This window comes from Calidris pugnax, unplaced genomic scaffold (assembly GCF_001431845.1).
Source record: "Calidris pugnax isolate Ruff unplaced genomic scaffold, ASM143184v1 scaffold262, whole genome shotgun sequence".
NCBI classification, from domain to species: domain Eukaryota; kingdom Metazoa; phylum Chordata; class Aves; order Charadriiformes; family Scolopacidae; genus Calidris; species Calidris pugnax.
In genome coordinates, this window is record NW_015091043.1 from 916,265 (window position 1) to 1,039,089 (window position 122,825).

General features: G+C 40.6%; 2 protein-coding genes across 3 annotated transcripts; one reads left to right on the top strand and one right to left on the bottom strand.

The window, feature by feature from the left end:
• Positions 1-51,203: 51,203 nt before the first annotated feature.
• LOC106896437 (chromosome unknown open reading frame, human C9orf84) lies at positions 51,204-112,154 on the top strand. 2 transcript variants are annotated; one of them, XM_014956446.1, is made up of 36 exons: positions 51,204-55,994; positions 56,136-56,473; positions 57,294-57,424; positions 57,868-58,046; positions 58,891-59,644; positions 59,941-60,063; positions 60,648-60,822; positions 61,505-61,658; positions 63,942-64,019; positions 68,436-68,565; positions 69,148-69,229; positions 71,143-71,333; positions 74,201-74,363; positions 75,714-75,816; positions 76,302-76,458; positions 77,776-77,883; positions 81,686-81,833; positions 82,685-82,779; positions 83,789-84,031; positions 85,195-85,647; positions 87,904-88,029; positions 91,982-92,158; positions 94,723-94,830; positions 95,598-95,785; positions 99,431-99,503; positions 100,953-101,022; positions 101,632-101,816; positions 102,342-102,447; positions 103,783-103,894; positions 104,885-105,006; positions 105,942-106,035; positions 107,037-107,168; positions 107,868-108,017; positions 108,603-108,762; positions 108,997-109,545; positions 111,775-112,154. In XM_014956446.1, exons 8-36 carry the CDS (start codon positions 61,539-61,541, stop codon positions 111,873-111,875), a joined length of 4,524 nt encoding a protein of 1,507 aa, XP_014811932.1. In that variant the 5' UTR covers positions 51,204-55,994; positions 56,136-56,473; positions 57,294-57,424; positions 57,868-58,046; positions 58,891-59,644; positions 59,941-60,063; positions 60,648-60,822; positions 61,505-61,538; the 3' UTR covers positions 111,876-112,154. The 2 variants fall into 2 exon arrangements, with proteins under 2 accessions (XP_014811932.1, XP_014811933.1); XM_014956447.1 differs by lacking the exons at positions 51,204-55,994; positions 56,136-56,473; positions 57,294-57,424; ... (3 more) ...; positions 60,648-60,822; positions 61,505-61,658 and adding an exon at positions 62,252-62,334.
• A 7,462-nt stretch (positions 112,155-119,616) lies between these two features.
• Positions 119,617-121,514, bottom strand: GNG10 (guanine nucleotide binding protein (G protein), gamma 10). Its single transcript, XM_014956392.1, has 2 exons — positions 121,463-121,514; positions 119,617-119,789 (listed from the first exon to the last, which is right to left on the bottom strand). The coding sequence occupies exons 1-2, from the start codon at positions 121,512-121,514 to the stop codon at positions 119,617-119,619; spliced, it is 225 nt and encodes a 74-aa protein (XP_014811878.1).
• Between the last annotated feature and the right edge of the window lie 1,311 nt (positions 121,515-122,825).

The following is a 122,825-nucleotide window of genomic DNA, read 5'->3' on the forward strand; positions in this document are numbered from 1 at the left end:
GTGATTCTGTGATTCTGTGACTTCTTTTATTCGGGAGTGTTTCTCCCAGTTCAGATCTGAATTTGATTTGGTGCGGATGAAAGGCAGAATGGTGTCCAGAATTATGTCCCTGAAATGGAATAGATGCTCACCTGCTTCTGGAATCAACTGCCCATCAATGTCGGTCATCAGGCATGCTGACGTGTAAGAACAGAGTCTTGCCAGGAGCAGAAGTAAAAGCAGCTGGTTGATGTTGTGTCAACTTTGGTGATATCAACCTGGACACCAAGGAAGAAACAGTGGGAACAGCTGCAGGATCCACCAAAATTTTGCCTTGTTCAGGAGCATGGTCTGTTTGATACATTTAAAAAGTGAACAAACAGTTCACTCTTTAGTTCTGAGCAATTTCTCCCGCTTTTAGTTTGAGACCTCAACCCAGAGTGTGAAAGCGAAAGCCACAGGGTGAGCACTTGAGTTTGTCCTTCTGCTTGTCTGTCTGTGCCAAAAAGCTCTGTGGTAAACAAAACTGCTCTTGAATGGGCCTTCCCTTGAGTGAGCTTGGAGACGTCGTGGAAGTGTTGGCACCAAGTCTGGAAGACACAGCTGCTGTGCCCTTTGCCTAAGGACAAGAAGTTCAGTCCTTCCCCAGTAGATCATAACTGGGTGGATTACCTGAAATCCAGGGGACAGCTTCATTCCACTTACTCATCATCTTGAGTCATTGTTGCATTGCATCATGTATTCCAGCCCCGTGGTGTCAGTGGAAGGTGTGACAATTAATTTTGACAAGTAGGAAGCAAGTGTCTACAAATTACTGCATCCTCCGAAAGGGGCTATTACAAGATTGTATCTTCTCATCTATTCCTTAGTGACTTGCTCTGGTTTTATTACAATTAAAGGTTCTTTTCAGGCATGTAATTGTGGTAAGTTTGGATATGGAAATACTATATTCTGTTTCTGTTTATCATATCCTTAAGGACCTGGGCATCTGTAGAAACCAGGAGGCACATTGTCTTCAGCTGACTCCATCACAGTTGAATCAAAAATATTTTACATACCCCATCCTAAAACCTAGCCTTTGCCCTTTCTTTTTACCTCTCAAGCAAAAAGAAGTATTACTCAGGCAACAAATATTTCGTGTGTGCACGAGTGCAAACATTAGATATGGCTAAATGGACAGTGTTGCTTGGCAGTCTAAAGATACGAGTTTTCTTGCACATATGTTTGTGTGCTTAGTACAGCCTTATCCTTCCTTTTCATTGGGGTGTGACAGACTCTGTTTCTCAATGCCATGAGAGAGCAGGAGGCTCACCCAAGAGGCTTATATCATATGAACAGGTGTGGCTTCAAAAGAAACTCCAGACTACTTCCAACAGGAACTTACTCGCCACTGAGTCCTTTCACAGTTACCTTCTCATGAGATTGGAGCTGGTAAACAAACTCTCATTGGGCAATAAAGCTATGCATGGAATGAAGTAACCAGTTGAAAAAAACAGACTCCTCTGGCTGGTTCAGACATTCATACGGCAACTTACTCTTTGGTTGGAGGGCTGTGTGGCCAGAGAAGTCGGGATGGATTGACCTCAGTGCTTCTCTCCATCCCTGGGGAATAGGGAGTGGTTGCCAGACCCTTCATGGGGAGCAGACACATTGCACAGGGTCTGAATGCAACTTCCATGACCATCTTTAGGGAAACCTCTTAGTAAGGGCTAAGAGCACAGGCCACTGGTGTCCTACAGGCAGGGTTTGGCACCGTGGTACAAGTCTACCCTCTGGGACACTGGCAGGTGGTATCTGTGTGAGCATCAAGGCTCCGGCAAAAGAACTCACAGCTATTCTGGATCTTCTGCCTACAGGTATTCTACCTGGCATGGAGACAGTTAAATATCCAGGCAGTGTGGGAAAGGTGTGACGATCAAATTCAATTGGTTAAGGAATGTTAAATTATGGTTGTGAATACTTTCACGGCATTTACCTAATTCTGGGGAAAGCAAAATAAATGACTGCTATGTTTCACCATATCTGTTATTATCCTCTGACTTAAAGCACAGTTAACTAAGTCCTGGGTCCAGGGTTTGATAGGATGCTACCATATGTTTGTATGTGCTATTATGCATTAAAACACATGTTTAAGCACACTAGCCGAATCAGTTTTGTTATAATTCTGGAGTAAGCCAAATGAGAATGCAAGTAATAACAGTGTACTCAGAAATGGAAGCCATACAAAACAATAAAGGCATTTTTATATTGGGGTACAAAATCACTTTCTAACACTCTATTAAATTACAGCTTGTTTTAAAATCATGCCCTTCTTAAGAAACCAACTGTTTGCACTGGGCACATCACTGGGTTCTTCTGTTTGTTCCCAGCTGAAAAGCAAATGCAGTTTCAGTGAATGCATCAGTTGACCAGTGAAATTCACCAGAAGTGCATTCTCAGCTTCACAGAACTTTATAAACAGCAAAGCAACTGTTTCAGGACATAGGGAATACTAAATATTTGTTACAACAGACTTAAGTTACCTACTGACGCTGAAGGTTATTGAAGTGTTTTGCTAAATGTTTTCATTAAAAAAGAATATCTTCATTATACCTCCCAAGAAAGCTGCTAACATTGTGTGGTTACTGCTTCGAGCTCCAAAGAACTGAGCCTTGGTTTTAAGAGATAAACATGAAGGATAACTTTCTTCTCTTATGCTGATGTCTGCTCCTTAGTTTAGTATCTAAATATTTCAGCTATTTTCAAATATACATAAGAGATCTCAAGCACTTTCCCCCTTAGTCCCAAAGCTTGCTGCATTTCTCTTACCTTTCTAATTCACCCATTTTACTGGATGGGAGTCTGTCTAACAACCAGCTTTCCCATTCTCATGAAGCACCTGATCTAGCTAATGTACAGAGATTCAGAGGCACTGTAGAACAACAAAGGAAGCAACGTTTAAAAAGCCCCTTCCACCCAAGAACTGTGCTCATATTCAGTGCCAACAGGGCACCAGGAGAGCATCTCCAAAGTAGACAGGTAATATGAGAGGTAATACTGGTGTCACAAATGCCACACATCTTTTTCTGTGCCATACACAGATTACTGTCTATGGATTCAGCTTCTGGTTTACCTGCCCTTAGTATCTGGGATGTCCCTGAGTGAAGTAAGTGCTCCCCAAATTCTTTGCTCTTTTTTGTGTGCTGTACTATCTGTGCTCTCCTCCTCATTCTCTTTTTCATGAACCTCAATCCTTTCACACGTGGATATCAGAGGACAGTGCCCAACTGTATTGGAAGGAACTGTATTGCTACTCCCTGCCCCCCGGCTGTGCTGCCCCACATCTGCCCGGTGGTGGACACCATGCTCTGAATCTGCTCCTCTCTCTCTCCACTCAGAAGATCACTCCCATCTCACAGCTGAAGGAGATCTGTTCCTGGGAAATTGGGCAGAAGTGACCTTGGAATAAAAGGGTATGCCTGCTTTAAAACATGAGATTGAATGCTCCAAAGGTCAGCGAGAGAGACTTGGCGAGTTTGATGTAGATGCCTTGAGCAGTGAGACCAGAATGAGCAGCAAAGTTTTCAAAGAGCTATCTTGATCTTCAGAGCCTAGAGGACTGCACTTCTCCTCAGTGACCCTACTGTCAAAACACCTCTCTTGTTGCCAACGCTCCCTTGTAGGACCTTACATGTGCACTTACCAACATAGCACATAGACTCTTGTGCTCTTGTTATTCACTCTAGCTTGATGCTGAAATTTCCAGCAGTCCAGCTGCTTTGTGCCACGTTCCTGTTCAGTGGCCAAGAGCATGCACTGGCTAAACTTTGTTATATGACCCAGTAATTTTTCCGTTTCAGTCCAACTTAATCTCTCTCACTTCCCATTTGAGATCCCTTTGCGGGCCCTTGATTTTTAAAGAGAGCTAGCTGAGGTGCTCCAGCCTTAGTGATGCAAATTACACTAAAATGAAGTGCATTGTGCCATAGTTAAAATACAGGGTATGAGATTGTCTGCCGTAGGTGTGAGCAAAAAGAAAATCATGGTAGCTGTAAACTCTCCAAGTACTTAGCCCTGGAGGAACAGCTGAAGTCCAAAAAGCCTCCTGGCATATTCCTACATGCTGCAGGTCTGCTTAGACCCTCCCCAGCACATGCAGCTTTCCCAGGTTCCTCACCATCCCCAGACTCTGTCTGCTGCAGAGCAGGGTTTTTGAGGAGGTCAGTGGCTCAGAGGTCTGTGTTCTGAAGTGCCTGCATGGATCCTCTCCTGGCTAGAGACAGGAGTATTTCAAGCCCTTTTGTATCACTTTTGCCTTAGATCTGCTCTAAAGGAGCAAAGACTTCACCCCATCCCACATAGCTGAGAGCAGAAGAGGGATCCCGTACCAAAAGAAGAGGATGGAATGAAAGAGTGGTGAAGTGTGAAAACAAAAACAGACGTTATGATTTTAAAACAAAAATAAAACAAACAAACAAACAGAAACAAAACCAAAGATGTTTGTTGTTCCAGAAGCAGCTTTGGTAGGCAACAGGAAAAGTGGATCAAGCCATCGTAAACTTTGACAGCCACCAGAGTATATTGTAAGAGTCTTGTTCAGAAAAAAATGTGGCAAGATTGTTTGGCAATACAGCCCTTTGCTGTATGGGCTTGGGGCACGTTGTCACTTTTGTAAAGCCCATGTGTGTGTGTGGCTTGCAATAAGCACTGTGTGTGCAGCTCTCACCAAACAGAGAACTGATCACTGCTCTGCAAGCTGGATTTCTCACCGAAATGAATGTGGCCTGCTGGCACAGCAGTGTGCAGGAATGTTTGGCCCACAGAATTACATATTTCTGCTGATATGTAATGAAGTGCAGCACTAGGAGTCATTTACTGGCTAAGAGCTTTACTGAGAATATCTGCAACATACACTTGCGTATCTCTAATGGCTGTGATTATGATTCACGTAGTGCCAGCCGTGCCATCAGCAATACACAGGGCAGAAAACAAACCTCTCCCTCCTTCCCCAAGGCTCTACATGGTTTTCTTACTTTTTTCTTCCAACTTATATCCATTTGTGGTTGTTTTTTTTAGTTTTCATTCTGTCTTTTTTTTTCAGTGTACCACATCTAGAAAAACCTCATTTTGCATGACGGACGGGGCTGAAATGCTTTACTGATTTGCAGCCCATTTGTAATGGACCAGGGTTTTGTTTCAAATCCTCCTTGTCAGGGCAGAACTTTGGTTTTCTGTCACCAAGACCATAGGTGCTATCACCCCACACAAGGTTTTACCCTTTACGAATGTTAACCCGAGTCCTAGAATTATGTGGTCTGTGTGTCTTTAGAGCCATGCCTCTAAGCATCTTTAAGAACACTTTCCAAGTTTGTGCCCAGAGCTTGCTTTTTCACTGCATTCTAAGCCCTGTCCCAGATGGGAGGTGGTATTTTAGTGCCAACATTCCATTGCCTTCCTCTTCTATATACATAGTCAATTTCTGACAAACCCTTTTAAAGGTAAGATGGTTGTATTTGTGCAACATATTTCACAATCTTAGTTCTTAGATAAAAGCTAGTTTGCATCACTGTCAGAGAACATGAATTCAAATGGTGTGAAATTTGGTAGTGCTTAAGCAAAATCTGACTGCATCAGTCTGAAGTTTGTGGCCAGTGAGGTCACGAATTTAGATTTCAAGCAGAAATCTTTGGCTCTAGCGGAGGGGAGAAGGAGAAGTGTTATTCACAAGCAGTTTAACTCAGTGCCTGGGAAAAATGAAATGACAACTGTTTGGCTGATGAACGTGAGCAAAACGTTGACACAAGATGCCCTTACCAAGATTCTAACTTCTCTCTGCTATTCTACATCAATTTGGCATGACTTGATTCTGATTGTGGGCAGAAGCCTGCCATTCCCAGGGCTTCTCGGCTTGATGAACAGACATACATTTTAGAAAGTGAAAAAAAGCTTTCTGTATGGATGCAAAAAGCAATCTCAATTTGAGAATACTACAGGTTCCCAGAGAGATAGAAGTGTCTTAAACTGATGCCATATCAACAGCCAAGCGTTGTCAGTGTAATTATTTACAAGGCAGTACAGGTATTGGAGAACTTGGCTGTAAGAAGGTAGGGCATTTTATGCTCTTTTATCTTGCCCACTGCCTTGTGATGCTTTGCTGTCTCTATGCCATTTCGATGAGTCCAGGGGACAACAAGATCTTTCCATCCGTTTCTTGCTTGTGTAAAGGTGTGTGGACATGCAGAGGCTTGCTTCACTAATGGCACAGGTGGAGCAACCGCCTCCCGTTTCCTGTTACCAAGTGCATTGCTATCCCTGGAGCTCTGCAGCTCCTGGATATTGCTACAGCACCTGAGCAGAGCCTCGCCGAGCGCGGTATCTCAGAAAGTGTTCCCAGGTGCCAGGGTGTGTTTGAGAAGGCCTGGGAAGAACACTGCCCAAGCCCACAGCCGTTAAGCAACAGCAAACAAGGCGAGCTGCCTTCTCTCCCTTCACTTGTGTAACAAGCCCCGTTCCTGTGTGCATTTCCCCTGGCGGTCCCGACAAGCCACCAGCAGAAACCACTGCCGTGCTGGCCAGCACTGGAAATCCTGCCAACAGTGTCCTAGCATTGTTTGCATCTGCACGGCTTATTCTGTCCTCACGTCGTTACTGCATGGAGTGAGGAGACAGTAGAAAGAGACTGGAGATTAGGAGAGGGTTCTTTACTGTGAGGGTGGTGGAGCACTGGAACAGGTTGCCCAGGGAGGTGGTTGAGGCCCCATCCCTGGAGATATTCAAGGAGAGGCTCGACGAGGCCCTGGGCAACCTGGTCTAGTTGGGGGTGTCCCTGCTGACTGCGGGGAGGTCGGTCTAGATGACCTTTGGAGGTCCCTTCTGGCCTGGGCAATTCTATGATTCTATGATTCTATGAAAGTGTGCTTGGGGAAGCAAGTCCTAACCGTGATCTCTCCCTCCCTCTGCTCCTTTTCTGTGTGAATGTTGACATTAACTGGTTCCATTCCCTTTTTGAGTGTTTACAAGGCATGCTTTTTCAGCCTGCAAGCTGATTATGAACAATAACTTGTTCTCACAACCCTTCAGTGAGGTAAGTAGGTACAATTATCACCATTTTAGTGAAATGATAATTGAGAAACAAGGTTTAATGGACTGCTTAAGGCTGTATGACAATTGAGGTCTCTTTTTTTTTATTTACAGTTTTTCGAACAATTTGAAAGTTTCAATCAGAGAAGGGAATCTCAAAAGCATTAATCTGCTTTATAAAGCTGTAAATGAGATCATTGACCCCAGTCTAAACTACTTTTTTTCATGTTAACCAGTGAGATCAGCGCTTGGTTAAATTTCACTTAGGCATCCAGATGTCTCCCTCCAGAACCAATACCATCATCTCTGTTTGCTCATGGTATCAGTGCAAAATCTTCCATCAGTAATCTTCAGTCAGTGTAAACCTGTCTTCTATCATTCAATTTACTTTGGTGATAGATTTCTTAAAGCCATCTGACACTTACTGAAAGGTAGGGGCATCTGCACAGTGAATCAGATTGGAGAAACGACAGTATTTTCGCTCTTCTCACAGGTGTTTTACTCTCCTGTATCTACAGGACCCAACCATCCTGTGCAGAAAGAAATCCCAGAAGCCGTGAGCTTCTGCACTCCTATTTTCATCATTGCACCTTAGCAGCAAGAGAGCAGGTAGAACAGCAACATCTTGACTTAAAGTGTGTTTCGTGGCAAAACAAAGCCAACGTGCCAAGCTTTGCCCAATGAAGACCGACATGCAATGGTCACTGCACGCACTAGCAAAAGTACCAAACTACATTTGCCAAATATATTCCTGTCTGAAGCTCTTTGAGGTGCTGCTATATAAAGAGACACTAGACAGAATATTTTTTAAGTCTGCCAAAGTTGAGACCTTACAGGAAGGCAAAAATCAAATCATTCCCCAAAACATAGCAACTAGTTTCTGCTAGAAAACTAGTACCTCGGATACCCGTTTAGCGTGATTTCATTTAATCCTGGTAGGATTTATCCAGGAATACTACAAGAACAGACTCACCAGTAAGAACAGTGGTTTCCAATATTCATATTACAATTAATGCTTCATAAAATTCCAGGATACAACTCTGTGGTGTTAACATACTGTACAAAAGCGGCAAATTATCTTTGAGAACAAGAATTTTTTATTTTTTTATTTAAATGGAAAGATTCAGTCCAGGGAGATGTTTGTTCATTTAGATATGTATTTTCATTAATGGAATCAATTTCAAGTTGCGTTTGTCCTTGTCTGTTGTCAAGTCATGGTATGTTGTTTTCTGTACTTCAGAGGGGACATTTCCTCATTGGATAACAATCTTAGTAGGACTGAAAGCCCTGCCAGCAAACAGAGCTTCAGGAAGCCCTGCCCCAGCTTGTATTTCTTTGGGGCAAAAATGTACTCCTGGTGTGGGAGCCCAACATTAGCATTGGTAACAAAGGAGCAGTGCCTAGCGCAATAATATACATGGGTGTCATCCCCAGCACTCTAAAGACCAAGAAATACCATATATTGCAAGGGAAAACCTGGGCCGTAGCCATGCACATGCTCTGGCCAAAGCCAAGGATGCATTGCTGCTTCTCTGTTTCACATGCAGTGTCTGTATTGCTTGCACTTTACCCAATAAAGTAAATTTTGCCCTAAAAATGGCAGTTTCAATAATGCATGGATGCATTATTGAAGTGTGCTGTGTCCTTTCAGCTGAATTTTGCCCTATATGGACTGGTAGGACCAATATGCTAAAAATACGTAACTTATTTCTTGGGGTATACAGATTTCATTTTAAAAGATTACAGTTTCTTCCATCCTGTCTCCTACTAAAGCTTCCTTTGTTCTGTCCCCTCCAGGCTACACGAGCAGCTTGCAGCTGCTCTTTTAAACTGGCTTAGCTGAACTTTCTGAATCTCTCCTTTCTCGGTTCCCAGCAGCAGAGTCAGAGGTTCCCTTGGAAACACGGGGGCAAACAATGCAGAGCTTATAGGAAGAGCTGCCTGAGCCCCAGCTTTAAGTGGAGCTTCACGGATGTATCGTAATTGTGCAAGGGCTGATGCTTGAAGTGCCCGCGCTACACTGGTAGAGAACGAGCAAAGACCAGCAGACTGACTTTTGGGATGAGAATGATACACAGACCTACACATTTTTGTCCAGTATCATGGAAGCACTTAAGGAAGGTTGCTATGATGTATGTTTTTTCACCATTATCCTGTGTGTCCTTGTAATTCTAAGAACAAGCATATTTTCCTCATTTCCATAGCAACACCCATTAGCGAGATGGAGCTGTTCAGCTCATTCTTTATTGCTGCTGATTCTACTCAAAAAAACCTGCTTTTGAAACTAACAGTTAAGAAGTAGTATCCAGTCTGCAGTCCTTATTTCTGTGCTCCTCATGTGATAAGTACTGTGGAGAGCGGGCAACGTGACCTCTTCCTTCCAGCCATTACATTACTCTGTCAGAGAAATTTATCTAATTATGGTTTTCAGTATAAATGATATGGCAATGGTAACTTCTGAGGGTGGTGAGACACTGGAACAGGTTGCCCAGAGAAGCTGTGGATGCCCCATCCCTGAAGGTGTTCAAGGCCAGGCTGGATGGGGCTTTGAGCAACTGCTCCAGTGGGAAGTGTCCCTGCCCTGGGCAGGGGGGTTGGAACTCCATGATCTTGAAGGTCCCTTCCAACCCAAACCATTCTATGATTCTATGAACTTCATTTCTTGCTGTTACAAGGTCTTGGCCAGGACCCATGTCAGCTCTAAGTCTTGAGGTTGCAAGCATGTCTATGAATAAATTTAAGCTAGAATCATTCAGTTCTGTCTCCTTCCCTGAATAACAGTTGACCTGTCTTCCTGTCCTGCACCAGAGCTGGCTCCTAGCCTGATGGGGGCTGGCTCAATGCCTATCTGGTTGATGTGAGTTCATGGATGCTAGGTGTTCCATTTCATGCACACAGGATTCATGGTACCTTGGTCATCCATGGCTTATGCCAGGTTTATGTCATGGACTGCTTCAGGGTTTGAGTGTCATCGCTCTCACAGTGGCATCAGATGACCATGCAGCACAAGGTGCCCTTAGTCCTTTCCCCTTGAGTTCCTAGTATTCAGGGTTTTATCTACACATTAAGCCAGGACAAGAATGGTTGCCATTGTTCGTTAAAAAGTGGGAAAAATTCTGAAAAGTGTATGACTTGGGATTTGTAGAGTGCTATCTAAGAAGGGAGCATTCCACAGTTCTGTATGAACTACAGACATAAACACCCCAAAAATCTCTGCTGCTGGCACAGGGGAGGAAAGCAGTCAGACAGCACTTACTGTTCTCCTTAGATACTATTTACATTGTGGGTAATGCATAGAAGCTCCAGGCGTGGATGGGGATGCCACAATGACTGATGTTGCACTGACAAAGGATGGAAAGACAGCCCTTGCTCCCAAGGGCTTAATGTTTGCAGTGCCATACTCCACACAGCAAAAAGCAACAAAGAACAATAAATCAACCTTGTGAGGCAGCTCTGTGCCGCCTGGGCAGCTGGGCACTGCTGGTGCTGGAGGCATCTATCTGCTGCTGGTGGGCACAGAGGAATGTCCCCCACTGCAAAAAGCAGGTGTAAACATCTGTGGGGGTGTTCTTCAGGCAATAAACTGGGCATGCAAGTGCTAAAGGAAGTAGGCTTGGGGTAAAATATTGATTTCATTCATTCATTCATTCATTCATTCATTCACTTCCATGGAGTATTTCTTTTCCCCAAGGGAGCTCCACCAGCGCAGATGCCTGGAAATAATGCCCTGGATTTGTGCATCCTGCCACAGTGCCGACAGCATGGCTCTGCCAGCTGCAGACCAGAGGTGAGGTTGCAAGCTGGTGGGACTCCTGCCGCTGCTCTGCAGGCAGATGTATTCCCACAAGGTGTCCCGTGTTTGTGCCAGAGCACATGCCATGGTCTCTCCTCACAGCTATTGTGACACCAAGGCCCCGCTGGGCCATCTGGCTGGTGGCAGGCAGAGCAGAAGACAAGCTGAAAAGAGGAGTAACTGTATTTTAACCACACAGTTTTATAGATAATCAACTTAAACTTACTTTAAAACTTCTACATAATACATTACACTAAGACCTAGATTCATATTAGCTACATCTGATCACACGTATGCTAAATATCTGTTCTAAATGAGCCAGCAGATTTCTCCTATGGTAAATGGAGAGAGAGAGGGGTACATGTCTGCAGAAAGGCATACAACCCAACTTAAATACACTCAAATAACCCCTCTCTTCAGGAGTAATTTACACACGTAGTTTGAATGAGACATTACTTAAGCGGTAGCTGGGTGGGATGAATCACTCTGTGTGACTTGCCCAAGGTCACATGGGAGGTTAACTCTGGAGTGTGACCCAGAGTCTCAGCCCCATGCCTCAGCCCTAAAAGCATTTGTCTTCTTTCATGTCTCAGTTTTAACTTAATGTGCTGTGTTTTACCTCCCTTCTGATCCAGCAGAAAGTTCAAGTTGTTGATATGACCTAAGAAGTAAATGGGAATGAATACAAAATGTTAGTAACATTGGGTCATTTCTGTTTCTAACTGCTGTGGCAAAAGGTAGTTCTTTACACACTAATTTACTCTGGGAAAATTCCATGGGGTTTCCTTTTCATCTGAACCATAGTAGGTTTTGTTAAAACTCTATGTGCTGTGAAATAGAGTTTAAAAAAATATTTTAAAAAATTGATATTCAAGCAGGAGACCAAAGCTGCACTTAGGAGCAGAGAACATATTTTATAATATAGAGATCAAGAGAAGTTATCTTTCCCCTTTACTGCTTTCATCACTTGTGCTTGCAAAAATGCCCTGTCTAATATTTCTGGGGTGATCCCTCTCCATCCTCCGCCAGTAAGCGATCATCTGCGGCTGCTGGAGATAGGCTGGGTCATTGTCACTCTGGCATTTGATTTAGCAGATAGCCAGCATTATGTCATTCCTGTCCTATTCTAAGGAATGCGGTTGTCGTGGGTGTCAGGGGCTCAGGGAATGATACTCTGGTCACCCATGTTAACCTCTGGTAATGATCCGAAAGTGCAAACAGAAAAGATAAGGGCTTGTTGTTCACTGACTGAGGTCCTCTGCCCCTGCATTACACAGAGATTGGTAATGAGGTGGCCTTAATGTCCTCGCTGGCCTTCAAATCTTTCAGCATCAGCAGTCTGTCACAATCCTGTATTTCCTGGGCTGTAAGCAGAGCATGGAGAGCTTCCCAGTCCTCTCACATGGGGTAAACTAATGGATTCTGATCCAGATTGACGTTTTCCACTTTAAATCATAGAATCATAGAATAGAATCATTCAGGTTGGAAGAGACCCTTGGGATCATCGAGTCCAAGCATCTACCCTACTCTGCAAAGTCCTCCTGAACACCATATCCCTCAGTACCCCATCTAAACGTCCCTTAAACACATTCAGGGATGGTGACTCAACCACCTCCCTGGGAAGCCTATTCCAATGCCCGACCACTCTTTCTGTGAAAAATTCCTTCGTAATGTTCAGTCTAAACCTGCCCTGTCGGAGCTTGAAGCCATTCCCTCTTGTTCTGTTGTTAATTACCTGTGAGAAGACACCAGCACCAACCTCTCTACGGTGTCCTTTAGAGACTCCAAAAGCTGTTGGTGAGAAATGTGCAAGTATTGTGACCAAATCAATATCATTGGAGAAGACAAGGCTCTGGGGAGACCTTGTAGCAGCCTACCCACATCTGAAGGGAGCCTACAGGAGAGCTGGAGAGGGAGTCTTTCTCAGGAAGTGTAGTGGCAGGACAAGGGGTAACGGTTCTAAATTGGAAAAGGGGAGATTTAGATTAGATACCAGAAAGAAATTATTTACTGTGAGGGTGGTGAGACACTGGAACAGGTTGCCCAGAGAAGCTGTGAATGCCCCATCCCTGGAGGGGTTCAAGGCCAGGCTGGATGGGGCTTTGAGCAACCTGGTCCAGTGGGAGGTGTCCCTGCCCATGGCAGGGGGGTTGGAAATTTATGATCTTGAAGGTCCCTTACAACTCTAACCATTCTATGATTCTACGATTCATTTCCTAATACTGGGCATGCAGGTCCACTGGACAGAGGCCTCTGGTTCTGCAGACATGGCTACATAAAACATCTCCAATACTGACAGCAGACCATCCAGATTGCCCAAATTCCAGAAGTGGTCACAGGGTTTCCCATGGAGTTTCCCATGTCAAGACATGTTGCTATAAATTCTTCATGCAGAGAAACTGTAGAAGTTGCATGGGCAGTGACAACATTTCAAACAGTTTTGTCACACAACCTATCCCCTGCCCCCAACATGGGAAAGAATATGGGAGAAAAATATGGTGGAGAAATGCCAAGTGCACTGCTCTACTGGAGCAGTTTTCTGCACAGTGCAGAATCAGAAAGGGGTACTCTCACTGGATGGAAACGTTAAGTTTTTCCAGCATGCCTCGGGAGAGGAGTCAATCACTGTGCTGTTCTGTGGTGCTTTCAGTAAATCCTGGATGGGTGCTCTGAGAATAGTTGGGGGAGGTTGACCTTCGTCTGGGCTCTTTCTTACCCGGAAAACAGCATGCTGTGATGAATCTTACAGAATTATTCTGCAAGTAATAAAGAGCAGCTATGATCATAGGCTGAGGATCAGTGATGGGATGCCTTGAATTTTTCCTTGTTCATTAATTCCCACCCTTTTTTTCCCTCCTAATTGTATGCAGGTTTTATGTCATAAGTGCCTGGGCTACAAGACTGTCTGTAGATAGCTTCATTTCTTTGTTTTCAGTAAATGCTCTTATTGCAGCAACTATTTTACACTTACAATCGCATATTTGCTGTTTTCCTTGGAGGTTTCTGTCTCATGAAAGGCCTAAGAAATCCTGCAACTTCCTGCAGAGTTTGCTGGGATGTCCAGATCCCAGGCACACACTTGTGCAGGATTTGTCATCCCTTCGCACCTCACCTTCCGCAGTTACAACACTCCCATAATTATGGCTTAAAGAGAGAGCACGTACACGTTGTTTAAATGTTGCCCTCCTTTTTCATTTGGGTGTTGCTAATTCCTGACCAACCTCTCCTGATCAGACTCACAGCTGTTTTCCAAAAGGAGCATTTCTCCAGATAGATACACACATCTACGTTGGTGAACTGAGCAGACATAAAACCATCTGCACAAGCCATATGGCATAGTCTGGGTAAACAGTATGAAAGGCTCAGTTAGATGAAGAGCATCCTTGGGCATTATTTGCTTTTCTCTTAGCAACAGTTATACAGTTCAACACCATGAAGATCTTTGTGCTGCCAGGTCACCTTCGTATTGGAAATGAGAGAAGAATGTGCAAAATTAACTTCAATGCAGGACCATGCCAAGAAGAAAAATTTCTTCCTTCTTGGCTTAACTCCATGGACAAATATGACTTAATGCCTCTCTGATCCTGCTTACACCAGAATTTATATTTATGAGAAATAACCCTCCAGATCACTTTCCTCCCAGTACAAGCTTTCCATGTTCTCCTGGCATATGAAGGTCCAATATTTTATTAATGAGATTCCTTGTCATAAGGAATTGGGCATATTTATAAGAGAATAAAAAAGTGCATGTCTCCCACCTGTTCTCCTGTATTAATTCTGTTCAGATGAAGCACACTACTTTGAAAATTGTATGAATGCTGTGCTTCTGATAGACCCCATCGTGAAAAACCAGGAAATCTCTCCGCTGTCCTGCGGGCTTTATGGTCTCCCCAGTGAGATCTATATATTTAAAGACTGACAGATTATCTTAAGTTGCAGTAGTTTTCTTGTATCATTTTTACCCTCCCTGGCAATATAAAGGGAGTGAATAACAGTGCTTTGAGCAGGGGACACATCACCCAGGGAATACTCAATTGTAAGGAGCATTCTTATATGTAATTGAAAGAAGCATGGCAAAAATTATTCTGGATTGCAATTGTAGCCTCCTAGGGGAACAAACGAATAGAAGATTTTGACCAGCAAGTTGCTAGTTCTGAAAAAAAAGTGCCAAGAGCAGACGAAAACAGATCAGAAAAATAAGAGGAATTTGGATCCTGTATGCTTGTTATGGGCTCAAGGCATGTGGTGACAATCATCCCTTCTCTACCTAGAAATCCACGCTGCATCTATGTGACAGGACTGTGAACCTATTGTGCTTGTCAGTATAACACTGCCTTCACCTAGGATATTATATAAATAATAATAACTGCCATGTCAATAGATTCGACATTTCTTGTTTCTCACCTGTCTTCTTTGGAAATGACCTTGAATAAGAGATTTTCAGTTTGAACAGACCTGTCTCCTTTCAGACACCAGTCTACCTTTACAATTATATGAGCTGTGCTGCTATTAAAACCAATCATGTGACAGCACAAAACTCAGAATGCAGAAAGCCCATACTTAGGGCAATTTCCAAGCTGGAATTTTCTCAAATGCACTATGCTGCAGATAATCTATATTTTGTTTTTAAAAGATGAAGACATGCAGTTAAATACATCTCTATATACATTACCCCTTTTTACCAATAAAGTCATGAGCCAGGACACCAAAATGATGATCTGGCTTAAAATGTTGAAGTTTGCTTTTTTCTTAGTAAAACAAATGGGTATGTAGTTACATTTGGAGCTTTTAACCTCCTCAGTTTGATTTGACCATACATCAATGCAGCTCACAAGTTCCAGCTTCTCTTTATTTTGTAAAATATCGTATTTGTGGAAAAATCTCTGAAAGAACAGGAAAAAGCATTATGCTAAGGGCAAGGATGTTGCATTAAAGCAGTGTAAAATGTGGGAAGAAATCACAGTTCACTCTTATCATTGGTAATTATTGTTCATTGCAATGTGTTTGCTACAGCAAATCAGCTTGTTGATCTTACAGTTAGGATCCAGTTAGGATCTTCTGTGTCATTTGCATGATAATGTTACAAGCCAGTTGCACCACAGAGTGATTTTGCTGATGAAATCTAATTATACAGGCATCAGTTCAAAGAAGCCCTTTAGTGTACAGCCAGTTCTGTGGACAACAGTGAAATTGCCTTTATGCTTAGAGCTACCTATTTATCTAAATGAAATCAGTGCCTTTCCCGCTCTTCTCCTTTTCACAAGAAAATAGTCAATTCAGGTAAGAGAAGTGCACAAAACCTTCTTATTCCCATTTTTCTAGAGGTTGTGCTTATTTATGGCACATCTTCTCAATCATTATGTGCAAAGTAAAAGACCAGAACCATCTTCTCAATCATGATGGGCAAAGTAAAGGACCAAAAGCATCTCAGCTGACATATAGAGCAAAGATCGACAGGCAGAGCTTGGTAGTCTTAGAAGGGAATTCTCTAAAATATCTCACTAGATCAAATTACTATCTTATATTGAAATCAAGGAAAGTTTGACAATTGTGCATGTGAGTATCTTTACATCTTATTATCCACATTCTTTTAGAAATCCAATCTGCACATGAAGCATAGAATCATAGAATCATTCAGGTTGGAAAAGACCCTCGGGATCACTGAGTCCAACCATCAACCCTACTCTACAAAGTTCTCCCCTACACCATATCCCCCAACACCACATCTAAATGACTCTTAAGCACATCCAGGGATGGTGACTCAACCACCTCCCCGGGCAGCCTATTCCACTGTCTGACCACTCTTTCTGTGAAGAATTGTTTCCTAACGTCAGTCTAAACCTACCCTGTTGCAGGTTGAAGCCATAGCCTAGAGCTTGAGCCTAGCTGTTCCTTGTTCTTGCCTATCTGTACAGTCTGAGTTGTAACAGCTAATCCAAAGCTTGAAGGAGCAGAAAACTTCCTTCCCAAAGGTGCTATAAACTCACCACTTGAAAGAAACAGGATAAGTAAGTACAACTGTACCAGCTGAGTAGAAGGAACTGTGCCCTCTGTTTCTCACATGGGCTGAAGGGAAAGGGCATCAACAAAGAAGCAGTAGTAGCAGAGTATTTGAGATTAAATATTTGTTAAATAAAAAAATACCAGGCCATTTCATTCCATTCATCTCTGTTAAGTGTTGGTGTTGTGTGGTACTAGCTGGGAATGCTCTTCGGCAGGCTCTTTTAAGCAGGGAGTGAGTTAGTTCATTGAGTTAGCCCTTGGTTGGAGCAATGACAACTTCAAATCCTAAGTATTTATTTTGTGTTATCCTATGAAAAGTAGTCTTCTGCTCAATGCAAATTTACCATTCTAAAATGAGGAGGCAAATCTGGTACACAAAGGGGTGCAGAAAATCCATTTGCAGCAACTTTTACTCAACTCAAGCCTGAGTGGCAAAGCTTGAACTGGAGATCTCCTGGTTTGTGTTCAGAGCCGACTTTAAGGGAAGTCACTCTGTAAATAGCAGGAAATTACAAGTAAAAACAATTTGCCTAACACAACTGGATCTGAATCTTTTATCTGAATATCAGGCTTACTTCAAGAGTTGTGACAGTTATGATTTTTTTGTTACCCAATAATTTACATGGCAGCAACTGACAGGAGCCCAGAGCAAATTATTTTCATATCTATTCCTTTTTCACTCATCTCTTTCCCAGTTGCCAAGATTCACTGGAGGCTGAAACCAAAGTGCTTGGAGAAAAAGGTACATGCCACAGTACATTGATCAGAACAGAACCCATAAAAACTATGTCACAGAACCAGATGAATTTTTCCATTTCATTTTAAGACCAGTCAGATAATTTTCTGGAGGCAATTTCATCTTTTAAACTATCCATATGTGTTTCTCCCATATTAATTTCAAGTGCTTACTGTATAGAAAAAGGATACAGGAGTTGCTGTTCTGAGTGCTGCAGAGCATTCTGAAGGTTGGAGGCCCTTGCAACAAAATTAGGGTCAAAATTCCACATTTCTAATGGATCTTGGAAATGAAGGGAAAAAACCAAAACAAACCTGTTGTAGTGTCTTCCTTACCAGTACATATTTGCCACAGGCAGCAAGGAGAAGTCTCTTCTGAGAGAGTTTTTCTAAGAATTTAATATTATGATCTTATATAATTACTGTGAGGACCCGCACCTAACTACTAAATAACAAGTTCTTACTCATTCCTCCATGAAGGTTGTGGTGCTGGGCATTTTGAAAAACACGGCCCTGGTCATCACAACTTCTATATAAAACTAGTGCTTCTCCAAACCTTTTAGGACGTTCCTTTGGTGTCTTCTGTTTTGGGGTAGGAAAAAAAAAAAGAGGTATTTACTTCCTACAAGACAAGGAGACAAAGCAGAGAGAAAGAACTTGGCTAACATATGTAGAAATCCAGACATCTGGAGTTCTCAGCTGCCCAACACTCTGCGCTTTCGTGTTGTCATGTACTCTGTTACAATGGGAGACAAAATACTATTTTTTCTGCTGAGGCCAGTTTACTAATTGCTTTTATTGACTTCATTGAACACTAAATGTAAAAAGCAGCGGGAAATTGTGCCCAATATATTATATTGGACACAGGGCTGCCTAACACACCCACTGAAGCAGAAGACTGCAGGTAGAGGTGGAGTTTTACAAACTGGGTTCATCTGTCAGCTCTGTCATTGAGTTCAAAAGACAAATTCCATTACCTGGTCTGCTTGAATTTGTCCACAATGACACGTATACTCCAGGGATACCAACACTAGCTAACTGTGAGGGTTGTAATGAAAAATTGGTCCTTTCCTAAAGATCTACAGAGGAAAAAGGCTATGGAAACAGAAAATAAATGCATGTATTTTGTGTGGGCAGGGTGGTTACAAACCTTTTGGTTGAGAAGGCTCTGATGGAGCATGTGAGATTATGAGAGAAGGAGATTAATAGGGCTTTTGCCTCTCTGCTTTAATTAATTTGGTTTCTGCTTTTGGACTGTGGTGTGTTTTAACAAATTTCGTATGTTTACCAAGAACTTTTCCATGTGGAGAATAAGTGATTCCTGAAGCACCAGAAATTATCAGTCATAAGCATGACCACATCCAGAAGAGGCTTTTAAAAACATCTGAGCATTTTAATTATCCCTCTTTTCCTGAGCTTTGTCAAGGTTAAACATGAATACGGAAAGTTATTTTTGAGAAAGAAGGACAGAAACTGAGCCCTTGGGTTGGAGATACACCATGATCCTTTGCGCTGCATTCGTAGCGTGGAGATGTTTGGAGCTGAAGGTAGATATTGCCCCGACCCAGAGTCAGCCCCGTGACTGCAGGCAGGGTTGCATTCTGACCTGTTCGTGCTCCTCAGTGGTCGGGGTGTCCCACGCTGCTGCTCAGTGTCACCAACAGCAAGCCTTGAAGCATCAGCAGAGAGATTTGCTTTAAAACCACGAGGTGGGCTTAAAAGTCACACAGTGTAAAAATGCTCTGGTTTCTTTCTCTGGTTTTGGTTCCAAAGCCCAGGCTGCACTGAGGACGCTTCTAAGCCTGCCATCTTGAGAGATAGGAATGTCTAAATAGAAATGGCTATTCTTCCTGAAGCACGTGAGATTAGAATCAGAGGCTACAGGGAGGAAGAGCAACTTCCCTCAGAATCGTGACATCTAAAACTCTACTTGCAGCTGTGCTCCCCTTCCTGTAGACACAGGCCACCTGAGTATGCAACTTCAAAGGTCTTTTTCTTGGCAGAAAAGCTGTCTTCAAGGGTTCCCCAATTCTGTCGTTCCTCAAACCCTCACTGCAGTTCACTGTTCCTGCTTTTGCACTGGTAGCTCAGCAGTTCTGAGGCCAAGCTATAAGTTAGTGCACTGAAATAGTAAGTGTTAAAAATAAGATTGTTTTCTTTATAACGTTATTTTTTCACTCAGGTATTTCTAGTGAGGGTTTACAAATAGAGGGTGATGAGGCAGTTTCTGCATTTTTCAGAAGCTGCTTTGAGGTGGATCACCTCATCCCTGGCTTTTTTTGTGCTAGGATAATAAGATGAAGATTTTCTCTTCTAATGCAGAAGAGAGAAACACTGGGAGGAAGCACAGCTAGAGAAAACATATCACATTGACTTAAAAATTTTAATTATCTCAGACAAAGCATTGCACAAAATAATGCCTCGCTATTTAACTTCTCCCAATAATAAAATTAAAGGGAATAAGCAGACAGTGATCAAGATAAGGTCTCACATTTACAGTGTACAAGCATCCCATTGCACTGTCTTAAAGCAAAAAAAAATCTCCAGATTTGTAGGACAAACGAATCTGTATCCAAGTTGCTAAAAACTTGGAAACTGCTTGCTTTTCCTCATGATAGCAGTGCAAATGTAATTGGTTGGGTGCATATTAATTAACCTGGAATTAGCTACTAATGAATAAGCTAAATGAAAAGCTTATGTGTTCCTTTTCTAAACCATCTACCAAGACCTCAGTCTGGACTTTTCTCACAAGCTTTGACCATACTCATAATCAGAAGTGGTACGGCTTTCCAGACTAGATGCAGGCTAACTTACGTGGCAAAAGCAATCGTATCTTGTAAGTGATCCAGAGTCCAAATCTAACCTACTTTCTTATACACAAAACTGGAATAGTCAAATTTCCATCTTGTGGGAAGTACTGAGCTAAAAGTTATAACCTCTGAATTATTTTTTTTCTCTCTTTTTATATAGAAAAAACAACTCAGGTCTGAATGTACCTTAGCCTTGAGAGCATGGACCACAAAAGGAAATAGTGCCCATTTTAAAACAAGGAGGCCAGAGGAGAAATTATAGATGAGCCACAGTAAAATTATAATTTCTCAGTGCTTATAGTTTGCCTGCAGAACATTGAGGAAAAAGACAGTTCTGTGATTCAGATCCAAAATCAGAGACAGATACGAGTATTTTTTCTTAATTTCCCAAATTACATTTCCTGTAGGTCTTCAAGCAAATCTCTTACAATAGTGTCTCTGTAGTGGTTCTTTTCCTTTTCTCTAATACAGAAAAATGACAACTTCTTCTCCTCACAAGGTTACTTCAAGGTTAAATTAATTAATTTTGCTAAAGTAATTTGAGAGTAGCTGCTTAAATTGTCATTTAAAATTCATTAAGAGCAGCTAGTTTTCAAAGAGGCTTTAAGCTTGACCTCTAATGATACCACTGTATCAGAGTGGCAACAATGACTGTTCATCATCAAGTTCCAACCCCCCTGCCATGGGCAGGGACACTTCCTACTAGACCAGGTTGCTCAAAGCCCCATCCAACCTGGCCTTGAACATCTCTGGGGATGGAGCACCCACAGCTTTTCTGGGCAACCTGATCCAGTGTCTCACCACCTTCACAGTGAAGAATTTCTTCCTAATATCTAATATAAATCTACCCTCTTTCTGTTAAAACCATTATCCCTTGTCCTATTGCTCCACTCACTGATAATGTCATCTCTCCTGTAGGCCACCTTTAAGTACTGGAGAGGTCTGTAAAGTCTCCTCAGATTCTTCTCTTCTCCAGGTTGAACAACCCCAACTCTCTCAGCCTGTCTTCATAGGAGAAGTGCTCCTTCCCTCTGATGATCTTTGTGGCACTCCTCTGGACCTATTCCAACAGGTCCGTGTCCTCCCTGTGCTGAAGGCCCAGAGCTGGATGCAGTACTCCAGGTGGGGTCCCACCAGAGCAGAATATAGGGGCAGAATCACCTCCCTGGACCTGCTGGCCATGCTGCTTTTGATGCACCCAGGATACAGTTGGCTTTCTGGGCAGCAAGCGCACATTGCCAGTTCATGTCCAACTTTTCATCCACCAGTGCCCCTTAGTCCTTCTCCTCAAGGCCACTCTCCATGCCTTCATCCCCAAGCCCGTACTGATGCCAGGGCTTGCCCCAGCCCAGGTGCAGGACCCTGTATTTGGCCTTATTGAACCTCATGAGGTTAGCACAGGCCCACCTCTCAAGCCTGCCAAGGTTCCTCTGGATGGCACTCCTTCCCACTACAGTATCAACAAAGAAATATTCCTCTGTAAAAGACTCTGCTCAGTATTAATCAGTACTGTTGCAAATTACTTTAATTTTCCATATATAACACTCAGCAGATGTCCAGGGGGGTTTACTGTCATTTGCTTCAACTGGGAAAATGCTTGTATATATTGCACTTTCAAACTATGTGCGGTGTTACCTGATACAGGTGTTTGATCACCTGCAGCAAATTTTCCTTTCACTTAGGTACAACCTAAACTAGGAAACAAGTGAGAATATGCTAGCTACCAGTTGCCTGCACTGGGCTCTTTTATTTCCGTAGTGTGATCCGATCTCTTTTCAAGCTGCTTAACCACACAATCTCACGGAGGCACGTGTGGGGAAGGAGCAAAAGAAGGACATTTCCTGTTTTTTTCTAGCAAAACTCCCTTTCTGTTTCCAGGAAAGCTGGCTCACATTTGTGCAGTGCTGTCCTCTGACAGTTTCCTACATAAAAAGTTTCCAAGAGCTTTTCACAGCTTGCAATTCCTCAAATAAAAGGATTTCCAACTCTTCCTCTGAGCGATCACCCCCCAGCTGAAAGACGTCATTTTGAAGAAATGTGTTTCCTGACGATCCACCTAACATATTCTTTGACTCAGTTTATCTCATTACACTTTATTGTACTATGGAAATAAAGTGTTTCCTGGTCTTAGGGCTGTAGGTAAAAGGTCTGATGGGGCCTGTTAATATCTAAGAATATTGTTAGAACTACAGGACTGGACTTGAATGGACTTGAATGGACAGGAATGGACTTCAATAAAGCTGTGAAAATTAATTTTTCACAGTGTGAAATCAAACCTCATATGTAACATCTAATTAAGGAATTGGGAATTGTTTTTTTTACTTCTTGTGTTTACAGGTTTACATATTTTTAGTTGATTAAGAAGTCTTTTTCTCACCCTCTATTGAGAAAATGGTTTTGAGCTTAATCTTTGCCATTTCTTTGAATCTCATTACTTGTTTGCTTGAATCTTATTTCTGCTCAGAAGTGGATTTTTTAAATTGTTTTCTTTTTTAAAATTTGGGGTAAAAGGAAGACAATGAGTAATAAATATTGGCTTACAGAAAAAATTACTAACAAAATAGCCTTTTTGGAAAAAAAATCAATCTTTTTAGTCCTATATCCTTTAGCTTCCAATATTTGGCCGGGGGGGGTGGGGTGGGGTGTTATGTGAGTCATGATGTACAATTAAAAATGGGTCTCTAATGACATATAGCATCAGCTAAAGTGGTATGTAGACTGATAACAATGGAGCACACCTCAACGCAGCATTTATCTTTTGCAAACATACTCTTCATTAGGCAAGACATTATTTTTTAACAGGAACTACTGTATTCGGTTCAACACTTTAAAGATGGCTGAAAGGCATAAGTTCAGAAAAAAAATCAATTTCAAGCTAGTTTAAACAATATGACAATATCTTTTATTACTTGCTTGTACTGAGGATCTAGTCTCCACCACAGCCATTCAGGTGACCTTTAATGCAAAAGGTAGAAATAAAAAGACATACTTGCAATTGATTTAGGCTAAGAAAGCAGCTTTCCCGCAGACTGAAATTATATTACTTGACTTAACGCAGTCTATACCTGCTGTCATATAGAACAATGACAAACTACCTAAGAAAGAGAATATGAAAAAAAAAATCACATAGGGAAATCAAAGATAGTCGCTTAACAGTACTTATCTTTATTTCTTTCTTCATCCATGGTGAAAGGTGCTTATGGATATATTACTGCCTCCCTAACTTACCTGAGTCATCATTTGACCAATATAGTAGACATTCAGGCTTTCAATTATTGACCCTAATTATACAAAAAATTGTCTGTCCACTAGAGATCAAACACAACCTATGGATAGTATAGGTGCCCAGGGACTTTTTAGTAAGCAATTGCAGTCATGCTCTCTCTCCAAACCACCTTACCACTCTACATAGTGCTCAGCTCATGTGCTTTAAAATTAGGTCATAGAATATTTTAGATGGCAAATTACCCATATCAATCTTTGGTCCAATCCCTTCTCAAAGCAGACACAACTAGACCGAATTGCTTGCAGCCTTGCTGAGTTTTGAGTTTCTCCAAGAATGGAGAATCCATAGCCTCGCTGGGCACCTGGGCCAGTGTTGGATCACACTCATAGTGAAAAATTTTTCTTCTTATATTCAGCTGAAATTTCCCTTGCTTTAACTAGTGAATAATGTCCATCTCTTGTCTTTCTACTGTGCACCTCTGGCTCTGTCTTCTCTGCGGCCCCTCTTTGGGCCACCAAATTTGAAGTCAATTAGATCCCTGCTTAGCTTTCTACTCTGCAGGCTAAGTGTCCCAGTTTGAAGTAAAACAGAACCAACTTTCTGTTCAGTAATTTTACGTTTTAGCTAGGTCTCTTCTAACTCTCTGACATTAACGGCGTATTGTGGAGAAAACTGCTCATTCTCAGAGTGATCAGACCAATGTTTGTGCTTCATGCCAAGGAATGGTGTGCAGAGAGGCCCTTGCTTATACTTATTGCTCTAACAATCAAGGTCAGCCAATTTTGTTATTTACCCCATTGGAGGGTCGGAAATGGAAAAAGCATAGAGGGGTGACACCTGTGGGGAGGAGCAGACAGGACAGGTGACCCAAACCTGACCAACGGGTACATCCCATCTGCCCCATGCTCAGTATAAAAGCTGAGGGATCAAAGGGTCAGCTCTCTTTCTTCCGTGGCAGACATCCGAAGAGGACTCTGTCTGTTCATCTGCCGTTCAGCCCGATCCATGTGTTCCTGACTCCAGAGCTGGAACCAAGTCCCCATACGTTGCTCAGTCCAGTCTGGGACTCCCCCAGTGCCTGCCGGTGACATCATTCTGGGAGCTTGATACAGTTTTGTATATATTGTGTCTATTTCATTATTTTCTTCTTTTTGATTTTAATACTAATGCTTCATTAAAGTAGTTTAGTTCATTCTAAGCTCGTACATCTCCTTATCTCTTCCTCTTCTCTCTTTTGGAGGGGGGTGAAGGGCCATCTGTCATTTTGGGTTTTGGTTAATTCAGCCAAAACCGCGACACTGAACAAACCTGCCTTTCATACCCTTTCCATGCACGTCATGTGCTCCAGCCCCTTCAATCATCTCAGTAGGCCTCCTCCACTCCAATTTGTCGGTATCTCTGTTGTTCTGCCCAAAATTGGACACCAGTATCCCAGCTACAGCCTCACAAGTATGTTTTCAAGTGATTAAGAGGAACTAATCCCGTCCCTTAACATGGGATCACAATCCTGATAGGTGAGTTCTGTATGGCAAAGACAAATACAGCCTGAATTTACCAGTCCCCACTGGCACACTGATTAGAATCCTGCAAGAAGTTTCTGCCATGGAACTGGCTGGATTGTTCCTGGAGAAGCTCATCCTGGCAAAACAGCATATTAACTGGGATGCAAGAATGATGTGTTTTTACAGTCCAGGAAATGGGCAATATGGGCCATCTTGGCTGTAGGAGACACATTATGGAGCATTTGCAGAGGACTGAGAGTGCAGAGCACTGCTCCTTAGCAGGAACAGCCTATCTATAAATAGCTCTGAAGCTCAGCTTCCACCCACCACCTTGAAAAACTACTGTGTGTATATTATATCTTCATCACAGCAAGACAAGAATTTAGCGGGATATGACAGCTTCCTTTGGCCTTTATTAGTGAACAAAAAAAGGGTTTTGTTTCTTTTTGATTGAAGGCACTAGTGTTTTCCAAGGTGCATCCTAACTCAGTCTGTCCCTGATTTTAGGTAAAAAAGCAAATACCAAGGATGCAGCATAAGAATGGGAAAGGTCACAATCTTTTTAGAAGACTGGAACTGCATCTAAAATATCTCAGCTAGCCACCCTGAAAAGTAAAGGCCTCTGACAACCAAGTAGGGACCTCATGAGACAGCTCCATGGCAGGGCAGAGTAGATGAGAGTAGATGGGGAGGATGACCTCCCTTGACCTGCTGGCCACAATCTTTCTAATGCACGCTAGTAGACTATTGACCTCTTGGCCTCAAGGGCACTTTGCTGCCTCATGGTCAATGTGTTATCCACCAGGACACCCACATCATTCTCTGCAGAGCTGCTTTGCAATAGGTAAACCCCCAACCTGCACTGGTGCATGGGGTTATTCCTCCTCAGGTGCAGGCCCCTACACTTGTCCTTGATGACCTTTATTAAGTTCCTCTCCGCCCAACTCTCTAGCCTGTCCAGGTCTGAAAGGCAGCACAGCTGTTCCTCCCAGTTTTGTGTCATCAGCAAACTTGCTGAGGGTATGCTCTGTTGCTTCATCCAGGTTGTTGATGAATACATTGAACAAGACTGGACCCAGTACTGACCCCTGGAGAACACCTCTAGTTACTGGCCTCCAACTGGGCTCTACACCACTGATCACAACCCTCTGAGCTCTGCCGTTCAGCCAGTTCTCAATGCACCTCATGTCCACTCATCTAATCCACAATTCCTAAGCTTACCCATGAGGATGTTATGGGAGACAGTGTCAAAAGTCTTGCTAAAGGCAGACAACATCTACTGCTCTCTCCTCATCTACCCAGCAAGTAATGCCATCATAGCAGACTATCAGATTGGCCAAATATGATTTCCCCTTGGTGTATCCATGTTGACCACTCCCGATAACCTTCTTTGCCTCCACTTGCTTAGAGATGACATCCAGAAAGACCTGTTCTATCACTTTTCCAGGATGGAGGTGAGGTTGACTGGCCTACAGTTTCCTGCGTCCTCTTGTCCGTTTTGAAGAACATTTGTGTAGAAACTGCCAAGCTACTGAGCAAAACATTGGCTGGGATCTAATCTTAACACTAGCCATAATAACAGATCCTGGCAAAGGATAAGCAAGTGAAAAAGACTGTACAGAATTTCAAATACCAATGTCTCTTTGCCCTTAACCTTCCTCATGTGGGTTGTTTTCATCATATACATGTCACCATTTTTCTGTCAGCACCCCACCTCCAAGCCTCCCCAGTGAATACATGTTAATTCTATGCTTCCCCCAGGATGTCTGAGAAAGCCTTCATTTGTTAAACTATTTTCAGGAACACTAGGTACACTTGCATTATTTATAGCATATCTGAAGCTGTTTCCTAAATTGTGGCTGTTCTGTAATAATTTTACTTCTCCTTTTATTCAAGGTACATGGCAATTACTTTAACATTGCTCTTGGAAAATGTGCCAGAAACTCTCATCTCATCTAAGCCCAGGATGTATTTATTTATTTTTAGTTTTTGCTTACTGAAATACTTCAAGTATAGTATAGCGATATTATAAGCATATGCCATCATACATATTACATGGAAACAATTAGTAGAGATCCTTTCAGAATCTTCATTCCTCCATTCCTTCATACATTCACATTCATTGAACCTTGCTGATCCGATGTTTCTTTTACTAAAACGGGTAGAAACACTTATTTCCCTGATAAAAGTTGCTAATACTGTCCTGTAATATGATGTAACCAATCTTGATAACCAAAAATAAGAGCATAATTGGGCACAGGCATCACCAAACAGCAAAAAAAACAAGCTGAGATTCTTGGCTCGTTTGCAAATTCTTCATATAAACAGGAATGCTCTCCTGCAAAGCAGAAGGAAGATTCTTTGGTAGTGGCTATGTAAAATAGCACTGAAGTTCCTCTAACCTCTCATGCAAACGCACACTTCATCCACCAAGAGCTCTGGATGCAGCAGTGGCTTAAACTCTCTTCAAGAAAGCAGGCACACGCACACACAGAGATACTCACATTCCTCTCTCTTTGCATTGGCAGTGCTTCTTTAACCACCCGCTGCTGAGCTGGGAAACCATTCTCAGGTTTGTTTATGCTTTTTGGTTACCTGACAACTAGCCTAAGGAACCCAGATTAAGAGGAAGAAGGAGATAAAGACTTCCCCTTTTTGGTGGGAGCTCGGGCCAAAACCAGAAACTGCATCAGTAAGGTAGAGTGTCGTGGTGGTGCGAGGAGAACCAGCTGCTGGCTGTCCTTTTGGGGGCTGTGAGTTTCCTCCCTCAGCAAAGGGCCCAACAGATGCTGGAGCTGGTACAAGGCAAGGGCTTGGATGTTCCCTTAGGGTGCAGGTCCAACCAGGACTGGGGCAACCATGCCATGCACAGGTCTGGAGGCTTTAATAGCATATCTACTGAGGTAGTAAACCACATATAACATCAAAAAAAAAAAAAAAATCTAAGGTACTGTCTTAGGATGATGCTGTGCCACAGTGTTCACCAGGATTAGCACCTAACAGACTAACATCATAGCTTCACAGGGAGGAACTTATCAGAACTGAGGTGTACATTAGCTGATGTTGTTACCAAAGTCAGTGTATTCTACAGCCACCTCTCAAATCCCTTCCCAACCAGAAAAAAAAAAATCAGCCTATATAAATGTGAAATAACCCTACAGACCTCTGCAATGTATAGCCCTATATGCTGATCAAAAATGTCCTGACTTGAAGATTCATTTCTTCGGTAGGTATGAAGAAAATAGATGTAGATGTTTAGCAGTTTACCCCACAGACTTTCAGACATTTGCAGCCATATCTAAGAACAAACATTTTATTCAAATAGAGAAGTGGTTCCAACAGAGAAAGATTAGAGCTGATATATACTGAAAGCAGACACACTTCAAAACTGAGAGATACTAAAAGGGAAGAGACAGTCCCGTACTCCGAATCAGGAAATAAAATAGCTGAGATTTGCACTTTCCTAAATATTCAGGGGGTGACATTTTTCTGTAAGAAAATGAGACAGTAAAGCTGGTAGGATAATGGAAAGTCAGGAAAACTAGATGACATAACAACTTTTAGTACTGCACACCGGGAAAACACACAGCCATCAAGCCTATCTTTGTGTAGCTGCAGTATTTGAAGCATTGTATTCAGTTGTGATGCATTATTATAATTATAGTCATTTAAACAGTGGTAATACTCGGATAGCATGTCCTACAATTAAGTATCTTCTGGTATTTTCTCATCACAAAAAAAGGGGGATGACTCAGTGACACATTTACTCGGGTGATGAAGCTCGCCTGGGAGCTCCCCGTTCCTCCTGCCCTGCTGCTTGTCACTCATGGCCCTCCCACACCCATCAGCTCTGACGTGCAGCTGTCTGGGGGCTTACGAAATTATCTGGGCTAAGGATCAACCATTTTTTTCCCTACCTGAGACAGCTTATTTGAGACTCAGATAATTTCGGAAGCAAAGCTGATCTCCCTATCTGTCTACGTGTTTACACTTTGCCCCGTCATTGCAGTGCCTGAACGCCAGGTCATTTGGCAAGCCTTGCCCGTGTTCCACCTCGCCAGCCTGAAGTGGTGGGACTCACCAGCCATTATATGTATTATAAGCAACTCCCACAATGCGTGTGGGACAATCCCCAGGTTGGGTGCGGCCACCCACACAGGATGGCCCACGAAGCACCTAGACAACACAAACAATAAATACTAACAAAAGTAACGTCAGCTCTTGCTCATCTTTGCTGCAAGAAAAGAGGAAGTGCATTCACATGGCCACCTTGTCAGCTTAAGGAAAGACAGGTTTCAGCGTTAGGGTACGGTACAGCTGAATTACTCTAATTTTGGGCTGCTGCTGAAGACAGTGGTTAAATTATCCAGCTGCCTTGCTTCTCTTTCACCGCTATTGGTGCTTGTTTGACCAGCCTGATCAAAGAGCTGGCATAAAACCAGCCCTACCAAATAAATAAGTGAATAGTTTTGTCCTTGTTTGGCTTCCTAAACTGACTCACCTCACCCACTGAACTCCTGCGGTGGATCCCAGTCACTGTGCAGTGTTTACTCCCCACAATCATGACAGCAGTGCCCTATCTGAGATATTGGAAAGTATCACCATTAGCTTAGATGTGTGTAAACCAGCAAGTATTGTTTTAATTAGTCTGGGTTTGCTAGGATTTGGTCTGAGGGTAATATCTTTAAAAGCAGCCATGTAATACTGAGGAAGTGTTTTGCTGAATGACTTGGCACAGAGCTTCTGAGGACAGACAGGACAGAAACTGAATTCCTGAAACTTACTCAGCAATTTCTGCATCCAGCCTGTACCTTCTGCCTGAACATTTCCACACTTCTTTTCAGCAGATTTCCAGTCCTGGAGGAGATGAAGAATTTCTGGATAAGTACAATTTCAAGTGATTAATTTGCTTTATTGTTAAAAATTCATGCCTTACTTCCAGCCTGAATTTGATTAGTTTTGACTTACAGCAAGTGGATCTTCTTGTCCTGTTGGTCCCTTGGCACTGGTGTTTGTTCTATGTAACTATGGAAGCAGAGCACTATAAAAAGCAGTTTTATAAAACTGTTATTTCACTCTCAGTCTCAAATATCGCTGATAAGATATACGTTCCTGTGAATCTTCATATTGTCTCCTCCACCTCTTTCCTCAAGGTTCTAGGGAGAGCTGTCAAGGGACAACATAGCATTTGTTGCTTTGCAAAGTTCATGCAGTCACTCTGCCAAAAACCTGGAATGATTTTATTTTGCTGGGAACAGTACATTCAGCTGCATGCATTATGGATTTTTCTTTTTAGCCATTATCTGATGTGCTAGACAACAGCCACAGCTGGAGAAGAGACATCAGATGGTTGAGACCACTGGGCAAGGTGTCTATTCTTGGATGCTCAAATGACCTGTCAATCTCAGTAGCAGACTTACAATCTGGGGTGATTTTTCTGAAGTTTGACGGGAAGGACCAGCTGGTTTTATCCTTCTTTTGCAGCTGGAAGATAAATAATCTGTTGTATCATCTGCGCATATGTCATCTAAGCAATTCCCTTACAAGGTAAGTGTGGCTTCACTGCATGGTGAGAACAGAGGAAGAAAGGAGTCCAGGCTTGCATTTGTCACCATGCAAACCACTCTTGTTGATGGCAGTGGCTTCTCCATTAGAATCTCATGTATTGTGAGGGCAACATGGCATACCTATGGTGGCCTCCAACCCTGTGGGAGAAGCTTTTTTCTCGTGGCATTAAACTTAAATGCACAAAGCCCACCTTCTCATCCTTAGAGCTGCAAAACACATTCATGACATTCGGTAAGAGAATCCCATGGGAAAACCAGAAAGAAATCCAGTACAGCATGACTTTTTCATGTTTAGGTATCAATGAGACTTTGCAAATTATTTTGCCTTTAATATAAAGTATATAAAAAACCGGACACAGATTCCTATGATATCTAATAATATATCTAATAAATTATATAGTATATAATAACAAAGAACTAATACAATGTGTCTGAAATGGCCTAGGAAGGAAAATCCCAGAGTAGCTAACAAGCTTTCAATGTTTGCTATGAATTAGTTATGAATTAATCTTCCCCGTCTTCAAATAGAGTTGTGTGCTACAAGGCTTGGTAAGGGTTGCCACGGTTCCCAGGATTCAGTAACACGTAGAAAACAGCTGCCCCGTGCAGCTGTGTCTCTGTGTGTTCTCCCAGCCAGCCAGGCTGAGCCTCCTTTTGTGTGCTGCTCACCAGGGCAGCAGCAGCTGGGAGCAGAGTCCTTGCAGGTGCTAAGACAGTGAGCCAGATTCACCCTCTGACTTTTCCGGGCCATTAAGCCTCCAGCTGTCTTGTCTCAGGGGGACCATTCTACCAACCCAGAACCACACCACAGGACAAGCCCTCCTTAGACCCAGAGGTCTAAGGCTGCACAGTGCGTGGGCTGCAGCAGCAAGACAAATGCCCTTTGCAGCCCAGTCTCAGCAGGAAAGCTCAGTTACAGAATCACAGAATCACATATGGTTGGAAGAGACCTCTGGAGATCATCTGGTCCAACACCCCTGCCAAAGCAGGTCCACCCAGAGCAGAAACTTGTCCAGTCAGGTTTTCAATGTCTCCAGAGAATGAGACTCCTCCACCTCTCTGGGCAGCCTCTTCCAGGGCTCTGCCACCCTCAAAGTAAAGAAGTTCCTCCTCATGTTTAGGTGGAACTTCTTATATTCAAGTTTGTGCGCATTTCCTCTTGTCCTGTCCCTGGGCACCACTGAAAAAAGACTGTCCCCATCTTCTTGACACCCTCCCTTTAAGTATTTATAAGTATTGATCAGATCTCCCCTCAGCCTTCTCTTCTCTAGACCAAAAAGACCCAAAACCCCAGTCCTGCCCTCTTCCCTTCCATCTGTGCTCTACTACATCAGTGGAGGAAATGATTCAATGAAGAAAGAGCTGAGACCAAACCCAGTCATCCGTTTTACATGGTGACTTCTGAATTCCTTCACCTTTATAGGCACTGCTTGTAGCCCTTTGAGAGCAAGGACCTGGGGAAGTGCTCTGCACAGCCATAGTCATGGTATGTATGTACCATCCGTGACAGAACTTAACTGACTGCTTTAGGTATGCTGACAGCACACACACACCACACAGCTGCTGACTTCCTCTCACAGGTGAAACATACTGTGTCAACATGCTCTGTAAACCGCTCTTTGGACTCCTCTTCTTAGACACTGTTCTGAAAAGTCATGCTGTCAACACACGATGGACCATTTTTGAGAGAGGGGTAGTGACCGTCACTTCTGTGTGAAAGAGACCTGGGGCAAAATAAGATCATACTGCTACACTGTTCAACCAAGGAAGATATGCCACCTTGGATACAGGACAATTTGCTTGACAGTCATATTAACGTCTGCCTGAAATCCCAGCATGAGATTGTAAATACTCAGCATGTAGGACCCCACGGGCTGCACTGAAGAGTGTCCTCGCAAGGTGCTTAGATGTTTGAAAGGTCCCCAACAACTGAAGGAAAGGAAACCTATCTTCACCTCTCTTTAAGAAAGATTGAGAAGAACAGACAGGGGAATCACAGGGCAGTCAACCTCACTGAGGCTTGAGAAAGTCCTCCTGAAGCACTTTTCTGGGCACATGAAGGAGAAGGAGTGACAGTGGACAGGCAGCATGGACTTTTTAGGCACCAGGTGGGTGTCTTCCGTGATAAAATGACTGGAACTGCAGATGAGGGGAGAATAGTAGATGTCATTTACCTCAACTTTAACAATGCTTACAACACTGTTTCCACAATATCCAAGTCGGGATATTACAGCCTGGATGGGTAGACAACCAGATGGGTAGATACCTGGTTGTATGATAGGCCTCGGTGGCTGGTGTATAATGAGTCATGTCATGCTCTGCCTTGAGGCTAGTAACAAGGAGGGTCCACATTGGCCAGTACTGGGACCTGTTCTATTTAAGACCTGTATCAGTGACGAGGTGGACAAGGTGACAGGGTGCAGTTTCATCAAGTTAGCAGATAACACCAACTTGCATAGACCAGTTTTATGTTGAACAGTCTAAAACCTCTGTGTGAAAAAAAAAAAATCCTTGAGCCCAAAAATTCCTATAAGACTTTTCATCCACTGTGATTGCATTTGCTGATGTACTGAGAGTGGATTCACAACTAGAATTATTCCTATGGATTAATAGTGACAGAATTGTCTTCGGCAAGCCTTTGGCTGTATTTCTTCCTTGTTATTGATTGCTAGATATTTAACCTTCTGCAATGTCAGAAAAAGGCCCCTCAGCCCCAGAGTCCTTGATACCAATTTCTGTGGTGTTTGTTAGCAGTCTGACTGTTATGGTCATTTCTTTTGCTGACTGTTCTTTCAAAGATGCAGTTTCCTAAGCTGCTTGTAAGGCTGAACAAAGATGTTCCCATGCCATCCACTACTAGATGCTCATAAACCACAATGGAATGAAAGCCAGTGTACCTTAAATTATAGTCACGCCTCAGAATTTGGTTAGTCTTAAAATAACGGGACAGGTATTTGATTCATAGATTAAAATAACTTGATTTACTATGTAGAACTTGACTTACTATGTAGCTAAGTAGCTTCCACAAGTATGTTTCATGTGTAGCTTCCATAACATGTTCTAATGATTGCCTAATGGACAAAATAGGATTAAGACAATAAAAAGCAATCTACAGCTTTTCTAAATAATTATGGTACATCTGTAATTATAATTACAGTATATAAGCCTTATGAGGAGAGGCTGAGGGAGCTGGGGTTGTTCAGCCTAGAGAAAAGAAAACTGAGGGGAGACCCTCTCTCTCTCTCTACAACTACCTGAAAGGAGGCTGTAGAGAGGAACAGGTCGATCTCTTCTCCCAAGTCACAGGCGACAGGACAAGAGGAAGTGGCCTCAAATTGTGCCAGGGGAGGTTCAGATTGGATATTAGGAAAAATTTTTACACTGAAAGGGTTATTAAGCATTGGAATGGGCTGCCCAGGGAAGCAGTTGAGGCACCATCCCTGGAGGTATTTAAAAGACAGGTTGACATGGTGCTTAGTGACATGGTTTAGTGATGGTGTTTCATCAGTTAGGTTGATGGTTGGACTAGATGATCTTAAAGGTCCCTTCCAACCTAGACAATTCTATGATTCTATGCATGCTTTAATATCACAGATGGGGATTTCATAGATGGGGATTTCAGATTCACAGATTACTTTTGTTTCTCTGTTTTGTCTGTCACACTGTCTGAAACCAACCTCTTCCTGGTTGAGACGATGACTCTTCAATATCAAAACAGTTCCCTGCTGGGCATATTCCCAAGACTAGCCCAAGCCCTGCTAACTCCTGATCGAAGGTTTTCAGTGGGACTGCTCATGGGTTGCAGTGCCATTGAGCATGAACTAGAGAAACACAATCTGCACCCACACAAGCAGTACTATATTAAAAATACCAATAGGCTTAATATATGCATACTGGTAAGCAAGAAGCCTATCACCTTTCACTAATAGTCCTCCTTCCTATTTCCACTGCCTTGTATAGTGGCACCTTTTAAGAACACATCCGACCTAAACTGCAGGCTTTTCTGGATGGGTTCTCTCCTTTACCTGCTCATATAAGTGACAATAATAAAATAATGCAGAACTAGTCACAAAAACAGAGTGGGGCTTCTTATCACCGTTTCACATAGTTAAGCACTGAGTGGGAGTAGATTTTGGTAGGCCAAGGCAAAAAACAAGTTGGCTTGTCTTTATCCTGTATTGTGATAAATCTTCCAGCCATGTAAAAGTGCCATCTCAAGGCACAGGACCTCAAGAGAGCTCTGCGGATGTGAAAATTAGGTGAAAGGTGAGTCTATAGCATAAATCACTGGGAGCTGAGTCAGCAACACAAAGAGTTTTGTTACAAGAAAAATGTTTCACTCTTCCAAACAGATCCTACTGTGTAAATACTTCAGTATGTAATACTGGGTCTGACTAAGAAAAACCTGATTTGCTTATAAGCACATGTGAAGCTTACTCTCTTATTAAGTTTATGTGCCCAGTGCAGCATAGTGGGGCCCTGGTTTACGCTGGTATCTCCTAACGACCATAGCAAGTATCAGTCACAGCGAGGATGTTCATCTTAGGGAAAAAAAAGACAAATTGCTTGATTAGTGTAAGACTGGACAAAACCCAATGAAATATCACACCAAGATCAGGGAATGGGGTAGCTGCCTTATTTTTAAGAGAGATTCTTATCCTTGCCTTCTGTGATTTTAGTCTCTCTAACACCAGCTGCAGCCAAGGACATAACTACCCACAGAAAATGACTGTCAGACTGAAGAAAGTCTTTGCTCATTTGGTTTTACCCAGCAGAAACAAAGTGAAACAAACACAGAATTCTGTGTTCCCTGGCCAAAATTAATATTGTTTTGCCTGTAAACAAATTTTATTTAAGAATTATTTAAAAAAAAAAAAATACAGGAGGGCATGTAATTATATACTAAGTCAGTATATAAAGCATACTTAAATAACATATGCAAGCCAATATAAAGGGGAGAGTGAAACTGTGTCGGAGGGTGTTTAAATCTCAGGGACAGCACAGCAGCCACAAATTTCAAGTAATCTTAGAGCTGTGAGCTGCTCCTTTGTTTCTGGCTGCTCGCCAAAAAAGTTTCTAAAGGGGATTACTTTGTTGCCTTAACCTTGCCCTTATAGCTTTTAGGAAAGTGTTGAACACCCCAAAAGGGATTTTGCATGATACATATTTCAAGGGTGTACCAATCCACACTAAGAGAACAGAGAGAGCCTGTCTGCTCACTTTAATACCTGCCTCCTTGCAGGAGAAGCTTGAAGAAAAAGAAAGTTATCAAGACCTTTTTGCTGCAAGTAAAAGTTAAGTAGTTGATCATTATAGTGCAAATGAAGTTAAACCAAATGAAAAAATGAACAAAATACTTTTTTAAACTCTGTTTGAAACTATGGAATTGCCCATCAATTTCAGTTCATGGCACATACTAATAAGGAAATTTCCTCAGCTGAGTCTGGTGTTTATCAATAACCAAGGGACGCTTCCCAGCTTTCACAACCGAGGGTCTCATTCCTAAAAAGAACACCACAGCCTCCAAATACTGCATTACAAAACAAGACGCAGGCATGGGATCCAGCTGACACAGCCTGAAAATTCTTCATTTTCCTTTCAATCAAAGTATGTTTCAATCAAAGTTATGTCTTCTTTAATTCACATTAGATAAATTCACAAGGCATGTAAACGTATCAGAAAGATCTCTACATGGTGCTTTACCTTGCTTCTTTCTGCTTAATTTATGAAAATACAAATTAAGCACTGTTAGGTTTGCTCCTCTGTATAGACATTTGATTTTTACACTTTTGCTATTCAAGAGTTCTCTCCAATAGTAATTCTCTGTTCTCATCACCCTGATCAGCAGATGGCAGGGAGAGCTGACCGGACTGAAACTTCAGCCGGACACAACACACACCATGAAAACCTGCCCTTAATTTTCTGAAGTCATACAAAAGCTATAACCGATGTCATATTGGATCCATGGGAATTCTCACAGTGTCGAAACTTCTGAGAGATGCTGCGAGTGAGGCACCGAGAGCATGACATGACATATCAACGTTGCAGAAGACAAACGTGGCAAAGAGTCTTGTAACTCCTGGCAGTACTGACGGAACACGAAATTACGCTCTGGAGGTATAACGTAACCTGTGTTATGCAAAGCTCTTCTGGCATGACTGTATCATTCTTATGCCTGTACATAATAAATCATGCACTGTAAGAAGCCCTCTCATTCAAATAACTTACTAATTTTATAATTTACCATTGCTGCGTGGCATTGCAGGGAAACTAAACACAACACATGATAATGGATGGATTCCAGGAAATGGATGTCAGAATGGGATTATTTGGCATGCTGGGAGGGTCCAACCTTGGTAGCTTTCTGATCTTGAGGCTAGGGAAAGCATGTTTGATTTTTAAACTTACTCCTTTGTGGGCTTGGCTTCTTGGCCTTGTTGGGGAAAAAAAAAAAAAGGTGGCACCTGACAAAACACACATTTTCCTCTTTGTAGTGCAACAGGAATATTGTGATTTCACTACAGAAGAATATCCTGGAGATCCTCAAACTTGTCCACCTCAGAATTTCCACTCTGTCTTAGTCCACTCTTTTCCACTTCACACAACTGGTGTCACATGAACTTTTTGCTACTGCTGTAGCTTTCAAAGCTGTGTTTCTTCCACTTTTTCCATGAGTTACATAGAGTACAGGGTGATTACAGCCTATTGGTACGGATTCTGTGTTTGAACTGTTCCAACTACATTGATAATGCTATGAATTTGCATCAGCTGTCATTTTCCTCTTTTCCATGTCTTCAGTAGTTAATATTAAGTGTAATATTTCAGCAGGAAAACAGGCAACATCACTTACATTAATTTATGCAGAATAAAAAAATCTACTCTTATGTACTGCAGCCAAGATAGGAAGGGAAAGTTCCAGCACAGAATCATAAATACTCTTGGAAGGTCTCAGTATACCAAATAATTTGCTTGAGTACAGTCATAAGCAGAAACCTGACTTAAAACATTTTGCAACTATTATGACACGTTTGATCCACGATCCTGAAAGTACTTAGTGGTGAAATAATCTACTCAAGGTCAGGCTTGGAGCCAGTGATAAGAATTGGCATCAGAAGTGAGAAGACAGCACTTAACAGATAAAAAAAGTTTTATCTCTGGCTCTCGAGCAAATAACATCCTCAAAATTGTCAGTCCTGCAGAGTACATTAGCCACCATGCATTAATAAAAGCTTGTGTCTAACAACAGTAACATATGCATGAGAAGAACTGGACCTTTACCCCAAATCAATCGATCCTGGCTATGAAGTACCTATAGAATCTATTTTCTGAAGTTTAATTTCTTTTTTTCCCTTAAAAAAACAAACCGTTGTTACTAGGTTTTACAGACCAACTTAAAGAGAAGCCACTGGTGTTCACACAGATTTGCAAAAGATCACAATTTGGAAAATATTTTACTCAATTATATTTACGGTTTCAGTGATACTACACTTCAGTAAACAATGGTTGGTGGCTTTTTAGTAGTTAATCTTTTATGGCATTTTAATGTCAATGCAAAACAAAGCCTCCCTCTGTTCTCCATCAGGTGTGGAACATGAAACCGAACATATGACTAACTAAAGTCTGAAGAAAGTTAAGGTAAAAATGCCTGGAGACTCACAGATATTTTGAAACATGAGATGCAACTTCCTAGATTAAACCACTCTTACACCCAGCCTGGCCTCACGCCTCCTCCAGCACTTATCAATATTCAATGCTTCTGTAGGGGGAATAAACAGATAATAACTGGTTGGTGTGGAAACACCTAATGGAAAGCGAAAGGTAAAGGGAAGAGGAATAGCCTGTCATTACTGGTGTACAGTTTTCTGACTTACTGGTGTGGCTTTCTGACCACAACGCTGCCATTCACTACCACCAGCTGTTGGAGGGATAGTTATCAAAGTGCAGCAGAGATAGCATCAGCACTGTCCTAAGGCAGATGGCTTGGCATGGACATCTGAGCTCAAGGTAAGTTCTGATCCTGATCATTATGTCAATGCTTCCACCTCATTAGAAGAACTGAGCTCTCCCTGGAACCAGCACTGCTACAGCGAAGCCTTGAAACATTTCACTGCAGAGCTCTACTTACTATAGCTCCATAAAAACCACATCGTGCAGGGCCTATTCCTTAAGGATCCTTTTCTATACCAGACATCACAGTTCCTGAGTGCACTCCGAATACCATTAGTGTGTTATCTGATGTACTAAGTCACAAGCCTTGCAAAAAACTGCATTTGTTTTGGATTATAATGTCCAAGAAGCTGTCAACACTTTATCATGCTGGAAGTGTTCAGTGTATGGTTAAGCCTATGAAAAAGGAATTCACCACCAGCTGTTGGTCCTCCCGAGATCATGATGTCACTCCCTGCTCGCTGCCCACTGTAGCATGAACTGGGACACTTACCCCATGCACCAAGGATTTCACAGGGCAGTTGCTCCCTTCCTCAGACTCTCCAGCTGGGAGCAGGTGAAGTCACAGAAGATCAGGCTCAAAGTCTGCGCTGGGAGATCTTTTGAATGCCTTTTCTGGCCAGATGGATAGCACTAGATGTGGTCACGCAACTGAAGAAGGCTCTCAGTACACAATGTCCACTCCAATTTCCAAGCCCACACCCGCCGCCTCCTGCCTCTGTTTGTCAAGAGCACCAGTGTTTCCAAAATTCTGACTCCTCCTTTCTTTGGAAGTGAGTTTTCAGGACATTATATTCTCCTGAGCCAACTGTTTCCCTCATCTCCTTACAACTTTGCTGTGTTTGTCCAAGGCCTTCCATCCTAATGATCACAGGGGGCTGATGACTCCTTTGGCAGGGGGAATGAGCATTCTCATTCTGTGATTTTTTTCTCATTATTGTCTGAACGGCTTGACAGACAACAGCAGGCCATCCTTCCAGCAGAAATGGGATTACTTAGCCCTCAAACTTCTAGTTGTAAGTCACTCATAACCACAGTTGAAACTTCTGAGATGATATCTGAACTGCAGTTTTGTTGCAAAGCTGGCAGTTATCTGGCTTCCAAGTCTTTGGAGCTGCTATTACCTGTCAAACCCAGCACGCTGCAGAATGTCAGCTGCTTGGCTTCATTTCAGCTCAGGCCGAAAGATGTTGAGTCTGACTGTGATAAGGAAGCATCCAGAGGAACTGCCAAAAGTCTCCGTCAACCCTGTCTGTCAAGGGAAACTGCTCAACCGTAATTAAAGAAGCCCATAAGTTCAGACACTGTCTAGATGCACCTGCGCTACTCTTCACCTTACCAGCAGAAATATCTTCCTCTAGTTCCTGCAGGGAAAAAAATTATTTTCTCTTTTCTATCATGGAGTGCACGTCTCTTTCATTCCAGCCACTTCAGCAGGTTATAACAAGATATTCTCCCTGTTCAGGAGACTTATGAAAACTTATATACACCTCATGAGGTATAATGCTTCCTACCACTGTGAGCATTTCCTTGTTTCTGTTACAGTTTTCTGTCCTGGTGAATGTAGCTTGCCAGGTATAACTGAAGTGCTGTTGTGACAAAATACTAAACATTGGCCAGTCTAGATTTTTTAAAGATGCAAATCGTATTACCATGTCTTTATTACACAGCTATTCTTCATTTTTTGTGCAAAAATGTTCAGTTAGAATGATCCCTATATTTAAATCTGTTGTAAGCCTCACAAGTAAAGGGTGTAATACATAAAACAAGGAGATTCTTACTAAGCTTTTACATTAGAATGCAAGAGTTCATAACTTGCATGAGCCTCACAGATTTGCCGTAGCATCTTATTTGCTACCCTAGTCTATAAACACATCACAAATTATTTGACTTAACAAATAATCTTTTCAGCTGATTTATTCAAAACTTGTTATTTTGCTGCTTATGAAAAAAAAACTGGCCACATCAGCAATTAATATTGTGGCCAGTGCTGAAGAACTTAGCTTCTCCATACCCAAGTGCCAAGGTGCCTGAGGTTGGCTGCTCAGGGTGGCTGCCCAGGATGGCAGAGCAGTTCTACCTGGTCATAGACCTATCCTGAAGGGAACTATTCAGCAGGAAATATAGCCACAGTGACTGTACTGCCTCTTTATTTAGGCCACTGAAAACATACAAGGTGTTGGTATGCTTCAGACACTGGAATGAAAGGTATCGTAGTTAATACTATCCTTTACCATGCCAGAAATCTCTGTGTCTGCGACAAAGAAAGAAATGTGAATAGAAAGAATTGCATTGTAATTGCTCTCTTAGCAATGAATATTTCACCCTGGATAGGATTAAGACTTACTGAAAACTTGTTTTCTGTCAGACCTCCAAACTGCACAGAAGGAGAAGACCACCAAAAGTTCTGCTGCATTAGTCATGGCATATCCTAACACACAAGCACGTTGGGACAGTGGCGAGCAATTCTAAAGAAAGTAAGTTTTATGGCAACTGATATTTAGGTTGGATATGGCTGCAAGACTTTCAGATTTTAGAATAGAACTTGCACATTTAAAAAGACAATAGTACTGTATTGAGTCCTTGTAAACTGCGGGTTTGATTTTTTTCTCCCTCTATTGCCCATAGTTTTGAGAGGATGATTAGAAGAGGAGTGCTATAGTGACAACCATCTCAAACATGAAAGCTAAGAGCCCAGCCAAAATTTATAACAATAAGGTTGGCAAGGCTCATATTGCCTGCCTGAGATGCTGAGGCTTCTGCAGCATCTCCAGTGTAGGAATGCTCCTGTTTTGGGTGCCTGCGGAGTCCCAAGAGAAAACATTCCTGTAAATTAAGGTTCTTTTCCAAGACTATATGCATCCTACCACTCAATGTCTTGCTTTTCTAAGGTTTACCGTACCCTTGCAAGCTGCCACATCAAGAACTATACCCATGCCAGCTCCATAAACCTGAAGAGAAACCAGTAGCCCGTGACCTATCGTGAGGAAACTGCAAAACAATTAAAATTTTGACACCAATGTCTTTATGGTAACAACATACACTTCGGAATTGTGCTTCAGTTCTAAGATTAAAACATATAATACACTCAGTAAGTACTACATCTGTATTGCAAGAAAATGATATTAAACTTGTATGGACACAAGAACAGTGAAGGCGGATCATAAAAATATGTATCACAGGTAATACACCTCAAAAGACAAGAATTGCATCAAAAGCCTGTGAAATAGAAATTAATCTCAGAGAGAGAGAGGACGTCAGTTTATAAGGTCATCTTTGAACCTTGGGAGAAGCTGTTGATTACGTCTTGCTTAGTGTTTCATTAGTTAGACTAGTTAAGAAGCTGAAACATTTCATCAATAACCAACCTTATCTGCAACTTTTTAAAGTTTCATCTGCCTCTCCCCTGAGAGTTGCCTTGTGGTTTTGACTGAAACCATGCTCAAAGACTAGGTCTCAGTTAGCCAAAATTAAATTGTTCTCTGAGGTAGTGCTTTATGCTCTCACCGAGTTTCTACAGCTAGTGGACATATAGCATGCTATAATACTTCATTATCACACCACAGAATGTCTTAGTCCTGTCTGTAAAATAAACTATAATAGAACTCCAATCTTAAAGGAATCAATGGAATAAAAATTCTTTCCTTCCTAAGGATTTTATGTGTCTCCAGGGATGTCTGGGGATAGCACTTCTTCATAGGGTCACTTTTAAATGGGTCTCCTCCATCATGAAATGGCCCAGGGCTGCAGTCATCTTCTACTGTCACTCTGATGCTTGCTTTGCTTAGTGTAAGATGAAGTTCACAAACGTACATCAAAAAGTATCAATATTAGAACGTTACTGCTCAAGTATTTGAAATTCATTAATGTGTGAAAGAAGTATTTTTCACACACACACAAAAAATAATGTAGAAATTTTACATGATACTTCCTCCTCAACAAGCAGAGTGTGCAAAAACAATGCAAAAATCTTTAGCTTTATATGTGAGCAACTGCATACCCTACATACATGCTTTTCAAAGAAGATGATGTGATAATTCGCAGCATTCAAGTCCTATTAAACTAAAATGTTGAAGTTCACAATGTTTCTGTGGCAGCATAATAATTTAGTTGTCAGTAACTTCCATTTATTTTTTCCTTTGGAAGTCAGTAAGTCAACAGCAAAGAAAATACATCAAAATTCCATGAAAGCATTACACTTTTTGTTGCGCAGTGTCTATTACTAAAGCCAATTCCCCTTTTGAGCTTCCTCTGTTCTGACAGAGGACCTGTTTCTCTAGGCTGACAGAATATCCCTTGTTTGGGAGATACCTGGAGAGCTGAAGCCCTTCTCTTTCACTCCCTTTCCTGGGAGTGAAAGAGAAAAATCCCCAATCCCTGGGATTTTTCTGCCTAAACGTTGCTTTTCCAAGTGGAAGATGTTTACCTAGATGCAGGACAATGACAGCCCCTAGTGGAGCACAATTATATCCACAGCAGCCTTTCACAAAGCCTCTTCCACAAGCACCGCAGCATTTACTTTATTTGGATGTGTGTTTTTCTACAAATGTTGGTGATGAATGAGTATGACCACAAGTTTCTTCCTTTTTCATGCACTCTAGATATTAGCTGCATGCCCTGGTTCACCAGGTTGCTTTATTTTCCTCCCTTTATCATCTATAGATTTAACAATTATATTTTCTGTTTACTTTTTTTTTATGAAATTAAAGTGAGTATAAAGTTTTATTACTATTCTAATTATTCTGATTGACAACTCAAAAATTTTATTTGTCATTTGTTCTCCCTTGAGTTGGCAAGGTGCTACTTACTACCAGATATCTTTATTATCTTTGCTTTTTTCTGCAAAACAGAAAAGCTGTCATAATTGAAAGTGGAATTTTTGTCTTTCTCTCCTCCATGAAATTGTTATCCAGTATCATGTGACTTCCTGCAAATACACAGGAATTTTACCTTGATGCGAAAGTTATTATTATTACTGGTATGATGAAATTTGGCAATTCTGGTTGAGATGTTCTGAAAAAAAGGCAGTCTCTTATTGACTAAAATGATCTAATGCATGGTAGATCAACCCTGATATTATCTGATTCAAAGTACCTGTGAAAAAGTAAACAATGAAACAATGCTGTAGGTGTGAACAATGTTGCAAAACAACTGTTAATTTAACAAACCATAACAAATTATAAAATAGATAATATGATTCCTTGTGGGATAAACATAATCTCATCAACCCATATTTCTTCATACTGAGGCATCAATCTTAGAGGTGCATTATATAGTTGATGGAACTGGGGCAGCCGAGGCTGTAAAAACCCAAAGACCTCACAGCTCTTGTTTACCAGTTCTTGTTTACCCTCTTCCAAGGGAAGCACAGTTTTATAATAATGTCTCTCCAGCAAGAAGGTGATTTCATTCTACAAATCACTGTTCTTTTTGTTTGGACAGTAAATTACAAAAGTGGTTTCCCAGAGCCAAACACTTCTTCATTAAGGAAATGGGACTACTGCCTTGTACAAACTGGGCCACCAACTTCAGTAGGTTCTCCGGCCACAAGAGATCATTCTTTAAACCTTTACATTGAATAGGATGGGCCTTGCCAACTCTAAAATGCAAATGATCCAGTAATCACTTAGTAAGATCAGTCCTCTTCATGCCTCTCCTCCCTATTCTTGAAAGGAGAATACCATAAACATGTAAGCTAACATATAGACATATAACAATAGATCTCAGAATAAGAGAGGACAACCTGGTTCACACAGATTGTGCAGTATGTGTTCTGTTAAGAGGGACAGATCATTCCTTGCTTTATCTTCTCCTTTTCACTTAATTGTAAACGAACCTCAAGTAAAAAAGAAAAGCAAAGCGTCTATTTGAAAATTTGGCTACCACACCATGACGTGTCCTCTACCATTATTAAGTGCCTATACTTCTGTAAATAACAAAGCAAGCCAGGGAAACAAACTAAGTACGATCAGGAGGAAAGGACTTGTCAGCTTGAAAAACAAGCTGAAAAACATCCTGAGAGAGTCAGGATGCCTGTGAAATGACATGGAAGCACATTAGTCAATCTTCAGAGGTGCTGAAGGCTTTTGAAAAGCCATTCCTGATCAATCTCCAGAGGGTGCAGGTATCAAGAAATTGCATTGGTCTGGACAGACAGAGATTTTCTTGTGCCGCAATGACTGCATCAGTTGATTTTATCTGAATCCTAGTACTTTTAATGAAAGATGTTTGGATAGCTACATCTATATTCATTCACCACCCGGTGCTCACAGATATATTCCAAACTTCTAGGGTATCTGTAAAGTATGTCATGGATAGTTTTTTTTATTTTTTTTCATTTTCTCTTAGATGTATCAACCACAAACCTTCCTCATGCCTTAAATCGCAGAACTACTGTGACTGAAACTTCAAAAGCTCGATATTGTAAAAATAACTCACTGGCACAGGAAGTACGTCAGCTTTATTTGATGCTGCCCTAATCTCTGACTGCCAGTTGACTCCAAGGCTGATGTCTTAAATAGGCATTTTAGCATAATCTTTCAACTGTCAGAACTTAGCATATGTGGCAGCACTGAAACAGGCCTACCAGCAGCAGACACTGTCCAGGCAACTGCTGAAATAAGCACGAAAAGGGCAAAAATTGCAGCAGATTTCAGAATACCAAAGTACTATTCTTCTAAGGGAAATATTTTGCAGTAGAAGCAGAAATACAGATTTACTAAATGATAGAAAAGAAGCCAAAATGCCTTTCATCAGGATTAAGAAAAATCCCATTGGCTTCAAGAGCGCTGCTTCAGCATGTACATGGATAGACTTCTGCTTGTAGTTGGGAAAAACTTTCATTGATCAAGGTAGCCTTGCTGACATCAGGACTTCAGGGTTAGCTGCTGTTGCCAATATCTTCTAACTGAAAGGCCAAAAGATTTGTTACGGTTTTGCATTTAAGCAAAAAAAAAATCAGGGCTGAGATGCCTTTCCAGAGAAGGCAATTAAAAAAGCCTGAGAAGTCTTCAGACCCTTCTGCGTGCTGAGCTAAAGAGTTGTGAGAGACAATTTTCCCCATTTCAGGCTATTATTTCAATCTGAGAGTATTAGCCGTTATCAGCTAAACGTACACGTTTGGTACCAATAACAGATTACTTTAGCTACAGGATTTAGTTGCGGAAGGAAGACAATGTAGCTTTGTTTCTTCTAAAAATCTTAATCAAAGGTCAGTCAGACAAGTGCTTGAAGAGTCATATTTATCTTCTGGACAGCTTTTTCCACACTGTTACCTTTAACTCCAGCTGGTCAGATGTAAATCAATGTCTGCAAAAAGTATTCAATGAAATGGTACTCATAAATCACAGTGATGCAGAGAAAGGGTCTTAACTTTTATTTTGCTGTATTCTTCCCCCATATCCTGTATCTGTAGGTTTGTCTCTAAAGAATTTAAATTTCAAAGATATCATTCAGATTTTTAGTAACAGTTGGGGCATACGCTAGACATCAATAAAAAGTGCCCCTTTTCTTATAACAATGATGGCAAATTAAATGGCCAAATTGAACCAAATGAGGTGCAATGTAAAGCACATTAGAACTATGGTTGAATTAATAAATGCCCACAATTCGATTCACATTTGGAAAAGAAAGACTGGCAAGACAGTATGGCCCTACCAATTTGACCATTTAAGTGACTAACAACACAGACAGAATCAATATGTTTTCTTTGATGGAGATTTTATCTAACACATTTTCTTTCAAAGAAGTGGTATTTTATTGAGATGTAATGTATCATGATGGCAATCTACATGAAGATGCAAATTTAATATTAATGTAGTTTAAGTATAATTAGGCACATGCCTACAACATGTGAATGAGGGTAAGTTACTTGGTAAACACTTGCAATGAAGTGCAGTGAAATGCAAAGTCGGCTCTGGCCATCAGCAGCCTCTATATTGAAAGTTTTCCTCTTCCCAGTATCTTTAGCTACCATAGAGCTGTGAGCAATTACTACAAAATTAAGGAGTTCAAAGAGCAGGAATTCCCTTTTCCTATTACAAGTTATTATTAGAAATGAATATTACTAGTTGTTGAAGGAATTAATAACTAGAAACAATCACTTCAATTCACAAATAACTCCTTTATTTTAACAAGCTCACTTCAAATGGCAAACAGTTTTGCATAAGAAAAGACCAAAGAAAAAGTTTTTCATAATGTATTCAATTTCAATTTCTACCCAAACAGACTTTGGGACAACAATAAAAATTTGAGTCATACATTTTGAAAAGCATCACCTACCATTTGCAAACAAAATAAAACAGATCAAAATGAAGAATCCAAACAAGACCATTTGAAGCTATTAACTTAATAAATATCCCTATAAATGTTTTTCACTGGAAAAAAAAATCAAGTGTCATGAACTGACTGCATTTATTTGACAATAAACTGGAAAAAAAACCCAGGCTAATAAAGATTTTATTTAAAAAATATTAAGTAAAATTTGAAAAAAAAACCTATTAAATTGTTAGGAGAGGAAGAGACAAAGCGACAGTACTGTTGTTTGGCCTTATCGATGTTTGGAAGACAGCTCCAAATAGTCCCTCATTTAATGCTTTGCCTTTACTACTGGTTAGTCTTGCCCCCCTGGACTCCATTGGTTTGATTTGTTTTTTTAAGTACAGAGTTTCTCATTTCTGTCATCTTTTATGTTGACATCTTGTTGCTGTATCCACTGGTGAAAGCTGGCCAGCTACATAAATATTATTCACCTTTTCCTATCTGTAAGGATCTGCAATTTCTCATGTTCTTGGCTTGTTCACATACCACAGGTCAGGGCTGGCCACTTGCATAACTCAACATGATTTAGTTTATTTAAAACATGTTTACCTGGTGGCTGATTTAACTCATGATTAAAACAGATTAGCTCAATCATTTCAATGCTTTACCCTACCCTGCATGTCTACTTTATACTTAGTAACTTATATTGTTTTATTCCACTTTTCAGAGAATCAACCCGAAAGATCCATAACAATTTTGTTTTCTGAACCAGTATTTGAAAAAAGACTACCACAGGTTGCCATTAACATATCTGCTTCAAGTTGGTTCTGTTAGTTCTGTGAAATTATGAAGCATCAAAAGGCTTTCCACCCCCCCTGCATTTAAAATCCAGTAGAAACATTGGTTTCACTGGACTCTACTAGAAGTAGAGCTGCAAAAGCAACTTTATGTCATATTCATGTGTTAAAATTGTGAATGACTTTGCATTAAGACACTCACCCCTGACAGAGTCAAGTGTCTTTAACTGGAGTACACATTAGCAGCGTTTTCTCTCTTAATAGTCCAATAATGGAGTCACACCCAGATTAAGTGTGTTTATCACAGAAACAAAGCTTTACTCACATGAAGCTTTGCGGAGTCAGAAGGCAGTGAGACCACACACTGGGTCTGCTCACACAATCAGAGGTCAGATGGCACTCGCCCTACTCATAAGAAAGAGTTCCTTCCACTGAATTCAGTAGGAGTCTGTGGGACAAGGCCTGAAGAGCAGAACACCGAGTACTGCTCAACTAATTAGTGAGGATGTGCTGGAACTTGTAGGCCATAAACCATGGGAAACTGAAGATGGCCATCACCATAAAAGGGCAAAATGAGGGCCTGATACCAGAAACCTGGCAAATGGTGCAGCACCGAGGTAAGCAAGTTTCAGGCCCCTACCTAAGGAGGCCTTGAGATAAGACATGGTTGCTAGCGCATCGCTGACCAATTAGGTATAGCTGCACGAGTGGTGTATGTACGAAGGACCAATCTGTTTAAAACACGCAGCTAATGTAAACATATATAAATGAATAATTTCACACAATAAATGGAACATTTTGCTTGCATCAACCTGTGTCCTGTCTCCCAGTCGCTGCAAATTGGTGACCCCGAGATGATGGGTTTATGAACCGCCCAGCTGAGCAGCTTGCTGTGAGTCCCACAGAACGTTGAATGAGCCACTGAAAGGAAGCGGGAGCCGGCCAGCCCAAAATCCCTCCGGAGTAGAGAGGTGAGCTGTGGGAAACATGGGGAATCAAGCGTCGTCCCCGGAAAGAGACTTATATGAACTTCTGAAAGGTCTTCTTGAAAAGCATGGGAAAAATATTTCCGGGCATGACCTCAAGGCAACGCTTAAACGGGTGCAGATGAAAATGCCCACTGTAACTGCATCAAGTATTTTTACTCTGGGATGACGTGGGGATGAAATTATGGGACGCGGCAACGACGGGAAATGCTGAGGCTCAGCGTATGCTCCCGTGGTGGAGGAGCATTTTTGAGACTCCAAAAGCCAAAGAAGGGGGAGAGGCGCCACCTTCTGGGCCACCGCGTCCCGGACCTTTAGGCGTACATGCCGCCGGTAACCCCCCGGAGGAAGAGACTTTCGATCCGGGGTCCGGTCGATCCGGACAAGGAACCGGACTTATACCCCCCGACCCACACGATGTGTGGGTGAACATAAGACGACAAGCCCTGAAAGAGGGGGATCTGGAGGTTGCTAGAGCAATAGTGGATCCGGTGATTTATCAGGGCCGGGGACGCGATGGGAGGCCCTATCTTTTCCAGTTATTAAGGAAATGCGCCCTACCGTTACCGAGCACGGGCTTTCTTCACCCTATTTTGCGAGTCTGTTGTCTTCCGTGTTCAACACAAATGTTTTGACTCCTCATGATTTAACGTCTCTAGCGCAGTTGTTATTGACTCCAACTCGATACTCGCTATGGGAGTCATGTTGGAGAAGGGGACTTCAGGCACTCCTTCTTACATATGCGGGTCATAATAATGCTGCGTTGGCTGCGCTGACCATGGAGAACCTTACAGGTACAGGTCAGCACTCAGACCCAGCAGCCCAAGCTCGAGACTGCCCCCGGAAGGCTCTCCAGGTGGTCCGCGAAGAAGCAAAAAAGGCTTTCCTTAAAATCCCCGACTCACAGAAACCGCAGAAAACCTTTACCACCATCACTCAGGGATCCCAAGAGCCTTACATGCAGTTTATCAATAGACTGAAGCAGGCTTTGGAACGTCAAATAGATAATACTGATGCTCGGGAAATACTGTTGTTAAAGCTGGCTGTTGAAAATGCTAATGCTGATTGTAAAAAGCTATTGAAATCTCTTCCTAATCCGAATCCCACATTGATTGAAATGGTGGAAGCCTGTAATTGGATCGGCACTGTGGATCATAAATTCGAGGTTATGGCTGCCGCCTTTGCAATCATGAAAGGTCCATCAGGCGTGGGGAATTGTTATGGTTGTGGTAAGCCAGGCCATTTGAAAAATAATTGCCTGGTTGTGGAGGAATGGCTGTGTGAAAAAGGCCACGATTTAATTGCGATGAGCAACCCAGTCTTTGATGTAGATAAAGGCCTGGAGATGACCATGAGCTCTCCTGGAAAAAGCAGAAGTAAGCAGCAGCAGCTACTTGGTAGATAAGATAAACGGGACCGCATCCAGAAGATGCGAGAATGTTGCTGCGGGTGGACAAGGGGTCTACACCAATTGTGTGAGCGCTCTGGTCGCGTGAACAGAGATTGTAAGCCAATCGTAGAGCTACCGCTAGCGCGTGCTCTGCTTGCCTGTCTATATATACTTTGGAAAAACATAAATAAAGGGAGAACGATCATACTCATATTGAGGTTACATCGTTACTCCGGGTCCGTCTCCCACTCCCGACATCCTCCTCCTCCCGACACCTGGTCACGAATGGAGGGGCTAAGTCTCAAGCCCCTGGGATTTGCCCTAGATGCCGAAAAGGACGTCATTATGCTAATCAATGCCGGTCTAAGTATGATTTCCAGGGCCAACCCAGGGAAAGCAATCACGGAGCGCGAGGCAGCGAGGTGTGCAGACACAAGTACCACAGCCAACGTTCCAACCTCCACGGAGGGAAGCAGCAGTGCCTCAAGTCTTTGTCCAGCAAGAGCTGGTAGCACCAGATCGGACCTAGCAACCTCCTACACAGTAACGTTACTTGATTCCTTGGTTCACCTATTGTCAACAAACATCTCGGGGCCCTCACCCCCTGGAACACAAGTGCTGTTGTTAGGAAGATCATCTACAACATTGTCAGGTCGTTTTGTATTACCAGGGGTAGTTGACTCTGACAGTACTGATGAAATTAAGATTGTGGTATGGACCCCATCTCCTCCCTGCACAATACCTAAAGGTAGCTGTACAGCGCAATTAATATTGATTCCAGCGGGGACAAACTCCCCCGTTTCTAGTCAACCTCAACAAAGGAGGGGAGGGTTTGGATCTACAGAGAACCTGCAAATTCTATGGGTACAATCTATTTCTCAAAAGCGACCCGTATGTCAATGTACCCTTATCCGCAGAGGACAGCAAGTAGTGCTAAATGGAATTATTGATACACATCTTGATCAATCTTGATCAGATGTTCAAGATCCTGAACATCCCAAGATCAATATCCCTAGGGATATTGATCCCGGTGGTAATGACAGTAATCTCTCGTGGTAAGTGGCCCCCGCAATGGCCTCTGGCTAACGTTTCCCAAGCATACTATATTAGATGATCGTGGTCCAGTGTGGGTGCCCAGTAGAGTCACCTTAAAACCTCAAGGCAAGCCTGGATTTATTGCGCAGTTCTTGGGACTGCCCGCAGTAAAGGCAATGACCGGGTCCACATGTAAAACTGTTGCTGAAATTTGCGCTAATGAGACCTCTGACCCTCCTCAGGAGGGAAAAGATTTACTGCTAAACCCCTTGCAAAACTCGGAAAAAGCGGAAGTAAATGCTGCTAAGTCAAACCAGAAAAGTAACGCACATGCGGAAGTGCCTGCTCAGAAAACTCCAGCAGAGGAGGGGCCTGAAACACCTACTGATCTCATCGATCTGGGGGGAGCAGCGTCTCGGCCTCCGCCCACGGCACCTCCTCCTGCGCCTCCGACTGCCGTGTATCCACCGCTGCCCCCCTTCAGCGATTCATCTGGTCCGTCAACTCCGCCTCCCGACAAGAGTCGTAAACGGTCCGCAGACACCACAGAAAAAAAAATGTTACAGACAGTTTTAAAGCGGCTCGAGGAGTTAGACTTATGTGTGGGGAGAAAGGATGATAGCACACCTTCATGGCTAGTGAATCCCTCAACACCTCCGAGGACTACACGCTGGAGTGGCGTTATTAGAGACACTATATTAGATGATCGTGGTCCAGTGTGGGTGCCCAGTAGAGTCATAAAAACTGCTCTGATTCAACATGATCCACCTGACAACCAAGATGTTCAAGATCCTGAACATCTTGATCAATCTTGATCAGATGTTCAAGATCCTGAACATCCCAAGATCAATATCCCTAGGGATATTGATCCCGGTGGTAATGACTCTTCACAAAATTGAGCCCAGAGAAAATATGTGGGTTACCTGGGCAAACAAAACAAGATAACAAGCTTTTTGCCTATTGCTTGCCTCTGCTATAGAGCTTTTTCAGACATGTTTGATAGAAATAACTGGCTTTAAGGTAGAAGAATTTAGCAACTATAGTGTGTACTATTAGCTCAAAGTCATGGTTGTGAGGATTTTGAAGGCATGTGCTGTATGAACTTGTCCAATCACAGTAAATCAATTCATAAACAGTTGTAGTGGTTAAAAAAACATGCCAACAAAATTCATCAAAACCATGGGTTTTTAGATGGGTGGCTAATTATCTTGTTTGGGAATATGCGGCAATGATTAGTAGACTTGCTTGTTGAAGGCTTGCGCATTATAATAATCCTTGTAATCATAGGTCTGTGCTTATGTTTAGTACTTAGTTGTATTAAGAGAACTATGTTAAAAGTAGTAAACAAGCCTGGATTGCTCAAAAACAAAAATGGGGAATTGTGGAGGAATGGCTGTGTGAAAAAGGCCACGATTTAATTGCGATGAGCAACCCAGTCTTTGATGTAGATAAAGGCCTGGAGATGACCATGAGCTCTCCTGGAAAAAGCAGAAGTAAGCAGCAGCAGCTACTTGGTAGATAAGATAAACGGGACCGCATCCAGAAGATGCGAGAATGTTGCTGCGGGTGGACAAGGGGTCTACACCAATTGTGTGACCGCTCTGGTCGCGTGAACAGAGATTGTAAGCCAATCGTAGAGCTACCGCTAGCGCGTGCTCTGCTTGCCTGTCTATATATACTTTGGAAAAACATAAATAAAGGGAGAACGATCATACTCATATTGAGGTTACATCGTTACTCCGGGTCCGTCTCCCACTCCCGACATCCTCCTCCTCCCGACACCTGGTCACGAATGGAGGGGCTAAGTCTCAAGCCCCTGGGATTTGCCCTAGATGCCGAAAAGGACGTCATTATGCTAATCAATGCCGGTCTAAGTATGATTTCCAGGGCCAACCCAGGGAAAGCAATCACGGAGCGCGAGGCAGCGAGGTGTGCAGACACAAGTACCACAGCCAACGTTCCAACCTCCACGGAGGGAAGCAGCAGTGCCTCAAGTCTTTGTCCAGCAAGAGCTGGTAGCACCAGATCGGACCTAGCAACCTCCTACACAGTAACGTTACTTGATTCCTTGGTTCACCTATTGTCAACAAACATCTCGGGGCCCTCACCCCCTGGAACACAAGTGCTGTTGTTAGGAAGATCATCTACAACATTGTCAGGTCGTTTTGTATTACCAGGGGTAGTTGACTCTGACAGTACTGATGAAATTAAGATTGTGGTATGGACCCCATCTCCTCCCTGCACAATACCTAAAGGTAGCTGTACAGCGCAATTAATATTGATTCCAGCGGGGACAAACTCCCCCGTTTCTAGTCAACCTCAACAAAGGAGGGGAGGGTTTGGATCTACAGAGAACCTGCAAATTCTATGGGTACAATCTATTTCTCAAAAGCGACCCGTATGTCAATGTACCCTTATCCGCAGAGGACAGCAAGTAGTGCTAAATGGAATTATTGATACTGGAGCTGATGTTACAGTAATCTCTCGTGGTAAGTGGCCCCCGCAATGGCCTCTGGCTAACGTTTCCCAAGCATTGGCTGGAATTGGGGGAACTGGTAACAGCCACCAAAGTGTGGAATCAATCCAAATCAAAGGTCCGAAGGGGCATATAGTCTCTGTTAAACTCTTTGTGTTACCCTTTCCCATGATTCTGTTGGGGTGTGATGTGCTATCACAGTGGGGAATGTCCATTCAGACCCATTTTTAGACAGGGCCATTGAAGTGTGTGACACCCTAAAGTTGACATGGAAAACTGATTCCCCTATTTGGGTAGATCAATGGCCCTTACCACTGGAAAAGCTTTGTGCCCTCCAAGAATTAGTCATGGAACGGTTAATGAAAGGGCATATTATGCCTTCCACTAGTCCTTGGAATTCACCTGTTTTTGTTATTAAGAAACAAACTGGCAAGTGGCGCTTGCTCCATGACCTCAAGAAAATTAATGATGCTACGGAAGACATGGGAGCCCTCCAACCAGGACTCTCGTCCCCCACTATGATTCCTCAACATTGGCATTTGACTGTTATTGACCTCAAGGACTGCTTTTTTAATATCCCATTACACCCAAATGATGCTCCTAAATTTGCTTTTTCAGTCCCAAGTGTCAACATGCAAGCCCCATTGCAAAGATACCAGTGGGTTGTGTTGCCACAAGGAATGAAGAACAGCCCTACAATCTGTCAGTGGTATGTAGCTGAAGTACTTAGTCCTGTTAGGACCGCAATGTCCGATGTCTTGTTGTACCATTACATGGATGATATCCTAGTGGCCACACAACATCACGAGGTCATGGAGGAAGCTGTAGCCCTTGTCATATCTGCTGTCAACTCAGCAGGCCTCTGTATTGCACCAGAGAACGTTCAAAAAATACCCCCATGGAAATATTTAGGTTGGCGCATAAGGGCCCAGACTATAGTTCCTCAACCCTTACAGATTGACACAGACGTGCAGAATTTGCATGATGTACAGAAATTGTTGGGAACAATCAATTGGGTTTGACCACTGTTAGGAACTTCTAATGTGGAATTGTGTCCTTTATTTGAATTACTTAAAGGGGATACAAATCTGTGTTGCCCTCGTAGCCTTGGCCCAGAAGCTATGTCATCGTTACAAAAGGTTGCAAGGGCAATTACTCTCAGACAAGCACACCGATGGGCTCCCAAATTACCTTTTTATCTAATCATTTTGAACCCCGCTCGACAATATCATGCATTAATATTTCAATGGGACCCTCAGAAATCAGACCCACTGCTGATTATCGAATGGGTTTTCTTGCCGAATCAATCTACAAAAACCATTTCGACACAGCATGAGATATTTGCTTCCTTGATAATTAAAGCCAGGCAACGCTTGTTAACATTGTCAGGAATAGACTTTGCTCACATTTGCTTGCCTGTGACAAACATGTATTTACAATGGCTTTATCAGCAGTCAGACACCTTTACTATGGCATTGGCAGACTACACGGGTCAACTCACATCCCACCCAGCTTCACATAAGCTGCTGAATGTTGACTTTCACTTGTTATCCAGACCGAAAAGGAGCGATCAGCCATTACAAACCCTTACTGTATTCATAGACGGATCTGAAAAATCGCACAAATCAGTCATTCTGTGGTGGGATGTCCAGAATGAACAATGGGAATCGGACATAGAAACCGTTCCTGGTTCTCCCCAGGTAGTGGAGCTAACTGCAGTTGTTCAAGTTTTTCGAAAACGGTCTACGCCACTTAGCCTTGTCACTGATTCAGCCCATGTTGCAGGGATTGTTGAGCAAGCTGAGGCATCTGTATTACGTAATGTCTCACATTCCGAACTATTTGCTTTATTACAGGAACTTATCTCTCTCTTGGACTCTCGTCCTCACCCCAATTTAGTTATGCATGTCAGGTCACACACTTCTCTACCTGGTTTTATTGCAGAAGGGAACTGACGAGCTGATTTGCTGACATTACCAGTACAGGTATTGCCGGATCGTATAGCACAGGCTAAACTCAGCCATTCTTTCTTTCCCCAGAATGCTGGAGGTCTCAAATTGCAGTTTGGGCTTACCTCCCAACAAGCATCTACTATTGTTGCCATATGTCCTGACTGTCAAAGGCATTCCTGCCCATCGATAGCAGGAGGGGTCAATCCTAGAGGACTGCAGAGCCGTGGCAAACGGAAATTACGCACTGTCCAGAGTTTGGTAAATTGAAATACGTCCATTCCTCTATTGAAACATTTTCAGGTGCTTGGTTTGCTTCTTGCCTCACAGGGAAAAAGGCACGTGCATGCTTTTGCCACCTTGGGCATACCCTCTCCAAGAAAAACGGACAACAGCCCTGCATATGTCTCAACTGCAACAAAAGCCTTTCTTGACTCCTGGGGTATAACCCACATTACCAGCATTTCTCATTCCCCTACAGGTCAGTCTCTGATTGAACACTCCCACCAGTCTTTGAAGCACATATTGCAACAACAGACAGGGGGAATGGGGACTGCCACCCCTGGGGAACGACTACAGAAAGCTTTGTATGTTTTTAACTTTTTGAATTGTTCTTTAATAGATAATAATCCTCCGATAGTTCGGCATTTTAATGTGAATGCTTCACTTGAAGCATGAATTAAAGCCCTGGTGTTGGTTCGTGATCCAGAAACAGGTAAGATCATGGGACCATATCCTCTTTTTATGTGGGGAAGAGGTTATGCTTGTGTCTCCACAGAAAAAGGCCCCAGGTGGATTCCGGCGAAGAACGTGGGACCCTTTGGTGAATCCCTGCCACAATCATCGAGTGACGACTCCGATCATCTCTTTGATCAACAAACTCCTGAGCCCTCTGGGACTGCGAACGATGGAGACACTGATGACTAAGACGCTGAGGGAGCCTCAGAGCGTCTGGATAGGGTCAGACTTTGACTCTTGTTGCTTTGAAAGAACATAATTGAGTTTCTGGTTCTGATAATAATAGGCGTAGGACCCTTACCTCTTTGGGGCAACCTTTTTCCCCCTCCTCTTCCTAAAGTAAATGTGTGGGTCACATTGGCAAATATGACCAGACAAGACACTTTGTGTCTTGCTACTGCCTCTCTTAATAACCTCTTTTCTACGTGCCTCGTGGGCTTGCCGCTGGGCGAGTGGCTGATACCTATGGGACTCCAATTCATTTTTCCATCCAGAAACGTGTCCAAAAATGTGACCGATAATTGAGTTGGGTGGACCCCCTATCTCCCACCCGCTACCCTAACCTCTTTTCTACGTGCCTCGTGGGCTTGCCGCTGGGCGAGTGGCTGATACCTATGGGACTCCAATTCATTTTTCCATCCAGAAACGTGTCCAAAAATGTGACCGATAATTGAGTTGGGTGGACCCCCTATCTCCCACCCGCTACCCTAGAGCCACAAGAGATTGAGCTCCTCGGATCAGTAAAAATGGACTTCTGTGTTAAGTATAACTATACAGGAAAAAATCAGTCTAGGGCATGGGATGTCTCTCCTGCCCATCCCGCTTTTAAAAACGCAAGCGCTTGGTGTAATTACATGGCAAGAAATTTATCTCAGTCTAGTAATGTTCCCCTTCAATTACCATCAGGGATATTTTTGATCTGTGGGGATAGGGCATGGCCCGTTATCCCTTCTCACATAATAGGAGGTCCGTGTAGCCTCGGATGCCTTTCTGTCCTGACTCCTAATACATCTATGATTTTACAACACCGTCTTTCTCATAGGGCGAAGAGTGGCATCCATGCATATACCCCCAATTGTAGTGATAATGTGGAGTTTTGGTCTTTTAGTCAATGCTTTACCGCCTCTCTTTTGTTACCTGGAGTTGTCGCTGGGAGAGCATTAGCGCCTTTAGGTAAGCTTGGCTGCTGGCTTCCTAAACAGACCAATGCTACTAGTAGTGCATTGTCTGGCCTTTATTAGATGTTGATAGTGTTCACCATGCTCCATTGCAAAATAGAGCTGCTGTAGATTTTTTGCTTTTAGTGCAAGGCCATGGCTGTGAGGATTTTGAAGGCATGTGTTGTATGAATCTCTCCAACCACTCGGAATCGATCCATGCCAGCATTTGACAGCTTAAGGCTGGGGTCTTTAAACTCTGACGAGACAATAGTTGGGATGGGTTAGATAAACTTTTTGGGGGATGGGGTCTGTCAGGATGGTTTAGAAGTTTGGTAAAGGTGATCGTGTATGCTTTAGCCGCTTTTATCCTTTTACTGCTTTTCTTGCCCTATCTCTTGCAATGCTTGCAAAAAATAATAGCACGCTTGATGAAGAAGGTTACTTTATGTGCAACAGGAAGGGGGAGATGTGGGACGAGGCCTGAAGAGCAGAACCCCGAGTACCGCTCAACTCATTAGCCAGGATGTGCTGGAACTTGTAGGCCATAAACCATGGGAAACTGAAGATGGCCATCACCATAAAAGGGCAAAATGAGGGCCTGATACCAGAAACCCGGCAAATGGTGCAGCACCCAGGTAAGCAAGTTTCAGGCCCCTACCTAAGGAGGCCCCAAGGAATGTGTCCTTGAGATAAGACGTGGTTGCTAGCGCATCGCTGACCAATTAGGTGTAGCCGCACAAGTAGTGTATGTACAAAGGACCAATCTGTTTAAAACACGCAGCTAATGTAAACGTATATAAACAAATAATTTCACACAATAAACAGAACATTTTGCTCGCATCAAGCTGTGTCCCGTCTCTCAATCTCTGCAGGAGTCTGCAACATAAGAGAGAAGCAGCAGGACATAAAAGATTGGCTTCAGAGTAGTTTAGGAGAAAGTTCTTGACTGTGAGGGTGGTGGAGCACTGGAACAGGTTGCCCAGGGAGGTGGTTGAGGCCCCTTCCCTGGAGATATTGAAGGTGAGGCTCAACCCTGGGCAACCTGGTCTAGTTGGGGGTGTCCCTGCTGACTGCGGGGGGGTTGGACTAGATGACCTTTGGAGGTCCCTTCCAGCCTGGACGATACTATGATTCTATTCTATGATTCTGTGATTATCTAGCTTTCATCCTGAAATGCATGCTTACTTGTGATTCTTGCCACTTCCACGGTACTGTGACACAGACCACTTCATAAGATGGATTCTCCCTGCTCTCCCTTGGGTCTTTATTCCTCCTCCTGCACAGAACAGTGTTTTACCTTGCAACTAATTTAATTACCTTATTCACAAGGAAGCAGACAGCTCATTAAGGACTCGGTCGCATACTTTACAGAGCCAGTCCTAAATTGGATATGAGACAATTAGACCACCGCAGAGGTATTTTTAAAAGCTGTGTGTTCCTTCATATTAGTAATTTTTCTGCATTCTTTTCTTCTGCTAGGTAAGCACATATGTATAAACAAGATTTTTCTCAGCTGCTGTTCTATAACTGGCACAAGTGATTGTATTTATATAATCATATTTACAAAAGATATAACAGTTCTGTCAACAAGACCCGTGCCACCCAATTCACAGACTCCAAAGCAAGGACTGGGACAATGAAGTACTTGCTGCTCACCGTAGGAGGAGATCAGGTTCAAGACCATCTAAAGAACCTGAATGTGCACAAGTCCATGGGACTTGATGAGATGCATTCGAGGGTCCCAAGGGAACCGGCAGATGAAGTTGCTAAGCCACCATTCACCATATTTGAGAGTTGTGACAGTCTGCTGAAGTTCCCAGCGACTGGAAAAGAGGAAATATAACCCCCATTTTTAAAAAGACCTGGAGAACTACAGGCTGGTCAGTCTCACCCCTGTGCCCAGGAAAGGTCATGGAGCAGATCCTCCTGGAAACTCTGTTAAGGCACATGGAAAACAGAGAGGTGATTGGTGACAGCCAATGTGGCTTCACAAAGGGAAAATCGTGCCTGACAAATCTGGTGACCTTCTACGACAGCATTATAGCATTGGTGGATACGTGGAGAGCGATTGATGTCATCTACGTGGATTTGTGCAAAGCATATTATACTGTCCCAACACAACATCCTTGTCTCTAAACGCTAATTGGCACTCATGTTATTCTCCTCCTTTACTCACAAGATATCCAACGGAGATGCAGCATGTTGTCTTATGAGGAAAGTGTGTGCTTGCCCTGTGAGTACCAAAGCTACCACTTGGATTTCACACAGCCCCCACTGCATCCTGCATGGAAGAAGGCTTTGCCTGGGTTCGGGTAGTGGGCTGGAAAGGCTTCTTCCATTTGTGATCTTAATTGTAACAGCAGTAATATAACTAGTGTATACCACTTGCCACCTTTTGTCAGCCATACAAACAATCCCTATGCATCTGTTCAAAAGTTGTATGTACAGACATCCAGATCTACAGATATATCTGAGGAAAAAAGTCATGGATTTAACTATGAATTGTTGCCTTTTTTTTTTTTCCTGCAGGATGTGTACCCCATTAACCCTTCAATCTGATGAAGAAAAACTGGAAATATTGTAATCTTCACAGAATATGTCTATCACGTTACTCAGAGTACATGTTGCTGCCTTGTTTCTTGGAGTAGCTGCGTAAGTGCTTGATCTGCTGTAGTGATTGTCATTACTTTTACCTTTTCAAGGTACTTCAAAGGCTTTGCTATTAAGGGGCATTTCTCTGCTGTAACATCCTGTTCAGTTACCCATCATATACTGTTATTTTGTTTCCTGGTTTAGGATAAAAACATGCCTTTCTCCGTATTCCAACTGGGAAAGGAGCGCTTATGAAATTAATTGGAAGTTCCTGTGCTTTGTACATCACGCCTACTTGGCCCAACAATTTGTCTTCTAATTCTTATAGATAAGAAGATAAATACTTTTTAAAAATATAAATACTGAGATAATAATAAAGTATTGGCATTTGCACTTTTCATAGGGACAAGTGTCTGGGAAACATTTGCAATATGCTTGTGCTTGGAAAAAAACCTCTGTGCTAATGCTGGGCTAAACCCATCCTCTCAGTTTAAAAAAGAAAACAACAAAAAAACTGCGTACTTTGTTGTGGTAAAGACAGCACTAGGCTGCTTTTAACTTACTTTTTCACTCACTGGGATGTACAAAAGTTAACAGAGCACTTAAAGCCAGAGTGAAAAGAGTAACTTTTTTTTTCCCCACAGAAATCTATTCCCACCTGGGACTCAGCCTGCAAGGAGCTCTTGGAGGGGCTAAATTTTCCAGACTCCCCAGATTATGGTAGCAACAGGCTGGATGCACCTGCTGCAGCATTACCAAAGATTTCTGCACTTCTGATGTACCCCCTGTGGGTATGCACTTGTAAGGTAAAAGGAGGAGGTAAGGACACTCAATATACTGACTTCGTGGTGCCAGCCACAGTAAGAAGGTGCCATTCCAGCACACAGAACCGCATCAGAAGCCTAACTGTAGCTGGGATGTGTGAAAAGCCAAGGGAGGGAGAAGAATGAACATTCTCACAACTCATCTTGAAACTTCTGTCAGGCCAGGGATTAGTTAGAGCCTGGACCACAGCAGAAATCCCATGCTAAACTGCCTGCTGAGAAACACAGCGATTTGTTCAACAGACAGCAGCCTGTCAACAGACAGAGGGAGCAATCTATGCAGCCAATTAAAAGCAGGGGGATTGGGAAAATAAATTAAAAAAGCCTTTTTCCCAAAGTTGACAGCTATTTGTATAAATTGACATTTCATACGCTTGCTGGGCACAAGAAGCGGAAGAATTTCTGGATATTAAATTCTGGCCTCTGCTCTGCTCTGATCTCTGCTCCCCAGGAAACAGACAGCAGGTCAGCAGAAGTTCTAGATACAATCGCTTTAAAAAACAAACTTATCTCTTTATTTCTTCTCTTTCTTCTCCCATACAAGCTGCTACCGGTAGACAAAAGATGAAACTTATTTTCTTAATTGCATTTACTGCTTTGAAAGTATTTTCAGCTCTGCTTTGAGGAGCATGTAAGTTTTCCTATCTGCTCCTCCTGACAATTTTTCTTTTATTTAGAGATTTGGGGCTATCTGCTTCTAACCCCTTGGTGATGCTGCCTGTAGAGGAAAGAGTGCAGTATTTAAGAATAACGCAGCACCCACGGTCGGTTTCCAGAGGCCTCCCGCAGACCGCCCTGAGCCAACTCCGAATAAATAGCCCTTTCCCTGAGGTAAAATGTCTGCCCGGGTACTCTCAGAAGCCAGGGACGAGGCACAGAACTACTGGGAAGCCGCTCCCCTCCTTCTCCGCCCCCTGGCAGCTCCGCAGTGGGGTCTGAGGGCGGCCATCGGCGGCCTCCAGGGCGGGAAGCCCCGGCCGGCCGCGGGGGCCAAGGGCGGGAAGGTGGCAGCCAATCAGAGGCGCCGGTGGGCTTCCCGCGCAGGCGGAGGGCGGGGCGGGGCCGGCGGCGGTCGCCCTGAGGTAAAGGCGGCGGCGGCGGCGGCCGTGTGGTGTTGGACCCCAGGTTAGTTTGTGTCTTCGCCCCTCTCCCTTTCCGCCGCACATCGCCACTCGGTCCCTGCCGGTTTGTCACCGATTTTGAAAACTGCGGGTTTAAAAACCTCCCGTGGCGGTAGAAGTGCCTGAGAACTGCGCATTTCACCTGCTTAAAGCGGTGTTCCCCTGGAGTTCTCAGTGAAAGGGGGTAAACGCCGTTCTGCAGTTTTATCGTTTCTTCTTAAAAAAAAACTTAAAAGGTTTTAAGTATGCTTGGATTTCCTTGTGTCCTCACAGAGTAGTATTTCTAAGTCCCACTTTCCCACTTTCCCACACACCTGACTGACGTGGTTTTGATGTTTTCTGATTGACACAGCCTTAAGAAACTGCTAGTACCTGAAGTGGCTACTGTAAGTTCACTACTATTAGCTGTATTAATTCACAATTATATCACTGCGAGTATTAGTTGCAATTCTATTGCTTAGTGTTTGCATGAATGCATGGTTATATTGCTACAAAAAGACCTTATAAAGTGATAGTATCAATAATATTAAGTTGCAATTCTATTGCCTGAATCAATTCCCTTGGATAGAATTATTCTTCCTGCAATGAGTATTAAAGTACAAATCTGTCCCTTCTTACAAATGCATCCCTTCTTGCTTCACCCTCCCACACCAAGTCTGTTGGACTTAGACCTTATAGAAGGGCCAGGAGGTTGTCCAAAGGGTTTTCCTGCACATTCCCAGCATTTTTGGTCTATGGGTTGGGTTCACTCCCCTCTCTAACCATCCACACTCTTTCCATCGGAAGGTTCCCCTAAGCTGCATTCTCCATCCGATTTTATACCTTATGCCCTGATTCTTTTCCTGAACCTACCTTTATACTTCCACTGCACTTCCTTTTCTCTGCACAGACTCCTCTCAAATAAGCAATCAGCCTCTTATTAGTTTTTCCCCATTGGTCCTAATTCTGTTATATCCATACCAGAATTTGGTATTTCCAACACTGTTGCCTAGGCAATTTTAGCCTAATACCATGTTACTGATGCCTGCTGATATATATACCGAAGCAGCCTTCTGTCACAAGTTTCCCTTATGGCCCTAGAATTCATGTTGGTTACATTTCATTTACATTGTATGCTTTTTGGATAGATCTATTTTGCTTTAGCCCTGACTCTCCAGACACATTTTAATTAAGCACAAGTATTTTCTTACCTTATGCATACAAAACTGAGCAACGGTACATCCTGTTTTGTACTCACACTTTATCTCTGTCCATGTATAGTTTTCATCTCGCTCCTGGTTCCCATCAGAAGCATGAACTAATTTAGAGACCTGATGTTCCAGCAGGACCTCTTCCTCACAACTAGCCTACACAATCACCTTTTCTCTTGTAAAACTGAAGGACAGAAAAAAAGTCCGCTCATAAATACGTGGGGCGGTGAAAAGTTAATAGTTTAGAAAGCTGAAGTGCTATCTTTAAGAGCTAATTTAGAATCCATAAAAATTAATTCAATCAGTTCGTTTCTCAAAATTAGTGCTTAGGGGGAGGTAATTTGTATTGCTTAACATTCATTTAATGATTTGAAAGGTTTTCTGTGAAACAAACAGCAAAGGGAGGGCCAAGCTAAAAAAAAAACCAAAAAAAAAACAAACAAAAAAACCCAAAACCACAACAAACAAAACCCTCAAACAAAAAAACCCAAACAAACAAATGAACAAAAAAACACCCCCCAAAAAACCCAACCCAAACCAAAAAAACCCCACCAAACCAAAAGCCCAGTTCTTTTGGAAAAAAATAAAGTGTGTGTGGTCTGTGATTAGTCTGCTGTTAGCAACCTCCCAAAGGAAGAATTCTGAATACTTCAGGTATCTTTCCTCTATAGGAAATTGATTCCAAGGTGCATGTGCAGAAATTAGAAAGTTATTATTGTTGAAGCTTGATTTCAACCTTCTCTTTCATCATTTTTCATTATATAGGAAGTTTTTAACTAATCCATATTCTGTATATCTTCTAGACAGAAGAGGTGTTGAAAAAATCACAAAACAAGATGTTTACAGCTTTGAAGTATCATTCAACAGACTATTTATATGAGGTATAGTTTTATTATTTTTCTTAATATTCCGAAATAAATATGTCAGTAACTGAAGAAAAGATTGAGTGCACATTAAAAAAGATATAGAGCACTACTTTCTTAGGAATTCTGTTTCAGTGAGGCTGTACTGCATTTGCTGGGATAACATAGTTAAGTGATTACAGGTTCTTTAAGCAAAAAATTAAAGTACAATTTTGCCAAAACGAAAGAGCATCAATTTTATTTTTTTTTTAGTGTTTGTTGCACTTATAATTATGTTTTATAGCCAGTTTCCCATGCAGAGAGTTCTTTGGAGAATGCACTGTGACTTCTAATGCATAAAATTCAATTGCTTTTTTGGAGAACGAATCCAATTTTCTAGCTACTTCAATATGTATTAGGATAGTGATACACATACATCAGTATTCCCTACTGTTGATAGGGAAGAGTTTTTACAATGTTTTAGATTAAATTCATGGAGAGCAGATGGTTTTTTCACACCTACAATGAATATTTTGGCTTGATAGATGTTGATCAGTTAAGATATATATACCTGTGTGTATATATATATATATATGTATACCTGGATTTTCAAAAAGCATTTGACACTGTCCCCCATACAAATCTGGTGGAAAAACTGGCTTCACATGGCCTGGACGAGCATACGATCTGTTGGATCAAGCACTGGCTGACTGGAAGGTCCCAAAGAGTGGTGCTCAATGGATTTAAATCCAGCTGGCGGCTGGTCACTAGTGGTGTGCCTCAGGGCTCAGTGCTAGGACCATTTCTATTTAACGTCTTTATTGATGATCTCGATAAGGACATAGGGTGAATCATCAGCAAGTTTGCAGATGATATCAAGTTAAGCAGGAGTGTTGACTCCCAGGAGGATAGGGAAGCCCTACAGAGGGACCTAGATAGATTGGATCACTGGGCCAAGATCAATGGCATGAGTTTCAACAAGGGCAAGTGCCGGGTCCTGCACTTGGGCCACAATAACCCCATGCAGCGCTGCAGGCTTGGGGAAGTGTGGCTGGAAAGCCGCCTGGAGGAAAGAGACCTGGGGGTTCTAATCGACAAGCGGCTGAATATGAGCCGGCAGTGTGCCCAGGGGGGCAAGAAAGCCAATGGCATTCTGGCTTGTATTAGAAATACCGTGACCAGCAGAAGTAGGGAGGTGATTGTGCCCCTGTACTCAGCACTGGTGAGGCCACACCTCGAGTATTGTGTCCAGTTCTGGACACCTCAATCCAAGAGAGATATCGAGGTGCTGGAGCGAGTGCAGAGGAGGGCAACGAAACTAGTGAAGGGCCTAGAAGACAAATCATATGAAGAGCAGCTGAAGGAGCTGGGGCTGTTTAGTTTGAGGAAGAGGAGGCTGAGGGGAGACCTCATCACTCTCTACAACTACTTGAAAGGACACTGTAGAGAGGTTGGTACTGGTCTCTTCTCACAGGTAATTAACAATAGAATGAGAGGGAACGACTTCAAGCTCCAACAGGGTAGGTTTAGATTGAACATTAGGAAGGAATTTTTCACTGAAAGAGTGGTCGGGCATTGGAACAGGCTGCCCAGGGAGGTGGTTGAGTCACCGTCCCTGGATGTGTTTAAGGGACGTTTAGATGGGGTACTGAGGGACATGGTGTAGGGGAGGACTTTGTAGAGTAGGGTAGATGGTTGGACTCGATGATCCCAAGGGTCTCTTCCAACCTCAATGATTCTATGATTCTATGATTCTATGATTCTATTCTATGATATAGAAATGTTATGGTCTTGTTTTTCTTCCTGTCTACAGTTGCCTGATGTTACCAGCTGCTTATCACTCAAGCACACAATCTTACTTAATTGAGTTTTTACTTATTTATGTTTTCAAAGAAAAGCCATGAGCCAAATAAAAAACCTCTCTGGCAGAGTGGAGTGGTGCTTTGCAAAGAGGGGATATTGCCAGTGTGTGACCAGAAGAATGAGGTAGTGAGACATGATGCCTTCAAGAGCTCAGGGAGAGAGTAAGCCCATACACCACTTCTCCTGGCATGCAGCTGGAGAAATGCTGTATGCCTAACTTCTTCCCTCCTGCTAGAAAGTACGTGGGAGTTACAATGACTTTTCAGGCCTCTGATATATCAAGTGCACTTGCTAAATGCCTCCAATTCTTGGGAAATGCTGGGATTTGATGAGTGTATCAAGCTCTGATTCCCCTTTACATCTGGCTCAGCTGGACGTGGAATCCTCTTAATCATAGAATGGTTTGGGTTGGAAGGGACCTTTAAAGGCCATCTAGTCCAAGCCCCCTGCAATGAACAGGGGCTCAGAGCCCTGTCCAACATGACAGACAGTTCTTTCCAATTTCTTTCCAATTTCTTTTTGATTTGTGTCATATTATTTCTTGTACTTACTTGTTCAGTAGTTTCTACTGAAACTCCAGCAGGTCATTCTTATGTAAGAGTACTTTGAGAGCTCTTATGTTGCAATCCTTGAGGCTTGTTTTAATGAAGAGAAAGGTTATCATCAGCTCTTTCTGTTCCTGTGATCTCTACCAGGAACTTCACTAGCTGTACTATATTTTATGATAAATGTAGTTGTTTTAGCAGTAACTTCAATACAGATTACTTAAAGTGATGTCTGGCCAGTAACATGTAGAAAACATGTCCAGTTGCCTGTACCTGTCTGGTTTTACCTTCTTTGTTCAGAATTTGCAAAGAAGATCACGAGGAAATGTCACGCTTTGACTCAGGAAAGAGGGAATGCATTGGATCAATATGGTGTTTATCAATTTTTTGCAAGACCCTTCTACAGAAAAGATGTTATGATGGCAGTAGTTTTTTGCCTTTTTAGTTAAAATTAACTGGCATTTACAGATTTGTAACTATCCCACAAAGGTTTAAACTGTTAAGGAAAAAAGAATCTGTAATAGTGACCTCTCACAGATGTGACAGTGCTCAGATTACTTCCCACATCTTTTTTTGTCTTCCTTTATTTTTTTTTTTCTCCCCCATTTTCTCTCTGCCTATACAGGAAGGTTCAACACATGCACCAACAGCACTGCTGTTCTGGTAGAAATCCAAGTCAGTGAACCATTTCTAGTTTGTCACCTGAGATGTCTAATGGTGCAAGCTATAACTGGATTGACTGCATATGCTGCAGTGGGTGGACATTTCTAGGACCTTGAAGAAACAGAGCTGAAGTCAGGCAATGGACCTAGAACTAGAGAGAAGTTTCTGGTGTCATTCATGATGTTCTCCCCATTTGTATAGTTAGTTGCCTTTTCCAATATACCTTTACATCCCAAAATATTTGAGAACAACTTCTTTCTAAGGTATAAACTTGTTAAATCCAAACCCCTGTGTAAGAATAGTTTTTCTCTACTTCCTAAGCTCACTGTTTATTCTACGGTTCTGTGCTATTTATACAGTACTGCACATGGGCGTGTGTGACAAACTAACTGTTGGATAGTTTTTTGAAGTTGGTCTTTAGTGGAGAGTTACTGAATTTGCCATGTTGACTATTTAATTCTAGAATTAAATTGATTATTACCATGCTTCCCTGTTGTTTTTCTTGAAGGTAAAAGATTTTATATAGCGCTTTTGTTTTAGCTTATGAAAGCTGAGAAGCTTTAGAATCTTATAAGCTCTTAAAACAGCAATAGTGGGAATGATTTAAAATTGTTTCTGGCCAGCTTATACACATCAATGGTGAGGGGTCTGGAGAATAAGTCTTATGAGGAGAGGCTGAGGGAACTGGGGTTATTCAGCCTGGAGAAGAGGAGGCTGAGGGGAGACCTTATTGCTCTCTACAACTCCCTGAAAGGAGGGTGTAGAGAGATGGGGGTCTGTCTCTTTTCTCAAGTCACAGGCGACAGGACAAGAGGAAATGGCCTCAAGTTGCACCAGGGTAGGTTCAGGCTGGATATTAGGAAAAAATTTTCACTGAAAGGGTTATCAGACATTGGAATGGGCTGCCCAGGGAGGTGGTTGAGGCACCATCCCTGGAGGTGTTCAAAAGACAGGTTGATGAAGTGCTGGGAGGTATGGTTTAGTGATGATGCTCCTTGTTTGTTGTGTGGGTGTCTATTTTTGTCAGTTAGGTTGACGGTTGGACAAGATGATCTTTAAGGTCCCTTCCAACCTAGAAGATTCTGTGATTCTGTGATAAACACATGCAAAGTTTAGGTAAGTGTAGCTAAGCATATGTGCAGTTTTGCATATGAAGAAGTGTAGATCAAAAGTTAAATATCAAGTGAGGTGAAAGTTAGTATCTTCTTTTAGTTTTGACTGTGTCACTTTTACAGAAATGAGGTTTAAATACAAAATATCATGTGCTGGCAGAAAACACATGGAAACAGTGGAACTGTTCGTTCAACTGGAAAGGCAATGCACAAAAAGAAAAAGAATCGAACTGTCTCTCTCATAATTTTATCATGTGCCTTTTTTTGTGCAGAGCATGGCAAGGCAGAAGTTTTCCATCTGGAGATTATCGCTTTGCTTGCCTCCTTGTTTACATCAAGATGAAAAGTATCATCTCACTGGACTCTTTGCTGATGATAAGTATAGAAAGCCATGGACTAGAAGTAGGTTATACAGTCCTTAAGTTTCAGTTTAGATTTAATGTGGATTAAAGGAAAAACTTGTGTTTGTCCATAATATAGTAAATCTGGTAAAAAAGAAGTCATTTCCAGAAGTAACAGTATGTCAGTTTATATAGCTCTTGAAGGTAAAACATATTCATTGCCATGGGTAATGGATATTTATGTGTATGTAGCACCATAAATGAGGATTATATTTGATTAGTTTATAGACATCTTTGGGAAACATTCTGTCTGGCCATGTGGTTATAGAAGAAAAGCAATTATCAGGGATAAGTAAAGTACCAAATCTGATTAGTTGGGAGAGGTTTGAAAGGTGACGTTGAGGTTTTGAGATGCTGAAAAAAATGGGGATTTCCAAGTATAGAGGTAAAAATATATATAAATTTATTTGCATCTTTCTGGTGTATTTGCATTTTCTTTTGCTAAAGGAAACTAAAAGCATTGTTTCTTCTGTATGTCCTGTGTAAAGTATGGTTAGCCTCTGCAATGGTTTGATCACTACATAAAAATAAAAATTAATTTTAATATTTTCTTTGTGATTCTTTTTGTCTCTTCTTGTCTCAGTTACTTCAACACAGAACATGATCACTATTTCAGTTTTGGATCAATGGAAGCAAAGCTTATCTGTGGAGGATTTCCTGGAAAAGTCAGTAACATTAAGTTAAAAACGTATATGATTCCTTTGATATCATTCAGGCACATAAACTAATGATGATAACATGATATGGAAAAGTTGTCAACAGTACCAAATGTAGAGAACACTGGAGTTGTGCACTGTAGCAGACAGCTTAAAGTTGCTGTTTTCCCTAATATTATTGTGGTTTTATGGAGTTCTCTGCTTCTTTATCTCATTTTTGTAGCTGTTTCTTTTATCTCACTTATGACTGATTGGAAGAAGTCTTTGAAATCAATGCAGGAACATGAAAGTAAACCATGGGGACATTTTTCCCCCTTCCTCTCTAAGACAGTTATCTCTCATAATGGCAGATTAAGCTATTCGAAGAATTGTATTTATAAATCTCTGAAAAGGTGTAAAAAGCATCTATAAAAAGTCAAATTTGCGTTATAGCAATTGAAGACAGAAGTATTTATTTATATCAGATGGACTCTGAAATAGAGTTAATTTTAAAAACAGATTTGCAACACAGTCTTTACAGCATACATAAAACAGGAAATAAAATCATAGTTCTTCAAGCCTGTAAATTGTGTGTATTTCTGCCCTCAAACAATTGTCAGTATGAAAGAAATAGAGAAATTACAATTTTGATTTTGCAGCCCAGTCTAAAATCTGTTTTATCTTCAAATCTGCATTAAAAAAATGGTTGTGAAGAAAACCTGTGGTTGTGGAATTGTACGGAAAATGCCGGCACCAGGCTTGGTGGCACCTTACAGTGGCACTCTTCTGTGATTTCACTATGATACAGTCTTTAATTGCGTTGCTTCATACTGGTTTTTTGGCATAATCCCCTGCTTATTCATGGTACAGAAATGATCATGCTTATAGAGTGGCTTATGCCACATTAAAGTTTGGACATTAATTATTATCAATACTGCATACTTATTGCTTGTGCTATACCACTTGTAGTTTCAAAATTAAATTGGAAGCTATATTGTGTTGTAAAATAGTTGATTATTTTTTTTAAGATGTGTAGTACAGATTCTTCCCCATTGCTGCCTAAACAGTAAGGTCTATATGCAGAGGTGCATTCGTATACTGATTCCATTTACGAGATTTGTCTCCAGATGGCTATCATACAGCAAGATTATGTAATGCAAAGGAGCATTTAAAAACTGAATTAATCAATAGGATACACAGTTGAGAAATCAATGGTCTGAAAATAGAATATTGAGTTCAATAGATATAGAGGAGCAGATAATTTCGGTTATTCAGAAACATCAGCACTTGGAAGAGTCAGTTTACATGGATAACAGCATTAACATGATCACGTTTTAATTAACAATTCAAATATTTTGTTCAGATGCATGATTACCTCAGGACTGTGATGGGTTTTTTCTGTAGTCAAATGATTTTACTATTTTTTTTGCAAGCAGGTTTTTTTTCCCGCTAGTAATAGTATTGAGATTAGTAAGAAAAGTGACAGGAAAATAAAGTGATTTTGTTTCTTCATTTATTCTTCTTTTTCCCTATTGCAGTTGTTGCTGTCCATGCAGTTTCTGCATGATTTTTGCAACAAGACCGTACAATTAACCCAGCAGCAATTTTTTGTTGTAGATGTTATGACATCGACAGATTTCATGCTTTTTCTGGACATTATCCTTTTGTTAAGTTTAATGTTGGGGGTAAAGTTAAAAGACATTTTTGGGGGGAAGAATTAAAAATATAATTTGACCATGGATCTAGTAAATAGCTATAACAAGTCTGCAATTTCCAATCTTTTCCAGTGAATACAGTGGTTATCAAAGTTCTTAGAGTATCTTTTTGAGTGCTGTTGATTCACTGAGCAGTCAGGGTAGATATGACAGTGCTTTTACAACAGCTTAAGTATAAGATTTTTTTTTTTAATTTAATTTTTTTAATTTTTTTTTGCTGCTTTTTAGGAAACCTGTCTCTTCTGTAGTGTTCTATGTTGGTAATGAATTAATAGAAGTTATTCCGAGTTCAAATCCCTGCTCTCAGACTGACATAGAAGAACTTTTTTTACTTACGAAGAATGTTTTTTCAGAAGAATGCACCCATGACAAATATTTGAAGACTAACTATACCACTGAATTTAGAGAACAATGGCAAGGTAAAGTGTTTAATGCACTGTTTTCTAACTTTTTATGAAGTAAGCTTGTTAACTTCCATAATCTTTTGTATGTGATCCATAGACATTGAAGAGATCATTTGGGTGATCACAGCCTTTGTAATTGCACAAGTTTTAACCATTTTAGAGAGATTGATTACCTGGAGAAGCAGGGCTTGTCTTAACAGTTCAAGATAGATGCAAGCTAAAAGAAGTTTCAGACTGATCAAATATAGGGCAGAAGGTTACAAAAAGTATCACAATAACTAGTTCTTACCAGGCATAAATCACAATGTTAATGATGCGTTGTACCTCAATAAAATTAGATCCTTGTGGTGTGTTCCTTTACCATGTCAAGGAAGGAAAGTAGTAAACTTTTTCTGCTTTGTTGCTGGGATGAAGACAGTTCAAATTGGGTAGTATTCCTATGTGTTTTCTGAAAATTTGCGATTAGTAGCGCCCTAATAGGTACAATGAATTCTGATCACAGAATGCAAAATGTTGAGAAAGTGTTTGATTCAACAGTATTACAATTTATTATTTTGAACTACCAGGTTTATTTTTCAATACAGGGGTTTATGTTTCTCTGTCAAATACATAACTTTAGAAAAGGAAAGTAATGTAGTCATTTAGTAAGAACTTTTTTCCACAGTCACACAGAGGAGGCATGTGGTTCTTGATACAATATTGTACAAGATAACATTTACCAGGAACATAGTATCAACAATGCAAGTGCATTACAGTTAATAATTGAAAGACAGTAATCTTACAAGTTTTACAATACTTACAAACAAGTTTTCAGTATTTAGCATGCTGTTAAGAGCCTTTGTGTTTTGCATAGGCAGTCTGTCATGAGAAAGAGGTCACTGAATTTCACTGAATTTCACTGAATTTTTTAGAGTTGGAAGGGACCGTAGAGATCATCTAGTCCAACTCCCTGTGTAGTGGAACTACACACATCTTTGTACCATTAACCTGAGGAGTGCTAACAGTCTAGCACGTGACAGCACTGGCAGTAAAAACCCCATTCAAACATGAACTCAATATTTGCTCCCTGATTGATAAAGTACTTGAGTACATGCTTAAACTATTAAAGTTCATTTGATGATAAAGTCCTTTGACGATCAGAAGTTACTGAATCAAAGAAAGCGATGATACTGCATTCAAGTTACCATTCTGAAAAATAAGCCTATTAAAAATGTGGAACTTCACTTCTTAAAATGACAAAGGGGCAACTCGATTCGGTTTTGTATGGATCTCAGACACTGGCACTTGTGAATTTCAAGCTGTATCTATTGCTCCAGTTGCAAAACCGTGTATTGTGAAAGTAGTTAGGTATGTGGTTGCATCTGTTTCACATCAGGAGAGCACTTCAGTAAATGTGTAAATACATTCTTGCATAGGCATGCTTTCCTGAAGTGGAGAATAAGAGGTTAAAATTAACAAGGAAGTGCACTAATTAAAATATTTGAATCACAGCAGCATAATGAGATTAATTGAAAAAACTTTTTTTTTTTAAATATGATTTAAGTACTAGAGCCACATATAATAAAAAGGTACAATACAAATTAATATAATATAAATAATTAGAAGTATAGCTAAATTGGGATAATAAATGCATATCAAGTTGTGCCTCATTTGACTGGATATAGTGTTAGGATATTAGGAGTTATCCTGTTTTATGTGAATTAGCAAAAACTAAACAAGTTATTATTTGTGGATAACATGATCAAGTTTATGTCATTGAAGCAGTCTTTATTTTCTGATTGATTTTAGTACCTACTTTTGCGACCAATATATGCTGAAATATTGAGGTGCTTCCTACTTTGTTTTCCTGGTTGTCTGAGGGAAGAAGAATAGATCAGGGATTATGTATCAGAAAATGTCAGTTGTTTAATTGGAGATAGTTTAAACTTATTAGGCTACTAGAAGCTTCAGTAGCCTCTCCTGAATTGTTTGTCTCATTAAACAGAGGCATTTTTTAACAAGGCACTTTTTTTTTTTTTTCCCACTATATGGAGATCTTTTTGTGTTAGCAGCATAAAACAATTTCCGTGGGACATACGTGGAACATTGTGACATTCCCAGCCACCAAGAAGGAAAGGAAAGCTACTGCAGATAGGGAATCATACAGGCAGTGAAAGGGGGATGTGGGAATGAGAGGGCTTTCATGTTGTTAAAAAATAAGAAAGAAAATAAGAAAGAAGAACGAAGAATTCTTTTTGCCCTTCTATATATATGTGTAATATGTGTGTGTATATATATGTGTACATTATACTGCAAATATAAAGGACTACATCAAATAGAGTTGTGATTACTGCATGAATTCTGTCTCTTGGAGAGCAGTAGTCTAAATTCTAAAGAAATTAAGGACTATAATGTCATCTTTCTTGAAATAGGAATAATTTATAGCCTGTATTTTCTGCCTGCTTGTTTTGTACATAAATTTTTCTTGCTTCAGAATTAGAAAATCGTGATTAGGTTTAAATGTGTATGGAGAGACTGCCTCATTTCTACATTAAAAATTGCACTGAACTAAGTTTCTCAGCCAAAATCTATCTGAAAATTTCCTTTATCATGCGTTACAATGCAAACAAGGGAATGAAAAGAAAGTACCTTTTCTTTGTAACAGGTATTATGTTAGACAAAAGAAAAAACAAAAGAAACCAAAGCTTATCATGTAGAACATTGGAAGTATAGACTTTGTTGCATTTAAAGCTTAAAAATCTTAAAATATATAAAGTAAAAAGCAGTTATTATTTTGCTGGCATTTACAGCATTCCAGCAGTTGCTCAAAAATTCTCTTTATTCTGATAAGTCTTGTTATATTTATATTGTTTGTTAATGTATTTTTTCTTATTTTTCTTTAGATTTATGTATGGAAGAGGAACTTGTTTTTATTGATAATCTAGAAAATTTTCGTAAAAAACTGCCTTCTTCATCTGTACTTCTGAGCAGACTACAGTATTTTCTAGTAAAAGATCCCCTTTTAGATTCTGAAGGACAGAATTTAACAGAAGAGAACATTTTCAGGTACCTACAAATTGTTGTATAATATTAAACATAAATAATACTCTGTGTGTAACGCCATTAACATTTTAAATCTGTTGTATGTTAACTTTTTAACTGATTTGTATTTGCAACAGTAAAGACTTCAGCTTTTTTTCTTGCTTATGAAAAAATTAGTAGGATGAAATGTATATGCATTATTTAAGAAAATTGGATAAATGAAATTATGTCATTTCTACACTCTGTAAGTGTGAAATGTGCTCAGGATTTTAGTTTTGGGATATTGAAAAAATGTCCATCTTTAAGGGACCTGATTCTCCCTCAGACTGATGGATTTCCTTTAAGTAAAATGCCACTAAATTTAGTTGAGCCAGGATTTTACACATGCTCCCATGTTCCTTTTCTCTCTCCTCTCAGTCATGCTGTCAGTAAATCCATGTTCTTACCCTGCTGAACTGTGTTTCTTCAAGTGTAAATTTAATTATTCATGGTGTGGTTTTTTTCACTTTCATATTGCTCTGTTGATTGTCAGGAATTTGAACAAACTGGTACATTAAAAGAAGTATGTAAGTTATATCCAGAATGTGCCTAGTATTTTGTAATTATATTCATCTGTATACATACATTCATAAAGCCTGTTTACATTTTGCACTTGTTTACTCCATGTCTGCATCACTTGTGCAGCTTCCTTTGCACTTGATAAGGTTGCATGATTCACAAGCAAGGCAAAACAGATTTAAAATTATTTAAATAAACTTATATAACAACAGAACAGGGAGGAGTGAGGCTGTTTGCCTGGTTTTGCAAACATGAGCCCTGATCTCTCAATGAGTTTTGGACATAAAATTATATGCTCATGTGAGTACTGTAGATATCCAGCAAAGAGAATGTGATCCAAATCTTGCAATGACTTTCAGAAATGCCAGTCACAGGAGAAAAAATATACTACCATGAACCAAAAGATAAATAAAGTCAATATTATTGATTACAGAAATTTTGTATAGAGCAAAAAAACTTGTCATTAGAATAAAATTAGGTCTGCAGTTTTTGCAGAAAGCATTTTTACATGGCAGGCCTTATGTGTTGAGATGATGAAAAATTTAAATATGGTTTTTTTCTGTAATTTTTTCAAGGCAGATCCCAATATTAAGTGGTTCAACTCTGCATGTAGCGTACTATTTCTTGAAAAATAATTTCAGTTAATTACACAGATTGGTACAGCATGCCTTGGAATTGCTTTCTTTAAAAGGCATGTATTTAGAAAAAAAAAACTTTTGCCACACATAGGGCTATCAAAGCAACTGTTAAAACTTTTAGTCTTAGATATGACATAATACAAAGAAGTCACTTGCTTTATTTTATAATCTTTTAAAGGGAATGTTTGACTTTCCAAAAAGAAATGAAGATGGAAGAGGTTAAAAAAGAATTGCAGGGGATTAAAGAGAACTTCTGTACCATATCTGTAAAAGATGAAGAGGTATCATCATGTTGTTTCTTACTAAGCACTATATTAGCAATTGCTTTGTGTTATGCATAAGTGTTTGTTCGTCTGCAAGTCATTTTATTGAATTCTTTTTGTACTCACTGAGCATTTGTAGCCTTCATATTTCCATAATTAGGAAATGTCCAGCTTGGTTACTTTTTTAAAAGATGCAAAATCTACTTTTTTGCTCCACTTTTCAAAATTCTAAAAAACAAACTTTCAATTAAATAAATGAGGATTTTACATGATTTGTAACTGTAAGTAACTCCACTGACTCAATGTGAAATACTGTAACACTATTTTTTTCTTTGTATTGAGCAAATCTTTGTGTATGCTGTGTAAAAGTTGTATGAATTCTTTCTTAAAAGCCCTAAGATTCATTTAGAATTAAGCTATTTCGAGATTTTGAAAGAGCTTTGACTGTACAGTAACATCAAAGGAAAATTACTTACTGTTCTGTTGTGATTAATATTTTTCAGTATTTCACGTTGCCTGTTGAGTTAGAATTCTGCAAACCCAGCAATGGCAGATCAGATTCTGTTAAGATTCCATCATATGTGGAAGTGAAAGAGTTGTTGAATTTAGTTCCAGAAACTATGGCTGATGAAGACAGGTACAAAGAGGTAATCAAAGAAGGTGAGGATTGGTTTTCTTAAATGCTACCCCTAATTTTCCTTTCATTTGCACCCATTTAATGCAATCTAGCTCTTTTGTATTCGGTTCGCTTGTGGATTACCTCATAGCCTATCAAACGACAGTTTCTCTGTATGAGCTATACTCAAATTTCTGAGTATTAGAAATGCCTCCCCAAGTAGTCAAGGGGAAGTAAACTATTCACCATTTAGATCAATCCATGGTTGTGTTGTAATCTTGGAAACAAATGTAACATAAGCCGTGACTCATGATATCCAGTCTACCATAAATATAATAATTTAGTGTTATTTTTTTCTTATCTGTAATTTCATCTACTTTCAGAGACACCTTTAAGAGGATTATATGCAGTGCAGTCATATTGTAAAAATTGCTTGTGTTACATTGTAACTGCAAACACAAAAGCAGATTTCTGGGGAAAAGGGGGTCAAATAGTTCCATGGATAACAGGAATATTCTATATGGCAGTAGTAATTTCTTTAAAGGAACTTAAGAAATGTTACTAAATGCTTCTATACTACAGATAAGTACAATTTTAATGACAGTTATTGGTTGTCGGATTGATATCTATGATAGTATTTTGTGTAGTTAAAAGAAAAAGACAGATCCTGAGATATTTTTTTTTTAGTTTTGATTAAAAACAGTTTGCATTGGTTTTGGCAAACAATTGAGGAAAACCACGCTTTTGGTGGATAAGAAGCATCTCAAAGAGGCAAGATTCATGCTTCTGAATATTGAGGGTGTGTGCCAAATTCTGGTTCTGAGAGGGCAATGCTTTGGTGTCTCTTATTGAAGACAGGAACAAAACTTTTAAAAGTGTGTGTTTGGCTAAGGCAGTTTCGTGTGCATTCCTGATACATTTAGTACATCACAACCTACATGCCATGCTCCAAGTTGAATGACATGACCTCCACTGCAGAGGTTTGAGGATTTGTATGTATACATCAAACTATTACTCTTTTTTAGTCTGTTTTAGTAGCAAGAGAATCTACATACACAAACTCCTGGTAAACTACATTTAGACTACCTACTTACTCCGGAAATCACAGCACTGTAATTAATCATAATAACTTTGAATAGTTCAGACAGTGACTATATATTGGATTTTTTTTCTGGCACTTTTAAGGAATGAGACTGAGCACTACACTGATCAGCTATGGCATTTGAGTTACTAAGCATAACTGTAATTTCTCAGAACAATATCTTTTGGAGATTCAATAAAAAGATTGAAAGAAAAAGATTGCTCTGACAGGAAAAAAGAATAATGGTTCATTTATGGCACCTTTTAAAATCTGTTTTCAGATCTTAAAGCAGAAATTGCATATGCAATAGAAATTTCCAAGTACTGTCCCAAACCAGAAGAGGTTTGCTCCACTAATAGCAGAAGTATGTTGGAATTCTGTGAGTCAGGTAGGAAAATCTACATAAATCGAAGGATGATACTTAAAATAAATTCTTCAAGTGATTGTTCCCATATTCTGTTCTTGGGAGTGTATGTGTCATATAGATTTAAGATGTTTCCCCTGTGGAATCTGCTATTTTGTACCTGAACTGGAAACAGGTGGAAGTGCTATACTCCTTTCAAAGGTTTTGAAAGCTAAATACTACAACCAGCTTCACAGCACCTTCATGTTGCTTTTGGCTGCAAGTGGCGTCTATATCTTTTGCACTTGATTAGCTTTTTAGATTTTTTTTATTTAGCAACTTATCTACCCAGAGAGGGCAAAGGAAAGTTAAGGCAGATTGATTAAAATCAGGGAGTCAAAGAGCACAGTTTGTTAAAATCTTACACAAATGTTTTCAAAAAATGGTGATGGAGGAGGATCCAGAGAGAAGTACTAAGTTTATATCTTCTTGAGGGGCAAAACTCCTGTGCAGACATTTTGGTTTGTAGGTGGTTCAGTAATGCTGTGTGGTCAAGAAATTAAGTCACGTAGTCACCAGAGCTGTTTTCCACAGAAATAAGCTGGAAGTGTTGGATATTTGCTAATGCTGGTGTTGAATCCTGGCTTCCCCTACACTGGCGTCAGGAAATCCTTTACATGTACCCACATTTAATAGCTTGAAAACTCAGCCAGGTATGCTGGTCACAATGCATATCAATGCTGGACAGGTTTGGTGTCTGACTGATCAAACTAACTATCCAGCCTCAGTTAAAATTTCTTCAGGTTCCAGGAGTAATCGCCTTTAATTTCATGTAGAAAAGCCTATGCAAAGAGTGACATTTACAAATGGATGTGATCTGGGCAGAGTGGCAATACTTGAATGAACATATAGCTTTCTTCCTAATGTATAACCTGTCTTGGAAAAAGTCTGTCCATTATCGCATTGGACAGCAGCAGTATTACCCTCCAGTGCCTGTTCACTCGGTAGTTTTCCATCCAGCAATTACTCAAATCCTTGAGAAATTCTGAGTTTTCTCCAGACCAAGATCCCTCTTCTTGTCTTAGTTTCAATATGATTTAAACTGGACTGATGGTTGTCCCCTTCCGACTGGTAGAACCACTGTCCTAATATTGTGTTGTAGTGGGCTTTTGGTAGGAGCAATCCTATATCCACTCATACTGTCTGATATGAAAGCTCAGGGCAAACCCACCATATGTTGTCCCACCAAGACAAAGTTAAAGTTAGTTTCCGTCTGGAGATTATTGCCTAGCATGACTAACTGTAATCTGAATCTAGCGAGCTATCTGACTGCTCCTTACTTCTAAAGCTTATGATAAGCAGGAGGATCTTAAGTGCAGTAGATCTGAGCAGTTTGGGACCCTCCTCCTGCATACAGTAATAGCAAGTTGACTATGATCTTATCCAGGACATTGTGCATTCTTCTGGAATAGGTGAGTAGTCAAACCATCTTGAATTGTTTTTAAAAGAAAGTGATGGCATTAATCTTTATTGCCAGTTTGCTGGCTTAGCTCTTTCTGCCACTGAATCAGGGAAAAGTCAGTCATTGGTGCACAGACAGTTTCCATGTCTTTTTTTTTTTTTTTTTTTTTTTTGACATACTGTTCCTTTCAGAATGTCTTCTCAAGTAGAATACCAGTGATCCTGGGTGTTTACACATGGTTTATCATGTTGATTCCAGTGGTCCTGGGTGTCTACACACGGTTTATCACTTTGATTCCAGTGGTCTTGGGTGTTCACACATAGTTTATCACTTCGATTCTCCCCTTCTGGCTGCTTGGTTCTTATCTCTCCAAGCAAAAGCATTTGTAAAACATGAAATAATTATTCTGCTGTGTTCTATTTAGGGGAGGTTTCCAACGTGGGCTTTAAGAAGTTTAGAAAACAGGGAGAGTCAAGCAAAAAAGAAGTAATATGAGAAGAGGTATAGAAATAAAAGATAGAAGAAATTCGATTTGTTTTCTCCAGGATAAAGAATACTGAAGAGACTTCAGGGAAGAAGTCTTGTGGCACAACAGTTTTCTTTTTTTTTTTTTTTTTTTTTTTCCCAAGTATACTCAGATCTGTAGGATGGAGACCTGCAAACCTGTACATGCTCAGCTAAGGCACTGTTAACTATGGAAGTTCCTGTATTGGGTGTAAAATTTCAGCAGCGATACCCTACAGTCTTCTCCTTCTCATTAATTTTGTTATTTATGAGTTACCAGATGTGAAATAAGTTTGCTTGAAGAGAAGAAACAGTCATAAAATAATGGCATTTTCTGTAAACATTTCATTGTTTACCTTCCTCTCCTGCTAGGTATGGGGATGGTTTATTGATAAAAGGGGTTGAGGGACAAGAGAATTCACTCAGTCATTAATGCTCTGAGAAGGGGAATGGCACCCTGAGTGTAGGCAGAGTTTAAATAATGTAGCTGGTCAAAGTGTTCCAGTCTCAAAGGTAAAAATAACTAGACAAGAACTAATAGGAACAGTATTGCTCAGAGAGAAATATCTGTTCATTTTAGATATGTCAGGAACTTCTGCTGTCCTGAGATCAACTCCTGCTCTATTCAAAGAAAAGTCCTAAAATTGTTTCTCATTGCAAAAAAATATTTGTGAGCTGAAGTTCACAGCAGAAGTTCACTGAGCTTTTTTGATTCTAAGTAAATGGGAAAGAAATTACACTGAGTGGAAATCTGTTTCTTTCTTTAGTAACCACTTTTATTTCTTACCTTGTGTGTACTGTACGTTCTCTGGCTTTCTAATGCTGTCCTTTATCCTTCCTGCCCTTCCTGCCATGCAACCTGCTTGTTAGGTCGGGTTGAGAGCTATGAGGAGCTGGGCAGGTGGCTGGTCCATTGCCTGCTGCGTGCTGGCTGGCCAAACAATGTGTGTATGGTGATTGCAGCTGCTTACTGCCTGTTGGAATGAATAGGGAATTTGTTACAAGTGTTTTTCCTTATGGAGGCACTTAATTACAATTTTTCTGGCTGTTAGTTTTTACAGAACATAGAGGAACTGTACCTTTTGTGACATTTACTTTCTGGCTAAGCCTAACAAGAAATATTATTAGAAGAATCACTGAGAGGTGAATACCAGAGAAATTGTGCAAACTGCCAGTTTTTATGGAATGCACCAAAATCAATGAAATTGCAAATTCCTTATTAGAATAAAAAGCAATAATCCATTAAAATGTTCATATTTAATATGATTAGCCAAAAAAACCGATGTGAAAACTGACTTTAAAGGGAGTTACAACATGCCAGGTTTGTTTGGCTTTATTTTAAAGCATACTGCTTTAAAAAAATTGGTGTTGTAATTCATTTCAGTGGTAATCCCTTGAAATTATGATGAGTACTAATTCTGCTTAGAAGAGTAATTTTGTCTTTAAAATCCTGTCTATTTCTGAAGTTCCTGTGTCCATTCATCCGAATGTTAAAGCCACTGCAATATTGTCTGAAGTCTCTCTCCCATCTAATTAACTTCATTTATGTAGCAACTATCTAAGGCAGCCAACAGGGATGAACACTTAACATCAAAACCTCAGCCACAGTTCCTGGTGATTTAATAATAAAAATAATCTTAATGGGAAGAGTATGTAGCCAGAAGTACATTACAGAATGAGTAAAGGAATGTGATCTGCACATTATTGCTCCCAAACTGTCTGGAAATTAAATGTGAAGTATTTGGGTTTTGTTGCTTAAGTATGTCCTATGAAAAGATTCTGTATTTTAATCCAAAACTTCACTAGTGTAAAATTTGAAAGTATGCATTTCATTCACAAGTAGCTTTGTGATTTGGATTTTTTATTTTTGTTTTGGGTGAGGCTTTATGCAATTTCTAGCGAAATCTGTTCCATATCTGAAAGACGAAATGGATGTACCTTTAACCCCTCCATGCAGACAACAAAGATTGTGGGTTAATTTTCTGTGCACAGGACTTCAAGAAGAACCTATTCCTCTTTCTGGTAACAGGTAATGAAAATTTTGTAGTAGTAAGTCCTGTCATAAATTGTCTACATCATAAATCCTCAAAATCATTCAAAAAATAACTATAGTCCATTTGGAACTGGTGGTTACGTTCTTTGAGACAGCTGCATATATTTTGTGTTTTGCGTGAAAAAGTGAACAGAGTGCATGATCCATAGCTGTGATTTTTCAAGGGAGTTTGAAAAAGGAAATGACAGTTGCTATTATAGACCTCTCTCTTTGGGGGGACTTAATAGCCTGAAAATTGAATTTCCTTTTTGGAGTAGGCAACAGTAAATATCTATGTATATCAAGTATGTTATGTGTGTATATGCATATATTTATAAATACGGCAAACACTTATGTTGAACAAGTATCACCTAAATAATCTCCAGAAGAGGTGCAAGAGGAAAGTATTTTCTGTGTTTTGGGGATACCTTCCAGCAATGGAATTTAAGCCTTTTCATGCTGACATAGGATTAGGATTGCTTCAGCCTTTCCTTCTCTTCTTATTTGTGACTAGCTTTTTTTGCCTTGCTATCTCTCTCACATATGCACGAAGAATTTAAATATCCTTTTCAGGAGGGAACCACCTTCTAGGTAGAATTCTTGTTCAGTGTTGCTTTACTTCATGAACCAGCCTTGGTGGCTCCTCTCGCTCCTTCCTGTTCACCACAATGTTGCATGAAATGACCCTCTATATGAACAGGAAGAAATTTTAATGAATGAGTAAATGAATGAATGAACTGAAAATTTAGAGGGAAAGTAGATCTTTAAAAGGTAGTTTTGTATAAATTGAAATTCAACAGGTAACACTCTTTAGCTTCATACCTCCAACTCTTGTTTTATGTTCTTAGTATTTTGATTACAGAGCCCTCTAGGAAAAACTTAGAATGTTTGGCATGGCAATCAGAGAAGTATCGGGATAATATGAACTCTCTTTTGCTTGTTGGTAAGGATTTCTAATTGATGAACAATTTTTAATTGATGTAGAAGAGTTCCATGTACATGGAGAAAATATAGCAAAAAAAGTTAATGTTGTATTACAGAGCACATCTTTTGAGCCATTGAAATTTATCCAACTAATGTAACTAAGCTCTGAAGTTTGGATTATGTGATTCTTTTAGTCCAGATAAAAAGTTACAGTATGGTAACATAGAAGTTGGTATGCCATGTATCCTTCTATGGAAGCAATTTGAATGAAGGAAGAGTTTTATTTCATGGTGAAAATGCTCGGCTCACTACTAATTATATTCAGTAACTGTGGTAATTGAAATTTGGTAATCTGTTGAACTCTTTCTGTATCCTATTTTTCCTTAAGTAATGTTTCAAAATATGTTATCAATCAATAGAAAAGTACTTTTGATGGAAAACATTAGCTTCATATGAACAGAGTTCTTGTTAGGAAGAAAAATACACAAAACCAAAATAAGGTGCAGATTAATTCTGACCAGGCCAGAATACTTATTACCACTGTTCTTTCATTTGATTTTATTTGCCTTCATTTTACAAGTCTCAGGATTAAGTTATGTATATTGACTTATTATGTTGTCCAGTTCATTTGTACATTCATTTATAGTTGAAAATAATTCATGGTAGGCTCATTACTATTTAAGTTCATTTTTTTTCAGGTAAGGATTATGTTAAGTCTGTGTAAGCATGGCAAGTAAACCCACAAATAATGAGCAAGATCATTTGTAACTTGAGTAATGAATCTACACATTATAAGATCTGAAAAATGTTTACTTGTATACTCAACAATTAAAAAGCATACTTACTCTGATAACACTCAACTGCTTTGCTCTCAAATCTATTAATGACACTGAGTTACAAATGGAATTACAGACAAAGGATATATGTAGTAGGTCATCAGTACTTGGGAGTTTCATTTCCAAGATGACCTTCTATTTTCATGTTTCTAGATTATTAATGTTATGTGTTTATTTCTGTTTTTTTTCTAGAGCATCAGGCTGTTAAACTTGCATATCAGCGTTATTCACTTACAGAATTGAAGGAAATGCTACCAGTTGAGGTAGAAGCACCAGTGCTTAGCTCACTAGAGGAGGGCTGGTGGCTTCATTTGGGTTTAAATCCAGTCTCCATAGAAACTTTGGAGCAATTAAATATGGATGCCAGTAATGCAAACCATTTGCTTCCCACGGAAGTAGAAACATTCATACAATTTACATCATATCAGTTAGAAAGTAAGTATCTTTTTTTAAAAAAGTGATAAAAAAGCAAAGATAGATACTTTAACAGAGAATCACACAGTGACAGTTACATACCTCCAAGAAGGAAGGAAATGGAAGATTTCTTATTCCCAAGAACAAAACGTTTATAGCAATATGTAGTAGCAAAACTACAATAATTAAGGTGTACTTTCACAACCTCAGAACAAATTGTAGGAACAAAGGTGTTAAACTACACAAAGTTATCTTTTCTATTAATGTGTATATGAAAAATAGCCTCCACCACCATACTATTTTTTAATACAGGAGAATTTCTTAACAAATAGTAAATTTACATTGGAGTATTTTAACAAAGCAGGTACACATATAGTCCTATCTGCAGAAGATCAGTGGGGACAGTATGTTACAGTGAAAATTCTTTATTTTGTGATGATGCTCTTCGGGGGGGGGGGTTGTATGCTGGCTGTTGTTTCAAACATGCACCACTCATAAACCTCAGATTTACACATGGACCATTTTGCATACTTATAATCAAACTGTAACAGAATATGCAAGAATTTATTTCGATTTTATTATATAACTATATCCTGACTGCAAGGTACCAGTTGTGGTTGTAGAACTCCAAGGATTTCTACTAACTATATACTCTGTATATAAGATACATTGTGTAACAGGATTTATTGTGAAACAGACACCGCTCAGGAAAGAATATTTCCACTTAACTGCTTTTTACTTATCATACAGTGTTTAGCTACTGTGTTTAACATGGATGTGCAGGAGCAATGCAAAAAATTCTAGTTCTAGGAAAGCACATCTTTAAAGGGAGCTAATTGCATGCTTTACTTTTTTTTTCCTCTAAAAAGAAAATCCGTTAATCTTCTAATCTTTCTTCCTAATGAAATGTGTTGCTTCCCACTTCCTAGAAATCTAACACCATTAAGCACCATGCAGATGGTGAGAACTTTTCCAAGCAGTACCATGGTCTTCTGTTTCTCAACGTCGTACATTTTTACTTAGGACTGATCAGTACAAATTTTCTAAAAGCGGATTGTAATGACCTGGGAAAGCAGAAATTAAAAAAATCCTTCTCTATACTTACCCAAAATATTTAACTCCAACCTGGAGAAAGAAAAGAAAAAATCTCTGTTGCAATGAATAAATTAAATGTTATTTTTTAGGATGGCTTGAAGAGAAGAATTCCATGACAAACCAGGAGCTTCTTTCTGCTGAAAGACATCAGTTGGACAAAGTAATTAATCCTTCCATGTCACCACGGACTCAAAGGCAGTGCTTTGCCCCGCAAGTGAGTGCTGGACCATCTGCCAAAATTCACAGTACAAATACATCTGTGGAAGAGCTCACTGGAGGAAGCATAAGAAAGAGTAATGTAGAAGAAGCAATTTATTCCTTAAACCAAGAAAAGAAACCCACCAAAACATCTGAATCAATCAGCAGTAAAGATGTGTCTTCTAAACGAGACAACTCATCCAGTAGTCAAAAGCCTACATCACTTGCACCTGCTACAAAATGGGACAATGATGATTCTGATCTGAGCAACTTTATCATGCTGAGATCTAAACACACACTCACCCAAAAAGAAGAAGAAAATGACATAGATAGTCCTAGAAAAGGTATGTGAACCAGATTAGCGTGCCATTTTCCAGGTTTAAATCTGGTCTCTTATTCCAGTTACAATAAATGCTAGTTCCTCTAAGTAGATCTATGGGTAAAAATATCCTTTGAAGTTACATTTTTATGATCTTTATGTAGCTGAATTTTCAGCTAAGGATCTTAGCTCTTGTTTTTTTTTCCTTTAGAAATCAGGGAATTTTGTTTGTTTGTTTTGTTTTGTTTTGAGGGGTACTTTGGTTTTGGGTTTGGGGTTTTTTGTTGGTTGTGGAAGTGGTTTTTAATAAAATAAACATCTGACTTTATTCTTATTCTGACAAAGTAACTCTAAATGGTATTTATTCAATAAGATCTCTTCTATCCATATATTCTCTTTGTAGAAATAGTACTTATCTGTTGTAGTTATCAAATAAATTGTAGCTATCAAATAGTAATTATTAATACTTTTACTTTTGTAAAACCGACATAGCCTAGGCAATAAAGAAGAGTTAAAGTTATTCTCTGGAAAGAACCATTTGTGCCAGTCACCTTTATGCAAACCCCATCAAACAATGAGGCCAAACAGGTCTTAGGGAAAACAGGAAGTTGTTGGTAGCATTGTTCTTGTTGATGACAATGCTTATGAAAGAATCACAGACTATGCATTGAGCATGGCAGAAATGCAAAATAGCAGAGAGGGAAAAGAAGTAGAAGAAAGTCCTTATTTGTTTTAAAAAAGAAATATTTGTGACACAAAATATTGGGAGACACTGATATATTTCCAGATCCACTTTTCAGGATAAAATTGTATTTAAAAAAAAAAAAATCTTTTAGGGATTTGTATGGTAGAATTTTGACAATCACCTTTATCTGTGTTTCAGTTATATGTCCCAGAATTAAAAAAGGAAAAAAAAAAATTACAACTGTTGCTTAAAACCTTTCAGCAATAACTTCTATACAATAGAATTGGGACTTAATTGCAAGCTTAGGTAATCTTGTGGAGGAAATTATTTCTTGGTAAAATTCGTCTGTTACTGACACTGGTAGACATGTGCAAAACACTTCCATGGCCTCAGAAAGTAACAATCCCGATTTTAACAGTAGGAGAGCACAGTACCTGAACTGAAGTTTGATGCTACCATCTAGTGAACTATGTCCAGAACTGCATCTCCTAGCAAGAAATCCAGATGTATTGAAAGACAAGCTATGTTGCATTTACAAATAGGCTTGTGTAGTTTTAAGTGAGTTAAATGCAGTTTAGAATATGTTTACTGGTAGACCCCAATGTTGCAGATCAATTATGTCTTATCTATAGAGAGCCCATTAAAATTTGTTGGTCTTACCAGTTTGATGTAGAAATTACGTAAATTATTGTATGCTTTTGTAACAGTGAAAAGTTTTTATCAAGGGTCATTCTAAATTTAACTGGAAATGAGTAATGCCAGCACTGCTTGTAGGGCTCTTTCTCTACTGTCTTCGTTGTTTGTCTTATTATTTAAAGATGTCATTGTGTATAATATTTAGTTCAGAAAACACACAGGAGGGAATTAGTAGAAACACTTTATTGATCCAATTTTGAGCCCTGTATAGCTTTCAAAATCAGAAAGGTGTTTCTTTTTTTTGAAAAAATTGTTCTTTCTTTTTGTTCTATGTAAGAGCAGTCTGTTTTCTGACACTCTTAACTAGAAAAAAACAGCAATATTTAAGAGACACTATTCAGGCAGAACTCCTCACAGAATAAAGAGGTAGAGCCACCAAAGGAAGCTTTGTGGACAGAAGCTGTAGCTCCTGCATCAGTATTTATAAAGAAGAAGGGAAGGAGACTTAGAAATGCTAATATGTCACACAAGATAGCTGTAAGACAGGAGAAAAAAATTCTTTTCAATAAGCAATTTTTTGGGGGCTTCTTCCCCCTGCCATTTGCAGCTTCCATGTTCTCTTACAGTATCTAACCTTCTCTACTTGCACTCAATGAGACATTTTTAATAATTTGAGCTCCTCAGAGTCAGCAGCATCTATCTTCTTACACATGCTTTTTCTCCATATAAAGGCATATGAGCTTTCCTATGGAGATACATTATAGAGCTATAATACCAGCTCTTGAATTTTCCCAGGTCAGGAAAAAAATAAGGATGTTTATTAATAGAAAATGTATGTGTCATAGAAACTACTTGATAATGTTTTTGCATGTAGAGTCATTTATAGAACAGTTTTCTTATTCATTGAGCTGGTTTTGTGATATTTGTATCTAAATGTTCCCTTGTTGTTTAATGATTTAGTGCCACAGCCTGAAGAACAACATATGCAAGTTCACGAAGAGGACAGTTCTGTTTGTGAGACTGCAAAAATAGAAGAAAAAGAACCAGAGAATGAGGACAGTGTCACAGTCAGTATTAAAGCATCAGGTATGCTTTTTTTGGATATTCTTTATTTTGTATAGCTTTGCAATATCGTTTTATGTTAATTAGTACTACTCAGAAAATATGGAAACTATTAGGCTTAGTCGTTGTTCCTTGTGACTGAAAAGATTCCAAATAGATGCATATTTATTTTGATACAGGTGTGAGAACAGGCTATGGAATTCTGTTTTAAGACTAAAGCCAGTTAAGAAAAGCCGGTTGCATGCAAACTAAGAAGCACAGACTTTGAGCTGTATCTGATCTAAATCAGCAGACATGAGATCACTTCATGCCAATCAGTGCCCTCAAATTACCATTCTGCATTTTTTTCTCTGAAAAGTAAATGAGAGTGGGAAGTGGAAAGCATTGGCAGTCATTTTGGTAGGAAATGTCTTTAACACAGTAGTAATCCACTATGGATTTATCTCAGACATGACTGAGCGTTTCCCTGTGAACTCTTGCTGTTGCACGTTTCATTGTATCAAAGAACATGCACTGACAGCAATTTTGTCATGCAGTAGAAATGGTGGAGAAGAACCTGGAAGATATTTATCCAAGATTTTTACACCCTCAGATTAAGAGCATGCAGTGCTGGGAGGTTGTAGCCCTAGCATAGATTAGTTTGGTCTTCCATGGAAATGCATTCACTCAAACCCTGTGCCTAATGGAGAGTCTCTTTCACAGAACCAGCATGAAAGAGTAACAGCACTATTTGGATTTGTTCCCATCAGAGATGGGAATCACGTAACAGCTATTAGCTTATTTTTAAATTATTTAATAAATTTTGAAGCAACAGTCTTTTAATGGAGCTGGAATAAATTTGAAGCTTTTCATAGAATCATAGAATCATAGAATTTCCCAGGCCGGAAGGGACCTCCAAGGGTCATCTAGTCCAACCTCCCCACAGTCAGCAGGGACACCCCCAACTAGACCAGGTTGCCCAGGGCCTCGTCGAGCCTCACCTTGAATATCTCCAGGGATGGGGCCTCAACCACCTCCCTGGGCAACCTGTTCCAGTGCTCCACCACCCTCACAGTAAAGAACCCCCTTCTAATCTCCAATCTAAATCTGCTCCCCTCCAGTTTAAAGCCATTGCCCCTCGTCCTGTCACTCCAGGCCTTTCTAAACAGGCTCTCCCCAGCCTTCCTGTAGGCTCCCTTCAGGTACTGGAGGGCTGCTATTAGGTCTCCCCAGAGCCTCCTCTTCTCCAGGCTGAACAACCCCAGCTCCCTCAGCCTGCCCTTGTAGCAGAGGTGCTCCATCCCCCTGATCATCCTTGTGCCCCTCCTCTGGACCCTCTCCATCAGGTCTATATCCTTCTTATATTGAGGGCTCCAGACCTGCACACAATACTCCAGGTGAGGTCTCACCAGAGCAGAGTAAAGTGGCAGAATCACCTCTCTGGACCTGCTGGCAACGCTTCTTTTGATGCAGCCCAGGATGCGATTGGCCTTCTGGGCTGCAGCTGCACACTGCCTGCTCATGTCCAGCTTCTCGTCCACCAGCACCCCCAAGTCCCTTTCCTCAGGGATGCTTTCTAATACCTCACCCCCTAGTTTGTATTGGTGGCGAGGATTGTTCCGGCCCAGGTGCAGAACCTTGCACTTGCTCTTGTTGAACCTCATGAGGTTCACCTGGGCCCACCTCTCCAGCCTGTCCAGGTCCCTTTGGATGACATCCCGTCCCTCTGGTGTATCGACAACACCACACAGCTTGGTATCATCCGCAAACTTGCTGATGGTGCCTTTAATCTCCCTGTCTATATCATTGATAAAAATGTTAAACAGCACCGGTCCCAGCACGGACCCTTGAGGAACACCACTTGTGACTGGTCTCCATCTGGACTTTGAGCCATTGAGTACTACCCTCTGGATGCGACCATCTAGCCAGTTCCTTATCCACTGAACAGTCCACCCATCAAATCCGTACCCCTCCAATTTGGCAATCAGGATGTTGTGGGGGACCGTGTCAAAGGCCTTACAGAAATCCAGATAGATCACATCCATAGGTTGCCCCTTGTCTACTGACCAAGTCACTTTATCATAGAAGGCCACTAGGTTAGTCAGGCAGGACCTGCCCCTAGTAAAGCCATGTTGGGTGTCCTGGATTACCTCCCTGTCCTTCATGTGCCCAAGCATGGCATCTAGGAGGATTTGTTCCATGATCTTCCCAGGCACAGAGGTGAGACTGACAGGTCGGTAGTTCCCAGGGTCCTCCTTTCTACCCTTTTTAAAAATGGGTGTGATGTTCCCCTTCTTCCAGTCTGCAGGGACTTCACCTGACTGCCATGATTTTTCAAATATCATGGGAAGTGGTTTGGCAACTACGTCAGCCAGTTCCTTCAGGACTCTGGGATGTATCTCATCAGGTCCCATGGACTTGTATATCTTCAGGCTCCTGAGTTGATCTCGTACCTTGTCTTCACTTACAGTGGGAGGGACCTTGTCACCCTGGTCTCCAACTTTTTTGTCATCAACACAAGAACTAGGAGGAAGGGGGTTACCAGTGAAGACCGAGGCAAAGAAGTCATTGAGAACTTCTGCCTTCTCCTCATCTGTTGATACAAGTTCCCCACTGTTGCACATCAGGGGGGGTACATTTTCTTTAACCTTCCTTTTCTGGTTAACGTACCTGTAGAAGCCTTTCTTATTTTTCTTTACGTCCCTTGCCAAGTTCAGTTCTAGCTGTGCCTTGGCCTTCCTGACCTCATTCCTACACATCTTGGCAGCATCCCTATACTCTTCCCAGGATGCCTGTCCCTTCTTTTCTGCAGTCAAATCAAAAATTATCATTTTGCAAAGGTAGTATTTGTTGGGACTAAATGTCCTATTACTGTCCTTGAAATAAAGTTTCACAGTGTTTCACCATGGTGGCCTTGCAAATGAAGAAAACAAACCTCTCTCAAAAACAAGTGATAGCCAAAACAGGGATTAGAAGGATTCACACAAGCAGAACATTCACACAGCAGCAGCGGAACATTGAAGGTGCATGATTAGAAATGTATTTTTTAAAGAAAATTATGCATTAATAGAAGAACTCCCGAATGAAATTATATAACTACCATCCAAAATATATCGTATCTGAGCTATTTCCCTAAAGGCTGAAAAACTGGACACAATAATATACCTTTTTTTGAATGCTTAAAAATATGGAGTTATTAATTGCTTATGAAATAGTGCATTGACCAAGTGAAGTCAGCTGCTAGTCAAATTAAATAATTCATATAGATCAGTTGAAAATATTTTTGAAAAGTAATAATAAATCTTTGAAAATGAAGAACCACAGAGTTCTGGTCTTGTTGATGTGATCAACTGAACTATAATTTTTTAATAATGGGTATGGAGAGTTTTACCTTCCTACCTGAGGAAAAGGACATCCCTTTCAAGTCATTCAGAGACTGACAGCTCTGTCATAGATGCTAATAGCAAGAAACTCAGTTATAACTTGGAAAGACTTGTAAAACAGCCACTCAGAAACTATTAAGAACTGGTAGCATGAAAACACAAAGAGACTAACAGGTTGGCTTGTTTAGCTTTGCTAGACAAAGACATTAGAAGTTAAATACCAGGGAAGAGAAGGGATGTTGAAGTTGTAGTAACAAGTGGATTTAAAGGGACTAAGTCTAAGTTTAGACTATGAAATAGAAGGTGGCTGTGGAGCAATGGAATAATAGTACAATCTTAATGGGAGTCACAGGAGTAGAAAATCCTAACTTTTCATCATGGAGTTTGATCACTTTTTGAAATGCACAGGATAATGTGGTTACCTGCTGTGAGGATCAACTTAATTCTACCACCCAGGAGGCTCGTTGGCAAGCAACTGCTTTTGCTATTAATGTTACAGCTTCCATGAAGAAGTCAGTGGTGTTTGTGTTTTGCTAGGTCTTTTGAATATTCTTGTCCAGTGGTAGTACATGAGACCAAACTTTATTATTATGTTTTGTTTATTGTGTATCCAGAAAGCCAATGCCAGGCATATTGCCTCTTGGAAGAAGCAGCCGCTCCTGTTCTAAAGGATTTGACACATCTGCGTGTACTTGCTTCTGTAAACTGGAGCTTTGACAGCGTTAAATTTGATCATACAAGGTTTTTCTTAAAACAGCAAGAGAAAGTGATATGTGATTGTTTTAAAGAAGGTATGTGTTTTTAAAAAAATCATTGTTTTTTTCTTCAATATTAATACAGGCTTAATTGTTGACACAAGTTTTAAGATGTTTAATAAATTAATGATAAGACTTTCAGCAGTTTGTCTCCTAGAGTTATAGTAATTGATTTACTCTTTTATTTCCAAGATAATGTCTTCTAGTTCATCAGCATCACATTAACCTGAATATTGTAATACAAAAAGTATTCTAGTTTAATTGAATTTTAAAATATTTAGATATGCTTCAGAAATATTGCTTCTATATCAAACAATGTGGGTTTTTTTATGCTAGATTTTAAAATTAAAAGCTGTCAATGTGTTTTTATTGTTTCTCTCCTTTTAGTAGGTATTATTTGTCATATCTGCATGATTCAAAATGCTAAACCCATGTTAGAAATCAGGAGAAAAAAATATTATGTTAATTTGTTTTCTTTCTCACTCTGTTTCTCTCTTATGTGGCATGTGAAAACCCTATAAAACCAGAAAAATTACTAAAAAAGCCAGCCACCAAAAAAACCCTTTACAAAGATTTTTGGCTATAGATAAAGAGAGGGTCAGGAAGACCTCACAGCAAAATACAGGCTGTGTTTCAGGGAGATTTAGAAAGCTACTGGGTATTCTGGATTATTTTTTGAGTTGTACCGCTCATAGTTGAAAAACAGTTGTAAGGATAACATAGCAGGCCGTCTACTACCTGCCAAGGTTTTATATTATGCTACAAGTTCTGCTATGAACTTTAGCTATCTCAACTTTATTGCTTTCTGTGCTGCATGTAGTTTTCTCAAAATAAAGGTAATGAAATTGTAAATGAGAAGGCAAATAAAAAAAAAAAAATTTTAGTGTCTCTGCAGAATGATAGCCTGTGATCTATAGAATTACCATCTTAAAATTGTTGGCAGCAGGGTTCTCTTAATTTGAGGGAGCTTACAAAAGAACAAATGCCATCTTTACAAAAATGATGGAGAATATCAGTATCTGTATCTGTATCTGTATCAGAAAGGAAAAGCACTGCTGAAAAAAGTGTACAGAGAACTACTTGTTGCCTTAAGAGACAAAACAATTTTGGCAGAAAATAAACCCCCTTGCGTTCTAGCACTCCTTGCTGAGGTGGGAGGCTTAGGTGCAGCTCGGTTTAAGTTCTGAGTGATGCCCAATTCACCACTATCAGTGTATCACAATTCCAGATACACTGATAGTGTAGTCCAGATACACCACATACACTTATAGTGTGCTGCACCTAGTCATGCTCATGAACTAGCACAGCCTCTCTAGTGTTTGGTCACGTTCAATGAGAAACCGAAATAACTAGCTACTTAAATAGTGTAGTTTATTTAAGCAACAGGTACAAAGGCTCATATGGATTGCTGGTGATAAATACACTGTCTGCAAAGCACATGCAAGTTAAAATATTGTTAATGGTACTAAGCGCGCAACAGGATTACAAACAATACAGCCTGGCTATAAATGTAAAAAAGTAACCCTCTTGAGAGATTTCTAAGTTTCCCAAGGAAGCACTCGGTGTAATCTAAGTCCCAGAAGTCAAAGGCAGTCTGTGATAGAGTCCTCCTTGACTTGTTCACAATGGTGTCTTCCCTAGTATCTGCCCTTGCTTGGGTTATTTTTATACTATTTTTTACCTTCAAGGTGGAGTTTTAGTGAGTCTAGTCATAAATACCTTTATTATGATTGGTGTAAAATTCTCTTGCCTCACATTTAAAGGTATAGTTTACGAAAAATTCAGAGAGCAGACTCAAGAAGGAATGGTCACACCTTGGAGGCAGGAGCCTTCGGGATGGAGGTGTGTTTTGGTATTACAATGACATTACAATGAGCAAAGTTCACACAAAGGACAACATTTCATCAAAATTTGACAGACTGTTGGCTCAGGGTGGCAAATTTGCAGCTTATCAGTTCCATAGGACCATCTCATTCCTGCATTTCCTGTATGATCACAGAGCTTGACCATGGAATCTTCACTCCACTCCATCCTCCGTGTTGCTTTGCAAGCAATATTGTTCAGAGAATAGCAGATGGAGCGGATTCCTCGCATACCAGCTGCTGCTGGGTTCCACCCTGGAAATATTTCGATTTTATACTTGGGTTAGGAGGAGTTACAGTGCTGTTAAAAAATATAGTGATTTGACTGATCAGATGAGTAATGTGAACAGCTAGGCTTGTATGACAGACCGAAGATGGGAAATTTAAAAACTTCTGTATATATTTAAAGATTGCCTTACTAAAATCAGTAAGGCAGTGTGGATTTAATGGCACACCTAGAGAGACTGTTACCTCCTCCTCCAGAACCATCTATCCCTACCCACCTTTCAAAAAGACTTCCCTATGTGCTCCTTGCTCTGGATCAGGTGACATGGGAAAAGTTATGCTGTATCATAATCTGTTTGCCAAGATCATGAGGTCTGACCTTTCAAGATTATGTCTGTCTAAGTGTGTTCAATGAAAATTCTGAGATACCAGCATCTTTTAAATTGTTTACGTGCGTATTGCATGATTTCTGCAATTTTATGCAGACGGTGTCTATTTCTTCTATTTGTAAAGGTAAAGTAGATGAGAAAGACATCATGCTGTTCAGACACGCTGCTCTGGTGCACCTGCTGGTGACAGTTCGAGATCTTCTGTTGACATGTGGCTTGGACACCGCAGTAGGTTTGTTTTCAGTAGTGAATAATGATACCCAGAAACCCAATGCTTTGTGTACATTCTGCAGACTGTCCTTCATGTATGAAGGCTGGGATTCTTCACCATCAGAATACCTCCAGTGTAGCTGCAAGTTGAGAAATAGTCGTGATAATATGAAGAGAGGTGGAAACACAGGACATGTAAAGCTTTGGACAGTGGGAATATAAATAAAGTAGTTAGTATAAACTATATGTACTAGTTAAACCGTGCTGCTGCTGGTATCTGTAGCTATAGAATGCAATATTTTAAAATTGTCTGACAGGACAAGAGGAAATGGGCACAAACTTGAACATAAGAAGTTCCATCTAAACATGAGGAGGAACTTCTTCATTTTGAGGGTGGCAGAGCACTGGAACAGGCTGCCCAAAGAGGTGGTGGAGTCTCTTTCTCTGGAGACGTTCAAAACCCACCTGGACAAGTTCCTGTGTAACCTGCTCTGGCAGGGGAGTTGGACTAGATGATCTCCAGAGGTCCCTTCCAACCCCGTATCATTCTGTGATTCTGTATTTCTAGCTGGAGTCATATAGCAGGTACTACATGAGATATAGCAGTTTTATAAAGGCCACTGATTAGTAATAATAGTATCCTTCCAATAATAGTATTGGTGAGCCATTAAACTTTCATCTCTTTTTGTGCAAGATACCTTCACATAATTTTTAATGTGTAGATTCAGCACAATCCTTGGAAATTATCTTTTGTCACTGCAAGTACTTCTTTTGTTGCTTTATTAACAGGTTATTTATCCAAGGCAAAGGATATCTATAAAAACATCTTAGAATCCTGTTTGAATAACATCTGGAGGCAGTTGAAGATTGTGCAGTACAGCAGCCAGAAAAAGCATGAAATAAATCCCAAAATTACAGAGCTTCAGTGTCAAATTTTAAATTGGATGCAAAGATATGGAGGGGAGCACAGTGTTAAGGTTAACGATGTAAACGATTTCTCTAAGCAAACAGAACTTCTCCAAACTATGTGAATAATCATAAAATCACCTTTCAACAATGGTTGGTTTATGGAAGAAAGTCTTACCAGTTACCTTCCAACTCACACCATCTGTTAAATAAGGGTAACATAAAGTTTAAGTCCTCTATCAGGATCAGTACAGGTTTCTGTTTGATCAAATCTCCCCATGTTGCATTTCACATAATGAAACAGAGGGGTAAAATATGTAATTTTTTTTAATGTCCTGACTGTTTGGAATAGAATTTATGTTGCTGAACACACAGCCAAAAAATGAATCTTCCATCTTACTTTCGTTTATTTGAACTTCTTTCCATACTTCTTTCTTGGAGCTTTCTTCTTTTGTTTCTGTTAAGAATTGCACTAAGAGCTCTAGACATCTTTTGAGTAAATTTTCCTGAGAAGAAAAATATACTAGCTTATTTACACCCTTTTAGAATTTAAAATGAAAATGAAGCAACCAAAATGGATTGGTGTTGGTTGTCTTGGCATCTGTCCTTCAGTAGATCCTCTAAGCTGGTTTTCAGCCCCGTTTTCTTCTTAAGAGTAACACATTTTGCTTTGTGATATTAGGATTATGATGTACTGGGAGACATATGACAACTTTGTCATCTTAATGTCAGCTTAGTGACAATTTAGCTTTTCTTCTGAATTCCACTAGATATGATTTTTAAAATTTTTAACTATGACTCTCCTAAGTTTTCACTTGCTTGCTTGACTTAAGGGCATGCAGACATACCCATGCAATATAAGAATATATATGATTTCATTTACAATTATGAGACTGTTTACTAGAATCAGAGATGGGTTTCAATGGGCCAGAATAGGCAGAAGGAGATGCTGGTTTTAAGTAAGCCATTTCCTGTTCTATCGCATCACGTCACATCAGCATCAGCTAATATGATATGAAAGTTGATAATCTGATTGTCCTTTTATTAGGCAAAATGTGTTATTGATGCAGGATTATAATGGGACATTTCCACTGTAAGTGACAAGATGTGAATGGAATAGAATAAACTGAACTTTACTCTTTTGTACTCATGATTAGACAGAACACGACTAAAAATGTCATCTAGCTCACAACAGCATGTAATGAGGAGCACACGTTCAGCACACAGGTAGCAAGCAGGTAGCACATGTTCAGTTTGTATCAGTTGAAATGATGGACAAGGTAAACACCTTATTGGTACTGATTCTTTTGAAAACTGTGTCAGGTTGGTACATTCTAATACTTTTCAACGTTTTTGCCTTAAGCAGTATTTAATGTGTCTCAGAGACAAGCGATCTCTGGCAGGAACACTTCAGTGTACTCCATCTATGGTCTGAAAAATCTTTCTAATTAGTTCAGCAGTACATCTAGTACCTTCTTCCAGCACATCCCCATCTTGCAGACTGAGTTCCAGGTATCTTCAGTTTTAAGTTTTGCCTCCACAGGGATGGTGCCTCTAGCGTGACAGTAATCACCTGTCTAGTGCAACAGTAGTAATGTGGTATCATGTCTAAGATTATAATATCTTTCAAGAGCACTTTCACTTTGAATCAAATATTCCAGTTTAAGATTTCATCTAGAACAGCCTTGTTCATAAGACTGAATTCTGATACTGATGTCTTCTGTAATGTTGTTTCTCCAACTCTTGCAATAATGCCCACGTACTCCTGAGTTTCAAGTCATTGGTGACAGGAGAAAAAGTCAGCCCTGGATATGGGGAGAGCAGACCAGGCTGCTGAAGGAGGTAGTTAGTAAGTGTGTGAGCCCATGCAGGCAGGACACAGGAACAACCACAAAACCACGGATGAAAGGCAAAGAACAAATTTAATCTCGATACCTCATGGATGGGGGAATCTCCAAAGCAGCACCCAGGCAGAGGCAGGCAAGCAGGGGACGCAGGCACTGCAGAGTGAGAGAGAGTTTTTATTATCAAGAGAGTCCTTGTTAGAAAGGGAGTGATAGAGTGAGAGCTCACACTGGCTGTTCTGGACTGTATTTCAAGGATTCTGGCAGGCAGAGTTTGATCTCTTCAACAGCAGGGCAGGAGTCTCAGGCATGTTCAATAAGGTGCCCCTGAGTCCATCCTAGGCCTGTGTTATCTAAGTGCAGATGTTCTACCTGTTGAGTACACAAGACTAGACAACAATTAGTGTGATGGATGTGTTTTCCAGCACCCCACATGAGAGTCACTTGGGTGTGTTTACAGTCCTCCTCGCCAATCTTCCATTACTTTCCCACCGTAATGTCCCCTGGGAATCTGCTTTTGAAGGTGTTGGGGTCCAGCTGAGCAGGGATCCTCTTCTAGAACTTAGGTGGTAAAGTATATGGACATTGGAAGCAAGGACAGGCTTTCTTGAGAGGACTACAGAGATGCTGTTCACCAGAGTGGGGAGAAAATTCGTGTGGCCAAAGCTCAATTAGAGTTCAAGCTGACCATCACTGTGAAGGACAACAAAAAGGACTTTTAAACGTAATGTCCCCTGGGAATCTGCTTTTGAAGGTGTTGGGGTCCAGCTGAGCAGGGATCCTCTTCTAGAACTTAGGTGGTAAAGTATATGGACATTGGAAGCAAGGACAGGCTTTCTTGAGAGGACTACAGAGATGCTGTTCACCAGAGTGGGGAGAAAATTCGTGTGGCCAAAGCTCAATTAGAGTTCAAGCTGACCATCACTGTGAAGGACAACAAAAAGGACTTTTAAAAATATGTTCATAGCAAAAGGAGAATCAGAGATAACAGGGTTGCTGCTTGACAAGATCACTCACCTCACAAATAGGGACAGAAACCAAGTGGAGATGTTTTATACCTTCTTTGCCTCTGTCTTCTACACCAATGATGGGCCCTGGGATGGCTGGAACCCAAGCTGGGAGACAGTAACTGTCAGCCAAAAGGGCCAACTGTGTCTTGGGGTGCATCAAGCACAGCAGAGCTAGCCAGGCAAGGGAGGTGGTTGTCCCACTCTACACTGCACTGGTGCAGCCCCACCTTGAGTCCTGTGTGCAGTTTTGGGTGCCTCGATGTAAGATGGACATCAAACTATCAGAGCATGTCCAGAGGAGGGTGACAAAGACTGTGAAAGACCTCAAGGGCCAGACTTTGGAGGACTGGGTAAGGTCGCTTGGTTTGTTCAGCTTGGAGAAGGCTGAGGGGTGACAACTTCCCCAAAGCAGGCAGCAGAGGGGGTGGCGCTGATCTCCTCTCTCTGGTGACCAGCAGTAGGACACAAGGAAATGGAATCAAGCTGCATCAGGGGAAGTTCAGGACATTAGGAAAAGGTTCTTCACTGAGAGGGTGGTCAGTCACTGGAACAGGCTCCCCAGGGAAAGGTCACAGCACCAAGCCTGTCAGAGTTCAAGGAGCGTCTGGCTGATGCTCTTAGTCACATGGTTTAGTTTTAGGTAGTTCTGTGAGGAGCAGGGAGTTGGGCTCAGTGACCCTTATGGGTCTCTTCTAACTTGAGATATTCTATGATTGTCATTCTGGAAAGTTCTGAAGTTTCCATTTTTGTCACCTGCTTAGTCAATCTCGTGCTTTCGATACAAAGGAGAGGGAAAGATGTATGCATGCTGAAAGAACATGTCTTACCGTACTAGAATTTCTTTTACCTTGTTTTCTTCCAGATACTAATCATAACAAGAATGGACTCAGAGAGAGAAAAAGCTGCCCTCATTCACGCTTTATCTACAGTAGAAGGTAAATAATTATTTTTAACTATATTTTTGATATTAAAGGTGGCTGGTTTTCTGTGTTTCACTTTATTCCTGTTGGTAAGTTTCTTGCAGGTATCTCTCCTTTTTCTCCTCACCAGGAATCTTTCTAAATACTGTTCTCACTCTTTTCCATTTCATAACTCTTCTAGCAGCCTTTTTCCTTTCTTGTAATTTTATTTGCCCCTGATTAAGAGTTCTGGCATGATGAGTTCTATTGCAAGAGAACGGTATTTCATCTGTCAAGTCCAAGATTTATTTAACAGAACACAAAGGAGATGTGGGCAGCCCATTGCCTAATTATAATTGCATCTGTTGTCTTGGTCAGACTGTCTCTGTTTTTAGCTGAATTGGTGCTCACAAGTTTTCTTCCTTGCAGGTTTTTTAAGAGCAGTTAGAATTTAGAAGTCTTAACTAAGCCCCTTAGCATAAAATCTTAAATGAGTAGTTAGCTGCAGATCATGATTTCCCTTAGACATCTGTTGCTGACATTGCTCGCTAATTTGCTAAATATGTAAACATGAACTGTAGGAATCTATTAAACTCAAGGAAAAATATTATATTATTTCTGGTATCCTGGCCCCACACTGATACAAGCAGCACTTTCATCAATTCATCATTTTACCTATGAGTAATTTTTGTACAAGCTTGTTCAACATGACAGATTCAGCTGATAATAGAAACATGTTTCAGAAAGACTGTTATTTAAGCCTGTGCTTGTGTTTAGAGCAAGCCATTATTTCTTTCATATTGCTTCTTAAAACCCATTGTTATGACTCCTCCTTGCTTGAGCCTTATCAACAGTGTCATGTATTGTGTTGCTCTTTTGCCTTTAAAAATAAAGTTACATTTCCTGTGCTGTTAAAAGAAGAAAGCTTGTCTTTTAGAATGTTTTAAAAGGGAGGAGGCGTGTTCACAATGCTTTTACTAATAATAATATTTAATGAAAAGTATTTTATTTGTTTTGAGATCTTAAGACTTGGTTGCAAACAGAGGTCAATCCAACTTACTAAACTTCTGAAGAGAGGCATTTGTGTTACACAAATATTTGATTTTAGCAACAGATTCTAGTCATACTTGTAAAACTTGAAGTGTACAGAAAATGTAAAGGAATTTTAACAATAAAGGGACAAAGATGCTTCCTTTTGCACTAGGCTTTAATTTTTCATTTTAAGGTTAACAGATTGTGACTTTGTGAGACATGAAACTTGTTCACACTACTTCTTTCTCGGGTTCAAAAATGGAAGTTTCTAAATCATTTTACCCACCATTGCAATACAAATTGAAATTGCATAGACCTTCATCAAGACAGACAACATAATACATAAAATTTTAGTATCTTGTGTTCTCCCATATTTACTGGTTACTGCTGTGCATTGATGTGTACCCACAGAGGCTCATTTGTTTGATTAAGGCTTTAATTCTTTTTATGCAGGTTTAAAAGCTATGGATCTGAATTCTGAGAAAAAAGGAACCATTTTAGGTTGTAAAGATATCATAAGCAAGTAAGTTAAATTCTTGATTTTTGAGAACGAAGTCTTTACTTGGGACTAATATCAGTGAAACTTCTGTTACTTTTGTTCATTTCCATGGGACTTTCCAGTCTGGAGTAAAAATTTCAGAATATGGTTCTACAACTTCATTCTAGGAGGTGAAAAGTTTGTCCACACTCTAGTAAAATGCTCAGTTGTGAGGCTCAGAGGAACTTTCAGAAAATATGAATTCCATGTTTTTAACATTTTTATTTGCATGCTTTAGAAAAGCTTGTTTAGAAAAATGTGTAGAAAAACGTGTTTCTTTTGCATGTTTTAAGAAAGTTGAGGGGAAAAGGGTGTAAGACAGAAATAATGAAAGATTATGATGTTGCAGGAAAAAAAGAATACTTCAAGTAGGTAATTGGAGAAGGGGAAGTAGAGCTTTTAATTTTTAAATTAATTTTTAAAGAAACTGCAGTTTTAAATTCAGGAAGGGTAAATTGTTTTTTGTAAACAGGCTTTAAACAGTGATAATTCTTCAAAGTAAAAATGTGTTAAATTTGTTCTGAGGGTAATTCTACCTGAACTTAATTTTATTAATATTTTGTTATTTTATTAATATTTTGTTGGTTTTTTAAGCCTTGGTAGATATTCCTGTATTATTATACATAATCAGCAAATTGGAGCTGACTTCCCTTGGACACACTTCTCCTTAGTAGTGGAATTTGATTACTCTGAAAACTCTTGCTGGAAAAATCTGTGCAAAAATCTAAATGTTAGTTACATGACTTTTAAAACCACCCTCCCTGCAACAATCCAAATGGGTAAGTGCTCTCCAGAATCTTAATAAGCCATTGGGCTGGCATATGAAAGGAAAGCATTTTCTCTTCCCTAAAATGCTACATTAATGTGCCTGTGGAAGAGAATGAGTAACAGATTATGCAGGCTAAACCCAAGCAAACATAACTGGTTTATCTATACAGCGAAAAATGAAAGTGTTTTTCTGAGGGTGTGAGCTTAGTTTTGGCCAGGATGTAGTAGTAAATGTTGTTTGATAAAGACTTGTGCCAAGTTCATGGGTTGTTTACAGTAGCTACAAGTTGTACCCACCCTTCCTCATCCTAAGGGAATGTTGCTGTTGATCTAAGGGAATATAAATTAAAGCTTAATTTCAAAGATATTCAGAAGAGTTTAATTTTGAAAATAGAACAAAACAAGCATAAAATAGAAGCATTTTAATGGGGATGAATAAAAACTGCATTTTTAAAAGATATGTCTATTTACATACCTAAAATTATCTTTACTTTTTGATTATGAAACTATTGTCTTACACATGCAAAATGTTCCAGGGAATCCTTGTGGTTCCTTTCTTCTGGAGGTACAGATTCCATATGTATTTCTGGCAACTGAAGGTCTTCTTAATATGCCAGACATTCTTCAACTTTTGGAATCCAAGTGAGTGAAAATAACTTATTTAATCTTACTGTTTATTTTCGGTTTTCCAGGACATGTATCTTGTCCTACTATATCTTGTAGTAGCCATCTACTTGGCTATCTGGTACATTATTGCAATTACACTTTTAGCTTATTAAGATACAAGAAGATAATTTTTCTGCTGAAGTTGGTAGCTTAGTTCTGTACATTCACACAAGTCAACCAAAGTGGAACTGGCTGATTTGTTTATTTTAATGATGAGTTGGCACTTTTGATCAAAACAACTTATAAAATTGTCTATTTTTCCCTGAAAATCATAATGTTACCCCAAAACACTTTTTGCTTTGGTACTTCTTGGTGCTTGGAAGACTTTGTGTTTAGTTCTTCATAAAAATTTCTCTTGGATTTTTTTGGGTTTTATCTACCGGAGCTATGCTGAAAAACAAACAAACAAACAAACATCTGTAAAATAATCTCATTTTATTGAGATTATTACTGAATTTCACTGAATTTTTAGGGTTGGAAGGGACCATAGAGATCATCTAGCCCAACTTCCCTGCTGAAGCACAGCTGAATAGGGAAAAGTACAGTTCAATACGGAAAAAAATAATTATATGTTTCACATTTAACATCTGAACGTTTAATTGGCATGCAATTTTAAACTCTGACCTGTTCAAATTCTCTGTTCAGCCTGACCTTAAGCTAAATAGAGAGGAATGCTTTTTGGTACTTTCTCATCAGCTCGTTTTAACACTGATGAAGTAGTTAAATAAAAGAGCGAAGAGCTTCAGAAGAGCTTATGGTGACTCTTTTTGTTAACATCTGAATACACTGTCCATATGAGTTTCTAGAGGACCTACTGCTGGCAAATTCAGGTTTAGGACTCCTTGTGTTTCCTGGGGATGAGGCCAAGTAGTGTGACAATTGTCCATTCTCAACTTCCTCCCTTAGTCAGTCAGGCTTGCTTTCCCTGTGCTGCACAATCATGAAAGGAAGAAAAGAAATGCAATGTATGTTTCATTGCTCAAAAGGAGTATGCAAATGTATCTTCTTAACTTTTCTATCTTAGTGTCTGTATTGCATCTTTTTTTTGTAAACTCAAAGGTTGTATATCAAGGTTATATTTGGTGTGGTTAACAACGTAATTGAATTTATCCAGTAATATTTCATTAAGTCATTGCTACATTGATGTGCATTTTTCAAATGTGTCTTAAAGTAAACTTGAACTTTTGAGAAAGATGAAGAATGACTGTGTAATTTTAAAAATTGTATTGAGATATATCTTATTAACTTCCTGTAAGAAAATCTTGTTATTTTAGTTAATTGAGATTTAATAAAATAATTTGACTTCTTCAGGTACAGCATTACCTTTGTTGAGAGAAGCAGTAGTTACTCCTTAAGGCTCTTTGGAAGGACAGATCAATATGTTGTCTTGACAATAGATGAATGTACTGCTATCTTTTTGCAGGTACAAAGTGAAACCAGTATGTCCATATTCTGTTATGCATTGGGTCACTTCTACGCCATATCTTCAGTCTTCTAATGTGTATTTTCTTCCTCATAATCATACTTAATTCATGCATTGCCTCATGACTTCTTTCCAAATTCATTAACTCCAAAATTCCTTCTGTGCCAGTTTGACTAGTTTAAAATGTTCTGATGTCTGTACCTACATTTCTTCACAAAGGTGTAACACTTGACCTGATACTGGCTTGTATTAAGTGTAATCAAAGGATGCATACTTGAAAATAGAGTTGTATAAAGGAATATTGTAGTAAACGATTAAACGTATCCATGACTATATTCTCTTACCAGTGTGCATGTTACTTCCTCCTGTTTCAGATGTTTATCTGAATTAGTCTAGAGAATAATTTGTCCCACTTTTAATAAAAAGTAATAGTAGTTTAGATGGTAGTATAATTCTGATATGCAGCAAGACAGGCGACTTTACAGGTAGAAGAACTGCTACTGAAAGACAGATATAGAATAAAATAATCAATTAGTATTGCAAGCGCAACACAGGCAGCCATTCCTACATGTTACTGCAATTAGCAATCTTATATTTTATATACTCAGTGCAGATATAATTTGATTTGTATGGGTTAAGTAAGTATGTCAGAAGTTTGTAATAGTATTTTGCATTATTAGAGTTCTCAGAAATCTTAAGAACATCCTAAAAAGTTAGTAGCAGTGTTTCCTTTCTGGGGGAGGGAAAAGAGGCATGAAGCAGTGAATCAGCTTCTTAAAAGTCAAACAAAATAAAAGTTGGGAATACAACCAAACTAGGTTGTATTCCCAAACTATCCTATCTCCCAGATATGTCTTTCATGCCTGTATTATTTAGCTGTATTTATGTTTGATCTAACTTCTGCATAATACAGCAATGCACATTAATAACTTGCGACAGCCATGGTAATATATATATTTAGTTTTTCTTTTTGTATTACTTTTGTGGTAGAGCATGGAAGAACTAAATTATGAAAAATCCTATGACAATGTAATATCAAAGCTGATGGTGTTATCACTCCAATATACATGTTGTTGGATTCTTTTCTATTCCAGAGAAAGCATGAGTTTAGAGTAAGTTACGAAATTCTTCTGTTGTCTTAGTATTTTTTAAACAAACTTGTCACTAAAGGAAGCTGCTAACACTCTTTGTTCTTTGAATTTCTATGTAGGAACACATTACTCTCAGAACAACATGAATATTGTAAGCTTGCATTTTTAGTGTGCTTTGGACATTTCACTTTGTTACTTGTTGTCATGCTCCTAGTGAAAAATTCAGTGGAATGATAGAAGTAAGAGTGATCACTGGAGAGCCCCCAAAAAAGTTAGCAGAGGTGTTTTTCATGTATTAAGATAATTTTATTCTTATACAAGAGGTAAAGAAATGACTGTTAAAAAATAACAGGATTTGAGGAGGTAATGCTAATGGGAGGTGTATTTCAAGTCAACAGATCCAGAAATTTTGCAAGACTAAGGGTATTAACAACTGCAATTATTCTTTATAACTGTTTGAAGTAAATTAATCCTTACAAATATATGGTTATGAATTACTGTGTTAGCATCACCGTGTATCATTTGCAAGAGGGAGACATCCTTCAAGTGTTCTCCCAATCCATCAGTAGTTTTCCTTCTGCTGTGGGAGCACAGCTTTCGTTGACACAGTTCATAAGCATTCTTTACTACCTGTTGTGAGGTTTTTTTTCTGTGAACAGGTGGTAAATTTTCCATGCATCACCTTTCCTCTCTGTACAACCCTGATGCAGTCCTTCCTTTTGCTCGGAGCCAGGCTTGCTTTGCTGTGGGCTGACTCCTTCTTCTTCCTCACAGTGAGCCCTTCAGCACTCAGTCACTTAATGTGTCCTACTTCTCCTATTACAGATACTAATGTTCAAACTATACTACTATTCTGAATTCAGGAAGTGAAACATTTATTTACACATAGAGCAAACATTTTGGAATTATTAAATGTGTATATTAAATATTAATGGTCCAATGAAACTCTTTTGTAGGTACAGTCTCAGGGGAGATACTCTGCTTAACGTTGCCTTATTTTATGCCACTCTAATTGAACTTACACAGAAGTCAGAAGACTTTGAAGTGAAGGTAATTTTTTTTGCTAACAACCTTTCTGTTTTATTCTTCACTGTACACTATTTCCAAAGCACTTAATCAAGTATGCATTCTACACCAAAAACAGAAAATAGCTTAAAATTACTAAAATAAGAGAGAAGAGCTTAATTCAGTGCTGCTGAAGTCCCTGAAAAGACTGTGTTGACTCTAGTACAAGCTGAATCAGATTCAAATGGCCACTGAAGTGTTTTTATGACTAGGAGTCAAGAAATGAGATTGTACCTTAAACTTTATAAATTATTAGAACATGCATTAATCCTGATTACATCTTAATTTGAAGTTTCAGTTTGATATTATGTTACCAATGTAGTAGAAGGAAAGAAAGTGCAATTTTCTCTGCTGTTAGCTAGTTTGCTTTTTTTTTAATGTTGTAAGATAAATTAACTTTTTCATTATAAATCAGAAAATGCGGTGTCTAGAATAGTCCACATTTAAAAATGGGGCAAAAATTGGTTTACCAAGGTGATGTCTGTAACTTACCTCTTTTGCATGAGGTAACATCTTTTTACTCTTTTTTTTACTTACTTGCATAATAAATTTTGTTTCAAATTTATCAAATTTAAATGGATGTTAAAAAGGACAAAGCTTTTTTTATTCCATGTACTCATCAGTGTAGTTCATGTGGAAATTATACCTTCAAAGAGTCACATATCTTGTTAATCTAAATTATGCATCTCACAATTGCCTGTTTTATTAGGAACTTGTACAATACCCATTAACCTGATCATGTGTAAAAGAGCTATGGAATAAACTAATTTCACCTGCATAGGATTTGCATGAATAAGGAGTGTAATATGCAGCCAGGCTAATGGTCAGAGTTCCTCTGCGTGATAAGCATGGATCAGGTTTAATTACTCCAGGTTAACACCTGTTGTGTTCTGGGTCACCTGTAAGCTTTTCCATTTAACTGCTGTAGCTAATGAAGACATTCCTTAGTATAAGTTTTAACCAAAAATAATTTCTATCGCTTTTAGGTAGTTCTTATGCCAGGGATTGAAGAGGCAGCACTGGTAATTCGTCAGATTGCTGACAACATTTTGATGGTATCTAATATCAGTCCTCATGAGTGGTTGGACAAATCCTGGCTTTCTGTCCTGCCATCTGAGGTTTGCTTATCTTCCAATTAAAATATACTCTGGGTTTTTTTATTGTTCTCTTAAAATATATTGTTAAAATAAGCACTATTATTCGTAAATATATATGTACTTTTATATATGTGCATATATATATATATATATAAATAACATTTCCATTATCCTCGCCAGCGCAACTAAGAGCAACTTGGACTCTCCCTGTGCTTTCATAATTAACCAGTAGAGAAGTTTATCTTCCACATCTGCTGGCCCATGGGTAGAGTTCTACAGTTCTGGGCACTAAGTTTAAAAGCTATCCAAATTGTAAAAGATAAATATACAACAGCTCACTTGGGCAGGGAGCCAAATTCATCAGTGCAGATCCATTACTGAATCAAGGGTATTGCTTAAATCTGCTAATGCATTTTCAAATCAAGTTTACATGATTCACTGGTTTTATCCTTTCAAATCGAAGCATCTTTAGACTGTGCCTTGCTTTTTATCAAGCTATTATGCAGAACTTACTCTTTTGCAAAAATGATACACTGTTACATCTGTAGTAAAAAAATAAAAAGATTTAATTGGTCTGTAAAAGTGTACTGTTTAAAAGCTCTATTTCTATGATATACTGTATAACTTATTTGTAGAGATGTTATTCTGCAGAAACAGAAAAAAAGAAAGGGAAAAAAAGTTTGTCAGATATCAAGCTAACAAAATAATTTCCGTTTCCAGACAGAGCAATGCCTGCTTACTTTTCCATGTATCAACCCTCTGGTTGCTCAGTGTATGTTAAAGAAAGCATCTTCGTTGAACAGATTGTTTCTTGCAAGCTTTGATCAACTTCAGGAACTCCTCCCAGAGGTTCCAAAAAAAGTATTAAAGGTTGGCCAGAATTAATTTATATATTAGATCCATCTGTTGGTACTGTTGTAATGGAGGTTTTTTTTTCATCTGAAGCTACATACTCATTTGCTATTATGATTTATTTAAAATGTTGAGCCTGCTAATTCTCAGCAGATTTTGTCAAGTCACCATTATGTTAATGTGAAAATTATTAGAACATTTTCTTAACTGGAAGAATACTTGTTTGATCAGCTTCCTCTTCAAGCTTCATCGTATCAAGTATTGTATCAGCATACAATCTTATATGTTTCCCTAATATAAGAAATGTTTTCCAATTAAGTATTTCCAGGACTTTTGCCCATCCCTCTCTTCCTGCCTGCCTGCCTTCCTTCCTCCCTTCCCCCTTCCTTCCTATTACTTACTCTGTTTATAGATTTAAGACACGTGGCACATTGTCTACTCTATGTCCCTCTCCTTCTGTATTGGTAAGTCTTTTTTAATTTTCTTTCCGGTAAACAAAAAATTATACATCTTAGATTCCTAATAACTGGGTTAACTTTTTATATTTGACAGTGTAGATGTACTATAAACACGCCTCAAGTATCTTTTTTTTTTTGGTTTCAGCATTTTAGTGACATGACATCTTCATACAGCCTTAATACTGCTGCTCCACTAGAAAGAGCAGCGAAAGGTGCATCACCCCCATCACCCCTAGAAAACCAGAATAACTTCAACACATTCTATCCAGATTGTAAACAAAATCATCGGTCTTTAGAACTGCTTGGTAAGGCACAAAACAGCACAGGTAATATCTTGAATTAATAGGAGAATGTGACTTCTTTGAAACCAACTGAAAATCTGAATGTATTAGAATCTTTATCTTCTAATCATAGAAAAGTTACTTATTCGGGGGAGACAGACTGAGGTCAAAATGCTCAATGGCATCTCGGCTTTCTGTAAAATGTAGAGAAATCATTTTTGTTCTCCAAACAGAGTGGTTCAAATTTTTCTCTACCAGGAACATCTCCTATGAATTCTGAAGCCATAATTCCTCCGTTGAATCATCGGCAGGGTTTTCTTGACTCTGATCTTCCAAGCTGTGGGCAAAAGAAGTCATGTTCTTCAGAAATAATTACAGAGAGGAAACAGAATTTCTTTCCTGTGCCAAAGGACTGTGAAGATTTTGCTCATCTAGATGTTTCCAATTCACTTCATCTTCAAAGGCAGCCTTTCAGTATGCACCATAGCACTGGTCATTCTTCCAAAAACTCTGAAAAAGAAGATTTCTTTGCAACTTTCAGTGACTATGCACCTCAGGAGAGCTCTAAGAGTTTTCTAGAAGAGTTTAGAGACACAACATTTAAGAGCCCAGAAATTCTGACTGACCAGACCCCATGGAATGACTCTTCATCCACCGGCCCATTTGCACCTGATGGTTTTCTCTCTGAATTCTTTGTTGACTCAGATGAGCCTCAAAGTCTGAATTTTCACCAAATAGGGAGAGAATCTGAAGGAAGGAGAAGGCTAAGTCCACCATTCTTATGGACAAGGGAGAAAAATAGAACAGGTATGTCCAAAGCAAGCAGAATTTGCTGAAATTCTGTTTTTAACTCTAGTGGACTATCTGTAAGACTAGATTTTGTATTTTCTTCAAATAGTTGTTAAATCCAATCCAACCCAACATTTGCATGGTTCCTTTACTACAAAACTTACTTGCATATGTATTTCTTCTGTGATAAAACACTCCTAAACATTTATTTTTCCCTTGGAGCATAAAGAATATTTTAAAAAAATAGTTACTGCCATTATTTTTCCTTGGTAAAATATTGACAAGTAGTTCTCCAATATTGTAAGATTCATCTTATTTTGTTTGGATAAAAGGAGGAAGAAAAGACTAGAAAGTATTTTCTCTAAAGAACAAAAAGTAGATTCAGCAATTTCAACGAGTGAAATTTAGATACTACTACACAGCTGTGTTTTGCTGTCTGTGTTAATGGAGTAAGAATTTCACTCTGACACCTTTCTAAGTTTGTTTCATACAGTTCCCTTATTCTTGGAATAATTTTATTTATTAGCTGATGTCTCCAGGGATAAACTCTCCATCTTCCCCTTTTCATATCATCCCAAAGCACATTTCTTCAAATAGATGGTACAGTGTGTATTTCAAAACTTTGTTTACTTCTCTTTTTTTTTTTCTTTTCATACGCTTCTTATCCCTGGTTTACTTTCTCAAATATAGTTAGTTTGAGACCTTTTTTGATAAGGTTAATATGGATCCATGGAGTCTTAAAAGTAAAAAAAAACATCACTAGTCCCTGTCAGACTAAGTAATTCTGTATCATATATTCTATTATTTTTTAAATTCTGCTGCTTCTCTGTAGGTGAGGTGTCACATTCTGTTAAAATCCTCCGTTAAGCTTCTTAAACAAAGTGCTGAACTCCTAGTACAGGTCATTTGATTTATTTCTCTGTTTTCTCTGTTGCTGCCTGTCGTTAAATCTTTTGGTGGTACAGCAAGGTTAGCACAGCATTAAATGCTTTCACTAATTAGATCACACTCATTCATGAAAACACATTTAACTAATTGATATCATGTTTCATGGGCTGCTTAAGGCAATTGTGGAAGAAAAGAGAGGAAAAGTAAATTGGATATGGTGAACTGCTTTTAAATTTCAGCCTATATAATATATATTTTATACGGAAACTCTGAACAAACCTGTTGCCTCTCTGTTGGGATGAAAACTGAGACCTGAAGTAGGGCTGGGTAGTTAACAGTATTTCAGTAACCTGCAATTAGCACTGATAGTATGAAATTCTAAATACAATAGTTTCAGTAGAGATCAGAACAGATTCTTCTGCAACCACATTTTACAATATTCTGAAAACACTGTGATCTCCAACTTGATGAGCTTTCTGTAAAACTCTTGCCCAGCAGGGCAAAGGTATACTTAAATCTGAATCAAATGTAAAAAAAAAAAAAAAAGGAAAAGTGATTTTTGGTTTAGATTTTGGAAGAACTGGCTTATTTTATTTTATTATTCACTAGTGCATGGTGATGCAAAAAACTCTCCTTGATACAGTAAAAGCCTTTTGAAATCAAAAATTTAAGAAATGTGGAATCACAAGTGTAAGAAATGTGCATAGAGTCAAATTAAAAAGACACACTGGGAACCCCCAGGGATTTCTTCAGGCTTCAGATCAAACATTGATTAAACCATAAGCAATTAATGCCAGTATGCCAAGCCCATATTTCTGCTGGAACAGATGAAATCCTTAGGTCAGTGTTAAAGTTTTCTGACAATATGTTTTGTAAAGACTAAACAGAATTTTCTTACAGTAACTTATTTTGAATAAGCAACTACTCAAATATTTTGTCATAAAAATACTTGAATCTTAACAACATAAGCAGCTTTTTTAAACAACTTGGAAATATGAGCATGTCTCTGGTTAAGAATTAACTTTCACAATTACTGAGTGTAAGATTAATGGAATAGAAATATGCATTAAAATCTTTACTGAAATTTTGTGGTTAAGCATACTGCAGGTTGATGTATTTATTTTGTATAAGGTTCTATATTATTATTACAGGACGATGTGCAGAAAACTGGTCAGTACTAGTAAGTAGTAGATAATATTAATCTGTACACACTTAATTTTATGGCCATTGATAGTTTTCATACAGAGCATACTGGTTAAAGCTAAAGACTGTTACTGCTTCTGAGAAACAAATAAGTAAGTCTGTATACTACTATTTGTAGTTTATCATACATGTATTTTCTTTCCCCTTCTTTTCCAGATACAGGATTTGCAGAAGTACCAGCGTTCAAAAAAAGGAGATTGACATATGAAAGAGTCCCTGGAAGAAGTGATGGACAAACACGTCTTAAGTTCTTTTGAACAGAGTGGGGATTTGCATACTACACATACTTTTTAAAATTCTTAAACACCTTGAAGGGAAATAAATTAAATTCTTTTTCATGTTCATTTCTAGAGAGAAATTAGGGTTTGTGAATCCTTACTAATTTGGGATTCTTTTGTATGTTTTTAAAATTTTACTAAACAACTAGTTCCTTGAGTCTGGAGAATTGTTGCTCCTCTCTTTGTTCTCATGGGTGATATAAAGGTATTTTATCACTCTTGATACAAAAAAAAATAAAATATGAATGAAAAAACCTAGACACTGAAGCTCATAGTTTCAAGGCACCTGTGTTTGCTCCCTGAGCCTGCAGCTTTCCAAACTTAGAGGAGGGAAAGATCTGCCGGCATCTCAAGGCTGCTCATAAAGCCTTTGAGCTTTCTTATGCTTACAGCTATAACCCTTGGAGCTCCTTTCCTTCTGAAAGCTCCTTGAGAAAATAGGTGATGGGTTCCAGAACTGCCTTTAATCACAATCAAGCTAGAGAAACAAGCTGTTTTCACAACATGTGCAACATAACGTTGAGATTTAGGATTCCAGTAGGTTTGATTCAGAGGACTAAGCTGTGACTCCAGCGCTCTGCACGATCTGGTGGGGGCCGTGTGTTGGCATCTGCATTTTTCCACCTGCTGCAGGACACGCCCAGGCAGGGAGGCCAGAGTCATCCAGAGGCAGTGCCAGACATCGTAGGCTACAGCTGGAAGCACTAGGAGATTTTATTTTTTAAAAGAAAAAAGGCTTCTCAACTGCAAGCCACAGAAGGGAGAGGATAGAAGAATAACCAAACCCTCACTTTCCATCAAAAGATTTGGCAACGAAAGTGGAAATACGTATGGGAGTGATGGTAGAGAGTGACTCCCTTCCGCTGCAGGAGTGCCAGGGTCTGCTCAGTGGCCTTCAGATGAGATGATTCTCTTTCCAAACTCACAAATCTTTTCAAGTTCGAGGCAATAACAGAAAGAAAGGAAAAAAAAAAAAAAAAACAGCTACCCACAAATGAAAAACCACCAAGTTCAGAGTTTATGCTTGAAGTAAAATACTTTCTTGACATTCAGCCTTCATTAAGTGCATATTCACTATTTGGATAAATAAAACCAGCACTTAGGGGAGAAAGCTTTGGTCTTTCAGAGGAAACAGAGCGCTGTTTTTCAGCTGGGAGTTCCTAAAAGCTATGATGACAGCACTCACAGCAATTTTACTTCTCATTAATATCCCCAAATTATCTGTACCCAAATTGTTTGCAAGACTTTTCTTGTTACACCTTTCAAGTGTAACAGAAAAAGATGAAAGACTTCTAATAGAATTGCAAACAAGCCAGCATTTCTCTATTTTCCCCAGAATAAGTGAAAAACTTAAATAAAAATTCCGGTATGCTTACTATTTCTGTCCCATTTTTGTGGTCACTTGACCTGACCATTTTCCATCTCTTTGCTTCATGGGTTTGGCTCTGTTTTTCAGAGCTGTCTCCCAAATTGCCAGGCCCAGGAATGTGTTCTTTTTAAGGGTGCAGCTCTGCAAGGTCTTGGTCACAGATGACCGCAGTGGAGGAAATTACAGCTGCTGCTGCCAAGCTATGTATTTATGTTCTCCTTCCCCACAGGAGAAGGCTGACACCCAAGCTTTCACAGGCATGGACACAGAAGACTGCCTCAGATAATCCATAGATCACTTTGAAAACAAAGGCACGTTGCCTGGATTAAATAAATCAAGAAAATTCATGTGCTGTCTGCATTCAGCTTCCACTAGGTAGGAAAAACGCCAGCATACCGTTAATTACTGGCAACGCAGTGGAAAACAAGGAAAAGGGCTTGCAGTAACCAGTTGGTTTTTTACTGTATTTGTTTGTGACTCTCAGTCTCTCACAGGTATGTACAGATTGGCAAATCCATCATCCGATAGATACCACATTCTCCCCCCTCCTCCCATCTGTTTAATGTGGAGAAAAATTACTATTGCACTGGAAAGATGCAGTTTCCCTCTCCAATCTAAATCTGCTCCCCTCCAGCTTGAAGCCATTGCCCCTTGTCCTGTCACTACAGGCCTTTGTAAACAGGCTCTCCCCAGCCTTCCTGTAGGCTCCCTTCAGGTACTGGAAGGCTGCTATTAGGTCTCCCCGGAGCCTCCTCTTCTCCAGGCTGAACAACCCCAGCTCCCTCAGCCTGTCCTTGTAGCAGAGGTGCTCCATCCCCCTGATCATCCTTGTGGCCCTCCTCTGGACCTGCTCCATCAGGTCCATATCTTTCCTATATTGAGGGCTCCAGACCTGCACACAATACTCCAGGTGAGGTCTCACCAGAGCAGAGTAAAGTGGAAGAATCACCTCTCTGGACCTGCTGGCAACGCATCTTTTGATGCAGCCCAGCTTCTGGGCTGCAAGTGCACACTGCCTGCTCATGTCCAACTTCTCGTCCACCAGCACCCCCAAGTCCTTTTCCTCAGGGATGCTTTCTAATACCTCACCCCCCAGTCTGTACTGATGGCGAGGATTGCTCTGGCCCAGGTGCAGAACCTTGCACTTGTTCTTGTTGAACCTCATGAGGTTCACCTGAGCCCACCTCTCCAGCCTGTCCAGGTCCTTCTGGATGACATCCCATCCCTCTGGTGTATCGACAACACCACACAGCTTGGTGTCCTCTGCAAACTTGCTGACGGTGCCTTTAATCCCTCTGTCTATATCATGGATTAAAATGTTAAACAGTATTGGTCCCAGCACGGACCCTTGAGGGACACTGCTTGTGACTGCTCTTTATCTGGACTTTGAGCCATTGAAAATCATCTATGACTAAGAAGAATTTGGATGTAACTAATTCTCAGACAAAAAGATTCAATACAAAACCTCAGCACCAGTCCTTCAGCAGCAGGTAGGGACTCAGTTCTTGGATCAGATTTACCAACTGCTTAGTGACCAGGCAGGTGGCACCTGCGGATGGAGAAGAGCCTTGCTGAGGGACCCCAAGAGATGACAAAAAAGGGGTCCTTGTGGCTCATAGGAGGCTCTTGGCCATCCAGGTGTGTGTGCTCACCAAATTTGCTTTGTCGTGGGCATGTTGTGCTGCCATGAGATGGGTGTGAAGGCCTCTGCGCGGAGTGTGGAGCTGAGACCTCAGCAGACAGCAGTCCCGATCCATCCATCCCTCTCCCAACCCTTGCACAGGTCTTTCTACCCGCTGCTGGCGCGAGAGGTGGATGCAGCCAGGACCAGCAGCGTGCTCACACAGAGCTGCTCCTCCCACACACGTCCATCGTGGTGCTCCAGCTGAAAGGTACCACTGGGAGCCGGGCAGGGCAGCCAAGAGACAACAGCAGCTGAGACCGGCTGGCCAGCCACGGCTGCGCTCTCCTGCACATGGTCATTTGGCAGCTCCTCATGCCAGCTCTCCAGAGCCCATGCTCCACCTGGGAGGAAGGGGACAAAGGGCTGCAAAGATGACCAGGGGACTAGAACATCCTTCTTATGAGGAGAGGCTGAGGGACTTGGGTCTTTACAGCCTGGAGAAGGTGTTGATCAGATCCTCCCCTCAGCCTTCTCCAGGCTGTAAAGACCCAAGTCCCTAAGAATACTCAAAAGGGTGGGTGTCAAGAGGATGGGGCCAATCCTTTTTCAGTGGTGCCCCGTGACAGGACAAGAGGTAACGGGCACAAACTTGAACACAGGAAGTTCCATCTAAACACGAGGAGGAACTTCTTCACTTTGAGGGTGGCAGAGCCCTGGAACAGGCTGCCCAGAGAGGTGGTGGAGTCTCCTTCTCTGGAGACATTCAAAACCCACCTGGATGCATCCAACCTGCTCTGGGTGACCCTGCTCTGGCAGGGGGGTTGGACTAGATGATCTCCAGAGATCCCTTCCAAGCCCATATGATCCTGTGACCTGGGAGAGAAGCAGATGTAGGGACGGGGAGGGAGGTTTTACTGTGGAAGGTTAAATAAATAGAGGGCTTGCCTGGGAGGGAGTGACCAGCCAGCATCTGGTGGCTGCTCCAAGGCGTTTGACATGTACCCACATCCCTCCCTCCCTGACTTGATCATTTTGACCTCGTCTGAGCCTTTGGTCACCTCTGTGCAAGCAGGAACAACCGTGCTTCCTCTGGACTTCCGCAGCGTGCACGAGGGCTGAGAGAACAACCACCACGTTCAAACAGCCTACAGCAAAAGGAAGCCAGAGGAAAGTTCTTCGGGAAGGAGGTTCTCCTCTGCAGTTAGAGGCACGGTACATTATGACTCTTGTCTCAGTGTCTTCCCACAGGACAGCGAGCACAAAAAGCTTCTGAGAAAGCCTGAAGTGCCTGGAGGACACGCACTGCCCCGCTTCAGTTAATGACAATTAATGCTCAGACTGCCAACTTCTTCCTTACAGTTTCAAAATGTCTAAGTGAGCCTGATAACGTTGTTACCACTTAGCACAAAAAAACGGCAAATCGCTACAAATACAGTTTTTCTATTTATAAGACGTATTTTCCAAAAATCCGACCGCAACTTTTTCTTCCCAAAAAGCTAAAAAGCTTGAGGCCTCCCCTCCCACTGCAAAATCTAAGTACCCCCTTCCTTACAATATCTGCTCTTCATTACAATTAAACAACAAGCTCAAAGCCAGTAGGGAAAGGAATTTTATTTCCAAACTTCTAAAAGATTAATACAAACAATAGAAAGTAGACAAAAATTAAAAGCCTATTAAAAAAGTTAGTTGTCCTTGTAAAAGTGCTCCATAAAAAAAGGAAGGCAAAAGACCAAGCACATTCTAGGAAGTTTTGTGTATTGCAAACCTTTGACAACTATGCATGCAACTATCTTTGGGTGTTCCTGTGTTTTTAGTGTCTGTTTGGTCACATTTTAAACATGTGAAGGAAACTCCACCACAGCAGTACCTCTACAAATAGAAATTAGGAGAAGTGTTACAAATTAGAAGTCTGAGGCATTGAGCCTGTGCTACACATCGTGTCCAGCAGTTTCTAACACGTGTCACTCATGGACTTACACGGACGTGAAAAAAAAAAGTGTAGTTGGTTCCTTCTCCCTAACAGAAGGAAAATTCCTTCTGAGAACATTACTTCAGTGCTACAAGCATTTAGTTCCATACTTCAACAATTCACTCTTTTGGGTTTGGAAAAAAACAAGATAGTTTTTACTACCGTTCCAGTGAAACAGTTTACCAAGACAAGAGTAAGAAATTTGGTAAAAATTCATGTATTTCTCTTTTCTAAAATGTAAACTTCTCAAGTAATGTTTGTGTAGTCAGCACAGTGCAGTAACAATGGTGACGATTATGAAAAGAGCAAGAGTAGCATTAAAAACTTTAAGAACATTAGCAAAAGATAGTGAAGTACAGATACACAAGAACAAACAGATAAATATCTAGGATATTCTTTTAGCCACACAAAAGTTAGGACACTGAGAGAGACTTTTCTTGTGAAGGAAAGGCAGTTGTTATTCATGTCATGCTTGAAGGCAACTCTCTGATGACCTTCCCTGTAAGAGGAAAAAAAAGGTTTATTAAATGCTGTCTTCCTAAGCAGATACATTTCTCTTACAAATTATAACACAAAAGTGCCTTTGCACTGAGAAAAAAATCAATAATGCCTTTCCTTTGCTGGATGTTGGCATCCTTGAGTATTACAATTTTTTTTTAATTGGCTTTTGGACTTTGTTCTCATTTTTTGTGATCCTAACGTGACTAAATAATAAACTAGATAATTGATCTATCATCAAAAGATGGCTAAAAGACATCTTGAGCTGAGCTACGCGTTTCTAAAAGCATCATAAATTAACCATCAAACTCATTTGAGGAAATATTTTGTATCCTGATGCAATCAAACTTGAATCCTAGAAATACATCCATACACACAGAGACACACACACAAGATTAAAAGAGTAGAAATGCTGCTTCAATAATGGGATAACACATGCAAGAGTCACCATCAATTTTATCTCATTTTCAGGAGTTGTTAAGGGTAGCACCTAAACTAATAAAATCTTCTGCTTGTGCTTTCCCCCCTCCCCCAACAAGTTTTCCCAGAAAAGCATCTTGTGCTCAGTTGTTCTCTCTCTTCAGGTTTACTCTTTTCTTGACCAACCTATGTAGAAACAATCAAAACCACGCTATTGATGAGGCACCAGCACAACAGCAAGCTCAGGCAGCGGGAAGGGGAAGATTTTGCAAATACTTTTATGTTCTAGTTTATATTCTGCCTTTAAAGAAAACATTAACTTGCACTTTGATAGCAGTCAAAGAAAGAACAGAATTCAGTGCTTCTTTCTCTCTCTGTAGTTTTTTCAGCTCTTTAGCAGGATCTTTTTTTTTTTCTCTTAAAGAAGAGTAACCCCTTTGGAATATCCTACTTCCACGTTAATTTGTCATGCAGAAGTAGTAAGATTTTCCAACAAAAGTCATGGTGTGATCCTGCCCAAGACTGCGAGCACTACTAGAACCTGCTGACACTACATGGCCTTTCCTCCTCCTGCTGCAACCACTGGTACCGGTGGGACAGATAGGAGACACACGTATGGGAATCACGGAACTGGACCCCAAAGGTTTGCAAAAGCCGGATGGCCACCACCCACCCACCCTGCAGGTGTCACACAGGAAGAAGCAATGCAGAGGGCCAAGACAGAGAGAGCCCTGGGAGCATCTCATCCTTCAGAAGCTGGGCTGGAAAAGGCTGTGGTTACAGATCGCCTCAGTTCCTCTCCACTTCCACCGCTGCTTGGTGCCCTCACCAACAGTAACGACAGAAGGAGCCTAAGGACTGCAGTACTGTGTCCAGCGTTGGAGACCTCAACACAGGAAGGACATGGACCTGTTGGAACCGGTCCAGCGGAGGGCCACAAAACTGATCAGAGGGATGGAGCACTTCTCCTATGAGGACAGGCTGAGGGAGTTGGGGTTGTTCAGCCTGGAGAAGAGAAGGCTCTCGGGAGACCTCCTAATGGCCTTCCAGTACCTGAAGGGGGCCTACAGGAGAGATGGGGAGGGACTCTTTATCAGGGAGTGGATCGATGGGACGAGGGGTAATGGTTTTAAATTGAAAGAGGGGAGATTTAGATTAGATACTAGAAAGAAATTCTTTCCTGTGAGCAGGTTGCCCAGGGAAGCTGTGGCTGCCCCATCCCTGGAAGTGTTCAAGGCCAGGCTGGATGGGGCTTTGAGCAACCTGGTCTGGTGGGAGGTGTCCCTGCCCAGGGCAGGGGGGTTGGAACTCCATGATCTGTAAGGTCCCTTCCAACTCTAACCATTCCATGAGTCTATGACTGAGGCAGCCAAATGAACTGCAATGTGATGGCGAAGACAAAATGCATTTTAACAAGGTTTTTTAGCTGTGAGCAGCTCATCAGAGCACGTGCAGCTGCCACGGCTTTGTCCTGCTTCTTCACTGAGACTGGGTTTTATGTCTGGCTGCCTCAAATGCAGCTGTGTGTCACAGACAGTTTTTATTATTTTGAATGCTGCTGCTGCTAAAGCTGCTCAAACACAAAAACTGACCAACCAAAAGAAAAAAAAACTCATAAACAAAACGCCTCTAGAAAGAGCTCCAGGAAAGAGACATGCTTCATTTGCCAGACCAAAAAGGAACAGAAAACAATTTGCAGAGCCAGACAGAAAGCGACGAACACTTTGCTACCAATAACTAGACGTTCAAACAACTACCACCTCGTGCCCTTGTCCCTCCTAGGGCTTGAGTTCCCAGTCAGAGTGGTTGTCGTGGTAGCTGTGACTTCATTACCTGGTTTTCAGAGCAGAGCACAGGAGCGGGGCTCTCGGAAGGGATTGCTCCCCGCAGGAACCCCAACAAGCAAGGCATCTTTGCAGGCGTTCTGCATACAGTACTGCTGGAGCTCTGCGGCCGCCTGGGAGACCTGCGTCAGGGAAAAAGGAAAACAAATCCAGAGAGGAAACTCATTCACTCACTAGCATCTATTTGGCATTTCCTCTTGAAGAGCCACTGTCAAACAGAGCTGGAGAGCAGCCGAGTCCAGCCCTCGGATCCAACAACACCAAGTAAATCAGCACAGACACATATTTTTGAAGCTCCCATGAAACACCTGTGAAATAATATGCTAGTGATGAACCAGAGGAGTGCAGAGGACTGAGATGCAAGTGTGATGGAGTTTGTCCTCATTAAAAGCAGAGGGCTGAGACCACAATGTTTTCCAATCTGCTCTACTGTTTCCAGGTTTATATTTGAACTCCTGTATCCTCAGATCATTTATAAAAATTATTTTCATTTCTAAACTGTTAAACAACACAGAGCATAACACGGAATGAAAGCAAAAAAATGGGGATTAAAAGCTTTTTAAGTCCAAATTGCCACCTTCCCCACCTGGTCAGTGAAGCGAGCACTTCAAATCCACGCTCTGGTCTCCAAAGAGGACAGTCCAGAGCTGCAGAACAAGCCCAGGAACCCAACGGCAAGATGCCTCCAGCAGTGAACTCCCCAGGGGCAGCAAGTCAGCCCCATGCCAGTATTTTTGAAGGCAAATGTAGGGGAATTCTCAATTGACACACATGGGTAACTGCTGCAGGGAACTGTCAAAATCCACGCTGTCTGCTATGTTGTTTATAAAAGGAAATACTGAGCGTATCGGTGGAAATACAAGCTCCCCTCTGACCTCACCTCTGCCTTCATTACCGGGTTCCTGAAATACTGATTTTTCTTCCTGCACGACCTTGCAGTGTTGCCAGCAGAGGGACAAGAGAGTAGCCAGAAGGACCATCCACCCTTCCCAGCCACCGGATGGAAGGGGACTGTCCGGGGTCCCTGATGAGATTTTGGCTCTGGGCCATCCCATCTCACAGCACCTGGAAGCGCCTGGGGAATCTGGCCTGGCACACACTTTCCTGTGCTGTTTCACTGCTGTCCTGCTCACCACATCCAGGACACTCATCCCAGGAACTGCCTGAATTTTCCACTCAGTCTCCCCAGGGAGAAGCATCCACAGCAAGGATCCTTGCTGGTCAGTGGGGCTTTGTCGCCCCCCCCTTCCTTGAGGAGAACCTCTTCCTGGAGGCTGCAAAGCTCTCCCACCCTGCCCAAGCCCCTTGGACCCCTTGCAGCCTGAGCACCTTTGCCTCAAGCCCAGTGCAGACCCCTTGCTGGTACCCAGCTGTGGACCACACTGGTGCATCCTGGTCTAGCCTGGTGCTCCTGGAGAGATACAAACCTGATTTTTGGCATCTGTGTGAGAATTATCTGCAGCAGACTTATTCCAGGGCAGATCTGCCTACTCTTAGCCTTACCTATGCCCCCCAACAACCCTCTTCACTCCTCCAGGTCACACCAAAAATACGAGTGTTTCTGCCCCACGTCACCACAGGGCAAACATGCTCCCATAGCAGCCTCCTGCCTGCAAGATACGTGCGGGGACTTCTTTCCTACTCAGTTTCCTCTTTCTGAAAATTCTGTTCCTGTCTGCTTTTTCAGCTGGCAGGGTAAACAAAACCACCATTGGAACTTTCGTAGTACGGGATGTATTTTTAAAAATCCTTTCATGTCCAGCTTCCGTCTGAAAACACATTGTCTATTCACAGCAGCCAAAAAGAACGTTTTCTGCTGCCTCAGTGCCTGCTAAAACTGACCCAAGTGGTTTTTCACCAGCTGAATATACTCCTCGCTGCTTTTACGCTGCATGTCAGGAAACCCCTAGATGATGCTGCTTTTTTTTTTTTTTTGAGACACATTTTTTGATCACGCATCATTTCACCTGTGATGATAAAAAGACACGAACAGGTCTGTGGAACAGCAGACCTGGGAAGTGGCTGCTGCACACAATGCTCCAAGAAAGATGAGACTGAGGTCTTGCCAAGGCCAAACCTCCCTGGAGGACAAGCAAACCTGTAACAAAAACCCAGCCTTGAAAAGTCCACCTACAGAATACGTTACCACCACAAAACAACCCCCAATAAACTACAAACTCTATCTTTTATAGCCCCTTCCCACACCCAAAAAAAAAAGGGGAGGAGGGAGTATCTGCCTCAGAATGAGCAGGAACAGGAATGCAGGCTGTTGGTGGTGGAATAAAGCTACAGAAACGTCAAACACAGAAATCACCAACCAAACAATATCTCTCTTGCCACAAGGGCCTGTGTTTCTACTCTGCATCGTGCCCCACACATCACTGTGGCCATAAACAGCAGCCCCTTTTAGCGACCCACACATCTGCTGACTCCCTAATGCACTAATGAACAGTAACCTTAATCAATTGATCAGGATGACCTCCAAAAGCCACAGCGGTTCCGCCTTGCATCGGGCACTTCACAGTTTCCCCAGCCCAGGCCTGCAGCAGCAGTAAGAAGTATTCCAAACGATTTTAAGGCCAATTAGCCGAGTTTGCGCCGCGGCGCGCCCTGGGGCTGTGGTCAGACCGGGGAAGCTGGTGTTTGGTGGCCACCGGCCAGAGGAAGATGGCGAACGCCAAGGGAGGTGATGAGAAAAGAGGAAAAAAAACAGCGCAGGATATGAATTAATTTGACCTTCCATCACCCCACAGCCCCCACGCTGGGTTTTCTGCCTGGCTGCAAAGCGTGGTTTATCTCGGAGCAGCTCTGAACCCCCCCCTTCCCCCCCATCCCCGCACCTGCTGGGGGCCAAAAGCAGCTCCGCACGGGGGAATTTGGGCAGCCGGAGGCGGGGGGGGAGAGAAAACCCACCCAAAAGCTTGGCCGCCTCGCCAGCCCGCCTTTGTCTGCAGGTCGGCAGGCAGGAGAACAGGAGAAGGCTCATGCATGCGTAGAAAAAATCGCCTGCTTTTCCCCCAAAAGAGCGACCGGGACCACACGCCGCCGTCCCCTCCCCCCCCATGGCAAACCCCGCCGGGGCCGCTCTCCGCCACCCTGCCCGCCGGTACGGAATTAACGAGGAGCCGCTGTAATTATTTATGCCGCTGTTCATTATTTTTACGGCTCCTTCCAGCAGGGAAGGGCACTCGCGGGGGCTCGGAGC

Excerpts from the sequence above, each read along its gene's own strand:
- GNG10 (XM_014956392.1), bottom strand. The coding sequence starts at position 121,514 with ATGCAGCGTAAAAGCAGCGAGGAGTATATTCAGCTGGTGAAAAACCAC. Across the intron at positions 119,790-121,462 it reads GCTGGTGAAAAACCACTTGG|TGAATGAGTTTCCTCTCTGG; the intron begins GTCAGTTTTAGC and ends GATGCTAGTGAG.
- LOC106896437 (XM_014956446.1), top strand. The coding sequence starts at position 61,539 with ATGCTGCCTGTAGAGGAAAGAGTGCAGTATTTAAGAATAACGCAGCAC. Across the intron at positions 99,504-100,952 it reads CGCTTTATCTACAGTAGAAG|GTTTAAAAGCTATGGATCTG; the intron begins GTAAATAATTAT and ends CTTTTTATGCAG. Across the intron at positions 101,817-102,341 it reads CCCTGCAACAATCCAAATGG|GGAATCCTTGTGGTTCCTTT; the intron begins GTAAGTGCTCTC and ends AAAATGTTCCAG.